The sequence below is a fragment of the Panthera onca genome, chromosome B4 (genome assembly GCF_046562875.1).
Source record: "Panthera onca isolate mPanOnc1 chromosome B4, mPanOnc1 haplotype 2, whole genome shotgun sequence".
Lineage (NCBI taxonomy): Eukaryota > Metazoa > Chordata > Mammalia > Carnivora > Felidae > Panthera > Panthera onca.
Window position 1 is genome coordinate 15,116,648 of NC_138345.1, and position 135,400 is coordinate 15,252,047.

Sequence of the window (135,400 nt, forward strand, 5' to 3'; positions counted from 1 at the left end):
AAAATGCAGCTGCTTCCTTTCCCCTTGGGGAATCTAGCCCCTAATTCTTTCGACTCAGCTGAACTCGAGGGAGACAAGAAACCTCTCCTTCCAGGATATTTGGGGGGGGGGGGGGTATCTACAATAGACTCTCACGCAGAGAAAGTAGGCTTCCAGTGCGGCAGCTGAACAGATCCTGCAGCTACCAGCCTACTGCCCGCTTCAAGGTTAGGACAGGCAGCCGACAGGAGTGAACCCGGACTTGGACGGGCGGCGGGCGGGGCGGGTCCTGGGCCCGCGGGGCGTGACCTAGGGCCGGGTAGGGCGTGGCAAGAGCCACAGGGCGTGACCTAGGGCCGAGTGGGGCGTGGCCGGGACCCGCGGAACGCTGCCCTGGGACCTGGGGGCGGGGAGAAGACTAGCCCCGAGCGTGAAGCGGGAGGGGAGTGGGGAGACCTTAAAGGCCCTGCACGCTGGCCCCGCCGAGGGTCCCGGGGGCGAAGGCGGCGCGCAGCGAGCGGAGGGAAGGTGCGCGGGAGCCGGGGCGGGGGCGTGGGGGCTGTGAGCCGGGTAGGAAGGGTGGGGTGAGCAGGGGAGCCTTTCGTGTTCGTCCCTGCGGGGAGTCCCGGCGATGGTCCCCCTGGGGGAGAGAGGTTGAAAGCAATCCGCGCTTTGGCGAGCTGCTGCCTTTCTCCAGATGCGCTGCAAAGACGCGCGGATCGTGAGGCTGCGCGAGGCCTAGGAGGCTGGTCTGTGTTGGAAGTGGGTGGTTGGTTACCCCAAAGTCTAAAGTGCAGCGAAGCCTGGCTTGAAACCCGAAGCCGAGAGTCCCACGAGGAGCGAGGCCCCGGGGGGCCCCGCGTGGCTCCAGCCCAGTGTTGCTGGACAGAAATGCTGCAGGAGTTGTCGTCGGGCCGTTGGGCTGGGGGGGTGGGGGTGCGGAGGGGTGGGGGCTTCTCTAACATGCTGGTTTTCCTTTCCTGAGCTTTGAAATCATACCTCTAAGCCTTGAGCCTCAGCCTTGCCCTTTATTTTACCGTCTCATGGTTCTTCTGTTGTAAAGATATTCCAAACACACATGGGTGCGCCTCCTCTACAGATAAGAGCGCGGTGTTTACAGGCGCAACGTTGTGATATTTGTGGAGGCGCCTCGGGTTGCAGGGACACCTCCGAACCTCCGAGGGGGACACATTTACAGAGGAGAGCTTCCGCCTTGTGTAAAAACGTGTCCATTCGCCCTCAAATCACTGCCACACTGGAGGAAAACGACAAGCGTTTGCTCCTATCCTAAAGGACCTTCGCAGTCATTGTCAAATAGAATGAGCGTCAGTGAGAGAAGCGAGCTAACACTTCTGACACCGACTTGGCCAGTTGCGTCTTGTTTTGCATAGACAGCAGGGGTGTTCAGCAGTTATCCTAAAGGCCTGATGTAATTCCGGAAATAATGAACCCCTTTTTAAAAAGAAATCTCAGCACGCTGCAAAGAAAAAGGGATCGGACAGCTTGCCGTGGAGAGCAAGGCAGCAACTTAATTTCAGAAAACAGGAGAATTGGAACACAAAATTCACAGCGCGCTGCTCTATGAAATTAGGCTTTCCATGTGTGGAGGCTGGATGTTGCTTTATTCTTATGGAAGTTACAAAAATGTATGTAGTATAGATTGGGGCATGCATTTTTATTGCAAAATGCAAATGCATGCAAAATGCATTTTATTCCCATTCCTGGATCTTAGAATCGGAAGAGGAATGCCCACGCCTATGTTTTTCAACATTAGTGAAAGCTAATCACCAGGGGTCTTCTTCGAGCTCTGTGCCCTAGAAGTTCACACTTTACACTGCTCCTTGAGGTGTTCTCGTGATACTGAAGAGGAAGTTAAGGCATAGGGGTGAGGCCACACTGCTGGAAAGTTTAGGGGGAAAAAACCCATGTCTTTCTAACTCAAAACCTGTGCTCCTACCACTGAGCCCCCGTGTACTTTGTTTTTCACAAGTATGCCCCCTGTCCAACAGGAACTAAAGATACGCGGGTAGAGGGGGCTATAAGACAAGTTGCTGGTTTAACGTACTCAGGACCCGTGAGTGGAATCTCATTCTATTTCCGATTCCAGCTCTGTGACTTTGCACAAGTTACTTATCTTTTCTAGGCACATGAAAGTAATTGATCTCTAGGTCTCTGCTAGATCGAAAAACCTATAGATTTGTGAAAATAATATTCTGTTTTTGCCACTTAATGATATTTTTGGTCACACTGGGTGTTGGAATTACAGGGCGGTCAGGAAGGGTTGGTTTATTCATTCAATAAATGTGCGTTGTGTAGCTGGACACGTACTGGGGCTGCTGCAATACAGAACAGGACAGATGAGGATTCTAGCCTCCAGGGGTATATATTCTGGTTAGAGGCAGGGAGACCTGAGCAAACAAAGAAGGAACTAACAAACAAATTAATTAACCAACAGCTACAAGTTGTGAACAGAGGGCTGTGATAAAGGAAAATGGAGCAGAGAGGTGGGTGGGGCACTTTAGATGTGGTGGTGAAAAGGAGTCCTCACCAAGGCCTGCTGGTTTGGAAGGATGCGAAGGACCTAGTGAAGTTCCTTCCTTGCAGTGGGACCTGCTTGGGCAAAGGAGCCATGAAAGGACTTGGCATGTTCTGGAAATGACCAGAACGTCTTTGTGATGGTGATTGGTTCAAGATGAAGTCGGAGAGACAGGGTGGGACCAGGTCATGCAGGGCTTTGTGCAGCCTGGTAAGGTCTCTAGATGTTCATCTCACAGCAACGGGAAGCCACTGAAGGGTTGTGGGCAGGGGAGTGATGTGAAGGTGGCTATGATGCAGCCCAAGTGAAAGGCAGAGGTAGCTCAGGCTGGGGTGGCAGTAAGAGTATTTATTGATTTTGAGAGAGAGAGGGAGGAGGAGGAGGAGGAGGAGGAGGAGGAGAAACAGAGGGAGAGAGAGAATCCCAAGCAGTCTTCATGCTGTCAGTGCAGAGCCCCACACGGGGCTCGATCTCATGAATTTCGAGATCATGACCTGAACCGAAATCAAGAGTTAGACGCTTAACCAACTGAGCCACCCAGCTGCCCCCTGACAAACATATTTAAAATCACATGCTAACACCCCTCGAACACCCTGGCATTCCCATCCTCCTGTTCCCTTTAGTTTTCCCGCATACAACTTATTCCCATATGACATATTACACATTTTGTTTATAAATTATTTACTCCTTCCTATAAGAATGTCAACCACTTGAGGGCAGGGTGTGCATGTTTTATTTATGGCTGTTTCTCTAGCACCTGATGCTGTGCCTTGTGCAAAGTGGGCCCTTGATCCATTTGTTGTAAGAATGGATGTGATAAATGCTTTGGATTTTGATTCTGTAGAGCTTGCTGATGAATGGGATATGATAGCGAAAGATAAGGAGAAACGAAGGATGAGTCTCAAGATGCTGGCTCAGAAACTGGGCAGATGTGGATGTTAATTAATAAGGAGAAGGCTAGAGAAAGAACAAATTGGGAATTGGGGGAGGGGAGATGGAAAGTTCCATTTGGTACATATTAAATCTGTGGTGTGTGGATTAGTTACCTATTACTACATCTAAAAAATTACCCTAAAATTTAGCAGAGCAAAACAACAGACATTCATTGCCTCAGGTTCTGTGGGTCGGAAATTTGCGCACAGCATAGCTGGGGAGGTTCCGGCTCAGGGTCTTTCATAACGTTCCAGTCAATCTTTCAGCCAGGGCTGTGGTCATGTCAAGGTTTGACTGGAGCTGTGAGATATGCTTCTTAGCTTCTTCCATGGCTGTTGACAGATTTCAGTTGGCTGTTGGCCAGAAAGTTCAGTTCCTTGCCACATGGACCTCTCCATAGGGCTACTCATGATGTGGCTTCCCCCAGGGCAAACGTTCGAAGAGGGAAAGAGAACCCAAGATGGAAGCCAGTCTTCTTCTTTTAGAACCTGATCTCAGAAGTAGCATCCCATCACTTCTGCTGTGTGCTGTTGATCACACAGATCAACTCTGGTGCAGTGTCAGGGGTGGGGGTGGTGGGGACAACACAGGGGTGCGAATACTAAGAGGGGTGGGGTTGTTGGGTGTCATTGTAGTATCTGCCTCCTACAGGGTCTATCAGCTGTCTAAGGGGAAATGTCATATAGGCTGGTGGGTATATTATGCTGTAGCTCACAGGAGAGATCTGGGCCACAGATAATTATTGGGGAATCATTGGAAATGTGTCACAGGATCCAGGGAGAGAATAAAGGTGGAGAAGGGAAGAGGATCCTGGACCCAGTATCGAAGAGCCCAATGCTTAATGGTTAGTAGAGTAGCTGCCAGCAAAGGAGGATGGCCAGCACAGCGTGTATTCTGGGGGTGACTTAAGGGAAAGATAGGTTTGACTGGACAAGTTTCCCCTTCCCTGTGAAGGGCAGAAAATAGTTTGAATATGGCGGAAATGAAAAGAATTTCTGAAACAGTGCAACTTAATACAGTTGAAATGTGAGTAGTTAAACGTTGACCCAGATAGAAACAGAGAAAAGAACATTTGTTTATTTTAAAGTTTATTTATGTAACTTTGCGGGTGAGGGGCACACCGAGAGAGAATCTCAAGCAGACTCTGCACTCAGCACAGAGCTTGACGAGGGGCTTGAACCCATGAACCGTGAGATCGTGACCTGTGCTGAAATCAAGTCGGCTGTTTAACCGATCAAACCACCCAAGCGCCCTGGGATGGAATATTTAGAGTTTTGAGAAATCTATGGTTGCATCCTCAGTGCCCTGGCTGGGATTATAGTTGGTAGAGAGCCCCTGTGTAAAGATTTTAGAGGTTGAAGAGAAAAGAATGAGGGCTGTAACATAGGTGGAGCTACTGGCCTTGGAAAAGGCCTACCCTTACTTCCATATGTTCTATAGCATTACTGTATCAGGAGTCTTTCTCCTCAAATGTCTTAAATACCCCAGTGAGCCATACAATGACAATGGGAAAATTAATTCCTGATTCAGTGGTGTCCTGCTCATAGCCCTACGAACTTCACTGTTAATAGAAGGACTGAAGATGGTTGTTGTACATGTTTTTCACACACCAAATGTGGCCTCGTGCTTCTCTTTTCTTTAGCTGCTCTTTAGGGTGTATTTTCAGTAATCCATGTTTTTCTAAAAACACTGTCATTAAAAAAAAAAAAAATAACCTCTCATTCATAGACATCCTCCCTCACTTCAAAATAATAAATAAATAAATAAATAAATAAATAAATAAAATAAAGAAGATGGAGAAAAATAAAATACCTGCTCCCACCTGGCCACCTGGCATAAGCTGGCTCTGTGGTTCTGTCTGTTCACGAAGGCAGTATCTGCCTGAATACAGATGCCTCTGCCTCATGGCAGTCGTTGAGTGTTATCCATTTCTCTGTCCCCTTCCAGTGAGGTATGGCCATGTGACTTGCTTTGGCCAATGCAATGTGAGTGGAGGGAAATGTCACTTCCAGGTAGATGCTTTAAGAGCCAGCGAGAAGTCTGTCACCCTTTCTTTCCCTCTGCCGGAGTGACCACCAATTTTCTAGATAGTGGCTGTTCTGTCAGCTTGGCTCATGAAATAAGGGCAGTGAGCAGAGCCCCCCGTCAACCTCTGTTAGCCATAGAGAGAGCTAGAAGTAAGCTTTTGTTGTGTTTAGGCCTCAAGATTTGGAGGTGTGTTTGTTACCATAGCATAACCTTGCCTATCCTGACTAATGTCCTCGGGTAAGGTCTGATCCATGTGCCTCCAGGAATTACTGATTTCCAGTTTACCAGATACAGTGGGAGCCTAAGAGAGAAGGCACCCTGGAAGTCTTGCTGTTGTGACTCATGTTCCCCTTACTGTTGGTAAACAGCAGTTTACCATAACGCTCAATTCAGCTTGTTTCCATGTGGAAACGCTTGTTTCCATAACGCTCAACTCAGCTTCGAGATTTTAATCAAAGGGGGAAAAATGGCATTTAGGTGTTCAATCATACCCTGTAAGGGCAGCTATTGTTAAAGTATAAAGTACATAAAGGCTCAATGTCCAGAGGAATTAAGGCTCTCATTTTTATTTTGAAAAACACTACACACACACACACACACACACACATATACATATTATTTTTTTTAATTGTCAGCTCACTTCCAAGTTTTCCAACACAGAGAAATGTTCATAGGTTCAATGTTAAGAGATAATTCTTCCCAAATGTCGGTATCCGCGGATGCATTTCAAAAATGATTTTGTCACCACAGGACATTGGAAATGCCTCATCCATAAGTGTTTTTTAAGGCAGCTTCGATGAATATTTAAGTATGGTTTCCTGGGTATCTTACTTTTGCGCTAAAAGCATCAGACCTGGGTTTTGCTCTCACTGTCCTGGAGGCAGTGTGTTCTCACTTTTACTCTGAGTTAAGCAGAAGTGAATCAGGGAGCGTTTTGCTTTGGGCAGAGCCATGCGGTGCTCCTAGGGATGTTGGCTATAAATCCATTCTCCCTAGAGGTTAACAATCAAAGTTCTCCCCCTCTCTTACTCAGACGAGTGATATGATGATGATAAATTGCTTGGACATGACTGCCCCAAGCACTAGTGTGATGAATTATGTTGTTGAGGGCATGACCACAGATTCTCCATTGTCAGTATGCCACATTGAATATTGGCAGTATTCATAAATAGCCTCCTGCCGATTTTGGTCACCGCTTTGCATATTAAATTTGCTGTTTTCACAGGTCATGGTTCTTCGTTCTTAATCAACTCTGTCTTTCCCTGAATTCACTTAACTAATCAACCTTTTGTTTTTCTGTTCTCTACTCGCTAAACCGATGGGGCGTTCTCAGAGTTGTGTTCAGTAAACATCGAGTCTTTGTTCACAGAAACTGTTAAAATAGTAATTGTTAGTCCTTTTCACTAAATCTAGAGTAATAACAGCTTATCTTGCAGTGGCTTAATTGGGTCATTATTTAGTGTTTGAAAAGCACTTTGAGGAGAATATTGGTAAATACTGTTGTTAATTTGATGTTTCCTTGTAAATTAATGTTTCCTTGTAAATTCGGGTGAAAGTCCACTGCACCCGAAAAGTCCTCGGTATTACTATGTACCAACAAGGATTTCTTAGTACTGCTTACTGTTTTCAACATTATATATCTACTGATTTTTGAAAAATTTTAAATATTGTCATAAATTCCTAAAGTTATCATGTTTACACTGTCCCATTTCTACGTGTGTCATCTACTATATTCATTACACATCTGAAAAGTGAAATGTTATGAGTCGTGCTCTCTAAAGTTTGGAGGAAATAGAAAGCCCAACCCCCAGTGCAGAGGTATGTCACGTGCTATCTTCTACATAATCTGTGTGTAGTATCTGATTAACTTTTCAGCAAGCTGACCTATTATACCCTGACAAATAACTGAGGTAAATAACGCTGAGTCCATATACTGAGCTATCACCTGATTGTCATTAAACTTTGTCGAAAAGGGTTAGATTGAATCACACGTGCCCGGCCAGCCCTTTGAACAAATTTTCTGCTCACTCTAGCCCCAGATTCCCCGGGTGTAGCTAAAGGCCACTCTGTAGCTTGGATTAGGCAACCTCAATACTGACGGTATTACTTTGCTAGGGTTGCGATAGCTAAGTAGCACCAGCTGGGTGACCTAGACAACAGATATTTACTTGCTGGCAATTCCGGAAGCTACAAGCCCAAGATCAAGGTGTTGGTAGATTTGGTCTCTTATGAGGCATCTCTTGGCTTGTAGATGGCCACCCGTCCCTATGTCCTCCCTTGGTCTTCTCTTTGTTTATGTTGTCTGTGTCCTAATTTCTGCTCGTAAGTATATAAAATGGTCATGTTGAATTAGGACCCACCCCCAAAACCCCATTTTAATGTAATTACCTCCATAAAGGCCCTATGTCCAAATCCAGTTACATTCTGAGGTTAAGACTCCAACATATAAAGGTGGGCGGAGGGGGGGGCGGGGCGGCACTATTCAGCCCATACTCCTGAACTATAATAATGATCTGTGGAAACTACCAGTTTTGGAGTTATTTTCGTTGCTTATCAAATCTGAGCAGACAGCTGATGACTACAAGCGTTTGGAGGTCTACTCAGTATAGGAACTTCTTCACGTTACTTGGAGGAGGGCTTTATGCTTGTGACTAAAACAATGAAGTAATTTGATAAACATTGTAGCAACATTAAGTGAGTTCTGTATACTTTATTAAGATGCTAACCTTAAAGTGTACATAATTAAGTATACCTTGCCATCTGAACTACCACCGGCCAAATATTTGTTATAACAACTCGCCAATATTTTTACCCAGAATTTCCTCTCTGAACCAAAAACTTGGCTATGATTAGTCCACATTCTTGTATCATCAAAAAGGGCAACAGGATGTAGAGAACACGGTGGTCCCAGCTCAGATCTCCCCCCTAGAGGGGAACATCTTGCCCTCATGTTGTTAAACGTGTCGAGCATTTTTGCCTTCGTGTTATCGGCTGAAAACATCTAAGAAAGCAGGAGAGTTTCTAAGGAGAGATGATGAGCCTAAGAAGCTAGAAAAGCTCTTACATTTGAAAAAAAATATTGGGAACATGAAAGTATCAAATACCTCAATCTGTTACCTGCCTGCCTCTAGTATGGGTACTATAGCTGTTTCTGGAAAGCTTTACAATGTTCCTTCAGAATAGAATAATAGTGTTTTTGTAATCCCCAAAAATGTCTTTTGTAGTTAATTAATAGCCAGAAATCCTTAGAGGATTGTTATATAGAGCTCTAAGAGTATGTTAGTAATATTTGGGATAATTGGTTGGTAGTTTTGAATGAGCTGCGGAACATGACTTTTCCCCTTAAAAACTGTTTTCATTAGAATTTATTGTTGAAATTGGGTGATGGATACCTAGAGGTCCATTATACTGTTCTCTCCACATTTGCAAGCTTTTGAAAATGCTCGTATTAAAAAGTTGAACTGAGGGGCGCCTGGGTGGCGCAGTCGGTGAAGCGTCCGACTTCAGCCAGGTCACGATCTCGCGGTCCGTGAGTTCGAGCCCCGCGTCGGGCTCTGGGCTGACGGCTCGGAGCCTGGAGCCTGTTTCCGATTCTGTGTCTCCCTCTCTCTCTGCCCCTCCCCCGTTCATGCTCTGTGTCTCTCTGTCCCAAAAATAAATAAAAAACGTTGAAAAAAAAAAAAAAAAAAAGTTGAACTGAAATGATTTTTTTCTTAAAAAAAGACATGAATGAAATATATAGCCTCCTGCAATGCACCCATCATGGGCTCAGGGGCAAATTACATTTGAATAATGAAGTATGAGTGCATATGTAAGACACTACATGTGTGAGTGGAAGGGGTTTTTTTTACTACCGATCTTTCCGTAGAAAAGTATTGTTGAGACCCTTATCTAGGAAAGGTTGTGAGAGTGTCTTTCTTAGTTGTGACCTAGATTATTTGACACATGTTTTTATTTATCACTCCCTGGAGTATGGCATATCTGTCATTTCATGAGTCAATGCCTTTCTACCAGTCATGGAGCTGCCCCGGCCGCATTTTCTCCCAGTTGAGTCTTTTAGCTTCAGACACTTTCCACCTGTAGCTATACAAATCCATTTAACACGGGAATTCAAGAAGAGGGTGCTAGCTTCCAATGTCCCATGCCTGGCGAATACCTTTTGCCCAATACTTTCTATAAAAATGTCCTCTACTCCTGCAAGACGGGTGTTCACAGATTGCCGCTAGGCAAGAAAAGATCTCTGCTGAATGTACTTTGAGGAAAGTTACTCCAAAGCCCCGTCTCCAGCCTGTTGCTGCCACTGCCCATCCAAGTCCCCCCCAGCTTCCACAGGGAGGATTAGGGACTGTCCCGGACCTCTCTTGTGAGTCTCACATTCCTGCATAACTCGAAGGCCCAACATTGCTTTGAATTTGCCCCATTCTCATTCAGAGAAGTTCATCTTCAAGGTGTTCCTCTTTGTCTTGTGTAAATATTTTGAAGCAGCTTAGTGTATAAGAAGTAAGGAACCTGCTGTTTTGAGCACTTGCATTACTGAGCCTTTGACCTTAAAGACATATTTGATCTGGTGGGTGTGCGGGGAGAGGAGGGGTCCTGCAAACCAGACGGCAGTGCTCCCTTTGGACATAATTCATTCCTCCCAGGCATTATTATTATTATTATTGTTACTTTTGCTTTCTGTTTATGAGTGGATTTCAGTAGAAAGCTCAAAATATTTCAAGCTAAGAGAGCCACGTTTAAAATGATCCCTGTGAAGATTTTACATAGTTCTCTATATTGTCTATTGAATTTCATTTAATTGTTAGATTTAAAATATATAAAAGAACATATACAGCTTCTAGCATTAGGGATACTTCATGGACCTTTGCTACTCCTTATTCCTGCCACAGTAAAGTCAAAAGGATTAGTTTCTAAATTCCGTTGCTTTTTGATAGACCAAATCAGAATTGTAAAAGGTTTTTTAATATAGAATTTTCACAATGCATTATGTAGGGATGGTTTAGTTTCTTGTGAACCTGTCTTCACTTCTTTATGTTTATCTCTGCATTAGTAATACCTTGGCTAAAATAAATATTCATTAACTATTCTTATTTAATGTAATGATTTTATACCATTAGCAGAAAGGAACGTTTCTTTATATGTTGTTTCTATATAAAGAACAATGTATTAAATTTCAGAGTTTTCTCTACTAAAATTGGAAAGCTTACTCAGTAGCTACACCATGTCTGAGCCATAATGCCCCAATTTATATTCTTGACACCATGTATCATATTTATATTTTTAAATCAACCTCATTTAAAATAATGTCAACAATTATAGGACCAAGAAAAAGGTCTAAGAGTGAAAAGTGGATGATAGCCTTCCCTGCCTAATTAGAAGTCATGATTGGGGCACCAGAATAGCTCAGTGGGTTGGGCTTCTCACTCTCGATTTCAGTTCAGGTCATGATCTCATGATTCATGGGATCAAGCCCCACATCAGGCTCTGCACTGACAGATCAGAGCCTGCTTGGGATTGTTTGTCACCCTCTCTCTCTCTCTGCCCCTCCCCAGCTCACCTGTGCATGTTCTCTCTCACTCTTTCTCTCAAAATTAAATAAATGAACAGAGAAAAAAGTCACGATGATATTTCTGATGAATTAGGAGGATGTTACCCCCAGAACAGAAGTTAGTTCTTTGATAGGCCCAAGAAAAGAAATGTGTTACAAGACACTGTAGAGATATATGCCTTTTAATTTTCACAAACTCAGCATAATATTCATCAGAATGAATGAATTCATCATTCATTAATATTTATCAAGTTTGTCAAATTTGATTCATTCTCCTATCATTTTTAAAGCATGTTTGCTATGCCCAGGTACTACGTTTTCTAATTACTTAATATATTTTTTTAAAGTAACCCACTTTTTTGCTTTACCCTTATCCGAAACAATAATCTCCATAAAGTCAGAGGCTTGCAACATTAATTCTTTTTTCTAAAACACATTAAAATAAACAAATATGTGTTTAAAACATTGTTTTAATTTTTTTTAATGTCTTATTTATTTTTGAGAAAGAGAGACAGAGTGCAAGCAGGGGAGGGCCAGAAAGACAGGGAGGTACAGAATCTAAAGCAGGATCCAGGCTCCGAGCTGTCAGCACAGAGCCCAATGCGGGGCTCAAACCCACGAACCATGAGATCAAGACCTGAGCCGAAGTCAGACACTTAACCAACTGAGCCACCCAGGCACCCTTCTAAAACACATCAAAATAAACAAATATGGGGGCGCCTGGGTGGCTCAGTCGGTTAAGCGGCCGACTTCGGCTCAGGTCATGATCTCGCGATCAGTAGGTTCGAGCCCCGCGTTGGGCTCTGTGCTGACAGCTCAGAGCCTGGAGCCTGTTTCGGATTCTGTGTCTCCCTCTCTCTGACCCTCCCCTGTTCATGCCCTGTCTCTCTCTGTCTCAAAAATAAATAAACGTTAAAAAAAATTAAAAAAATAAAATAAAATAAACAAATATGTGTTTAAAAGACCTTAAATGCCCATATATCACCTAAAATTGGTTTGAACCACCAGTGGGATATATATCACACCTTCTGAAAACACTGACAAAACCAAGCAGATTATTGACTTTTTTACTTATCTCGCTGTCCATGAGGAAATAAAATAATCATTGGCTGTGAAGTTGGCACAAAACAATTTTCAGAATAGTCTCCGTACTTGTATTGTGATAATTAGAAAATGTGCACACTGTATATGTATGTGTGTATATATGTGTGTGTGTGTGTGTGTGTGTGTGTATATATATATATATATATATAAATGCACATATATACACATGTACATAGGTAGGTAATGGATCATTTTAGCTGTTATTTGGGAAATAGCCAAGAGTTTTCAAGTGCTTAGATACTGAGCATCATTTATTTGAGGCTAACAGAGCCAGCATTATTTGATCCTGGCGTCTCTATTGTACTGTTAGTCATAAGCATTATAAAGAGTGATAATTTAAAAAGTAATAATCTGACTTGTGAGGTATGTTTATTTCATTCTTCTGTCCATAATAATCTGAAGTTTATAGTAAAGTAAATGCTGTAATGTGGTTAGAGGGTGGTTCAGAAAAAGAATTAGAAAGATATCAATAGGTTCCTCATTTGTCGTATAGAAATGTTCTGCCTGATTTTCGACTATATAAATATCCCCATTTATCTAATGTCTAAACAAGGTGAAGTCATGGGGAGCCACTGCACAAGTTCTTTACAGGTCATTTACTGCCTTTTTGCCTAGAATCGTGGAATTTGTGTCTGGAAGGAACTTTGGAGATCATCTTGTTTAACTCCTTTGTTTTATCTGGAAGAAAACTGAGGCTCACGTACTACATTCGCCCAAAGACACACGTTGATCCTATCAACTTTTTGAAACATCTGTGTGCTTCGTCAAGCTCTAGCATTTCTTCCTATTGAGGAGATAGTGATATGTTCATAAGAGCATTCTGTTGCATTCTTACATTTCTGAAATATAGCAGCGGAGCATTAATATTTGGTGGTACTCTAGATATTTAATAGCTACTGACTATTGCTTGTGTCAAATAAAAGATGAACTCTATTGAACATTATCAGGAATGTTTTCTGTTGCCTTTAATACATTTGAGTGAGAAAGGAAAATGACGACATTTTCCTAAACAGTGTCAAGATATCTTTTACAAAATAAGTAAGATTTGTGTTCTTAAGGGGAGTACCTTCGGATTCAAACATCCCATTCTTGATTCTTGATTTTTACTCTGTATGTCTAATAACCAAGCAAATAATAAGAAAAACTGGTAATCGGGTAATAAAAGTAAATTCTGATATGAATTCATAATGGCAGATGTTCCTGGGAAGAATGAGCCAGAAGAGTTTAATTATGTAGGATGCCTAACCAAGAGCCCAAGGAAGAATCGGGTAGCAGGTGCCCGTAGACTTTACCTATGAAAATTAAAAATAACTTCTGAAGGAAGGACAGCTAATTTTGTTTATGTAATACGTTTATATTGCTCTACAGCTTGTTGGTAAAAGTAGTTTTGAGCACTCAGAGAGCAATCTTTCCCCTCGTCGTCTTCCAATTAAAAAAGCAGTATTACTTCTTTTCGGATACTGAGCCAGTGAGTAGCTCCAAGATCTCCCAGGCCCACACAATTTAAGAAAAGGGAAATTAGCAACCCTTCCCCTTCAGAATGCTGTGATCTACCAGAACAAGAAGGCAAAGCAGGTCTTTAATAATACAAGAGACATTGCCAGTTGTTAATTCCTCCGCTGTTAATGCCATGGGAGCACACGTATTCCCAATCTGCTGCCCATGTGCTCAGACCCACAGCACAGTGTGTTCCTTCCAGCCATGTTAATTTATGCATCCGTCCATCCTCAGCGCTTATCGGATGCCTGCTCTGGGCCAGTCAGGGTGCCGAATGCTGGCTGTGACGTTGTTCTCACTCACACACCAAGCGGAGAGGATTCCTTGAGACTTACGATCATCTGTTTGCAATTCTCCTGTGGTGTCCCCAGACAGTACCAGATGATTAGAAGACCCTCAAGTGAACACAATAGGCTGCCAGTCTTGCAGCATGTGCCATTCGTCACTGACACAACCTAGTCATTTAGCCCTGTGGCTTCAACCCAAGGAGAGTAGTAGGGGCTGGGCAGTGCTTTTCCGAGTAGGAGTTTCCTTTTGCTGGCCCTTGGTCTGATGCTTCGGAGACCGTCTCTGCTTATTCTCTTAGCAGTAAAGAACAAGGTCCAGCTTCCATTCTGTCCACCCAGCGGGGGAGATGTGTGCAGAGGAGATGCTTCCTGTCCGAAACCTGTTCCCGCTTCCTCTGGCCAGGAAGCCGTGGCTCTGGCCGTGGCCGCTACTGGTGTCTTCAGTGGCCTGCCTTCTCCGCAGGCTTAGTGAATGCAGAATGAAGACGCCAGCCTGACTCTTAGGAGCCCTGATAACGTGCACTCCATTTCTGTCACGCAGCCCTCATGTTCAGTCTGTTTAACCCTTTATAATTATCAACCGTTTCCCTTGAGGAACACCTTGTGTGGTTTGTTCTCACCGTCTACTTAAATGCCGGTTACCAGAGTACTTTGGAGCCTATGAATTGCATTGAGCTCTATGCTCTATAGAACTTGTTGCGAACCTGATTAAACAGTAAACTCCTTGAAGACAGGGACTAGGGCTGTTTCTTTCTGTATCACAGAGAGGGACTGACCCAACTGATTACCACTGTTTGAGTCCTGAACAAACAAACACAAAGAAAACCCAAACAAAACCCGTCCATGGTGTGCGAGGGCGTCTGTTCAATTCAGGGTTTTGTTGCAAACCTCAGTGCAAAATGCATGCACTTTATTGCTGAGCATTGCCTTTTTTTTTTTTTTAAGCTTTCCTACCACAATTAATCTTATATGGTAATGCAGTGACAATGAGATGATTTCTCCAGAGAATCTATGCTAATACTATTAAAATGCTCTTACCATGTCAAAATGATTGCAGTGGAAGGCACGTGGGGACCGTGCTTATGTGATTATGATATTATAGCGATGGGCGATTACCATAGGAAACTACTAATTCAACCCTGCAGGGACTTGCATTATGAAGCCATTATAACATGAGATTATAATGACACAATAACTCGGATGCACACTCGTGATGTGAAAACTAAAAGCTAATTTGAATGCGAGTAGTATTTCCATTAAATTGTAATTAAACACCGAAAGCCATGCTTGTTTAAATTTAAGACGGAGACCTCCAATCCAGAAAAGGAAACTGTGGGTAAAGGACGCACGCCAGGCACGAGCTGACGATGGTGAGAAACCCTTCCCAATTCTGCCCTTTACTTAGTGGTATGGAAACTCACAACAAAGTGGCCTCCCCAGACTTCTTCTGTCTGTGCTGGCTCCCATTACCCGAAACCGAAAATGATTAGAAGCCCCTAATCATTACCCTAAGAGGACTTAGCCTCTCTGGGTAATTTCTTTCAGGTTATTCTCTATGCAAAGTATATACATTTTCTTCTAGAAAAAAAACTGTATTATGCAATGCTTTTAAAACCTACTTCTTAATTCTTCCTATCCCTCTCAGAGTCCAGGAGAATCCAGTTGCCAAATTTTTGTCTGTCTTTTAAAGGTCAGCTCAAGATGGATGATTTTACATGTCAGGAAACTTATATTTGACTATTAGGGAATAGTATTTGGTGGGGTTTATGCCATGCCATCTATCAGGTACAGGGTGATTCGGTAGTAAAATTTTCTGATTCTGTTAGAAACACTAGGTAGTCTGTTAACACTTCTCTCTGTTAGGGAAGACTGGTGCATTTCAGAAGCCAAACATTTCTCGTTTATTCTCCACTGATAATCACTATCTGGCTTAGGTCAACATAAAGATAGATTATAAAAAGTAAGAGCTACTGCACTTGTTAGATATACACCTGCATTAGCGTGTTCAGATGTTATAAGGACGCACAACAGCTAATATATACTCCCTCCTAATTATGACTAAAAGTGGTTATTACTCCTTGGTTTAAATATAGTGAAGATGATTTTTTGTTAATAAGCATTTCTTTTGCACTTAGATATGCTGTATGCTTTAGAGTTATTTTTATTACTACTTATTGCAACAGCCAATTTAAGCAGGGAAGTCTAAATTACTCGAGTCCTTATTTTTATAATTAGGAAGAGGAAAGTGCAGTGCAATTAAATGGCCTGCTTGATGGTATCCAGTCAGCAGTGGGGTTGGGATAGGATTTTCTGGTCCCAGATAATTGTAGCTTCTTCCTTGGGCCATTGAGTGATGTTACCTCTGAATAGTACTCCCACGTTAATGGATACCAGGATAACTTAATGTGATGTTTATAGCAAATATCTCCATGGTTAAAGGAAAGAAACACTTGCCTGTCAATTTGGGGAACTGGGTTCTATCTGGGGCTGTCTGGCCTTCAGGAGATGGAGCAGTCAGTGTTTGCACCTAAAAATGAAGTCATTGAATTAAATGATCTGCATGGTCCCTTTCTGCTCAAAAATTCTGAGATCAAATAGCATTGAACAGTCACTGAAATTTACATATGTTAATTATTTTTAAATATTATTATTTTAAGTAATATTTAATAAAATATTGATTTCACTTATTTTAAAACTATTAACCTAAATTCAAAACCATACCTTATTTAGATGCATTTCATAATTCAATGTGTTTTAGCAGATCTATAATTTGATTTAAAACTGCCTTTTTTATTTAGGGAATTTATTATATTTAGTAAAGCTACAGATGTAAGTCTATCCAAGGAGAAGATTAAAATTATAGTCCTTTGGTACACTGGCAATATTGGTAAAATATGTCAGAACTACAGTGAAATGAAATGTATAAGTATATAAATATATAAATGCTTTGTGGGAATTCTTAGGAAGCAGGTAATAGTGATGAGTAAGATTCCAAATTAAAATATAGTGCTGGGGCACCTGGGTGGCTCAGTCACTTGAGCGTCTGACCTCGGCTCAGGTCATGAACTCACAGTTTGTGGGTTCAAGCCCCACATCAGGCTCTGTGCTGACAGTTTAGAGCCTAGGGCCTGCTTCAGATTCTCTGTCTCCTTCTCTTTCTGCCCCTCTCCCACTCCCTCTCTCTCTCTCTCTCTCAAAAATAAATAAACATTAAAAAATAAAGTAAAATAAAAATAAAATACATTATTGGCTAGATAAACCTTCCTAAATCTTTTAGGGTACCTTATTTTTATGGGGGAAAATACATAAGCAATTACATTCCCTTTATGTTTCAATACATATATGTGACTAAGGATTGGTTATTTAAAAATTTGTTGTTTGCCTATAGAAAATTTTCCTAATTTAGTGAATCTTTTTTATCTAGAGAATTCCATCAGAGCATTTTTTCCCCTGCCATCTCAAAGATTGGAAAAGAGAAATTATTGCTGTATAACCCATGAAGCTATTAGATTTGCCCTTGATCCCATTGTAGTAAATCGGCTTTCAGGAGTAGAGATAAGCTGTTTGTTATTTTTAGTGCATCAAATACTAGTCTTTCCCAAAAAAGAGGTTTCTGTGTCAGGTGCCACACTGTTTTAGAACTAGGCAAAATTTGTCATCTTGCCTTCTTCCCTAGTTCCACTAATAAAGACTGTCTTTTGGAGACAATTTTCCTCAAACTTGAGGCTCCACAAGTTGTCATCAAAATTTTTGAATTTACATTCTCATTTTTATGATAAACCAAACAATTTTAAGCATAGTCTGGATCAATATAACCGTCTTTCAACCAAATAGTGCCATAGGATTTCATTATTCATATCTTTGTTTGTTTTTAACACTTCAGTGATATGAAATTATTGCCTAAAACAATAACATTTATCTTTTTTCACGATTTTTTTTCCAAACTCGGATGTTTTCCTGGGCGAAATGACTGCATTTTCTGGGACATCAGGAGGTGGTTAGATTGACACAGTGGCGTCGAGGTCTGGCAAAGTGGTTTGGGCCCTTTCATTTCCTTTATTAGAAGTGGAGTTGTTTTATAAACAGGAGCCTCTAAGATTACTGCATGCATGTTTGTTTTTCACCATCTGACTTTGGAATCTGTACCGCTATCCGAAGGGTAGAACCGTGAGTCAAGACTTGTCCAGTTTTCTACTCCTCAACATTTTTTCTAGCCCTGCAATTTGTACTGTCTTCAACCTAACCAGTTCTATTCCCTGATCTCCAACAGACCGGTGCCCGCTCTTCTCTCTGGTGTTGTCGGGGGGGAAGCTTGGGGATAAGAGTCTATGGAAAGAACTAGCCGAACTTCTGGCCAACCAGTCGATCAAGGCTAAAACACTGTACATCATGATAAATTGGGATTCTTGTCCTGTGGTTTTTTTGTTTTGTTTTGTTTTTGTTTTTGTTTTTGCAAAAGATGGATAATGTATATTCTCTTGGTGCACATTTTAGGTGTTTATTCATAAATGTTGGTCGGCTCTCAAAGGAGTAACCTCAGGGGTCATGGTGTTTGTACAATTTTTAAAGGTCTCCCAGGAAATGCTTACAGAGCCTATGGCATTGTATTTTGCCTTCAGTGAAAATAGAAGATAGCTCATCATCCTCCTCTGAATAATAACCCCATTTCCTCATTGGTGAAATGGGAACAATAATAATCAAAAGTGGGTTTCATCTAAAAGTATGTCCTATGGTCCAGTCTTCTAGCTGGATACTTTCCGATGACTCACCTTCTGCTGATCCCTTGCCAACTTTGCAAGGACATTAGGAGATTTAATTAAAGTGTGTACAGTGCCTTAAGCTCTTCAAAGAAACACACAGCATTATTATTGTAGATAATACTTTTGAAATTCCATAATCTCGTGAAGGTAATGAAACCAACAATACAGAAAGTGGGGGCTTCAATGCAGTTTTATGAAGAACTTCCTACGACGTCATGTTAATAGTGGCCATCGTGGGGCACCTGGGTGGCTCAGTCGGTTAAGCGTCCGACTTCAGCTCTGGTCACGATCTTGCGGTCCGCGAGTTCGAGCCCCGCGTCGGGCTCTGGGCTGATGGCTTAGAGCCTGGAGCTTGCTTCTGATTCTGTGTCTCCCTCTCTCTCTGCCCCTCCCCCGTTCATGCTGTGTCTCTCTCTGTCTCAAAAATAAATAAACGTTAAAAAAATTAAAAACAAAAATAGTGGCCATCGTGTGGCTTTGAGAATGCAGACTTCAATGACTGTGAACTTTTTAATTGTAAATATTTTGATTTAATGTTTTCCCATCAATAACTAACACATTTGAGAGGTCAATAAGTATTCAAGTCATGATGTTCCTGGCCCACTTTTAAGGCTTTACAAATTTTTTTTTTTTTTTTACTTTTTTTACTTCTTGGTTTAAAGTATGATTAAAAGGAGTACTTTACACTACTCCCAGCATGATATTTTGTAAGTTAGAGAAGGGTGAAAAAGAGAGTGCTCTTCGGGGCTTCTTCTGCCCTGACATGTAGTTCTCCTGCTCTTTTTTTTTTTTTTAATTTTTTTTAACGTTTATTTATTTTTTGAGACAGAGAGAGACAGAGCATGAACGGGGGAGGGGCAGAGAGAGAGGGAGACACAGAATAGGAAGCAGGCTCCAGGCTCTGGGCCATCAGCCCAGAGCCCGACGGGGGGCTCGAACTCACGGACCGTGAGATCGTGACCTGAGCTGAAGTCGGACGCTTAACCGACTGAGCCACCCAGGCGCCTCTAGTTCTCCTGCTCTTAAAATCCCCCAGGAACAATGAAAATTGCTTTAGTTTCCTAACTCATCCCCTGTCTCCAGCATTCAGTCTATACGCACGCTGCCCATTTAATTACCATCCTAACACAGGTCGCTTCCTCTGGATCCGGTGCCTGTGTCAGTGTCTTGACTGTGGACCTGCCATGCATCATGTGTTTGAGCCTCAGCGGGCTGCTTACAAATCCCAAAACATGCCTTTCGTTGCTCATGCCCCCAGGATGCCTCCTTGTAAAAACTCTTTGTGCAGCCTTGCCTAAATGCCACCCTCCTCCAGAGAGCCCTCCCAAACCCTCCAGCACTGATGAATCTTAGCCAGACACATCTTCCCAGAACATCTGCTTGGGACCTCTTTTCCAACGTTACTGCATTCACTTGAACATCGCAGGTGTCCCGCTAATATATAAAAAATATCAATCCCCCATTGAATGCTCACTATGTGCCAGGTACCATGCTGGGGGCTCTTTAGCCTCTTACAGTAAGATTATTCCTTTTTCATCTTTGTCTCTCGTAGTATCCTCCTTTGGACGCACTAGATCCTTAGCAAACATTTGCCACATTGAATTGAAATGTACCCGGGTGAAATTTTCAGGTGCCCAGAAAGCAAACGTCTTTATGTTACCTTCCTGTGTTCTGTGAATTTAAAGTCCAAGCTATCCCTCAACTCTGTAAACCAAAGCAACTTCTCTTACTATTTCAAGGAGAGTAACAATAGCTGGTCCCAAGCCTGCGAAGAGGCTGTGATGTTCATGAAAATATCCAATTGCTTTTGGCTAACCTTGCCTCCCATCAGTGTGAAATTGAAGGTGGATAGAACGAAAAGTGTTCATTGGTTGAACAGACACCCACTGAGCATTTACTTCTTGCCAGTGGCTCTTGTAGCCCAGGGCTGGTACCTCCTTCTCCATGTGTGGGGATGGAACTAGAGAGATTATCAGAACAGAAGCTAGTTCTAGAGATGACTCTCCTTTGCATCAGGCATGGCATGGCATTTCTCATACAGCAGACCATGTTTTGGAAGCCACTAGAACAAGACAAGATGGGCCAGAACCAGGCTGGGAGAGCTTCTCGCTCTTCTTGCAGTGGCTCTCAGACCTTTTTTTCTGCATGACTATCCTTTTTAACACCAAACAGGAGAAGCCTGACAATGTGAAAGCCCATTCATGGACTGATTCTTCGTAACTTGGAATTAGCTAAGCAGGGTAGCGGAAGTCAAGACTTTTCTAAGAAAATCTACTGTATGGTCTTCAGAATAAAGGACCTGAGATGATTTTGTAGGAAATAGATTTTTTTTAAAAATATTTATTTATTTTTGAGACAGAGAGAGAGCATGAACGGGGGAGGGTCAGAGAGAGGGAGACACAGAATCTGAAACGGGCTCCAGGCTCTGAGCTGTCAGCACAGAGCCCGACACGGGGCTCGAACTCGTGGACCGCGAGATCATGACCTGAGCCAAAGTCGGACGCTTAACCGACTGAGCCACCCAGGCGCCCCAGGGAAATAGCTTTTAGATACACATTTGTTCATGCAACTGAAGGGCTCTCTGTAATTCGAGGAAGAGTGCTTTAAAATTAAACTACCTTAAAAAGAAATTAATGTGGATGGTCTATACATTTTAAAAATTAGCCTTACGAGTCGTTATCCAGTTTTACTCCTTGTAAAGGATGAGCTACTGTCATGATCCACCTGCACTAATTTAGATAGAAAATGTGCTTGAAGATGAAGTCACTTGCTGTTGGTTATTTCTGTGCTCAAGAATCTTGCCCTGGGGTGCTTGGCTGGCTCAGTCAGGGAAGTGTATGACTCGATCTCAGGGTTGTAAATTTGAGTCCCATATTGCATGCACAGATTACTTAAAAATTAAAAAAATCTGGGGCACCTGGGTGGCTCAGTTGGTTAAGCAACCAATTTCAGCTCAGGTCACGATCTCACGGTTTGTGGGTTTGAGCCCTGCACTGGGCTCTCTGCTGACAGCTCAGAGCCTGGAACCTGCTTCAGATTCTGTGTCTCCCTCTCTCACTACCCCTCCCCTGCTCACGCTCTGTCTCTCAAAAGTAAATATATCTTTAAAGAAAGTTAAAAGGGTGCCTGGGTGGCTCAGTCGGTTAAGCGTCCAACTTCAGCTCAGGTCATGATCTCACAATCTGTGAGTTCAAGCCCCGCGTCAGGCTCTGTGCTGACAGCTCAGAGCCTTGGATTCTGTGTGTGCCTCTCTCTCTGCCCCTCCCCTGCTCATGCTCTGTCTCTCTCTCTCTCTCTCAAAAATAAATAAAAACATTAAAGTTTTAAAAAATCTTACAAAATTAAAAATTAAAAAAAAATTTGCCCTTATTACTAAGGGAAAGTTATAAAAAAAAAAAAACTTACATACTACCATGCTGGGTGCAAAAGAATAAGCTTAAATGGCATGTTCACTATCTTCTGAGAGCTTGAAATGCAAAAAAAAAAAAAAAAGGGGGGGGAGGTAAGTTGTAAAAACAAACATGGCTTCAAAATCCCAAGCCCCCAAACTTTTGGGAATCCATTTTCCATGCTTTTTAATAATACTTTTAGCTGTTTTGATTTAGGGAAATAATATGAACTGCTGGAAAAGGGGTGTGCTATGATCTCAGAATTATCTGTTGTCAGAAATGTGTTACATAAATATTCCAGGACAACTTTTTTAGCCCTTTGCCAACAACTGTTAACTTGCTCTTCCTTCTTGGTCCTTCTTCTACTTCCGTGTATAATTTCCACGCTCCTACTTTAATATTTTTTTCTTCGCTTTATGTGTCTTTTGTGCAAGTTGCCTCCAGTCCTTCGTGGAAGAAGGCTGGCTCAAAACAAGCAAGCGTATGCATGTTAATCAAGTACTGACTCTGTGCCAGGCACTGCGGGTGGCTGACGACTCGCGACTGACCGAGACACGGACTCTGCCCTCAAGGAGGTCAGAGTCTGGAGGGAGAGACATTAACCATTAACTTAAGAAGTGAGTTTCAAGGTAAAGGTCCAAGGGCTAGGAGAGAACTTAGAATCCGCATGTTTCCCGGACTGCCTGAGCCACAAGGCGGAACATCAGGAAAAGCTTCTGATGATGCCAAAAGCCCTGTCCTCGATGCCTAGCAGAAGTGAGCTAGTAGAGAAAAAGGGTGGAGGGGGCTGGGTTTGTGTAAGCTGAGGAAGAAAGAGGCAGAGAAGCGTGAACAGTCTGAACCCAGAGAAGGGCAGGCAGTTGAACAGAGTGGCAGGAGCAGAGTGGGTTCAGGGGGCACCACCAGGCTCTAGGTATAGATTTGTCTCTTAAGGTTAGCAGGACGACACCCGGGGGAGACCTATCTGAGTCTGTGTTTTAGGGAGAGCACTCTGTAGGCTCGCTGAAAGCGGACCACAATGGCAGGGAAACCGGGTTAGAAGCTCCTGGCAGTAATCCACCTGAGAGAGGGGGATGGTGGCTGCACTGTAGCCGTGGCTGTGACGATACAGAGGGAAAGAGTGAAGGAGAGATTAAAATGGTGGTGTTTGTGGCATTTAGAAACTCCCTGTGGGTGAGGTGGGAGTCTGGGGTGACACTGGGTTATTTTTTTTTTTTTTTAACCTAGGCGGCTGATTGAATGGAGCGTCGGAGAGAATTCAGACAATGCACATCTCTAAATTCTGTCTGAGGACTAAATGTGCTTGGCAGGTAGTAATCATCCAATAAGGTTGCTATCGTTGTAACCGTAGGCTAACCTCATCTGGTTAGTTCTAACGGAACTCTCTAGAAAGTGCTGCTCATGATCGACATGTGCGTTCTCTGAGCAGACTCTGGATCAGATGGCAACTTTCGAGACTCTTAAGTTTCTTCCATTTTCTTGGCCTGTTTCCTCTTATAATATCAACCAGGCAACGAACGTTTCAGTAAGAACTTGAGATAAGAGATATAAAGTCCTTTGTGTGGCACCGTATGCATAATGGAAGCTCAGTAAATGACAGCTTCATACACGAATGGAAGGCATCATTGTTGGTTCTCAGCCTCCAGGGGCTGGGGGGCATTCTCTCTCATGGATCTTTGTAACTCTCACAGGCCCTGCCTACCCAGCACAGGGCCTTACACTTAATGCTGGCCAGTAAATATTTATTGAAACTAGAATAACTGCTACTTCATCTTTTCTTGTCTTTCTGCCAAAGGTGGTAACCCTCTTTTAAAAAGATTCTTTTTATGGTTTTGTCTTCGCATGGTTTATCTTTACTTAAACTTTATTTCATTTGGGCCCTCTTTTTTCCTTCTAAATGATGACCCACATTTCATGATTTCTGACGTTCTCCTATAAAATGTCTCCTTGACAATCCCCCATCTGAACTCCTTTTTTTTTTTATTAAATTTTTTTTTAATGTTAATTTATTTTTGAGAGAGAGAGAGAGACCGCGGGCGGCCCGAGCCAGAGCACACACGTGAATGGGGCAGGGGCAGAGAGAAGGGGACACAGAATCCGAAGCAGGCTCCAGGCTCTGAGCTGTCAGCACAGAGCCCGACGTGGGGCTCAAACCCACAAACTGCGAGATCATGACCTGAGCCGAAGTTGGACACTTTGGCTGAGCCACCCAGTCACCAACCCCCTGACCGCCCCCCCCCTGCCCCCCCCCCCCAGCCATCTGCACTCCTGCCCTCTCACAGGACGGTGTTTGATAGTGGGATCTTGGTTCTTATGTGACTTGACTGTGATAATTACTTAGAGTGCTAAACCTTTCCTAAAATTCTTACTGGGCTCCAGGATTTCCACTAGAGCCAAGATCAGTCCATTAAGGACTTGGTAAAACAGCTTGAATTTAATCACAGTGAACCATACTCACTGCAGAGACATGTAATTTGATCAGAAATATTTGCACACAAACATACCAAGTCTCAGGCATGGCTGGCAATTAGCGACTCTGTGATAATAAAGAAGAATTTGAGATAGCTCTTGAGCTCACGAATCTTTGCCTGTCTGTGTGTTTTCGTTGGGGAATTCAAAACATATATTCGGTTATTTTACATGTGGCACTGGTGTAAGCATCGGGTAGGTTTATACTGGTATCATTGGTCTTTTCCCATTTTACTCCCTTTTCCTGGTTATAAATGAAATAGATAAATATAAAAAATAAAAAACAGAAACTTGGAAATACATTAACCTGGGAAATACATTAAACTGTAATGAAGAACAAAATGCCACCCAAACATACACATGACATTTTTGTGTTTCTAATTAAGCTCTACATGTATGTAGATACATATACTCTCCATAAATTTATAGCACTTAAAATACAGTTTTGTATTTTGCTTTTTCACAAGTTATAATAAGAGCATTTTCCTGTGTCATTAAATAGTCTTTGAAAGTATAACTTGAACGTTTGCATAATGTTCTATCATACGTGTAAACATTCCCATACTGTGAGATATTTTGGTCGCTATTCTAAATAATGCCATAATGAAATCTTTGTGCGTAAATATTTTTTACGTGTCTCTAAATATTTCCTGAAGACAGATTCCCCAGCAGCAGAGTAACATTTTGAGACTCTAGATACATATTGCTAAACTGCTTTTCAGAAAAGTTGGGCAAATTTGCACTGTGGCCAAGGCTGTGTGTGTGGGAGGGCCACCGTATCACCACTCACTGTGATCTGTCTTATCTTTCACGAACCACACAGTGAACCTGTGGGTCAGATTTGTTTTAACTGCCTCCCAATGGTGCTTTCTGTCCTAACCCCATAATGTGATTTCTGTACACTTTTAGGACTAGCTTGCCATTTAAAGGGGAAAGCTTTTTTCCTGAAGTGTGAAGCTAGATTTCTATTCATGAAAAATTTCAAATGGTTATTTAATGTTTCCAGTGTGGCAAGTTAAGTTCCTTAAATGGGGCATCCATTTTAAATGTTTTTGTCATTTAGCACTGTTCACCCAAAACTAAAATCAAGCAAGCATCCCTCTTCCCCTCGTCATGGTTAGGGGCTTATCTAGCAGCAGTAATTCCAAATAAATATCCTAGTTAGTTGAGATTTGGACATTTGGACAGCTATTTGAAATTTGGGCGGTTTTCCATTATGCTGAATCCTCTGGAAATTATTTTTGAAAAATACATCATGCTTTATTTAGTTTTAGTTTGTAGGCATGAGAATTTTATGTATGTAGCCACTGCTTTCTTCATTTGTCCCTAAAAATGCCTATTTTAAACTAGATTGTCACATTTGTTTGTATATAAAAGAAGATGTAACTATCGTAGGGTATTCTAATCCAGTGGGATTTCGGGTTCTACATTTGACATGCCCTTTCCACTTGCAAACTTCAACCAAAAAAAAATTTTTTTTAATTCTTATTCGCATTTTAGAGCTATAGCAAATTTACTTTATTTATTTATTTATTTATTTATTTATTTATTTATTTATTTATTTTTAAGTAAGCTTCACACCCAGCGTGGAGCCCAGTGTGGGGCTTGATCTCACGACCCCGAGATCAAGCCCTGAGCTGAGATCAAGAGTGGGACACTTACCCAACTGAGTCACCCAGGCGCCGCTACTTTATTCATTTTAGAATGAAACTTTTGACTCTTTCAACCTCGTTCTTACATAAGGCATAAGCTCATTACTTTCTTTCTGTCCATTCTGTTCAGTTCAGGTTCACAGATGCAAACCAAATGCTAGATACTATGTAAAGACAAGGGACACACACGTACGTAAAGACACACAGAGCACATCGTCAGACACAAATCCCTTACCAGATCGATTCAGTACAATGTGACACGTCCTGGAGCACACTGTTGGTCCCCTTATATGATGTACTCACTTACAAGTGCCCCTTCCCCCAGTTAACAGGTTGCTCACATAAGCCAATTCTATGGTCTACCCAACTGACCATTCAACAACCAGGTTCCGTTCAAGCATTCCTATTTTCCCCTGTGTAGATTTCTGTGCCTGCCTAGCACCCCAGCATCTTTTTTTTTTTTTCATCTCTGGCCGATTGTTGTAAATATTGATAAATTTCAAGAAATATGATGCAAGTAGATTGCAAACCGAAACTGAAAGCCTTAAAGAAAAGAAGATGCAGTTGTGGTGAGGTCGATGACAGTGATATTGGAAGAGAACTGTATTACATACAAAGCCCAATGTGGAATAAGTTGCATCACAACTGCATAATAAAAGACCTTGGTAGGGGCTCCTGGGTGGCTCAGTTGGGTAAGGGTCTGACTCAGGCTCAGGTCATGATCTCACATTTCGTGGGTTTGAGCCCCAAGTCAGGCTCTGTGTTAGCAGTTCAGAGCCTGCTTGGGATTCCCTCTCTCCCTCTCTTTCTCTCTCTCTGCCCCTTCCCAGCCTTCTCTCTCTCTCTCTCTCTCTCTCTCTCTCTCTTGCAATAAATAAGTAAACTTAAAAAAAAATAGAGGGCCTTGGTAAAAAATAAAGCCTTCAGAGATACTTCAGCAAAGATAGCCTTTTTCGTCACTGGGTGCAAAAGTCAAGTAATGATGTCATTTCACATCATTTTGTCACCCCCAAATCTAATATTCAATTACTTCCTTGTTCTATAATTAGGACATGTTTATAATTATGACTTATTTTTATCATATTTATTTTATTTTCCCATTTGAAATATTGATCGTCTTTTTTTTAATTAAAAAAAATTTTTTTAACGTTTATTTATTTTTGAGGCAGAGAGAGACAGAGCATGAACGGGGGAGGGTCAGAGAGAGGGAGACACAGAATGTGAAACAGGCTCCAGACTCTGAGCAGTCAGCACAGATCCCGACGCGGGGCTCGAACTCACGGACCGCGAGATCATGACCTGAGCCGAAGTCGGACGCTTAACCGACTGAGCCACCCAGGCGCCCCGATCAAGTCTTAATATAACTTATTATTCAGTGTTGGTCTCTGTATTTTCTGGTTACCTACTGCTGTGTGACAACCCCAAACCACAGGTTTCAACGACCATTTTATTATCTCTCATAATTCTGTGGGTCGGCTATATTCTTCTCGATTGGCCATAGCTGGGCTCGCAGTCATGTGGAATCATGGCTGGGTTAAAATGTTCAAGATGACTCATTCATTCATCTGGTGCCTTCTCAGGGACAGCCTGGATTCTGGGGTGCCTGCCTCCCCATGTAGTCTGAGGACCTCTCCTTCTCCACATTAGGGGTAGCTAGACTTACATGGCAGTGCAGGTTTCCCCAAAGCACAAAAGCAGAAACTGCTTCCGAAGATTTGGGTCCCAAACACATCGCATCATTCCTGCCACATGCTATTGGTTAAAGCGAGTCACAGGGAAGCTCAGGTTCCACATGGAAGGGAGCTGCACACAGATGTGAATACGAGAAGGCCTGGTTCACCGGAAGCCATCTGTGGACACCAGCTCACACACTGTATTAAGCGCATTCATTTAAAAAGGCATTTCCAGTACTAGCTACCCATGGATAATGAGGACCTCCTATAGCTGTAATCGCTTTGGTGGGTCATTTCCAAAAGCCTAATGAGCTGTGATGTCAATCGCAACAGACAATCTGCTTTTAAGAATCACAGGCCTCAAGTGAAGGAACTAATAAACAGATTACAGCCTCTGATTGATTCGTAAACTTCAGACCCTTACTGTTCGTTTTTTGAAAGAACAGGTTTGGGTTTATTTGCCTAAGGATACTCAGCAAATGTTTGGAAAATAATTCACAGTTTGATGTATATAATAAGAATTTGGAGCATTTGTGTGTGCCTTATAAATTAGGTAGTGCTTTTAGGTGTTACCTTATTTGCTTTTCATTTCAAATCTTGCAATAAGGCAGGTATTCCAGTTTTCAAGGGAGGAAACTAACTCATGGTAAGCTGTTCAGTTTTTCACAGTTACACAGATAGGAAACATTGGAGCCAGAACTCCAAGTTTAGGATTCTTTCAAACCAGCCATCCCTCCTAGGGTTCTTTTAAACTTAGAAGGATCTCAAACTAAAACCGATTCTTTCTCTCTCCATGTACATGTGTGTATGTATTCACACATATATAAATTATACATTAAAAACACTCAATAGGCACATCCTCCATTGATAGTTAATGAATGAAATTGATAGGTAGTGAATGCAATTCGCGCATTCTGTTATTATATACATATATGTGTGTATACACACATGCACACACACAGGCACACATGTTTATAAACTGTACATTTTAAAAATCAGTAAGTACAGCCTTACTGATAGGGAATGAATAAAATTGAAAGGTAATGAAATTCATTCTCATTACATATATAGAGATGTATATATATACATATATATATATATATACATATATATATGCACATGTATATAAAATATACATTTTAAAAACCATTCTTAAAATACACCTTCATTGATAGATGAAGATTCTTCACTGAATGATCTATGGAAGGTCATTAATATCCATTTCAAGCTAAAGGATATTACAGAAGCATGAATGTCATCTCGAAGTCATCTGGTCCAACCCATTTATTTCATAGATGGGACAACAGGCTCCGAGTGGTTCAGTTAGTTGCCCCAAATCACACAACTATTTAGTGAAAGAGCCAAGACCTGTTGACTCTGAACCTATTGTTCTTCCAACTAAATCAAGCCACTGAAGACAGCTTCGGCTCAGGTCGTGATCTTGTGGTTCTTGAGTTTCAGCCCCGCGTGGGGCTCTGTGCTGACAGCTTGGAGCCTGGAGCCTGCCTTGGATTCTATGACTCCCTCTCTCCCTGCCCCTCCCCTGCTTGTGCTCTGTGTCTCTCTCTCTCAAAAATAAATAAACATAAAAAAATAAAAAAATAAAACATTAACATGTGATTCTCCTGGAATTAAAAGTAATGCAAATTGGGGGCACCTGGGTGGCTCAGTCAGTCGAGCATCCGGCTTCGGCTCAGGTCATGATCTCACAGTTCATGAGTTCGAGCCCCGGGTCGGGCTCTGTGCTGACAGCTCGGAGCCTGGAGCCTGCTTCCAATTCTGTGTCTCCCTCTCTCTCTGTTCCTCGCCTGCTCACACGCTGTCTCTCTCTCAAAAATAAATAAAGATTTTTAAAAAATAATTAAATAAATAAATAAAAGTAATGCAAATTGTAAACTCTTTAAGTGACTAAATACAGTTAAGGACCAGCTGTGCAATTTGCTGAAAATATTGTTGTTTCTGCGAGAAAACCTAGTGCTAAGAACCCATGGAAGAGGAAATTTGCTCTGGGAAAAGCTGAGAACTAACTTCAGGGTTGAGTTCTTTATGAAGAAAAAGAAGTTATCATCGTTGTATCCAGTAACTTGTTACGTGTTTTACTCCTAGGATTATGCTCGTAGCAAAATCAAGGAATTTACATCAAACATTCTCACAGAAGTGAGTGTAGAAACTTTCTCTGAGAATGAGGGGTTGAGATGAGCTAAATCTCATTTTTTTTCCAAATGAAGGAAAACATAAAGGTCAGTTCTGTAGATAGCATTCTGACAATATCACACTTGTCCCAGCTCTGATGTTACTATGACAAGTAGTGAGTAATGTTGCATTTTGACCTGAATACAAGGCTTTTCTGCCGTCCTCCTTTCCTTCTTCCACCTCCCCTCTTTTTATCAAGGAGGAAATGTTTTCAATTTGTTGACTAAACAGATAAAGTCAAGAAGCCAATAGTAATTTGCCAAAGTCATAGTGTATGTGACCAGCTGGCACCTGTTTGAGTAAAGAGCCCGTTAAAAAATGGGCAGAGAAGGGAGCCTGGGTGGCTCCAGTGGTCAAGCCTCTGACTCTTGATTTCAGCTCAGGTCATGATCTCACAGTTCATGAGATTGAGCCCCTCCTCTGGCTCTGTGCTGACAGTGCAGAGCCTGCTTGGGATTCTCTCTCTCTCCCTCTCTCTCTGTGCCCCTTTCCTGCTCATGCTTTCTCCATCTCTCTCTCAAAATAAATAAATAAACTTTGGAAAAAAAATGGGCAGAGGACCTGAATAGAAATGTTTCCAAAGAAGACATACAGGTGACCAAAAGACACATGAAGAGATGATCAGTGTCACTAATCATCAAGAAAGAGCAAACTGAAACTATAATGAGATCCCCTTATACCAGCCACAATGGCTAGTATGAAAATGGCAAGAAATGACAAGTGCGGGTGAGGATGTGGGACAAAGGGAACCCTTGTTCACTGTGGGTGGGAATATAAGTTGACGCAGCTACTGTGAAAAAGTTCTGGAGGTTCCTCAGACAATGGAAAATAGATAAAGCCTATGATCCAGCTATTACACTTCTGGGTGTTTGCTGAAGAAAACAAAAACACTAATTCAAAAAGACACATGCACCCCTATGTTTACCACAGCATTATTTACAACAGCCAAGTTAGAGAAGCTGCCCTAAGTGTCCATTGATAGATGAATGGATAAAGAAGATGTGGTATCCATTGGAATATTACTGGGCCATGAAAAAGAGTGAGATCTTTCCATTTGCAGATAGATGGACCCAGAGGGCATTATGCTAAGTAAATAAGTTGGACAAAGACAAATACCATATTTCACTTCTATCCAGAATCTAAAAAACAAACCAACAAAACCAGAAACAGACTCATAATACAGAGAACAAATTGGTGGTTGCCAGAGGCAAGGTGGTGGGGGGGGGTGGGGATGAGTAAAATGGATGAAAGAGATTAAGAGGTACAAGCTTCCAGTTATAAGTCACAGGGATGAAAAATACAGCATAAGGGACATAGTGATATTGTAATAACTGTATGGTGACAGAAGGTAACTATACTTATGGCAAGCATTTCATAATGTATATAATTGTTGAATCACTAGATTGCACACCTAAAACTAATATAATATTGTAGGTCAGCTATAATTCAGTTAAAAATAAAAATTTTGGGGGCACCTGGGCGGCTCAGTTGGTGAAGTGTCAGACTTTGGCTCACGTCATGATCTATCTCACAGTTCATGGGTTCGAGCCCCCATCGGGCTCTGCGCTGACAGCTCAGAGCCTGGAGCCTGCTTCCGATTCTGTGTCTCCCTCTTTCTCTGCCCCTCCCCACTCATGCTCTCTCTCAAAAATACAGTTTAAAAAAAGTTCTTTAATAAAAATTTTAAAAAGAGAGTCAATTAAGCCACAGGCCGCATCCTGTCAGTTGAGCAGCCCAAAGTGATTTCTGGCTTTAATAATTACTGGACTGAACTATCATTTTTTAATGTTTCATTTATTTATTTTTGAAAGACAGCAGGGGAGGGAGGGGCAGAGGGAGAGGGAGAGAGAGAATCCCAAGCAGGCTCTGCACTGTCAGTGCAGAGCCAGACAAGGGGCTCGATCTCACGAACTGTGAGATCATGACCTGAGCCGAATCTCAGAGTCAGACATTTAATCAGCTGAGCCACCCAGGTGCCCCTGAACTGACGTCTCATTTTAGATGAACTGTTGCTCAGGCCCAGGAAGGCCTGTGCTGATCCAGGGGAGGGAATCTTTCCCAGGCACACCCATCTGTGAGTGGCTTTTTCCAGGAGTGTCACCTCTTGGGTATATCTCCATCACCATCTTCATATGTGGGATTTGGGATTTGGAGATATCCTCAGATCAGCTCCCCAACTTCCTTAAATAGGGCAAAAAAGGAAAAGAAAAAAAAAGCTTGGGAATGAAACCCACCGTTTTCCTCTGAATGCAAAATTCAAGGCTGTTCATTTGTATCTGCGAGTGGTTCTGTTTTATTTATGTCACAGTCTGAAGAACTCGCTGGGTCCCATTTTTCCTCTGTGTACTGAAGTGGTTGGATTTCTTTCCCTTTACGCAGGTAGAGTTATTGATGTTTTGACAATGCTTAATATGAAAAGTTATAAGCCTCCATGCAATAGGGCCACACAGTCATATATATGTGGGCAAGCAGACAGGTACTGTGCATGGGGAGGAAATCCTGTGTCGCCACGGCTCAGCCACCAGACCGATATTGTTTGCGAGAAGACAGGTCACAGGCTTGAAACTGCACTTGATGAAGTATTCAAACGAGCTTTAAGAAATATTATGTGGTTTAAAACATACATATTTCGATGACAAATCAAATGTCAGCCCTAAGTGCAATGTTTGTAGGGTGCTGCGGGTCTGTGCGACACAAACCATAAAAAAATAGAAGCACCTGCATATTTGCACCAGACGGCACTTTTTTCTGAGGAGCCCATTATTTGGAGGATACTCTTACAGCATCAGCAAGTCCGGTTAGAAATTTCCAGCACCTCCTGCTGCTTCTGCTTTCCCACCATCTCCACTGCTGTCCTCTCAGACAGCCACTACCTGATTTTTTTTTTTTCCAGGTTCTAGCAACGTCCCGTGGGTCTCGGCAGGCACACTGGCTCCCCTTCGTCCATTCTCTACAGGGCTGCCTGTATTCAGTTCATATCTTCTCCTGCATAAAGCTCGGAAATGCTTTCCCATTTTTTTTTTTTTAATCAGGGGGGGTTTGATCAGGGAACAAAGATTTATTATAGAGATCGGAAGTTGCACAGTTGTTGGGGAAGTGAGCTGAGAATCAGTGCAGCAAACGTCACTTGCCAATTTAACCAATGTGTCTAAACTTGCAGGGCAGGAACCTTCAGCTGGGTCTAGGACCAGTGACAGCAGGGACAGGGGCCCCGAAAGGGCATGAGTCTCTGAGATCTACAGGAAGCTCATTCATATGTGAAATTCTCAGGAAGCCCTACCCTCTGAAATGTGGAATGTAACTGAAATGAGCATTCAACTCCAGGAGACAGAAAAATCAAAATGAAGTATAACGATCAGGGTGAAATAGGTGTAGCAAAATCTTGGGGAAAACAAACTAAAATCGCCCTCAAACTACCCACCCACCACCAAATCTCCAACAATTTGGCAAATCTGCTCTGTATTTTATAAAAGTTAATTCATGTATGTGTTTTCAAAAATGACACATCCTACACACTGTCTCTGATTTCCAGTTCAGCACTATAGCACGGATCCCCTGCTCTTGTCTTTTTCTTTCTCTTTTTTTCCTTTAAAGCTTGCATTCTTATCCGATTCTGTGCCTGTGGGAATGAGAAGGCTCATTTCCTTTGACCCGGCTGTGACAGGATTTGCAGAGGAGTCGCGTCAGTGTCTCTGCTCAAATTTCACTTCCGAAGCACAACAAAGCTTTTGGCAAATGTTACAGCTCCTCTGTCTCTTTTCCCACTACCGTCTGTTGCAGGTGTGTGCAATGCCGAAGCTTCCCATGGATGCCCTGCAAAATGCCTGAAGCCTGCTTTTTTTTGGTGGGGGTCCCTCCGGTCTGTACAGTTGGGCACTGGCAGTTCTCATTGCCCAGAACCTTCCTCCTTAATCTGTGAACTCTTCTCTCTATGGCGGAAGGCCAGTGGTAGCCCCTTGTCTCTACCTTGAGAAGAGAACGACTTTCAGGCTGAATGTTCGTAGGAGAGGGCTTTCTAGCCTCATGGGAATCATGACTGCCACATACGTATTTTATCCCACTAAAAGACACATTCCAGCCTAGAGCAGTGGCAGCTCTGGTTTGTTCTTTAGTCATTTCTTATCCTTTAAGCATGGGTTACATTGTGATCATAGGAAGCACCAACTAGTTCTGCCTGAGGAATTTCCCACGAGAGATGACATTTCTTAAGTGACTTTTTTTTTCACAGATTCACAGGTTGCGAGCTTGAAACTTACTAACATTGCTCTTTCAAATCTGTATCAATTAACCATGCTGTGTGGTACTTTTCTAGTAAAAGTGATAGTGGTTTCTCCCCCTCCCCATGTTTTTAAAAAAACCGAAGTATAGTTGACACACAAAGACAGTGACGGTGTTTTATCAGTTTATCCAAGTTTCTGGCCTCCGACCGTCAGAAGAAAGGAAAGAAAAAATTAAGCCTTATGGAAAATGAAATCGATCATTAGTGGAACTGTGATTTTGTCAACAGAAAGAACTAGCTATGTATTCCTTGCATTCAGTAACAGGGAATAAGGCATTGAACAGTGGGGTCCTAGACATCATCGATGAAAATGATTGCCCTGTGCAGTGACTGGCAGCTAGCTTCTGTCACCGTGTGAATTATTTAGAGGTTAGAAGTTTGGCTTGCAGAAGAGTGCTACCTAACGAAAACGAATGGCCATGCTAGCCACACATCCTATAGTTCTCTGCCAAACACTCGAAATCAATTATTTACACATTATAGGCCAATATATATCAAACCCCTCAGCTCCAATGGCTTGATATAAAGCTGCCTTTAGCTCGCTGCTCCCTCTTCTCCCACGCTGGTCTCTTTTCACCGTGTCTCTTGAACGTACTACACCCACTGCGAATTGTCCTCTACCCATTGTTCCCCCAAATGATCTCCTCTCTAACCAAAGACTTGGAAAAAAAGAACCTAGGGACTACCTAATAGTTCCTAGAACCAGCATCGCAAAGCCACTGCTTGTTGGCCACGTGCTGTGCCAACCATGTCTACAGGTCTTTTTTAACCTGTGGTATCTCATTTCATCGAATCCTTAGGATAGCCTAGGAAATGTGCATTGATTTCCTAATTTATAGATAAGAAAAGTGATAAATTTATAGATAATTCTAATTTATAGATAAGAAAAGTGATAAAGGGGCAGGGATGTGGAGGGTGGGGGGAAATGATTTCAGAATGTCTTTTAAAGAAACAGCTTGAGAGCTTCAAAGGCATTTTCTTTTACCTGGTTCCCAGTCCATTTGTCACCATCCTCCAAATGTGTGTGGCTGGCGGTCTGTGTAGACCACTGTTTCTGGCAGGGGTTTCGCTCTTGGCCATGGAGGTGTTTGTCTTCACACTTTCAGTCGTGCCTTCTTCTTTCCAAGAGAATCCCTTCATTTAGGGAACATACGGAACTGTGGTTTTTGCTGTCAGTGATGGAAACTTGGTGAATCCTTAGTATGTGTTACAAATGAAAGTAAATAGGATAAGTGGAGAGGTATTTACTCTTTTGGGGGATGGCAAATTTCAGCTTCAATAAATTATAGTTGCTTTCATTATAACAAAGGATTTTTGCTTTTAATGATTTTTGAAATGTTTCTATGTGCCCTAGACACAATAAAACTTCTAGAGCGAAGAGGTTTTTATTCTTGTTTTTTTTTATTATTGAACCTAGGTGTTTTCCCCCCAGTTTTGTTTTTTTTTTTTTTTTTTTTTTTTTTTGGCGGCGGTGGGGGGGAGTCTGTGAAATCATCAAGGTCAGAGAGTTTTGTCTTATGCATATTTGTATATCCAATTTCTGGCACGTGATGGACCATCAACAGGAGTCTGATAGTAGATTCATGTGGATAGTGAATGAATAGTAATGGCTAGTGATGATCAGTAGCCTCAGTATATATTTAATTTATCTGAAAAAAATGACAAAAAGTTCGGAGACAAGGCTGGTTTGGATAAAACTTACTGGTTATGAGTTTTTTTAGATGGAGATTACTGTTGAATTGACCAAGAGTGTGTACCTGTGACTAATGAGATGAAATTAAGCAAAAGGAAAATGTGAGCTGAACACCAAGAAATATTTTCAATAGATGAGGATGGGATTAAATCAGGCAGAGGAGTCCCAGTGGAAGTGGCCGGGGGACATTTAACACCATGCATGTCACTTAAGGCTGCAGTGAACTTACACAATTTACTAGAGACTGACTCTGGCTTTGGCAGGGTGATAAATGGGACCATATCTCTAGTCTCATTGATTCTCTTTCTTACACGGGTATACATTCACAGCCTCCCATCCCCTATGGACAGAATTTATGTGTGTGTTAAATTTTCTGATTATGGTTTTCTTTTTTTTCCAGAAAACACTCTTTTCAGAGCATCTCCTGGTATCATCAGAAATGTCCTCCTTAAGTGGGAAAGTCCAAACTGTTTTGGGCCTGGTAGAGCCAGACAAACTGGGCCGCACTCTGACCCACGAACATTTGACAATGACCTTTGACTGCTGTTACTACCCACCTCCTCCACGTTACAAAGCTACCTCCGAAGAACCTATTATGATGAAAAATTTATTTTGGATTCAAAAGAACCCTTATTCCCATAAGGAGAATCTTCAGCTGAATCAGGAGACGGAAGCCATCAGGGAAGAACTGTTGTATTTTAAAGCCAACGGTGGAGGGGCTTTGGTCGAGAACACTACTGTTGGCATCAGCCGAGACGTGAAGACTTTGAAGTGGCTTGCCGAAGAGACCGGCGTCCATATCATATCTGGAGCTGGATTTTATGTGGACGCAACTCACTCTCCAGACACCAGAGCCATGTCAGTGGAACAGGTAAGAAGCCCCAAGTTGTTCAGCAATGTTTGCACGTAAACTCAGAAAAGCCAGAACTCCAGACGTCGGATTACCCCTGTGTGTCACCTACATTTGGAGAATGTCACTGACTCAGAGGTAGCTGGGCATGCTACAGAAGTTTGCTAGCTAGCAAAGGCATCTGCCAGTTGGGACCCAAATTAGGAACATTTCATTTCGTGAAGAAAAAAAGTGTGAAGGAAGGAGCTCTTAACCCACTGGTCACTGGAAAACCCAAAGTGTGAAAGCTTAGATTTGTATGTATTGTGTCTGTGCTCAGTGGTGGTGCCACAGTCTGTTTGTAAACCTCATTTTTCCATTATAAACTTCAGTTATGTAACCTCGATTTTCTTGTTGGATTTTATAATAACCAGCAATAAAAATTCACTGCAGGGTGAAACTTGGCAGGCAGAGACTTGGCGCATTTGCGAATATGTTTCCTTCTTTTACAAAACAGGAGGGGTGGTGGAAGAAAATCCATTCCTGTTTTTGTTATCATATGATCTGAGGCAAGAATGGGCAGAAGGAAGTAAATCTTTCAGAGATAAAAAGAAAGAATTAACCACAAGTCTTTTTTGCATATACATGTGCTCTCTTTCTGTGATAGTAACTTAATGTGTTTATACATACTGTATTCATTTGTACGTGTCTTCCATTATCTGCTTGATACGCAAGAAATGTCACCCATAGTGTTTGCAAAGAATCAGTCAATTATTAAAATCTTCATATTTCAAAGCTTTATTTGCATTATTTTCCAATCAGCCCTTTACCTTTTTATATGTCTATTATTTGAAGACTATTCAGAAGTCAGCTATCATACATTCTTCCAACCACTCTTAGTAGTAAATATACATATGAACCAAAAAATATGATATTAATATCATGTGCTGTGAATTTCCTATGCTGTATGGGACCAAGGGCTGCATAAATAAGGGAGGACTAAAGAATCAGTTAATACAGTGGACGTATGTTCAAGGGCAGTCTTTTTCCGCTCTAGTTGTTCCTCAGGTTAAATTACAGTTTGTTTTTTTTTTTTTTTTCTCATCTGAATGTACTTGCATGAAGTCACATCTTTTTCCCTATAGCTTTCTAAAGCCCCAAATTTCTTGTGAAATAATCACAGTAAGATATTATTGAGTCTTTGATTTAGAATGACTTGTGGAATTTGAGACTTGGCCTTTCTCATTGGCCAGTATTCGCTGAATGGATGTCAAGCAGATTTTTTAAAGCACGAATGACGAAATGATTAAATTTCATTCCCACACTGTGGTGACTATGGGCTGATAAATTCCACAATCTGTAAAGTATCTTCTTTCCCACTCTTCCTTAGCTTACTGATGTCCTCATTAATGAAATTCTCCATGGAGCTGATGCAACTAGCATCAAGTGTGGGGTCATTGGAGAAATTGGTTGCTCCTGGCCTCTGGCAGAGAGTGAGAAGAAGGTTCTTCAGGCAACAGCTCATGCTCAGGCTCAGCTCGGCTGTCCTGTTATTATTCATCCTGGAAGGAATCCAAGCGCACCATTTCAGATTATCCGAGTGTTGCAAGAAGCAGGTGTAGACGTCTCCAAAACGGTTATGTCCCACATTGATAGGTAAGCAGACCATCTCCAAATAAGTCCCAAGGCACCAGATGATTATGGATGATCAAATAAATAGTATCGTCAGATTAATGAAATACTAATCACCTAGAGAAAACCACTAACTACCTGGATGATAGTATTTATAATGTTTTACAACAGACACCAATAAAAGTCGTTGCTGCCATTTTTGTGTCCCGACTCTGGGTCTGTTAGTGTCCTAGGTATTTTGTGTAAATAATTCCTTTTAATTTACTGAGTCCTCCCCAGCTCTTCATAATAACTGTCTCTATGCACGTTGTCTCTGATATTACAGTAGGTGCCAATTGTACATGCTCAGTATTTGTCAGCTGGGGGATAAATTTCTCTGCAAATATAGAAGGAAGGGAAAGTGAATGGTTTCACCCTGAGAAGAAAACCATAAATGTAAACATTCAAGTTTGCTGTTGTGACTGGTGGTTTGAATCCTCTGAATTTTGCAAATGCAATTAGAAAACATGATAGTAATAGGTATAATGAATTGTTTGGCAGTATTCTTAGTTTCCTACAGCTGCTATCACAAATTAGAAGACACTGGGTGACTTAAAATACAGAAATTTCTTTCTCACAGTTCTGGGGGCCAGACTCTGAGATGAAGGTGCTGGTGGGACTGTACTTGTTCAAAGCCTCCAGGGCTTTCCCTGGAGGGGAAAAATTTCCTCCAGGAGAAAAATCTACCTTCCTTCTTCCTTCCATTGTCGGGTTGTTCCAGACATTCTTGGCTTGCGGCCGTATAACTTCAGTTTCTGCCTCTTTCTTCACATGGCTTCCTCCTATCTGTCTGTGTCTTCTCTTCATTTCTTAGAAGGACACACCGTTAGATTTAGTGTCTACCAAGATAATCCGGAATGATCTCATCCCGAGACCCTTCGCTTCATCACAACGGCAAAGACTCTTTTCCCAAAGAGGATCATTTTCAGAGGTGCAGGGGTTAAAACATGGACAGATCTTTTTGGAGTCCACCCCTCAACCCCCAACACATTATATTAGATGTGTAGGAGCAAGCAGAATAAATGACTATCTGAACAGGTGTTGACTACAGTTTGTTTTATGAAAAGGCCTGACAGTGTTGCAAAGGCTAGACATTAGCCTTTGATTAACGAATTAAATTGATTAAGGAATTAACACAGTACAAATGGGACTAATAATACATTACAATTACTTCTATCTTGTATATTGGAATAAAGCCATATCAACAGACTGGTAAATTCTCATAATCACACCTGGCATTCAGCTATTTAATAAACTCACAGTCCTACAGAATGTACTGAAACAATGCTTCTACTTAATAGAAATATTATAAAGGCCTGTGCTGAGAAAAGTAAGTTATAGCTGTGGCAGAATAGAGAAGCCAATATTAATGACTGAGAACATCAAGGTAAAGGCAATTTTCCTGGCAACTGGGTTAGTATCAAGAACAGTACATACATGGCTATTTTCTCTTTTTTAAAATTTTTTTTAATTTTTAAAAAAAAAAATTTTTTTAACGTTTATTTATTTTTGAGACAGAGAGAGACAAAGTATGAACGGGGGAGGGGCAGAGAGAGAGGGAGACACAGAATTGGAAGCAGGCTCCAGGCTCTGAGCCATCAGCCCAGAGCCCGACGCGGGGCTCGAACTTACGGACCGCGAGATCGTGACCTGAGCTAAGTCGGACGCTTAACTGACTGAGCCACCCAGGCGCCCCTATACGTGGCTATTTTCAAACTCTTCTGGTCATACTGATAAAATACAGGGATGCTTCTAGATCCCTGTCGTAGACATAGTGCACCATAGTATGAAGAAGAGACTCTTTGGACCCAGAGACACCTGCTTTTGAATCTTCACTCTACCATGTGCCATGAGATCTAGGGTAGGTTCATGTGAATTTAAAATAATGTATTTGATCATGTTACCTTGGATGATACAGAACATATGTAGTGTCTCTAATCAAGAAAGATGATTCTTTAATACTCATTAAACAATGTGAAGTATGTCATGCAAACAAGCAAGATATATTTTAAATTTCATAAATATTTCTTAGGTTCTTGAAAACATTTGTATCATGCTACGATTATGCTCTCTATAGGTCCATTAGACTACAGTTATTAAATTAACTATGTTCAAATATTGTATATTCCTACTGATTTTGTGACTGCCCAACTGATTGATTACAAAAAGCAGTATGTTAAAATCTATTACAGTGGATTTTTAGCTTCTGATTGCGTGTGTGTGCGCGCATGTGTGTGTGTGTGTGTGTGTGTGTGTGTGTATTTTGAAGCTATGCTGTCACAAGTTTTTTTACCTTCCTGGTGAATTGAAATTTATTTCAATGTATATTGAATTGCTTTATCTCTAGTAATTTGAGTAACGCTTTTTGTTTGAAAGGCTGTTTTATCTGATGCTAGTGCGACTATACTGATCTTTCTGTATTAGTTTTATAATTTAGATGTGTTTTACATAAGGGGCATGTGGCTGGGTTTGGGATTTTACCCAGTCTCTTCTTTTATATGAAAAATTCAGTTTACATACATTGACCATGTTTACTAAAATGTTTACCCCACCTTTTCTTTTTATCATAGTTAATGTCATTCTTCCTTGATTTCTTTTACTGATTTTTTTCACCTCCGTATTTTATCTTTCCCCTTTAATACTTTGGAAGGTATATATACTATTTCTATCCTATCAGTGGTTATGATAGAAAATGTAACATGTATCAAATGTAACATATCAAATTTTAAATATAATAAATTTCTTACCAACCTTCCTGGTAAGACAAAGACCCTAGAACCCTTCAATTTCAATCATCTACCATCTAAGTTTTATACTGTTTTTTTTTCCAGAATGTGTGTCTATTTTCTTTTTCTAATCCCAGTGACTAGACATGATTTTACTATCATAAAGACATATTGATGGTCACTGTATATTTAGATTTGCCTTTCTGTTGGCAATTTTTTTGCTCACCATTTGCTCTTACATCTCAGGTCTTTATCCTTGAATTTCCTAAGGTAAATCATTTGAAGATCCTTTGATGTGTATCTGTTTTGGTAATAAAAACTTAGCATATAGGTATCTGAGAATGCCTTCATTCCTTCATTCATAAGAGGTAATCAAATAGAAAAGGCAATTTATCATAATTAATTAAAATATACAATTCTAATTACAAGTTAGTTTTTCTAAGCCCTTTAAAGATATTCCATTTTCAACTGAAATATGGTACTGCCGTTCATAAGTCGGCTGAATCTAATTATGCTTCCTTTGAAGTAACGTGCCTTTTTTTTTCTGTTTTTAACCTGTCTCTGGTAGTCTGTATTTGCACTATGATCTATCTCAGTGTGAAATTCTTTTTATGGCGTATGCTTGGGATTCCTGGATATGAAAATGTAGTTTTCATTGTTTCTGGAAAACTTTAGCCATTGTCTCTTTGAATATCACTCTATCTGTATCTTCTTGGTTATTTGCATCATAAACTCCAATTTGATATATGTAGGATCTTATTACCTGTTCTGCAGGTCTCTTAACATCTCCTTCATGTTTCCATCCATTTGCATATTTGAACTATTTTTCTTAAAGTTCTATCTTCCTATTTACTACTTCCCTCTCCAGCAAAATCAATCTGTTGCCTAGCCTATCAATTTGGTTTACAGTATTAAGAATAGGGGTACCTGGGTGGCTCACTCGGTTAAGGGTCTCACCCTTGATCTTGGCTCAGATCATGATCTCACGATTCATGAGTTCGAGCCCCACATCAGGCTCTGCACTGACAGTGCAGAGCCCGCTTGGGATTCTGTCTCTCCCTCTCTCTGCCCCTTCCCAGCTTGTTCTCTCTCTCTCTCTCTCAAAATAAATAAATAAACTTAAAAAAAATAAGAACATAAAACTTAAAACCATAGTCTTTTCAAAAAAAATTCTGTAAGTTCTATTTGTTTACTTTTTACATCTGCTTGGTTAATTCTGATAATTTCTTTTTCCTTCAAGATGTTTACAATTAAATCTTTGAAAAATATTAAACATATGGGGCGCCTGGGTGGCTCAGTCAGTTGACTGTCCGACTTCAGCTCAGGTCATGATCTCACAGCTCGTGAGTTTGGGCCCCGCATCGGGCTCTGTGCTGACAGTTCAGAGACTGGAGCCTGCTTCGGATTCTGTGTCTCCCTCTCTCTCTGCCCCTAACCCACTCGCATTCTTTCTCTGTCTCTCTCAAAAATAAAAATAAACATTAAAAAAATTAAAAAAATATTAAACATACCATATTTAGCTTGTAATCAATAAATCTAATTTCTAAGGCCTGATTTTATAGTTTGTTGGTTCTTCTGGCTTTTATTCATGTGAGGTTATTTTCTCATATTAAAAATATGTTATTGTGATCTTGGATTCCTTGGAAATTATTATGAGTCCTAGGTTAGAAGGTTTTTTTTTCCCATTTGTTTGTTTGTTTGCTTTATTCGTTTCTTATAGGCAGTTAGGGGGCATTGCCAATCTGGTTCTACTTTAGACTCAATTTTTGTAAATAAAAAAAATGTTTATTTATGGCAACATGCTCATAGTATAAAATTTACCATTGTACCCATTTTGAGGTATAAAGTTCAACGGTGTTGTGCAACCAATCTCCAGAACTCTTTTCATCTTGCAAAACTGAAACTCTGTACCCATTGAACAACAACTCCCCACTGGCCATGGCACCTACCATTCTATGAATCTGATGACTCCAGGTACCTCATTCAAGTCATACAGTATTTTTTGTATGTGTGTGACTGCTTAAACTTTTGACTTGAAGAGTTTCGAACCACACAGGTTCTATGAATTCTGTCCCCTAAACTCAGTGAGTGTGGGCTTGTGGTTATGGATTCTCACTGGAGACATTTTTTCTCACTCTGCTTCCCTTTCACCAGAAGACAATACTGAGAAAGGCATATCACCAAAGACTCCCTCTGTGAACCAGGTTTTTACCTATTCTGCCCACAGGGGTAGTGTCTGGGGTGAGGGAGCCCTCCCTTTATGTACCGATTGGAACTGTGTTCTCCAATTTACTTCCTGCCTTATCCAGGCTGGGCTCTGTCTCCCTTTGGTCCATTAACCTACCCCTCTCCCCCACCTGCCAGGCAAATGAACACTCTAGGTCTCCCCTTACCTCTCAGTTTCTTTGCTCCCTTGTTGTTCCTGCACCATGAGAAAGTCCTTTACTTCCCCACCAGCCTAATCAAGCATTTAAAAATATGATTATTTTTCCCCTTTCATTATATTCAGTATTTTACATGCACGATGCTGGAGAGGCTTTCTCTGAACATTTAGTCCGCCATACTATTTGAACTGCTTTATGGTGATTCGTAAAGAAGAATCTTTCTAATTCTCTCTATAGTTAGATATGTAGGTAAGTTAGGAAATTATGCTTGGCCCTAGTAGAAAGTTAGCTTTTGTTGGAAATTGTGAAATAAATCTTAACTCCTAGGACAGTAGGATAATTTTGCTCATAAAATCAAACAACATATATATGTACATATGTATATATGTATATACATATATGTATGTATTTTTTTAACTAACAAAGGTACATTATCTGATTTTCAGGGGTTGCCATCCCAGTGCCTCCCTCTAGAATAGCTCAGGATGGAACTGAGAGGTTGGCCTGGCATCAGACAGATTCAGAGCATCCTAGAAAATCCTGAGACCATTTCTCAAACAGCCACCCATTCTGTACCTATATTAGGGACTATGCAGGGTTCCAGTGCCTGAAATACATACAAGTAAGAACATTTCAGTGAGAGTCAACTGGGCAAAATGGCTTCAGAAAAAGTAGTGCATTTAGAAAAACAAACGGAATAAAGTAACAGAAAAAAAAATAATCAGGGAGGCAGATGCCGGCAACTTTAGCTTTCTGATGTGGGTGTTCACAGCAAGACAGTTGCCAGGCTGACGTTTGACTAGGTCAGCCTTTCACAGACTCTCTGAGGTCTGCTGGGCTGTGCACGCAATCTGATCTGTACTGAAAGGGCAGCTTTCATAATGGGGACAAATCACAAAAGAGCATGTATTTCCTGCAACAAAATGCACGGACAACATACAAAAAAAGAAGAGCATTCTGAAAACAAGGCCTCCCAGGAAAACAAAACGGAACAAAACACAGAATCATTCCTTTCTCCCACCATGCCGTTTTAGGCATAAAAGAGACGGTTCTGAACCCACCGGCTGTTCTGATTGCCAGGTAACCAGTAAAGGCGCTGGCTCTGCCCTGTGGCTGCTTTTAGAACACGGGGGTCTCCCCCAGGACTGGCGCTCAGCCTTGACCACGCGTAAAATTGGTGCATTTATCCCCTTAGAGGTAAGACTTCTATCATTTCAGAATACAAAATAAAATATTCCAGCATGGACACAATCACGTTAAAGCAGTGAAATATTTGGAAGGGATATAAATCTTCACTAGCATTCATGCATAAGGCATTTTATCTTAAAATGTATGTTTACACACACACACACACACACACACACACACACACACACACACAATACAACACAACACAACAACAATAGCAAAACTGTTATCTACCTATCCAAAAGGAGCAGTTGGGACCCTGAGAGGGAAGAGTTAATGAATGGCAGACACCTCAGGACACCTCTGAACCACATTGTTGTCATGTGACCATTTGTGACCTGCTTACGGTCATTTACCTGGAGATAACAACCTGACAAGATAAATCTGCTTCGGTATCTAGGCCCTCCCCTAACCATCTGTTCTCTTTAAGAAATATGGGTCTGTGGATGCGCCTATGGACTGTTGTGAATTTAGCCCTAGGGAACACTGCAGGGGGCTGTCCTTGACAGTTATAGTCACCCAAAGTCAACAGTTACTGGAAAATAACACCAGCACCTAAGTGTTCCTGTTTGGGTTGTTAATCCACAAAGGCTTTATGCCTTTTAATAATTTAGTATAATTTTACTCCCTGTTGAAACTCTATCTACATTTCCAGTTGGCATGTAATCACAGCCCTGTGTCTGCCCCTGGTCTAATATTTGGTGTATGTGATTAAAGAGGATACCCCATGGATAGTCTCTCTGCAATTCATCTCCAAGGAAATTTTATCCTTAATGTACTATAGAGTAGCTGTAGGTATTTTTGTGACAACACCATTCTTTCATTACCAGTGAAAGTTGGGTAAAGCAATATGGCTGGAAGGCATTTGGGTACTAACTATTTACTGATTAAAGTTTGAGTCCCGGGGAGGGCAAAAGACAGGTGCTATGCCTCCATCATTTTTCTACTTGGTTATCTATCTAACAAACCACAGAACTTTGATGGAAATCCAGGGCCCAGAGTTTGATTAGGGGCACAATAATAATCAAGTGTAGGAAAATAGCCCACCTCTCTCTTTGAAAATTGCTCCCTGTGGAAGGTAGAAGAATTTGACCCCAGGGTTCTGAAAGAAAAGGGAGAGCTCAGGGAATGGGCTAATAACACATTTTATTCTTCGTACCTCTGATTATTCATGCCAGATTCACCTCTTTATAGGTTACAATTTTGATATATTTTTTCATGCACTTAATTAGATGAAGTAAGAGGGTAGAATATTACTGCATTCATTCATTTATTCACTCGCTCAACAAATACTTATTGAGCGCCTCATTACCATGTACCAGACAGTGGAAAGTAGCAGGGAACAACATATTCTCTGCCTTCAAAACGATTACTGAATTATGGGGCACCTGGGTGGCTCAGTCGGTTAAGCGTCCGACTTCAGCTCAGGTCACGATCTCGTGGTTTGTGAGTTCGAGCCCCACATCAGGCTCTGTGCTGACAGCTCAGAGCCTGGAGCCTGTTTCAGATTCTGTGTCTCCCTCTCTCTCTGCCCCTCCCATGCTCATGCTCTGTCTCTCTCTGTCTCTCAATAATAACAAATAAACATTAAAAAAATGATTACTGAATTATAATTATGGTGACTTTTAACCTTAAGGTTGCCTTTGAAAAGCCACAAAAAAATTATCTGGGATTCTTGGAACTGTACACTTTTAATTCCTAGGAATCCTAGTGAATTAACGTGAAACCATTCAAAAACAATTCCAGGCAAATGTTTTGCAAACTTAAATTGAGCAAAACATCCTTATATACTTAAATAGTACGGCATTTTAAAGAAAGAACAATTGGAATGCTATGCACATGAAATGGTTTATAACATTTAGAATCCTGCGTGTACAATGCTGTATTTCTTAACAGTTTATTATTAGCATTATGCATATGCATGCATTATGTGCATAAGTAGAGCATGCCTGAGAGGAATGAGTACACACATTGGATAGTATATACATTGTGCACATTATTTATAGTAAAGAGAACTTATTTAGTCATATTGGCTCAGATCCTACCATGGAGTGAAAAATTAAAGGAAACAGTTCAGGCCACAAAGTAGAGGCCTGACAAGCAAGTGACAGTTTTTTTAAAAAGGAAATATTTACTAATAACACACCCCTTTTTAAAATTTGCTAATGTCCTCTGATATTTCTTCTGCTCTCTCTGTGGCAGATGACAGGAAAGAAAAGCTAGAAAAAAGAAAAAAAAAATAGATGCTTTGAAAGCATGTCATTATGGCCACATGTACATAACTTGTATGGTTGGGGCTGAATTTTATATAAAAGTCTACACTGGTTTGTAGGGAGCACTCACTGACACAGGAACACAAACACCGAACACATATCAGGTTACCATTGTGTGAGGATATCGGCAAGTAACTACATCATCAGTGTGTGTGTATCTATTTTCTTCTAGATTCTATGCATGGGACAATGGAGAAATGGGGTACGGGCGTCATGTGGCTTAATTTCTAGTTCTGACAACAGCACTTATTTGCTTGGTCTTGAGAAAGTCACTGAAGCCGTCAAGTCCTTCTCATCTGTCAAAGGGGGTTAAGAAAAACTACTTCTAACCCTTAATGCATTATGTGCATTCCTCCCCTGTTATTGTTTACCATGGATTTCTTTTCATTGCAGGACCTATTCAATAAGAAAAAAACAAAGTGCAGACAAATGTTTGACAGATTGAAATGTAGCAGAACTTCTTTTTTTTTTAATACGAAAGTTATTGTCAAATCAGTCCCCATACAACACCCAGGGCTCATCCCAACAGGTGCCCTCCTCAGTGCCCATCACCCACCCTCCCCGCCCTCCCACCCCCTGTCAACCCTCAGTTTATTCTCAGTTTCTGAGAGTCTCTTATGGTTTGGCTCTCTCCCTCTCTAACTTTTTCTTTTTTCCTTCCCCTCCCCCATGGTAGAACTTCTTAATATACACGAGTAATGCCAAATAAAATGCAATTAAGTAATGCTGGTAATTGGTATTTGTGGAGTATCCCAAATTGTACTCTTTACAGACATTTGGGCAGATCAGCCCACGTCAGGGCCAAAGAAGGCATTGGTCAGATATTCTCTCCAGTACATTATGCCCACCCAAAGCTTCTACCAGTAATTTTTTTTTTCTAAAGTAATTTCTCATGACTCTGACACCATTCCCATGAAATGTGACATTTTAACAAATAGGATTGCCATGTCTATGAGATTTATCTTTACTTTTCTCAATACCATCATTCCCTGAACTGTGGACCGCCTTACATGAAAAATGCAACCTCTTTTGTGCTAGGTGGCAGCTGGAAAGTTCATATGGTAAAAAGCTCTTCCTAGGGTATATAAACTGTGAAATGTATTTTAAAATAAAGTTTTAATTACATTTCGCAATTCAGAGCCAACTTCTGGTGTTAGTCTAATTTAAACAAGGGTTTTTCTCTCTTGCAGCCATCTGTTCCTTTTGCGTAAGCCTACCCTTAAGTCATAATATTGAAAGTGTGACGTCATTCCTTCTATGATGTCATTTAATATCTCTGCATGGTGTGGAACCAGGCAGGAGGAAGATGCTCGTTCAGATGTAGGTGATGGGGAATACAATTAATACATAACAATCTGAACTGTTTTTCTATTGCTTTTCATTCCCAGTGGTTTTCTAACATTGAAAAGACTGTGCTATAAAAGTAATGCCTTAAAACACAAAAAGATAAGTGATCTTTAAAATTCATATACGGAATAAACAAGTGTGTTCATGTGAATGCACCCTAATAATTGACGGTTTTGAGTTTGTGTGAAACCAAAGTTTCTGGGAAATATTTAATTGAAATAACAAATTATACTTGCTAACCGCAGGCAATGTTTAGATCACACATTAAGAATCTGCCTTAGTCAGTAGGAGGCTTGCCTGGTCCCACAAATACAACTCGATAATACAGCAGCATAAATAACCCAGAAAATGACCCAAAGACTACCAGAACGAACTCTACCCTTAAAGGTAGAGAAGAGACCACATCAGAGAGGGTATGAAGGATGGAGGCATGGTGTGGAACAAAAGGGACTCGCTGTCCTGAGGGGATGGGGGAGGCATCAGCGTGGAGAGGGGAGAGAAACAGACTACGACGATGTCGGGGAGGGTGGGGAGAGCCTGTACAGGGAAGACAAAAATCTCTGCAACACTTGACTTTGAAATCAAGAGGGGCCAACTTTTGTAAGTTCTTACAACCAGGAATTAAAGCCTGGAATTTTAAAAATCAGAGGACTCAGTTCTGGGACAACCAAAGGGAGATAGGAAGCTGACTCCTTGTCCTTAAAGAGACAGCACAACAAGCAGCCCACGGAGATAGAGCCTGGAAGTGGCAGTTTGAAAAATGCCTGGAGCAAATGGGAAGGGAGCACTATTTACCCATCTCAGAGCACGTCAGAGGGGCAGGGATCACCAGGAAGACCCCTTCAGGAACAAAGGGGCTGTCAGGTTCTATTTCCCACCCCGCCGCCCAGAATAAACACACAACCACCTGTGGGAACAAGCGTGACACTGCCATTGGCCACCTCACTCGCTTACACCAAGCCATGCCCACCTGTTCTTCAGTGGATCTGCTCTTCCCAGTCCTGCTTGCTTTAGTCCCAGTGCTGGGGTCTCCTCTCCCAGAAGAGCATTGCAAGCCTTGCCGACACCATGTCTCCTGACGGGCACATGTTGTGGGGCCTTGGTCCTGGCATCAGCGGCAGCAGGGGCAGCGGCCTGAAGGGAGGCCCTGCAGAAGCCCGAGCCATACTTTGTTAAAACAGTGTGCTCTGTCCATGCAGCCACGGTTCCCGGTGTGCACCTTGTTAAAACTGCATGCCTCACGCCAGCCAGGGGCCAAACACTGCCCACAAGAGGCAAAGAGAGCCTCTGCAGACAGCTGACCTGAGAGAGAGAGCAGCCAGGGCACAACAGCAGGGCACATGCAACGCATATAGGAGACACCTCCTGAAACGCCGGGCTCCGGGCAACACGGGACACTACAAGCCCTTTCAAAAGGCCGTTACTTTCAAGGACAGGGGATATAGTTGACTTTCCCAAGACACAGAAACAGATACAGAGAGTGAAACAAAAGGAAGAGACGGAGGAATATGTTCCAAATGAAAAAGACAGGACAACACTACAGCAAGAGATCTGAGCAAAACGGAGATAAATAATATACCTGATAGAGAATTTAAAGTAATGATCATAAAGATACTCGCTGGACTTAGAAAAGAGTGGCGGACCTCAGCGAGATCCTTAACAAAGAGATAAAAGAGAATGAATCAGAGATGAAGAACACAATAAATAAAATTTAAAAATATATACTAGTTGGAATAAACAGCGGGCTATAGGAATCAGAGGAATGAATTAGTGACCTAGAAGACAGAGTAATGGAAAGTAATCAAGATGAACAGATAAGAGAAAAAAATTTTGCAAAATGAGAATAGACTTAGGGAACCCAGTGACTCCATCGAGCGTAATAATATTTACATAATAGGGGTCCCAAAAGAAGGAGAGAGGAAAGGAGGCAGAACATGTATTTGAAGAAATAATAGCTGAAAACTTCCCCAACCTAGGGAGGGAAACAGATATCTTGGTCTAGGAGGCACAGAAAATGCCTCACAAAATCAACACGAGGAGGTCCACACTGAGACACATAGTAATTGAAATGGTAAAAAGTACTGATAAAAAAAATCTTAAAAGCAACAACAAAAAAGATAGTTACATATAAGGGAAACCCCATAAGGCTATCAGCAGTTTTTTCAACAGAAACTTTGCAATCCAGAAAGGAGTGGCACGATGTATTCAAAGTGCTGACAGGAGAAAAATCTGCAGCTAAGAATACTCTATCTAGCAAAGCTATTATTCAGAATAGAAGGAGAGATAGAGTTTCTCAGACAAACAAAAGGTAAGGAGTTTATGACCACTAATCCAGCCCTACAAGAAATGTTAAAGGGGACTCTTTGAGTAGAAAAGAAAGACCATAAGCAAAAGTAGGAAAAGTGAGAAACATAAAATCAGTAAAAATAAGTACATCTGTAAAAATCAGTCAAGGGATTCACAAAATAAAAGGATGTAAAATATGATACTATATCCCTAAAACATGAGATAGAGGGAAAGGAACAAAAAAATGGGTTAAAACTTAAGCAACCATCAACTTAATGTAGACTGCTATATGCTGAAGATGTTATAAACAAACCTAAGAGTAACCACAAATCAAAAACCAGTAATAGATACGCAAAGATAAAGATAAAGGAATCCAAGTATATCACTAAGGAAAGACAGCAAACCGTGAGAGAGAGCAAGAGAAGAAAGGATCAGAGAAAATCTACAGAAACAACCACAAAACAAGTAACAAAATGGCAATAAAAATATATATATCAATAATTACTTTGTATTTAATGAACTAAATGCTCTAATCAAAAGACATAGGGTGGCAGAAGGGATTAAATAAAACAGAAACAACAACAACAAAAAAATAAGACCCATCTATATGCTGCCTGCAAGAGACTCATTTTAGACCTAAAGAAATCTGCAGATTCAAAGTGAGGGAATGGAGAAACATCTTGCAAATGCATGTCAAAAGAAACTTGGGGTAGCGATACTTATATTGGACAAAATGGACTTTAAAACAAAGACTCCAACAAGAGACAAAGAAGAACACCGAATAATAGCAAAGAGGACAATCTTTGTCCTTCCCGACAAGAAGATATATCAAATGTAAGTACTCATGCACTACACCTGGGAGCACCCAAATATATTTAGCCGCTATTGACAAAAATAAAGGAAATAATCAATAGGAATACAATAATAGTAGGGGATGTTAACCTCCCACTTACATCAATGGACAGATCATCCAAACAGAAAATCAATAAGAAAACAGTGGTTTTGAATGACACACTGGACCAGATGGGCCTAATAGATATGGACATAGCATTCCATTCTAAAACAGCAGAATGCACATTCTTTTCAAGTGTACATGGAACATTCTCCAGAAGAGATCACATATTGGGCCACAAAACAAGTCTCAATAAATTAAAAAATACTGAAGTTATACCATGCATCTTTTCGGACTGCAATGCTATGAAACTAGATCAACCACAAGAAAATACCTGGAAAGCGCACAAATATATGCATGTTAAATTCCATGCTACTAAACAATGGATGGGTCAACCAAGAAATCAAAGGAATCAAAAATCACATGGAAACAAAAGGAAAATGAAAATGAAGACATAATGGGCCAAAATCTTTGAAATGCAGAAAAAGCTGTTCTAAGTGGGACATTTATAGCACTACTGCCTACCCCCAAAAGCAAGAAAAATCTCAAATACACAACCTAACCTTAAAGCTAAAGGATCTAGAAAAAGAACAAAAAAACCTGAAACCAGCAGAAGGAAGGATAATACAGATAAGAGCAGAGATGAATGGGATAGAAACTAAAAAAACAAAACAAAACCACAGAAGAGATCAATGAAACCAGGAGCTGGTTCTTTGAAAAGGTCAACAAAATTGATTAACCTCTAGCCAGACTCATCAGAGAGAGAGAGGGAGAGAGAGAGAGAACTCAAATAAGCAAAATCAGAAATGACAGAAGAGAAATAACAACCAACACCACAGAATATAAATGATTATAAGAGAATGTTATGAAAAATCATATGCCAAACTTTGGATAACCTGTAAGAAATGGGTAAATTCCTAGAAACATATAACCTACCAAAACTCAAGCAGGAAGAAACAGAAAACTTCAACCAATTACCAGCATTGAAACTGAATCATTAATCAAAAAACTCCCAACAAACAAAAGTTCAGGATTGGATGGCCTCACAGGTGAATTCAACCAAACAGTCAAAGTTAGAACCTATTCTTCTCAAACTATTCCAAAAAAATAGAAGAGGAAGGAACACTCCCAAATTCTACTCTATGAGGCCTACATTAACCGTAAGGCAAATAAAGATACCACAAAAAAAGAGAACCACAGGTCAGTATCTCTGATGACATAGATGCAAAAATACTCAGAAAAATATTAGAAAACCAAGTCCAGCAATATATTTTAAAAAATCATTCACCATGATCAGCGTGGGATTTATTCTCGGGAGGCAAGGGTAGTTCAATATTTCCAAATGAATCAGTTTGATATATCACATCAAGAAGAAAAAGGTTAAAAACCATATGATCATTTCAACAGATGCAGAAAAAAGCATTTGACAAAGCACAACCTCCATTTATGATAAAAAACCCTCAACAAAGTAGGGTGAGAGAGAACATACCTCAACATAGTAAAGGTCTTATACGAAAACCCCACATCATACTAACATCATACTCACTGGGGAAAAACTGAGAGCTTTTCCCTTAAGGTAAGAAACAAGACAAAAATGTCCACTCTCCCCACTTCTATTCCACATAGTACTAGAAGTCCTAGCCACAGCAATCAGACAACAACAAAAAAATAAAAGGCATCCAAATAAATAAGGAAGAAGTAAAACTATCATTGTTTGCAAATGACAAAATACTATATCTAGAAACCCCTAAAGACTCCACCATAAGGCTGGTAAAACTACTGATAAATTAATTCAATAAGGTTGCAGGATACAAAATAATACACAGAAATCCATAGCATTTCTATACACTAATAATGAAGCAGCAGAAAGACAAACTAAGAAAACAATTCCATTTATAGTTGTACCAAAAATAATAAAAAACTTAGGAATAAACTTAACCAAAGTGGTGAAAGACCTATACTCTGAAAATTATAAAACTCTGATAGAAGCTGGAGACAACACAGATGGAAGATTCCAGGCTCACGGACTAGAAGAACAAATATTGTTAAAATGTTCATACTACGTAAAGCAATCTACAGATTTAGTGCAATCCCTATAAAAATAACAACAGCATTTTACACAGAATTAGAAAAAACAATTCTAAAATTTGTATGAAACCAAAAAAACCCTAAATAGCCAAAGCAATCTTGAAAAAGAAAAACAAAACTGGAACTAGCATAATTCCAGACTTCAAGTTATATTACGAAGCTGTAGTAATCAAAACAGCATGGTACTGGAACAAAAATACACACATAGATCAATGGAATAGAACAGAAAGCCCAGAAATAAACTTAAAATTTTATGGTCAATTAACCTCTGACAAAGGATAAAAGAGTATGCCATGGGGGAAAAAAACAAATGATGCTGGGAAAACTGGACAGCTACATGAAAAAGAATGAAACTGGGTCATTACAGCACACATAAAAATCTCAAAGTGGGTCAAGGAATTAAATGTGAGATGTGAAACCCATAAAAATCCCAGAAGAGAGCACAAGTATCAGTGATTTCTCTGACACTGGTCATAGCAACATCTTTCTAGATATGTCTCCTGAGGCAAGGGAAACAAAAGCAAAAATAAAGCATTGAGACTACATAAAAATAAAAAGCTCCTACACAGCAAAGGTAACAACCAGCAAAACTAAAAGACAACCTACTGAATGGGAATAGATATTTGCAAATGAAATATCCAGTAAAAAAGAGTTCACATACAAAATATATAAAGAACCTATACAACTTAACACACACAAAACACTGCAATTAAAAAATGGGCAGAAATATCTGAAAAGATATTTCTCCAAAGAAGTCATCCAGATGGCTATCAGGCGCATGAAAAGATGCTCAACATCACTCATCATCAGGGAAATGCAAATCAAAACCACAATGAGGTATTACCTCACAACTGTCAGAACGGCTAAAATACAGAAAGTCAGAAACAAGTGTTGGCGAGGATTGGAGAAAAAGGAACTCTCATGCATTGTTGGTGGCAATGCAAACTGGTCCAGCCACTGTGAAAGACAGTATGGAGGTTCCTCAACAAATTAAAAATAGAACCACCCTACTGGGCATTTACCCAAAGAATACGAAAACACTAATTCAAAGGGATAGCTGCATCCCTATGTTGATTGCAGCATTATGTATGGACAATAGCCAAGCTATAGAAGCCACCCAAGTGTCCAATGGATAAAGAAGAAGTGGTGTGTGTGTGTGTGTGTGTGTGTGTGTATAAATTTCCATTGATGAAATCTTGCCCATTTGCAACAACATGGATGGATCTAGAGAGTAAAATGCCAAGTGAAATAAGCCAGTCAGAAAACGACAAATACCATATGATTTCACTCATATGTGGAATTTAAGACACAAGACAAACAAACACTGGGGGAAAAAAGAATAGCAAACAAACCAAAAAACCAGACTCTTAACTAGGTAACAAACATGGCTGCCAGGGGCAGGGGTTGAAACAGGTGAAGGGGGTTAAGAGTACACTTACCATGATGAGCACTAAGTAGCATATGGAACTGTTGAAACACTATATTGCACATAGTATATTGTATATATAACACTGTATGTTAACTACACTGGAGCTAAAAAAAAAAACCAACTTATTCTATTTAGTTTCTATTTTGGCATTAAAAATAAACGAAAATTATCAATTAAGAATTTCTCAGATTTATTAGGTGCAAGTGCCATTAGCAATATATGAACATATATGAATAGTGTCTTAGAATTATATTAATATTGAACTTATTAGATTATAGTAATTTATATATTAATTTCTTTGACACATTACATTCTATTTAAACATACATAAGTTATTATATTGATAGTTCTCAGTGAGCTTAGTAATTCTCTTAAGGAGTTGTTGAAAAACTCTTATAAAATAATAAAGAATCCCACATAACATTATCTGTACAAATATCCACTGGTTTTTAAATTGAGGAATTCAGTGGGGACAGAGATTAAAAGGTTATTTTGGGAATTACTTTGGTGATAACTAATTTTTATAATAATCAGTTACTAAAATTCAACATTGTTTTTTAAAACTTTTAAAACATTTTTTATTTATTTTTGAGAGAGAGAGAGAGAGACACAGTTCAAGTGGGAAGGGGCAGAGAGAGAGGGAGACACAGAATCGGAAGCAGGCTCCAGGCTCCGAGCTGTCAGCACAGAGCCTGACGCGGGGCTTGAACTCAAGAACCATGAGATCACGACCTGAGCCCAAGTCGGACGCTCAACTGACTGAGCCACCTAGGCACCCCAACATTGTTTTTCATAAATAAGTTGTGTACACACACCCACTTATTATTGTATTTCTGTGCCAATTCTAAAAAATTACTTGGTCAAGTTCATTACTTTTAGCATTGAATGTATTCTGTGTTTCTCTTGGAATCAGGCCGTGAGCTGGTCTGATCTCAAATTAGCTCTGCCCTCATGGTACTAAGTCTCTAGGCCCAGGAATTCACAGATGGGACTGGCTGATGGATTACAACACGGTCAACAATGCAGTGTAATGGAAAGTGAAACGCAATTGGAGTAGGGATACTTGATCACTCAAAAGATCCAAGCTTTAGTTTCCTCTTCTATATAGTAATGATAATATGTAGTAAAATGATTTCACCAGTTGATTGTGAGTTTCAGAACCTGCTCCTCCCATGCTCTTGGTGTCATTTAACGACACCAATATCTAATCGACTGCCCAAGACAGGCCTTCGATTCTCCTTCTCCACCGCTGTCACTATGGGGACAGTGACTCGTGGCTTCCTCTTCCTGCTGTGTGCCCTATTCTGGTCGAACACAGCATTATTCACCCAGGTGTTAAATTCCTCCCTTCCCTGCACCCCCACATGATGAAACCTGTCTACTTTACGAAGATCTCCGAATACAACCCCTCCTATGCATTCCTTCCTTGTTGACTTAATTCAGGCCCTCATCTGCCCTCTGAACTACTGTAATCATCTTCAAACAGGAATCATTCCCTTCGCCTCACCCACGTGGCCACCAATTTTGATCTTTCCAGTGCAAACTGGATTACATTCCACCCTGAGTCACAGCTCTTTAGTGACCCCTTCGCCTTCAGTACAAAATCCAGATATCTTGGTCATCTGGCCTCTACCCATCCTTTCACCTCATCTCCCATAAACTCCAGTACACACACCAAATTTGGACCAAGGCCACCCCGACTGTGACCCTGAGTGCCCCGTGCTGATCATTCTTACATGCTTCTCACACAAGCTAGTCCCTTTGCTATGAATACTCCATTCTCCCTTATCTACTCGGCAGAGTCTGTTTGCAAACACAGTAAGTTCAACAGAGGTTTTCTTCTTAAGAAAGCTTTTCCTGAAGGAGCCAAGAAGGGTTGGTTATCTCCTTCTCTGTGCCAGCCCCGTTCCTAGCAGTACTTTTATTATGACTTGGTAGGTCTGGAAAACAATCGTTTGCATGTCTCTTTTTTCCTAATAGACACTGAACTTCTTGAAGGATGGGACAGTGTGCTGTCTTTGTTTAGCCAACTAATATCTCATCCTGTAAGTTGATGATCAGTAGTTTCTTGGGGTGCTTGGGTGGGGCAGTCAGTTAAGCGCCTGAGTTGACCTTGGCTCAGGTCATGATCTCAAGGTCTGTTAAGTCCGAGCCCCATGTGGAGCTCTGCCCTGGCAGCGCAGAGCCTGCTTGGGATTCTGTCTGTCCTTCTCTCTCATCTCCCCCACTTGGGCTCTCTCTCTCAAAATAAATAAATAAACTTTAAATTTTTTAAGTAATAATTTCTTTTTTTTTTAATATTTATTTTTGAGAGAGACAGAGAGCGAGCAAGAGTGTGTGTGTGTGTGTGTGTGTGTGTGTGTGTGTGTGTGTGTGTGAGGGGGAAGGACAGAGAAAGAGGGAGACAGTATCTGAAGCTGGCTCCAGGCTCTGAGTCATCAGCACAAAGCCTGATGCAGGGCTTGAACCCACGAACCATGAGATCATGACCTGAGCCAAAGTCGGACACCTAACCGACTGAGCCACCCAGATGCCCCAAAAGTAATAATTTCTTATTGGTGGATGGATGGGTGGCTGGATGGATAGATGGATGGTTGCCTCTTCCCTCATGGACTTTATTATTTTTTTTTAAGTTTATTTATTTATTTTTGAGAGCGAGAGAAAGAGCGAGAGAAAGAGAGCGAGAGCACATGTGTGAGCAGGGGAGGAGCAGAGACAGGAGGAGAGCGAGGGAATCCCAAGCAGGCTCCGTGCTGTCAGTGCAGAGCCCTATGTGGGGCTTAAACTAAGGAACCATGAGCTCATGACCTGAGCTGAAATCAAGAGCTGGATTCTTAACCAACTGCACCACCCAAGCCCTCCCGTCATGCACTTTGGCTCTGATAATTACAGCTTTATCATCAGGAACAGCAAGATTCTTTTTCTTTTTTCTTCTCGTGCCTCTCAACAGGTGTACTTCATTATCATCCATCAGGCAACACCTGAACCCCACCAACCTTTATCTGAATCATCTTCTATTCAATAGACTCCACCCAAATGAGTTATTCTTTTCATTTTTCTTTCACAACACTTTGTATTCATTTGTACTAAAAAAAACCTTTCAACACATTTAACTGTAATTATTAGTCTAAATTCCTATCTCCTTCCCTTTGGCTTTACATTCGTTAAGACAGCAGCTTAAATATCTCCCTCATACCTGTATTCCCAGCGGAGGCTAGCACAAGGTAGGTGATGGTACAAGATAGTAGATGCTTGCTGAATTAATTCATGAAGGTGTGCTTGAATGTATGAAATGAAAGAAGGCATTTGAGAGTTCTTTGAAACTGGAAAGCCCAAGACAAATGTTAGATACTGTTATCATCTTGATCACACCCACGAATCATATTCTTTGCTGCTTGGTTCTTTCGACCCTTGTCTAAACTATCACTTCACACAGACTTCCTTGCTCCCACTCAGAATGCATTTTGACATTAAACTAAACCCCTCAGCACTCGGATAAGATCTAGAGTATAAAGAAGTTTGACAAACAGAATCAACTGTCATCCGATTTAGTACCAGCCTTAAAACACTAGTGAATGATAACCATATTCTGAAACTGAAGATAGCCAAATCGCTTCAGGTACCACTTTGTGGCTGATGGTAATATGTCTGTCGTAAATTTATGCCTGTTCCTGATATAGAGAGAATTTGTTTATTAGTTAGGGAGCATAAACATAAAACATGCAACAGGAGAATATATATATATATATTCAGAGTATATATAATATGAATGACAGGAACAAATACTTGATACAAAAATTTCAGCTTCTTCCTGGGAAATCCCAGGATATTTTACAACGACATTGTAACCACTTCATCCACCTTGAACAAGGAACTTTCTCCAGTGTGAAATGCGGGAGCCCTTCTGTATCTCAAAATCACCCCACTGACTGCTTAGGGCAAGAGGTGAAAAATAATTACCTTAAAGGCTGGGGAAGATTGGAATAAGAAAGAATATCATTTTCATGGATCTAGAATATGGAATGAGCAGAATTAGAGTTGACACCTTGTATGAGAAGCCCTACGAGATCCCTGACGACCGGGAGGACCAGGACCTCTTTAATCCTCATCTGAAAGACGTCAAGCAGAGTACATTTTCCCAAGGTACCATTCTGACATTTGGGGTCAATCCTTTCTCCAAGTGAAAAAAAAAAAAAAAGTCACTTGCATAAATGTGACTTCAGTAGCACCTTGACAGTCCCTGGAAGTCATCCAACGGAATGTCAGTTGAATGTGGCTAAGTCACCTTGTTAGACATTCATGGTGCAGGGTTACTAGTTTGTGATGGGGTGCACTTCGCCATAGTTGAGTCTCAGCGCCGGCGAGTGGATGGATGTGGGTGCTTCTCCCAACACAGAAGGGGCTACATGGCCTAAGAACATGGATTTGGAGACAAACACAGTCTAGGTTTATTCTCAGTCCCTCAGTCTGAAAGTTGAGTTCCTTAACTTTTCTGAGTCTCAAGTTTCCCTGTCTATGAAATGGGGATGATCAGACCTTCTTCATACAGTTTTTGTAAGGATTAAATGAGATAGGGCTGTTTTAAATACCTGATGATTATTATGTGTTGACTGTCTTGGTTTACCTACTATCCCCCATTAATAGCTTATGCCAAATTCTGGGATTTCTTTCAGGATTTTCCTTGAACATTGTGCATGATCACTGACACTATTTTCTCCCCGTAGATTTTGGGCAACAGTAAGGAGAATTAAGGTGAATTCATTTCTTAGTCACCTTCACCCTAATGTTCAGTTATCCAGAGGGTGTTATATTACCAAATGTCTGTAAAAATAATAATATGTAATACATAATATGTGATATATGATGTATGATTTCATCTATCTATCTCCTGACATTTTCATGAGAGCACATTTTTCAGCTTCGTTTTTAACTGCATTTTCCTAATGTCCAAAATATCAGCTTTTGTTCCTCTTCTGAAGAAATCTTCTCTCCATGTGACTATGAGATTTTTAAGAGTATCTTATAGGAGGACCATTTGCCCCTTAATCATACTCCTTTCTATGTGCTGTCCTACAGAATAATTCCCACGGATTTACTTCTGAAACTTACATGTGTAGATGAATCTTACTAAACCTGTTAGCCTTCCTCTGGAAAGATATCTTCACCCAAAGCAACGTTCTTCAGATAACATTTATAATGTAGGTAGCACCTATATGTAATTGACATCTGGAGAAACGGATTCCTACCTTCCCCATTCCTCTCTTAGATGAGGCGGTTACAAGACCACATCAAAGAGATCAATCATGGCCTCATGGGCCACTGCGAGGCCTTGGCTTTGTCTCTGAGGGACATGGGAAGCCACTGGTGAGTTGTGAGCACTTGAGAGACCTGGTCTGACTTAGTTGTGGTGATAGCACTTTGGTTGCTACATGTGAATAGAAAGTACTAGACCAAAGGCAGAAAAGCAAAGAGAGCAGCTGCAAAAGAGATGGTGGTGATTTGGACCAGGAGGGTAGAGGGAGAGTTGGTGACACGTCCAGATTCCGGGCACATTTTGAAAGTTGAACGAAAAAGCTGTCCCGGCAGGCTAGATGTGTAGTGTGAGATGAAGCCTGTCAAGGATGATAGCAAGGTTCTTGGCCTGAGCAAACGAATGGATAGAGTTGCTGTCAGAAGAGAGAGGGAAGGGTGTTGGGACAGCTGGTTTATGGTGGTCGAGGAGGGGTTTAGTCTGCTATCTATTAGACATCTCAGTGAGGATGGCAAATGGGCCATTAGACATGCAGTTCTGGACTTCAGGAGTCCAGCCTGGGATAGGAGACTCTTAATATGTGCCCCTTAATATTTGTAAGAGGCTCAGGGCAATGTCAGGCTCCTGGTAAGAAAGTAAGCAATGGTCATAATTAATATAGTTCCTTCTCCTTCTTTGACCATGTCAATGAAATTGTCTAATAGAACTATAATGGTCAAATACTGCCTACTGTATATATCTACCCTTTGAGCTAGCAAACAAAGAACTCTTCAAAGTAATCCTTTCTTACTTTTCAGGTTTATCATGGCCCAGCCCCCACACTACCCTTTGACGGAAATTCTCCATTTTTTTCTTTTCTTTTTTTTTTAAAGTTTATTTATTTCTTTTTGAGAGGCAGAGAGAGTGTGTGAGAGTAGGGGAGGGGCAGAGAGAGAGAGGGAGACAGAGAATCCCAAGCAGGTTCTGTGCTGTTAGCACAAGCCCAACATGGGGCCCCATATCACAAACCATGAGCTCATGACCTGAGCCAGAAATTGAGAGTCACATGCTTAACCGACTGAGCCACCCAGGTGCCCCATATTCCCCATTTTTCGAGTGCATTTTGTGGGAGGGAATTAAATTTCAAAATAAAGATTTAAAAAACCCTTTGTGTGCTACAGTCAGTGTAATTCTGGAAAACGTCCTTTGAGCACAAAATGTTTAGCAGTAGAAGTCATATAGATTGAGGATGAAGATAGGTGATTCTAGAACTGAAATGAATTTATATTTCAACACATCACCTTGAATAAGCCTCTAATCTCTCACATCCCAGTTTCCTCATCTGTAAAATTGAGACCAGTGGGATTACGGAGAATATGAAATGGGGTAACAAATATAAAGTGCTTTAGCACGATGCCAGACACAAGGTAAGTTCTTATAATTTTTAGCTATTATGATGATAAGCAATTTTATTTTTTCATTTTCAGTTGGAACTAAGATGAAAAAGTTTCCTACGGCTTTTCATTTACTACAGGCTTCTCATTGAATATCTGTCTTGGTATGTCATTCAAAGTCTAGAAAACTTAGTCTAAAGACATTAGGCCACAGAAAGAATAAAGACATTAGAAGCAGAAAAGAGTCTGATCCAATGTGTTACTGGCCCCTACATCCCTGGTTTGTCTCCCCCCACCGCCCACCTACCCAGTAATTAACACACTGAAGGAACTGACTCAAAAGAAACACACTAAACTTATCTTTTCCTTCTTATGTTATTTTAATTGTGCATATTTTGTTTTTAAGCATGGTTCTTTGGGGGAAAACAGAATGTGTCTACTATAGAAAAACACATATTCTTTTAGGCAAGTAATTTTGGAAGCAAAAGATGGTCCCCGGGGTAAGAAGATGGAAAAGGAATAGTATTAGAAGACAGCACAGAACTAATGCACATCTTATAGTATAAAAGAAAGATATTTTAGCCTCCCTGCCTAAAACAACATCGTGAACTCTAAGTTATGCTGAATTGTTGAATAGAATAAAAAGGAAGCAGCTACAATATGACTGCTCAAAGTGAAAGTCAATAGTCAGCTCCTAGGGAGCATCCCAAGACAGCAGAAAACTCTTGCACTCATGACACACAGAGGCTTAATTGGTCCTCCCATGGTTTGGAAGAAAGGCCTTAAAAATACTTGTGACCTCTTAGAAGCAGATTTATAGACATATGATAGTGCTTTAATCCTTGCATCCTGGAATAGCCAAGGTAATAGAATATCAGTGGAGAAAAGCCTAGTAAGACAATGATCATCTGATAAATCCCACTCTGCACCAGGCCAATTTGGGATCTCAATCACTTCCATAATCTACACCCTTACCACCCTTCACACAATGTCTAATGGGGTGCACTTTTCCCCTCACATTTTTTCTATATTGTCTCCTGAAGAATCAATCCTTCCTCCCTTCCCTCCCTTCCCTCCTCCCTCCCTCCCTCCCTCCCTCCCTCCCTCCCTCCCTCCCTCCCTCCTTTCTTTCTTTCCTTCCTTCCTTCCTTCCTTCCTTCCTTCCTTCCTTCCTATTTTTCCATGTGTTTGAATCTCTACCATGGTATTTTGGGGGTTGACCTAATGCGTCCCTTTTTACTTATTATAATCTAAATTTCTCGAGATAATCTACTCTTGCTCTGGACTCTGCTCCCCTGTCTGTAGCCTGTGTTTATCTCACATACCTCTCCTTTCCCATTCATTTACACAGTCTTACATCATAAGATAGTGTTATTCTTACTATGATCGCTAAAGAAATGAGAAGATATCCATAAAGATTATCACAAAATAATAAATTCTATTTAAAAATAGGTACACCAGAACACAAATATCTGTAGGAATTTTGCCCCCCTTTTTAAAAAGAAGCAATGACATTCACAAAGGCCTTGGAATTAATTTTGGAACCACCTTATGATCTTCATAAGAAAATCTCCTTACCTTAGCTTCATGTTTTACGCAGATTAGTATTACTCACCTAGTTCACCAGGCTGATGCCAAGTTCCCTTCGATAGTTTCCAGAGCTCACAGCTGTTCTGCTGCTATGAAGGATTTCCAAAAGAATACGGAACATATCCTGAAGACAGTTCTGAAGGAGAATTGCAAAATTGTTTTTGAGTAATGGCAACATAATTAAAATGTCTATAGTTCCCAAGCACTTTAGAAGGGAAACTCCCTTTCAGATATGGTAAATTCCCTTATGTCTGGTAACAAGTTGAACTTACTATTTTACAGTCACATCCTAAGAGCGGACTCAAACTTCTGTTATTTTAATTATGTTCCAGTACATGGCGTACTTAAAACTGTTAATCTGTATATGTGGAAAATATGCTCTTGATAATTACACTGTGTCCGTCTTATTGTCTCTAGGACTATACTTGATAAAAAGGAACTCCTGGAGTTTGCTCAACTTGGCTGTTACTTGGAATATGATCTCTTTGGGACTGAACTCCTTCATTACCAATTCAACCCGGATATCGACATGCCCAATGATAATAAAAGAATTAGGAGGTAAATATGATGAAATCCCTGATAGTGTTCCCTTTTACCAGTCCTTTTTGATTCATATCTGGGTAGGTATTAGCAAAGATTCGGAAAACAGTGAGCAGGCAGAACCAGAGACTTGCAGAAAAAAATGTATCAATGCTGTTTTGGGGAGAGAAATCTCTATATATTATTTCAAGAAGCAAATGAGTCATCCTAAGTAGGCAAAAGCTTAGCAGAGCCTTAGGAGTTCAGTGCAGATGGGCAGCTGACAAGAAACAGATAATACTTAACCCCTGCCATGACAAAAAGAGAACAAAGATGCTTTCGTCTTTCTGTCCCTAATGAAGTAAGTGGTTTCTTTCCCATGTTGACCACACTGAAGTCCTAACCTCCTACAACGTGTGTGTGAAATGCTTTATCAAAAATATTCACTATGGAGATGACTGAAACTTAAATGCTGTAAGTAGAATGTCTAAAGACCAAACATCATATAGAATTTGACCCCTCAAAATTGTCGAAGCAACAAATTGTCCGAGTCATTCTCTGTAACCAAGTGGAAAGTTTCTGGAGTCAAGGATGGATGGTTACCTGGTTTGTCCTGGTTACACGATGATGTGAACATTGGATGCACCAAGTTAGGGAATCTGGGAGGAGAAACAGATTTGGGATTGACAAGGATGACTTTGGTTTGGGAATAATCTAAGAGTAGCTATCCAGTGGGGCTGTGGATAAGGCTGTGAGGCTCAGGGCAGAGATCTGGACTCAGACATAAATCTAGGCATCTTTGGTTTGTATGTCATGGTTGGCAGCGTGGGAATGAATGAGATCACTCAGAGGAGAGAATGAGGACAGAACTCTGGGGAACACTGATATTTAAGGAATGGACTCAGGAAGAGTCACTCAAGGACAGATCGAAAAGTTTTCAAAGTGAGAAGAGAATCAGGGAAATATGTTGTTGTGCAAGTAGGTGCAGGAGACTGTTTGGAGCAGAAGGGCTTGGGCAACTGACAGGTGGCAGGCATCAGTGAGGTAAAGGCTGGAGATTCTCACTGTGCAGTCAGTGAAGTCTCCGTAGAAAAGCCTTGAAGAATGAGTAGGGGGTAAGGAAGAGGAGAGAGAAGGTGGGGTTACTCTTTCAAGAAGCTTGGTGGTCAGGGGAAGCAGGGGCATAGGGTCAAAGTGAGAAGACAAGATAGGATCAAGGGAAGGTTTTGTCAAGGGTCCAGCAATGTTTGGGGCACCTGGGTGGCTCAGTCAGTTGAACATCCGACTCTTGATTTCGGCTCAGGTCATGATCCCAGGATCATGGCTGGGCTCTACTCTGAGTGTGGAGCCTGCTTAAGAGACTTTCTCTCTCTCCCTCTGCCCTTTTTCCCCATTCACTCTTTCTCTCTCTCTCTCAAACTAACGAAGGGTTAAGCAATGTTTATGTGGCTGAGAGCAAAAGCAGAGACACAAAGAGAACAAATCGCAGGAAGAAGTACCTCTTCTATAGGGTTATGGAATTTATATGAAAAAAAGTATGAAGAGTTTTTTCCTGAATGTCTGGTGCAGAATATGAAAATAGTCGATCGACACTAACTTAAAACAATCTGGAGAGAGGAGATATAGAGCAAGCTTTCCAAGGAGACAAACAGATGGCAGCTGGGAAGCAAACAGAAAGTTGGTTGAAAGGTGTAAGGCGAGTAATGGGGTGAATGCAGATAGATGCGGTGAGAATGGGAAACCGAGGACATATGACCACCTGTGTTCTGTAGGGTCCCTGTGAAGTCAACATGCTTATCTTCTGCGAAGGAGGGAACAGATTCAGGGCAGGACCTTGTAGAAGAGGAGGAAGGCTGGGAATGGACACTGAGTGAATGAGACAGATACTGATAGGACACGGTGTGTGTGAGACCCCGGTGAGGCTCAAGATCATGTCTGCACGACCGAACATGGGCACCAGTGCACATGACTTGGTGATTATTCCGCCCCCCCCCCCAAAGTTTTGTATTTTGATAATAAGACCAAAGAAGCTTTGAGGAGAAGCAAAAACATGAACAGTTAGAGAGACTGAGGGTTGGGATTCTGTCTGAAAAATGTGGTCGACAGGGGATCTGGGGTGGGGTTGAGGGAGGGTCCTGAGGTCCAAGACGAACAGAAGAAGGTATAGAGAAAAGTAAGAAGAGGTGGGAATAACATAGCAGCGGCAACCAATCAGAAGCTTGAGTGAGGGGGGAATGTACCCAGAAGACGGTGAGGGAAAAAGAGAAATGTGACTCGTGGTCGGGGTGGGAGAGTGAAGATTGGGATTTTTAGAGAGGAAGTAGTCTTCTGGGACGGAGACGGGCCAGAATGTGGTTAAGGGCGTAGAAAACTGTGTGGGCTACGAGTAAAGACACCAGACCTACAGAAGTGATGTCCAGAAACGGAGGCTAAAGCAGCAACGGTAGGACATACCCCCACACTGGAATTGAGGGGAAGATCTGTGGCCACGGTCGAGGACAGCCCTCAGCTCTTAGCGTGGGTGGCCAACCTTTACACCTGTGTGCCTTCTGCCCGTCCCTGCATATGGGTACTCCTCCTGCATGACCTCATTAACAGTAAAATAGGCTTCAAGTTCAATATCATCAGGGAGAGCTAGCTGATCCATGTAATGCTTGCTATGTAAATATGGAGATGCTCAGCTGTACAGGAGCAAACTGACCTGACCAATGAAGCTAGGACTTAAAACACATTTTTTTAAACCACTGAAATCAGTTCTTTAATACACCAATTTATTGTTCCGTTTTTGTTGTTGTTAATTTTGCATCAGGATTTTACCTAACTTTCTTAGGAGCACCATTCAGTACAGGCAGACAAGTTACCCCAGGGCCCTACGAGCCTGGGCCAGGCTGCGAGGTGAATATTCTTTGGAATTTAAAGTGGGGGAGTAGGGTAGGGCTTTCTCATCTTTCATGATCTCCAAACCCTGTTTCCTGATGAATGCCCTCAACATACGTTTTACGATTCATCTTGGAAATGGGAAGTTTGCTTCTAAGACCCACTTCCTTTTCCTAAGCCCCTTTGTGGCAGTGAGCTGCATCTTTTATATCTTCTGAAGCAACCCTACGCCACCCATGCGGCTCCCAGACCTTGACTAAGAGAGAGGGGATCGGCAGAGGGGGTCTGAAGGATATATGGGGGGAGGATGACCAGCACCTCTCCTCACATTCCTCCTTGATAACTTCTGGCTATTAATTCAAGAACAAGAATTTAATTTTGGCCAGCTTTCATTGAGCCAAATGTAAACATTCTAGATGTCTGGAAATACATCAAAATATATATGCGATATATGCGTGTTCATGTATATGTATGCAAGCTTTATCTTCCCTAAATTAAAATCATGCATAAGGTCACTTGGCTCAAGCACAATTCACGGTAATTACCGAATGACCTTTAGGCAGGGGGTGTGTTCCAGCACCCCCCTGGTCTGCCATCTCTTGGGCACTTGATTTTCATCATCCATTGGCAGTCCCTTTCTGAGCCTTAGTCATCTTACATCTCTGAACTGCAAGAACATAGAAGCACGCTTCTGCCTACCTCTGGTTTTCAGCACCAGAAATTCTGTGTCTGACACCTGTTTTCAATCTTACGCTCCATTTCTCAAATCTTATTATATCTCTGCCTTTTCACACTTTGTAGTCTCTCTCTAATATTTGTTTGCAAAACACTAACTCATTTGTATTTCTATAATTACTGTCATTTTTGTCTTCTCATCTACAGTGGTTCCTTCCTTCTGGCAGCGTCTCGGAACTACTGTTCTTCCACACAATGGCACAGCATGAGAGAGGAGCTTTTATTTTAAGACTGGCCAAGTCATATCTTGATTTGATAGTCAGGAGAGAACTGTTTTGTAGAGTCATAGCAGTGTCTTTGTCGTGAGGTAACTAGTCTCTACGTTCTTGACTTAAATCAGTTCTAAGGATTCTCAGTTTTAAGCGAGTGTCTTAGCCATTATACTCTTTCCTTACTCCTTCACAATTGAGTAGCAGTGTTGAAGGAACAACAACAAGAATCCGCTGTTCCATACGATATGCCTCTGACGTAATACGATATCGCTTTTTTTTCCTCAGACAAGGGAAAGAGACAAAAACTTCTGGGAAATGCTCAGAGACGATAAGGAGGAAGGCATACCCTAAAATTTCCCATAACGTGACACTCCTTCTCAGTTGTGGATTAAGGGTTGCCACACTCAGTTTCAGCGTGGGCATGCATTCTGTCAAGTCTTTCTCTCTTCTCATAAATGACCCTAGAACTTTCTAGGGAATTGCCTCAAAGAGAGTTCCAAAAGTAACTCCAGGTCAGAGCTTTTGGACATTGTACAGATTTACGAGGTAAATATCCATGGTGGCTCAAACAGCATCCAAGTACTTACAGGACATGCGTATGAATGACACGAATACAGATTTCTAGACAAAAATGCTCGACGTGGCTCTTGTTAGGCACGACCTAGGAACACAATGTCTCACCTTCCATTATTATTTTATTTTAAAATGTATGTTCTCAGAGGGCAGAGCTCTGTGTCTGAGGTTTCTGTGCAGTGGCCCAATTTTGCTTACTTTTAGTAGTTACTAAATATGACTCACGCGCCAGGATGCCAAGAAATGTCACAGACACAAAAAGGATATCTTTTGAATAATTAGCCCTTGGAGGAAGGTGCTGTCTGACCATCTAGATTCATTTGGGAATCCAGAGACTGACATGACCATGAAGAGAATGCCAGGGAAGAGCCATTGTCTCCACTTTGCACCTTCTGCCAGTAGAATCCCGTGGAAGTCATGACAGACACTGCCCAGAGTCCAGACACACACAGATGGTGGCTGTCAGGAGGTGACTCACACTATAGATTACAGCATTTAACAAAGCAAAGAGGATTAGATGTTTAGACAGTAGTTGGAAAGCCCTTCTCCAGTCAACTGGCTATAAATTTAAAGGAACGGCTTGGTATTTACAGCAATCTTGTTGAGATAGAAGGAAGACAGAGTAAATTTGTACTGGTTGATTTAATACAGTGCTCCAAGACTACTACTACTAAGTCAGAATTCTCGTAGACTTCAAAGGAACAGATGCTCAAAATACAGAAGTACCCTTCCTGATCTTTTGAAAATGACCATTTCGCTTATCATATGCCCCTTCCTTTCAAATCAACTGATCTGACTCTCAGAATGTTTTACCTTTGCGAAGGTTCCTTTTGCTTCTCTGTTTTAATCAGAAATTGCCATTGATTTTATTTGCTAGAAAATAAGAGAGAGAGAGAGAGAGAGACGGGGTGGGAGGAGAGTGAGGTCTGGAAAACGCGACCACCGAGGGAGGTATTGTAGAGTGGAGAGCTGGATACAAACCTAGAACGAAGTTATTTCGTGAAATGCCCAAGCAGCCATTCACTCAGACTGGCACATCCTATTAGAACTATTTTTAATGCCGTATTGTAGGCACTGTCATAAATATCACAGGCTGGAAGTTTCTGTGTGCATGGAATAAGGATCATGTTCCTACTACGATGCAATATTACCTTTATCATCACCACGCAATCTTTATTAAGGGTCTCCCAGTACACATGCCATAGAAGAAGGCAGTATCTCTACAGCAAGCACAATAGATTTATGAGTAAAAAGTTGAAAGCACCCTGATCATTTTAAATGTGAGACAAATGCCATATAATGAGTTGACATTTTTCACAGAGTGCGTCTTCTGGTGGATGAAGGCTACGAAGATCGAATTCTGATGGCACACGACATACATACGAAGCATCGGCTGATGAAGTATGGAGGTCACGGCTACTCTCATATACTTACCAACATTGTTCCTAAAATGTTGCTTAGAGGGATCACTGAGAATGCACTTGATAAGATACTAATAGAGAACCCTAAGCAATGGCTAACTTTCAAGTAGGATGGTTGTTTACAGACTCACACCTTGAGTAGAAAGCTCGCAGAGAACATTTTTTCAGTGATTTCAAACCCACAGTGAGATATTAATCAGGGCTATGTAGGACGAATGACAGATCATTTCCTATTTATGAGAATTAGAAATTTTGCCTTCTCAGAAACCAGCTGGTACATCGGTACCTTTAGGAAGTTACTGACCTAACGGAGCCCTCTTGTTCTGCCTTTAACAAAATAAATACAGAAGCACCTATTTCCAAACAGTGATTTACATTCTGTATCCCCTCTAGCAAAGTTTTGCTTTGTTTTGTTTTCTTAATCTATCAGCTACACTACTTGAGGAAATTTAAAGTGTTTCTAGTTAAATTACCCTCTTCTGGAGCAATCTAATGTTTCTTGTAATATTGATGATCCTACTAATTATCCTGCTGTTCTTTAATTAATGCTTAATGAATAATATGGCACTTGAAAATAGCTTCTGCAGCAAGGGAAGTTAAAGTTTGAGGCTTTTTCCCCCCCAAAGGACACTGTAATACAATCACCAACTCAAAATGATAAAAATATTGTCGAAGCTTGATTATATTCATTATATATTGTAGAAGTTGTCTACCTATCTATATTGACTGGTAATAAATCAGTTTTGTTGCCTGTGGCTTCCTGGTATCCATTTTTGCTGTAAAGCTTTGTTAGTTTAAACATTTGTATAAGGGGGCATGAACACATAATACTGAATTATAAAAATTCAATGGTAAAAGTCAAAATATATTACATAATATAGTTTAATGAATCATTACATTTATAATAACAAAGGCCACAGTTTAATTAATAATATATATGCAAAAAAAGAGAAATGTTTGCCATATATATATATTCCCTTTATTTCCCTTAGCTTTTATTTGTTTTTCCTTGGGCCTAAACAGAGAAAATGATGCTTAGTTATCTGAAGAAAAGGTCAGATCTATTAGAAATGGCATTCTGACTCGAGCCTACTCTTCAAAAGGTACCCACCCCCGATGTTTTGTGTAAATAAAGCCTTTTTAAAACTCTTAGTTGATGTGCACTGCTGTTTATACATTAATCTTTTGGTTGATTCCTCATTATGCTATTTGTTACAAACAAAAACAAAAACAAAAAAACCCCAAAAACTCCAAACCCCAGCTACCAATTCCTCTTTGATAAATATATATCGTTCAATAGAAGTAAATTCGTTGAAACCCCATTATCGGTTATCTAACATATTAGAAAGGCCAAATAGAATTAGTCATTATTCCTGATGAATGGGCTAAGCATTTTTGATCATAGACATCATGACAGTGACTCCGACCAAGGCATTTAAACTAAGCAAACAGCACCTTCAGATGGGAACATCATGCATAACTCTTTTGGAAAGTAGAGGTTTACGAAACACAAGATATTTCTGTGGCTCAAAGACGATCACGCTTTCTGTGTATTAGAACATAAAGTACCCAAGAGGAATGAGCCAGGGGAACAAACTAATTCCTTTAAATGAAAAAATGCAAATGTCCTTCACCAGTAAAACAAGCAGATTTTTAAATCCCTGTTTTTGAAATCTACTTGTCAGAGTCTTCAAAGGCAACCGAGGAGGTGGGGCGGGGGGGGGGGGGGGGAGGGAGGGGTGGGGACAGATTTTTCATTGTAACAGTGGAAGTTGTCCGATAGGGAGGATATATCAACATGCATTTTTAATCTTTTTCTTAGATTAAAGAGATGGCTTTTGGCAGTGTATTTTAACCAGAGAGAAATGATTTGCACTACTCTCAGAATCTACTTTACTGTCAGCTTTAATCCACCTGAGAAAAAAGAAAAAAGTGATCATTCAAATGCATATAATTCATAGACATTGCAAAAAAGAGCCACCCGTTTCTGCAGTCCTAATATTAACAGTCTGACACAGAATGCGGTGGGAATATTGATTGGCATATGGTAATAAAGAAGCCGTAGGCTTAATTTACAGACATGTGACGTATAGGGCATTTTAACCTAATAAACTTTACGTTTCTGGGTAGCTCGTAAAAGAGAAGCCATTTCAATTGTTTTGCTATTCCATACACTTTTGTAATCCAAAATATATTTCGATCCAAAATAAGTCAAATAATTTTTGTGTGTTTGTGTGTATATATACACATACTTTTTTTAATTAAGTTTTCGAGGCTATACAGCCACTGTGCCTATGGTCTGAAGCCATATATATATTATATTTCCTCTAACATATGTGTGTGTGCGCGTGTACACACAAATACATGTATTTGTAGCAGATACTGGTATAAAATATATACACTTTGTTGTCATATTGGTTATACGTGAAATTATTCATTTTGAAATAACCTCAGGCCAGGACTTGTAGTAACTATTTGAAGGCCTTACTTAGTGTCCCCTTGGTGACCCATGCAGTAGCTCAAATTAAACCTTTGTGCATTGGGTTTATGAATAATCTTTTGTTCCAAAGAAAGCAAAAGCCTCAGTCTGATTTAACACCAAAGAATAAATTTCTCTGACTTTCTAAGTAAATCTAAACGCATTCTATTGACAAAATGGACACACAGGGGATTTTCTAAATACCACACATAATTACACGTTTGCACACTTAGAGGGTAATCCTATGATACAATTTCGATCTCCATTTTTAAAAGATAATCACCAGAAAGGAGAGAAAAGAAAATTCACAAGAAAAAGGAAATGTGAAAATGATCATAGGCTTGGGAATTCCCTCAAATCCAGAAAATTCCAGGTTAAGGCTTGAAGTTGAATCATTCCCAGGACTAGCTCTAAAGTTAACAAAAGTACAAGGCAAACAATTTCTTTGGGGACAAGCAGCATTATTTCAATTAGACCTTCTCCTGCAGGGTAAGATCATTCTCCCCACACTATGAATGGACTCCAAGTATCATCAGAAGCAGGTAAACTCACAAGAACCAAAGCTGATATATGGATCAAAGCAGCAGGGTCACAGAACACCAAAGTATCATAGATATTGGAGAGATAATTCAGTGTCTTAGATTTTTCTATAAAAATTTGTGATCTATATAGGACTTCATTCACATGGACACTAACAATAAGGAGGAGAATTTGCTTTGGCGGTAATGGATAACACATCTGCTTATCTTGCTTTTAATTTTTTTTTTTTTTTTTTTTTTTACAGAATGTTTCTGAGTATACAGATGTGAGTCAGGTAGCATTTGAATTCCCCACATATACACAACTGAGGTGCCCCGCAACTGGCATCCCCTGGGATCCTTGATTCAGTGACGTCAGCCATACGAATCCAGTGTCCAAACTCAGAATAATAAGCTTAGTTTCTGCATTATCAGTCCGCATAAATAATAAATCCAGAAAATGTGCTGTATTTGTTGTTATTTCCTCCGTGTGCTTTCCCGCCATCTAGTTTGATGTAGACTTCATCTCCTGGCTCCAAATGGAGAACCACACTGTTACTGGCATAATCATAATTCTGATCGGCGTCTTGGGCAATGGCACTGGCACGCACCTATGTGAAACAAACAAGAATTAGAATGCGTGGAAGAAAATTCTCCAGTATTCTCTCTCTCTCTGTCTCTCTCTCTGTCTCTCTCTTTTTTCATCCATTCACAGCACCGTAAGCAGACTTGCTGCCATAGCACAGAATTTAGCATGAGAGAGTCCACCTGGGCCTTGGAGCTCTTTGAGGAGATCTTTGCAACAGTTCGAGCTCTATCACTGGAAAGGAGGAACAGAAAGAAGAAAATGGTGCTTTCCTGAGGGTCACGGCAGCCGTCTTTTCCTACCTTACATGGTAAACAATGCACACCAACCTATTCTCTTCCTAAATCAGCACTTTTTCTAATTCCTTGAACCTCTACGCCCAATCACTTCTTGGAATGGAAATAAGGGTAATTTTTTTGCATTTCAATTCAGACCAATTAGCAATAATCTAAACCAGCTGTTTATGAGTACAGAGGTTTAATCCAAACTTCAGCGGGTCCCCAGGATTTTCAGAAAATGGAGATCCACAGGCAGTTGAGATTCAGAGAAATAAAACAACTCCAGCTCTACTACATAGGGGAAAAAAATGAAGAAAGCCTTTTCATGTGAGGTTTTCGAAATCTAATTCAAGTAAAGCCTTTTTTTTTTTTTTTTTTTTTTGCCAGAAATCTAACTCACTTAAACGTCACCCAAGTTTGCAGAGTTCATTTTTCTATTTGTGGCTTTTTATTACTTCATTGTGCTGTGTGCACTTCAATAAATTATTTAATTGCCACATATCTAAAAGTTGTAGAAGGAAATAAGATTTGAGGCCTCTAAAATTTCTAAAACTTTTTAATGATCTGATTGAATACCCTTTTATATTTAGGTGATTCTAAAATGTGTGGTTTGCTTTGAGGATAGAAGCTGCCTATAATCCTCTCATGTTCAGCCTGTGACATAGACATCCTATCACATTCTCAACTCCGATTAGGCTTCATATTCATTTAGCCATATTTTGATTCTGCCTTGGAAAAAAAATTTTCCATAGGCAGACTTATATTTGACTTATTTCAGTAAGACATCTTCTACTCTGTGCCTTGTTTCTATTCCATTATAATGGTGCTTCCCTTAATAACAGAGCAAACGATTTAGTGGTTTTGTAAACCTGTGTTATGTAATAATACCTGACTTGGGGTACCGTGTGCTGGCAAAATGAGGGAAACGAGGCACACATCAAGAATTTCCAGGTGTTTCTTTCAAAATTTAAGTGATAGGTTTTCAAATTAAATTTTCATGGGCTATGTTCTCACATTAATGCTGAAATGTTAAAAAAGGAGAAGGCTCTTTGACACTGCTGAACTTGTGAAGTAATTTGAGTAATATTTTAAAAATTTCTTTCTCTGGATATCGTATAGCAAAAGGAGAAAGGGGCTTAAAGGATTTAGAATTGCTTAACCCTGGGCTAACTGACACTAATACAGTGAAAGCAATGTACCACGCAATTATGCTCAGAAACACTGACTCAAATGTATACACCGATTCAGCGAGACGATCTGTGTTGACCATTAAGTAATAATACAATGTAACGTCACAATATTTCCTAGGAATTAATTGTAGGTTTGTAGGAGTTGAATGTTTTGATTCATTAATTTCACCTAGTTATAAATTCCCTGGGGGGGGGGGGGGAATCTACGAGGAGGATAGTGCTGTTATGACCTGATGTTTTTCTTAACGTGTGAATTTTTAATGGGTTAGAGAAATTAAAAGACAAATTAGTAACTGGCCATATCAGTAATATATTAATGAATTCACAATCCATAAATATACTATTCAGCTATTATTGATAACCAGACATATTTAGTGCTTTAGGTATTTAATATATGCTCTATGGGTGTTGTGCTTTAACACTGTTCTCTATAGAAAGGCATCTGGAAACCAGGACTCATTAAAATCCCTTGATTTAGAGACAATAGTCTTAAATGTAGTTTTTATTCGATAGGGTATAAGCACAGAACCATATAAATGTGACCATTTTTATTCTGTAGGTACAACCACGGAGACCTGCAAATGCATTAGTGTGATCCCACAGACTAGAAGGTTACCCTTATGGTTTTTCACTTCCTTTGTCATGTGACTGCTTTTTAATAAAAGTGATTCTCTTAAGGTATTAAGCTATACTGTAGACCGCAAGACTTTCCCAATTAAATAACTGCCATACTCCAGCACGCTTTGGACAATTTCAGAATGTCTGCTCACCTGATCACGCTCGGAAGGTACAATGGCACTTGAAATTTCAAGCTCTAGTAACCAGCTCGGCGACTTCGAACAATTCTTCCTTTAAGCCATCAAACTACTGAGCAAGGTAATGCATCCACCTTGGAGGCTATTTTCAGGTTCCCAAATGTACACCGATTTCAGCATTTTCTCCGGGAATATGATGCATCCTTTCCTCAGCCCTATGTACCCATTTCTGCCTAAAGGTCCTCTAAAATCTTTTCATATCACAAGTTAACTATTTAGATTCCGCTTCATCTGTAGTGCGGGTTTCACAGCTTTTTAAAATGATGGTATTAATTTGGCATTTCATTAATCTTGCTAATAAATGAATATCAACTCATAGACTGTTGTTTCCAATATATCTCATGTTCCTCGATGCTGTAATTCACACATTCTTAGAATAAAAATTGGTCCTGAGTTATTTTATGGTTCTAATCTGGGGCCAGCTTCAGTGGTTAATACAGTGGCTTGTTACAGGGACATTACAGTGACTGTGCTCACACAGCAATTTTTAAATTCAGGTTTGGCTGCTAAAAGTGTACAAACACATTACAATTATGTTTCCTGTCTCTTTATAAAGCCATTTGAGTCCAACTTTTACCTTTCATGTCAACAAACGGTATGATTAGATTTTAGGTTGATGGTTTCAACGGGGAATATGAGAACTGTAATCCCTTTAGTGGCATATTTGTGAGAATGTAGCAGCCTGTGTGGCTTTAGCATTATCTTATTAGTGAGGGTTTATCATCGGAGACGATATTTATGGTAACATTTGCTAATTTAATTAATTGCTACTGATGCTCCCATAATTTCATTTTCATTGTACTTCTGTGGGATCATAAACAAAAGGTTAAGTGGTGCATCAGGTTAATTTACCGGCCTTTGATGTTTCCATCTGTGATCCTGCATTCAACACAAAGCATAAATAAAATGCTTCCCATATAGTTACGGTCCAGAGGCACTCCTCTATCCTAGAGTGAACTGCATTTTAGTTTAATTTTTGTGCTTCTCAAATCCACTTAATCCTTGGCACATTACACTGACATAGATCTCTGAGTTTCTGTTTTATGAAAACAAATTAGGTCTGCTCAGGGGGGAGACTGCCATGCTAAGAAGTGATCGGACAAGAACGTAACTGAAAACCAGGGCTAAACTATTTGTTTCATAGTAATAGAATAAATTTCACAAAATAGTTCTCATTTGCAACTCTCTGCAAATCAGACTTTACAAAACAGTCCTGTTCTAGGGATAAAATTCCTTAATGGTAATATTTTAATAGCCATTTTCCAAAAGAGTCCTTGTCGAGGTCGAAAATACATTGTGTGGTGCTACATATACATATATTTTTTAATTACTTGTTGCACACCTTTTGAAGAAGTCACAGCTTAATAATGCCAATGAAGAGCTTGCTACATGATAAGGTCAGCTGGTTTGCCTTATTTTTTTTTTTCCTGATCCTCACAGAATGTGCCTGCTAGGACGATACAAAGGAGCATTCGACTCTCCAAACAATGAAATAATTTTAAAAACAAAATGCAGGTAGCGCATGTATAAGAAATGGTTTTCTTGGAATCGGTACAATATACCTGAGCTCAGCAGTTGAGATAAGAACACTTAAACTAATTAATATGTATCGTTCCCTGATTAGTCATGCAATTGCCATTGCTGGATACTTAAAGATGTGAGTGTTTTTATTCAGTGGCTGATAAAACTTGGTATTGTTCCATTTTAATTAATACCTCTAAAAACAATCCTTCAGCCCGACAGTAATTTCCAGACCTAACCTTTGAGTCAGAAGAGAGCCAATTTGAAAAGAAATGGGTGCCTCATCACTGTCTGCCAAGGGGCTGGTCATCAACCATTTCGTAAAGGCGACAGAATACCTCTATTTGGGTACAGTGAGTCATGCCCTTTTTAGCCATTTACCTATACCTGGCTCACTGCTCTATAAATGATTTTTATTTATCTTAATATTATTTTTGTGCATAATAACTATAATAAACAACCCTGTCAGTGCCGCCTGGTGGCCATTTTCCCTTTTCTTTTGTTGTTGTTTGTTTGTTTGTTTTGTTTTGTTTTGTTTTGTTTTGTTTTGTTTTACCTGTCCTGTGGGTTCCTTGAGCTTTTTTAATTCCTTTAGAAGTGACGGGTGGGAGGAAGGGGGAGGGCAGGATTTTGTGCCCTTCCTTATACATTTAGAGTATTTGTCTTCCACTTTTGAAAAAACTCTGATACTGAATTAGGCCTTTGGAATAAATCCTGCCTTAATGCTGCTTAATAGAGACCTGGGTTAGAACCGAAAAGGTCTGATTTCGAGGGGGCGGGTGACCTGAAGCCCAATGAGCCCTTGTTAAATCTAAGTTGGCCACAGCGGGGTTCCCTGGGCCACCCAATAAGCAAAATTAAAGCCAAAATTAAAGCCAGCCCAGACTTCAGGCTGCAGGTTGCAAGGCCTTGCCCGAGTGCGGCTGCTGATTCAGCGCGCGAGCCTCAGGTCTGATTACACTTTTAGGCAGTTACAAATACTATTGTCCTCTTCTGACTGAGAAATTAGACACACTTTGTTTTTGCACTGACCGCGAATTTCTCAAGCAAACGGTAAATTGGCCCCGGCATAAAAGTGACACCCGTGGCCCTTGTGGCAGAGCCGACCAGCTCAGGAGACTAAGTCCCAGGGGCCCGCGCGCTGCTCTGAGGCTGGTTCACAGTCAAGGCCAAGGCCACTGCCTCTCGAGAGAAGGCGGGGTTGGAAAGACTACCCAGCCGGCGGCCAGGGGCTCCCTGGGGGGTGAGGCCCATCGCCCCAGGGCCGGCTCGGCCTCCTGCCCTCCTTGCCCCCTGCCTGTGCGGCCTCCTACCCCAGCCGGTGGAGTTAAGGACTCTGCGTTTGGGTGCGCGTTTTACGGAGTACACTCACGAGTCTCAACTTTTTTCTTTTGTCATCAACACTCTTTACTTCTCCCCCTTCTTCTGCTGGGGCTGCAATCTAAACAGGAGTTTGCGTCTTGCATTTGACTATATGCTTGTTTCCGAGGTCTGGGACGCCGCGAGGGCCCTGGCGACCGCAAGTCCCCGGTCCCTCTTCGGCTCGGGACGCCGCACACTTGGACTCGCTCTTTCGGGTCCCTTCTTTCTCCAGAGGGCCCCTTTCTCCCCCGAGTTTGCCACCCTGGCACGCCCACTTCGGGGCTCCCCGCTAGCCGTCCTATTCCAGGCAAAGCCTGAGAGCGACCCTAAGCTGCAGAAGATCCCCCGGCCGAGGGTAGCGTCCCGCTCCCGGCCTCCCGGGGCACAGGCTGCCCAGGGGACCGAGCTCCCAGCTCCCCTGCCCTCGAGGGTCGCTCTCGCACTCGCGCGCACAGAGAGCGCGGGTCCTAGCTTGGGAACCGCCCTCTCCAGGCCTCCGGGCGCCCTCTTAGGCCCGCGACCCCCGCCTCTCCAGGGAGTAACAGCGTCCCCTCGGCTCCACTCCCTGGAGCCCGGCTGCCGCACCCTTCCTCCGCGGGCTCCCACCCCCATTTCCGGGGTCTCCTCCCTCTTGCCTGCACCTTCCCGCGCTCCCTCCCCGCCCACCCCGCTGCCTGCCGGCACTCACCTGGTTGTTCTTGCAGAGATCAGCCCACATGCTGGTGCCGTCCCCTCCGCGCATCAGGACGTGGTAGGTGAAGAAGTAGATGCCCGGGATAGAGCAGGTGAACTTGCCCGTGGTGGGATCGTAGTGGTTACCGAGGTTGGTGACCACGTCGTCGAACTTGAGCACCTCGTAGCCTTCGTGCTGCCGCTTGAGGCCGGCGTAGAAGGCGATCTTGGGCACCGTGCTGTAGGTGGCGGCGCTGATGGCCCCGGCCGCGTTCAGGCCGGGCGCCCCGGGCGGGCCCGGCAGGCCTTGGCGGCCGGGCTCGCCCTTCTCGCCCGGAGGGCCCACGGGACCCGGCGGCCCGGGCTCACCGGGGGGCCCGCGCGGGCCCGCCTTCCCCGGCCTGCCGGCCTCGCCTTTGGGGCCCTGGATGAAGGTGGGCAGGGACTGCATGAGGCCGCGGTCGGGCGTGGCGGCCGTGCTGGGCGCCTTGGTGCCCCCGTAGGGGTCGCAGACCATGCGGCAGGTGCCCAGCATCTCGTAGTGCGCCGACGTGCCGGCCGAGCTCACCAGCACCGGGATGAGGATAACCAGCAGCAGCACCATCACCACCCCCAGCGCCCCGGCGGCGATCAGGCGCCTCCTGCTGCCCACCAGCCGGCTCAGCGCGGGGCGATCCTCTTGTCTGCTTTTGGACAAAATTTTGAAGGTTGGGCGGGGACCTCCTCAGAGCCGAAAACAACCCCCTGCGAACCCCAACTCCCCTGGGCGGGCGCGCGCCGGCCGCTCCCCGCCTGCTCCTGCTCCTGCTCCCGCTCCCCCTGCTGAGGCTGCGGCTGGGGAGGGAGCTCGGACGCCAGGCGACTTGAGCTGAAGTCCCGGGCTGGGGGGTGGGGGCTGGGGGAGGGGCGCGCAGGGCGCCCTCTCGCCTCCCGCGAGCCCCTTGGCACCTGTGGCTGCGCCTCGGGCGCCGGCGCGGCCACCCGGAGGGCAGAGCCAGCCGCCGCCTCTCGCGCCGCCCGGGGCCGCTCACACTTTTATGCGGCCGCTGCCTGCGATCGACTTTTCCGTTTTTGCCGACTGCGCCAGTTCGCACCAACTTTCCGTCTGAAGTTGCCTTTTTCTGCCTCCTCCTCGGCTTCTCTCGCTGGCTCGGTTCGCCCTTCCGCTGCCTGTCTCCCCCTCCTTCGCCACCGCCACGGCAGCCCTAAGAGAGGCGCACCCCCCCCGCCCCCCGCGAGCTCGGGCCGGCCGCCCCCCGGGTGCGCGGAGCGGCGACGGCGGCGGCGGCGGGCACGGTCAGCGCGGCGAGGCTCGGGGCTGGAGCGGAGGAGCCAGTGAGCAGCGGCGAGCGCCTGGCGGCCGGGAGCGGAGCGCGAGAGAGACTGAACGCAGAATCCTGCCCGGGTACCACCTGCCAGGAGAAGAGGAGGCTGACAAACGCGCGCCGGAGCAATTTATAGGCACCCAAGGCACAGAGGAAGGGGAGCCGCTCTGGCATCTCACTGCAGCATCTGCTCCGCGCATCCCACTCAGAGAGAGTTTGGCATTACTCTGACAATGTGGGATTTTTTTTTTCTCAGCCTCTCTCTCTCTCTCTCTCTCTCTCTCTCTCTTTTCCCCCTCTGCACATGGATGAACAGTGAGATCGTGAACACTCCCTTGCCGAGCCCAGGTGATGGCAGCTCTCTCGTTGGACACACCTGGCGGGGGGAGGGGGAGGGAGACAGATGTGCAATGGCCTCGGGGACTCGAAGGTCACACCTAAGCCCCCTGTGTCCCCGCGGGGAGCTGCGCCACTTGGAGGGTGGAGGTGAGGGTTGAAAAGAGGATGGCTCCGTTGACAATATTTCTCTGCTGGCTCACCCACAATCAGCCGGTGCTTCAGGTGTTTTTCAAAATGCCACTTTTAACATAAGAAGGGCCCTTTAGAATTTTCCAGATGGTTTTCTTTTGTAACCTTATGGTTTCCCTCGCCAGTCTTCTAAAATGAAACAAGATGCCACCCAGAGAACAGGAAGGTGTGTTGAAAAGCCCAAGGGCTGTTTTGAATGATTATGAATGAATAGGCCCACCACACAATGGGGTGGGGGTGGGGGTGGGTTCTTTTAACAAATGCGCGGACCCCGTGTCCTCTGCTTACAGGATTGCAGTTCTAGCTACCTTTCAGGAGATCCTGCCATTTGGATCTGAAGTTGCATGTACTTGCACTACATGCACGAGAGATAATGACTTGTCGGATGTCTTTAAAGGTCTTAAAGCAAGCAGCCTTTACAAAAGTGCTGGGCAAGATCTTTTGCTGAGATATGGAAAGTGTCCTGTAAGCTCCAGGCACAGTTCCTGCATGTACACTGAGGCATGGGGAAAAGAGGTAACATGGGAGAGCAGAAGGAAAAGCCTGGATTTGTAATATTAATGTAAAACCCCCAGAGTAGGTATTAGGCAAGTTATCCCACCAACAAATACAGAAGGCACACGAGAACGGCCTTAAATAAACAAGCAGAATTGATTTGTAAATCATACTTTTGCATTCAGGACCCATGGATGTCAATCAAACGTGGATGGCATTTGCTTGTCAATACGGGGATGATGGCTGGGAAGATGGTGACTTATTACATCAGGGTGAGAATCTGAAATGAGCAAGAACAAACAACACCACAGCAAGCGAACAGTAACCTCCCGGCGGCCTGGGATCGTGTCTGCGGCTACCATAGCCCCGAGCGTCTCCTTTTCTGTTCCTTCCGCCTACCTTCCACAGCACCCCGGTTTAGTTCTTTCTTTCCTTCTTCTCGGTTTCAAAACAAAGTAAGGTCAAATGAGCAGGCGGAAGACAACACCGATTCATTGATTCTTTTAAGAGAAATGTCAGGAGCTCCTTCAGGCCTTTCCTGGGAGAATCAACAGCGAGGCGCAGGCCCGCGGGGCCCAACCCAGCCTAGGTCTCCAGGTTTTCTCTCCCTCTGGCTGCTGAGGGGGCCGCTGCTCTTGCTACTGGACAAGAGTCCTTCCCACTCCTCAAACCTTTAACTTTTATTTTCAGGTAGTGGTTTTAGAAACGTGTGTCTATGTCTGGGGCATAATTATACATGTATTTCAGAATACTTTTATTCACACGAGGAACCTTATTTTCATATATTTGAGCAGCGGACACATAGCAAATTCTCCACTGACCACAATGCCTATTTTCCTAACACACGATCTGGGTTGCTTCTCAAAAGTCACCTTTCTTTTAGGGGACGAGATAGTAAAGGGTGGTAACAGCGATGAAGGTTAATGCATTAATCAAACTCTTTTCCAACGCACCAAGTTATCAACATTCAGAAGACTTCTTTATTGCTAAAGAGAGTCCAGGTGGGGGACAGAGGGGGGAGTTTTTAAAAGGTAGAGTTGAATAAATAAATTCTCATTGAAAATCTCAAGATACATGGCATTTTCCGCTGGAGACTGCCCACCTTACAGAGGAACCCAGTGAGGATGCCATGAAATGGTAGGGTTGGAATGAATGCGGGCAAGCGAGTCCACACCAGCTCACTTTTGCAGATGTTGTAAGGGCGGGACACAGCTGGGAGCAGAATCGGGGCCGTCCAGTGTGCGTGCTGGTACCCTTTCCTCTACATTGCACTGACGGACCTATGGTACCGTTCTGTTCATGGAGGCTCTTCTCCTTCTCCTTCCTTTAATGCCAAAGCGCAGCTTGGCTTCGTGAGCAAGGGCACTGGCATCTTAAAGTTCCGCTGAGGTTTGGAAAGGTGCTCTGTAGTCTTCCTTCACGAAGAAGGCAACGTTGGCCAGGCCACATGGCTGAGCCACTTTCCTGTTGAGTGCACAAACCCAGGTGGCCCACGGACATTTGGCTTTTCAGCGAAGTAAGTTTAAATTATTGGTCTCCTTCCTTTTCTCTAGAAGCGTCCCACCATGTGCTTTGGGAGGAGCTTCATTTGGGAGGTACACTCAGCCCCACTGCTATATGAGAGTTGTTGTTGTTCAGGGATGACTGGGTAGTAGGTGAACTAATGGCAGCTTGCAGCCACTTTCCACCACTTGAATTTCTGAGAAGGTTCTCTGGAAAGTTACTCACGCTTCAGCCCTTATTCTGACAGTTTGAATAAGCCATCTGATATGGCATATTACTCATCATCTCTATATGTATATAATAATAGAAAATGTGTCAATTAAAAAAAAATATTTGGTTCTCTTCAGTCATCATCAGAGAAGCAAGTTATCGCTCAGAGTTGATGTTAATCTTGGAGATGAGCCCTGGGAATCTAATTTTCCCAGTCATTTCTCAAGGAAACGCAAGGCTCCGTATTCCCGTTCCTTCTACACCTGGGACTTTGTGACCGTTCGGATTAGAAAGTTAAATGCAGAAACCCAAGATCCAACCTGGATCTTCTGCTGTGATTTTCATCTTCCCCACGTCATCTCTGTCTCTTTCGGAGAACCCAGCAGATCCTGAGCACGCGACTCCCACACAGATGTGCAGGGACATCATTAATCTTTATTGAGCGCCCACTGGCAGCACAGCCCTACACTGGGCTCTTACAAGGCAAACAAATCTTTAGTCATGAGAATGATTTCCAAATGCAGCCACACTTAAACAGAAATAGCATTTATAAGGAGAAAATAAAAGGAGTTAGCAAACCCAAGGACTATCTACAGAAATAGAGATTTTAAAAGTCTGAAAAAAAATCAGACTGAGATCAGCTATTTACCTTTGATTTCTGGGTCTCCAAATTGTATTTCAGGACATATACTCCTTTGGCTGAGGAATTCGAGATTTCTAGAAAGGGTCTGCTTGGAGTAATGGAAGGAAGTAGTAGTATATCCTTATGGCTTTGGAATCAGATGAGTCTTAATTTGGATCCAGTTTCTTCATTTACTAGCTATGAAAGTTACTTAATCTCCCTGAGGCTTAATTCCCTTTTCTCTAAAATGGGAATAACACTAACACCTAAATTGTAGGGTTGTGGTGAAGACGCAAGTTCCTGCATCAATTACAGTGCTACCCAACTCATGACCAGGGCCCAGTAAATGTCAGTTTTCATGTTTATCTGTTGTAGGACTGCTGAGTAGAACATGTGCATACGGGCTGGACGGTAGGACACAGGTTTCGTAAAGGAAGCTAAAGGGTCAGACTTAAGACAAATGCCATCAAATGGATACTAAGTATCACAGACTTGGACAAAACTAGATAGAACACACAAGTTTTCCAGGAGAGGTGCCTGTGTGTCATATGATATAATATGAAATGAAGTAAGACGAAACTCAAAACAACGCTCGCCTTCACCTTTCTCCAAAATAAGAAAAAAAAAAAAACTTTCATAGCAAGATAATTTGAATTCACTGCAGTTTCACAGACCAAGATGTTGGATTTAAAACCTACTAGGAAGCGTTAAAACGTGCCCCCCCCCACCCCGTTCCTGGAAAGTTCCCCAAATCAACAGGTTGCAAATGTATATAAAAATCATTGAGATAGTTACTCAGGAACTGTTCCCGTGGATGACGATTCTTGAAAAAGTTAACATATATCAGAGAGGGCTGCTTTGTATAGTTAGCCAGAAGAGTAATCACTCTGAAGGAAATAAGTCATAACCACATGCAGTAGGGAATTTTCAACAAAAAACTCTCCATGGAGGATAGTGAGTTGGAAAGCTGGCTTGACAGGTCTATTGCCAGAAAACTATTGAATAGCCAGCTGGAAAATTATTGAATAGCACATTACATAAGACTTGGTATAATGCATGGCTTCAAGTTGGTCTCAAATTCTTGTCATATCAATCAATGCAAGGATGAAATCTCTAGTATGGATATGCTATTTTATACTTGCTTTCCACGGGTGGAATGTTCAGGGCCTAAGACCCTATTTGATGTAGAACTGAAGGGAAAGTTACCAACAACGAAATCTCAGGGGTCAGCAAGTCCTCCCAAGTGATGGTCATGATAACTCAGCCATACGAGGAAGATGGGCGAGTTCCAGAAACTACTGCCATTAGACTATAGGGAATTTCAAGCAGAAGATATATCATAGAAACACAGCTGTGAAGCCTTCTAGCAGACAAGGTCAATTGGTCAGGTCAGATTGGTTAATCAGGCAGGTAGCGATAAGAACTGTGGTAGTCTTATTGTTTTAAAAATCAAAAGCATCATGAATCCTGGCAGAGGTTACAGAGAACCACCAACAGAGCCAGACCCTGCCAAGAGCAGCTGCTATTCTAGAATCTGACTCTAAGAGAAATTGGGCTGGGGTCGACAGAAACATCAGATGAAGGTACATTCAGCCCCACTGCTATATGAGAGTACCCCCAGAGAAACTCACTTTCAAATGTGAACAATCTGTCCTGTGGAAAAAAAATACTGCATTCCTTGGGTATTTGTAGATGAATAGACATATCAGCTTTTCCCTAATTCGGGCAACCTCTTGGGAATAGTCTTGAACTATATAAAAATAGATACAGTTTAAAACCATAATCCTAAGAATAAATTGTAATTTAGATCTGTAATAAGCTGGAGGGGAAAAAATTAACTATCGTAGGGAGTTGTATGTTCAATATAAGTAGTTGTATATTTCAGTGTTTCCCATTGAAAGTAGTTGCAACAATTCATAATTTAATTACTTTATATTTGGCTCTGGAAAGTGGAAAATGTAGTAAAAGGTGGTGCTACTTAGATGAGGGTTTGATGTTTTTCTTTTGCCTGGATAGTCCAAGATACAAGAGGTAATCTTTCCACTCATCAATATCCACAAAGGTCTATGGTTTCGCTCAGGCCTTCTAAGACTCATCAGCACATAAAAATATTCCGAGTGTGAGCTGCTCCACAGATGGTAATCATTCTGGGTATTTTAGCCTTTTATTGTCTGCTGCTGCCTTGTTTGGACCATTCTAGCAAGCTAGCAAATTCACCGGGGCAGGAAACAGAAGCAAAATGATTCATTTTATTACCAATGGCTGCTTTCATAAAAGAAAGTTCAAAACTATTTGCTAAATTGAGGATTACTCGAGCATGTCTATTATCCAATAGTTGCCATCATGCATTTATATGTGTGTGTGTATTTGCAATCATATGTATAGTTTTATACATATGATTTATACATATACATATTTATACATATACATTTATACATATACATTTACTCTTAAGGGTTTGTTAAACCTTACTAGTTGGATAATGAGAGCCAGATGTGGTCTACCCATGATGGCTTCTCTTAGTTAAAGCCCCATAACGTGATTTCGGCACCCCGGAAAGTACGAACATTTGTTCTAGCATTACACAGACCACTGGTTGGCCCTCTTTGCCCATTTCCCTGAGGGCTAAGGGTGACATGGTCCTTTTTACAAAAGGCCTTGAGTAGAAAAAAGAAAAAAAAATTAGGATTTAATTAAAAGGAATTTTAGACGTGTGGTTCTCAGATATAATCACACATCAGGTCTAAACTACATAATTAACTTTTCCTTCAGAAATTCAGAACAAGCACAGAAGGCCCTAATCTAATGTTTTATCCAGTTTTGACTCTACTAGTTAGAATGAATTTGTTAGATAAGTCACTTCTATTATCTTCTCATTAACGTGTTCCATTTAATTCAACTGAACTGAGTTAAAACCTGCAAGAAAAGAACTGGGCTTTGCTACACATCTGCTCCTCCTGAAGCCTCTCCCATGACCGGACCCCTCTCACGCTCCCATTTGCAAAGACCTGCCTCCAGCACCTGCTCAGGGTGGTTCACCATTCTGCCCAGAAATAGCAACACCCTTAGTGTCCGCATGGCCAGAAAGTCCAGGTACTTAAGCTTGGAATGCTGGGCTCTTCAGAAATTGCCCCAAGGCCTCTTTACCTGGCCAGCCTTGATTTTCATACCCAGCTCCCTCTTTATCCATTTTCTGGTTTTCAGTTAATCATGCCAGAAGTGGTCTTGTCATTGCCTTCTCCTCTACTCTGGCAACCAATCTCCTCCCTCTTCTCTTTCCTCCTTCTGCTATTATCCCTCTTTCAGCCCCACCCCACCCATCTGCTAAAACCACCTCCTTCATCCCTTCTCCTACTGGCTCCCTCCCTGCACCCCCTTGCCACTCCCTGCCTCCTTGGTTCTTCCAGAGCCTGTGGCTTGTCCTGGTTCACAGCACTTCCCTCCCACTGCTTTGTTGGTGGTGGTGCCGGAAGGGGGGGGGGGAGGGTTGTGCCCTCTGTCCCCCTTCTGTTACTGTCAGAAATACTAGCAGTTTTCATCTTCCAGCCCTACGCCACCCCCAAGCACCAAAGACATGTTGATTAGGGGCCAAATGCGTTGTTTGTTGATTGGAATTGTTAAATCACGACTGGACAGTATAGTTTTCAAAAGAAATTGTTAAGGTTTAAGAAATCTGGATGTGGTCGGGCCCCTGGGTGGCTCAGACGGTTAAGCATCTGACTTCGGCTTAGGTGATGATCTCACGTTTCATGGGTTCGAGGCCTGTGCCCCGCGTCCAGCTCTGTGCTGGCAGCTCAGAGTCTGGATCCTGCTTCCAATTCTGTGTACCTCTCTCTCTCTCTCTGCCCCCTCCCGCTTGTACTCTATCTCTCTCTCTCAAAAATAAATAAACATAAAAAAAAAAAAAAAGAAATCTGGATGTAGTGAACATGCCTGGACTGGAAATTAGATATTTCCAAGGACTAGACTTCCCTAAAAAACTGGAAACCCTTCACCTGCCAAAAGTGTTAGTTTAAGAAGCAGATTAGTATCAGATCTTTATAAAATCAGCAAAATTAGGAGCTGAGAAATATCCTGTACAAGATCAGAGGTAGAGATGTATGAGGGCCTTAGATGTCAGACCTAGTATGTGTTTACCTCGCAAGGAGAGATGTGTGCAGGGTTGGCTACGATAGTGGAAAACGATGATTAAATTTGTTTAACGACTGTATTTTCCAAATGCCTCATCGTGTGTGCATGGTGGGGAGCAAAAATTCAACTGTGATTACTGAAAGAGAATATGAATTTCTCAGGGATTTTGGCCCAAGAGGATGGCCATACGAAGCACCTAAACTACATGCCCCACTGGGTCTCCTATGGGTTTCTCCGCCCATTTCTTTAAGATTCATGCCAAGGTATTCTGCCTATAGTCTATCTGCTGTTAAGAACTAGAGGCAAGATATTTCTTCTAAAATACAGAATGATAGGGGCGCCTGGGTGGCTCAGTTGGTTAAGCGTGTGACTCTTGACTTTGGTTCGGGTCGTGATCTCACAGTTCACGAGTTTGAGCCCTGCATTGGGCTTTGCACTGACAGTGCAGAGCCTGCTTGGGATTCTGTTTTCCTCTCTCTCTGCCCTTCCCCGACCTGCTCTCTCTCTCTCTCTCTCTCTCAAAATAAATAAAAAGTAAACTTAAAAAAAATAAAATAAAGTAACATACAGAATGATCATATTAATTCTTCTAAACTTCACCTAGTTCCAAAGAAGTATTGAAGTTTCTAAAGAGAAAAACACAAAGACATGTAAAACAGCTCCCAAAAATCAAAATAAGAGAACTATAGCTAGGTGACTGAAAGAAAGGCTGGGGACAAGGGAGAAAGATTTGCCACAGAAGTGTTACATCAAGGGTGGTGGCTGCTGTATAGAAAATACTTCTGGGTTCCCCAGTAGCCAAGGCAAAAAGGAAAACGTTGCGGATTATCTTCATCTTGTGATTTATGAAAAAAAACATTCCAACATTCAGGAGAAAGAGATTATTCTTATTATAAAATTCTAAGAATTTAGTGAGCGAGAAGTATGGAACTGTATCATGAATAACAGTCAAAAGCAGCTTCACAGAAAATGAAGAAATGTTCCCCAGTGGCAAACTAAAGAAGCCCAAATCTAATGCAGCTTACCAACCCTAGTACATCTGGAGATTCATTCAAAGAAAGCTGACAAGCTCAACAAGAGGCAAACAAGACTCCCCGAAAACACACAATTAGCAAGAACAGAATGATATGGGATCAAGGGCAGAGGGTGCGGTTTAAACCCGAATGGGCCACGGCTCATTTTCAAATAAAAATCAGAAGTGTGGTAAATGCTATCATCGGAGTGACGAAGCTCGGCGGAAACAAATGCAAATAAATTCCACATTTCTGTTTCTTTTTAGTATGTAATTTGAAAAGATCAGTCAAATGTGACTAGCTACAGAAAAAAGAAAAGTTAAACCATTTGGCAGATTTGTTCCCAAGTCATGCCTACAATATTTGCACCCGTGCATTACTACAGATAGAAAAGCGTTACTACTCACATTATAAAAACACAATGTTGGGCAGATAGGAAGTGAAATAAATCACACCTAATTCTCCAGTTTTGAAACCAAAATGAATGCATATCCTGCCTGATGACAATATTCATAAACACCAGGAACTATTCATATAAGAGATTACTGACCCCATGCGCCCCTGTGATGTAACAGCAAGCTACTTACGGCAGGTACAAAAATCACTTTTCTCTCTTCACATTCAACTGGTTACTTACAATTAAGACTCTTTATTTCAACCCTAGTAACACCTTAATTAAGTCTATACTAAGTCATTGGATATTTAGTCACAGACGAGTGTACATAAGGTGAAAACATCCCAATACTCCTGAGGCAGCTGATGAATTTTCTGAAGATTGTAGAGCATGCAGAATAGTAGGAATTTTAATGGTTTTCAGCTCCTCTTAGATCTACACGCAAATATAGAAATATGTATTGTGAAATGCAAATGAACTTGAAATGGGTTCAGTGGATGGTAATGCCATCCCCATGATGGGCACATTCATACTCAGGACCAGAAACCACTCAACAGGTAACAGTTTCCCATCAGCAAAAGATAAAAGGCAAACTGCTCTTACAAAGCGATAAACAGTACATAATACAAAGGGGAAAAATAAATACTCTTTCATGACACAAAAGGGAACGGAGCCAGGGAGATAAAAATGCAAGAATAAATATAGGTGGTTTAAACTAGTAAAGGAGAATCTGAATGAGAGAGAAAAAGGACGTGCTGCTTTTCTTTCTTTGAGGATGTTACATCCAAGCTTTCTCTGAATAACTCAAGTTTCAAACATGGCAGCACGTTTTAGTTCAGCGTTTACGTTTCATCGCGGTCAAGGACAGATTTTGAAGCACCGTGAGTGTATCTAAAGAATTGGAATCCCTTTGAAATGACAATTACACTATTTATCGGTGCAATTGGAAATAAGCAATAGGGAGGAAGGAGAGGAACAGTGAAGATTCACCATATAGGTGTCTGCCATTTCCTCTGACCAACTCAAAATCGACTGACATCCTTACTCGGTGCTCTGATGGCATGGTAAACCGTGGTCCTTCATAGTCATCAGGACTTGATGGATGTGCACTATGGATGGAGAGCTGGGAGCAGAGCAACTCCAAATTAAAATCTTCACTGTTTTGTTGGCCTGGAGATTCATTTTTGCTGTCATCCCCTCAATACACGCCTCCTTTTGTTTTCTGATTATTAATTTTGGAATCATTAGTGATTTAATTTTTTAACCACAAATGCAATCATTTTAATGATTCATTTGAGTAACATTTTTTAATTGGAAGCAGGAGAGAGTTTAATCTAAACTGAGTTCTCTGAAATGAAGTGGCCTCTTTATGGAAGCTAGCATATTTTAAAAGGATTTGAAGTCTTTGCATGGAATTTAACTGCAATCATAGAGCTCAGTGTTATGGGATGGTTAGTGCACACGTACACCGACTTACATAAAATGTACAAGATTCAAGTTGGAAAACTCTTTCAGGGTGAACTATTCACGAAAGTGGAAAATTACAGGGTTTCCCTCACTAACAAAACTGTTGGTTTCACCAAGATGTCATTATAGCTGATCCTGGTGACCATACCTGGTTAAAGTAAACGAGGTAGTTGCTTTGGAAGGGAGGGCCTTGGGTTTGAGAGTTTCTTGTTTACTGTGTGTAATTCTTCATAGTGATGAAGCAGCAAAAGAATAAAAATATTTATAAAGGTTGGGCAACTATGGGGCAAAGAATCCAGCGAAACTCTCAGTTCCCAAATTACTCAGTTTTGTATAAAACGAGTTTCTATTAGGGGACTAGGTATATTTTTAACTGAACATATCTTATCCCCTTTTATATGTCCCATAGTCTCTATACCAGCACCTGTGCACCAAGGAAGCCCTCAATAAATGTTTGTCAAAATAGGTAAAGAGAACGAACATGTTTGCTGCGTGCACCGTACAAAAAATAAAGATCAGAGCATACACAACACTTACTACGCAATGGAAGGTTCTAGATCAACCACTAAAGAGCTACCATATTTATCTTAGTTAACAGTGCCCTGATTGAGAGGGCAGCTCCACTCACAGCGACTCCTTGCTCTTTGGTGTCGTGGGAAAGACACTGGGGTGGACATCACATGTCCATTCTTTTGTCCTTCAGCACCCTGTTGCTGTCTCTTTGTCAGCCTCATTTGGCTGAGTAGACTTTTTTTTTTTAACTTACTTATTTATTTTGAGAAAGACAGAGACAGAACAAGTGGGGGAGGGGCAGGGAGAGAGGGAGAGAGAGAATCCCAAACAGGCTCCGCAGTGTCAGCACAGAGCCCGACGCGGGGCTCAAATTCACAAAACCGTTGAGATCATGACCTGAGCCAAAACCAAGAGCTGGATGCTTCACCGACTGAGCCACCCAGGCGCCCTATCTGAGTAGATTCTTGTCTGAAAATGGGCCACTCAGTTTCTCTTTCCTGATTTTTGAGTAGAAAGAGGTGGAAACTGACAGCTCTGTAGAGGAAAGGCCTGCAAAAGCGTCACTGCCCCAGTGTTTGGAGTGGCCTTTGGTTCTCCAACTGTCCTTCTGATCCTGTAGGATATTTGCTATTTCCCAGGAAGACCCACCACCACCTTCCCATCCCATTTTTTTTTTAATTTTTTTTTTTAACGTTTATTCATTTTTGAGACAGAGAGAGACAGAGCATGAACAGGGGAGGAGCAGAGAGAGAGGGAGACACAGAATCTGAAACAGGCTCCAGGCTCTGAGCTGTCAGCACAGAGCCCGACGTGGGGCTCAAACTCATGGACCGTGAGATCATGACCTGAGCCGAAGTCGGATGCTTAACCGACCAAGCCACCCAGGCACCCCGACCCATCCCATTTTTTTAAAACTTATTCTACCAACAGTGGATTTCTGTTGCTTATGCCGGAGAGAACCTTACTAAACACAACAGGTTGGCCTTTAAGGAAGGGTTAAGCGTTCTTCTATACCAGCACTGTCCACTACGATGTTCTGTGATAACGGAGATGTTCTATGTGGTACTAGGTGGTCACTCGTCACATGTGGCTATTGAGCACTTGAACTGTGGCTAGTGCTAGAGAAACTGAATTTTTAAATTTTATTTAATTTTAATTGAGTTAAGTTTAAATAAGCACAGGTGATGCGTGGCTAGGTGTTGGATGGGGCAGCACGATGAGGGTGATTGGAATCCTTTTTCTTCGTTTACGGAGAGAACAAGAGGAATGGACTTCAGCTGAAGCAAGAAGGCTAAGCATTGTCTGTGAGCAAACCGTGAGAAAAAGATGAGTTTTTGGAGCTCTCTGGCATGCTCAGAAGCCGCCAGCAGAATGGAATGGGGCATTAGGGTGCTAGGCTGCTGTAACAAAGTACCACAGCCTGGGGGTCTTAAACAACAGAAACTTTTTTGTCTTACTGTTCTGGAGGCTGAAGTCCAAGATCAAAGTGTCTATAGGATTGTTTCTTCTGAGGCCTCTCTTTTTGGCTTATGGATGGCCATCTTCTTGCTGTGTCCACACATCGTCTTCCCTCCCACACGTGTCTGCTTCCTAATCTCTTCCTCATAAGGACACCAGTCATATTGGTTTAGGATCCACCCCAATGACCTCATTTTACCTTAATTACCTCTTTAAACACCCTGTCTTCAAATACCAGCATATTCTGAGGTAGTTGGGAGTTAGGACTTCAGTGTATGAGTTTTGGGGGGACACAATCCTGCCCATAACTAATGGTCTAGGGGTGGACATACCTGAGAGACAAAGGCATGATGGACATCCCAACCTCTGGCATGGCCAAGAACTAGCCATCCCTTGAGCCTGGAGGCCTGCTCAGTATTTCCAGCCCAAGGTTGACTGCCTTTTCTGCATTTTAGTTGCAGCACGAGATGAACTATAGATATGGGCATAGCTCTACTCCAGGTAACCATTTCCAGGGAGTTTACAGAGTATGACTTATTTCACATAACTAAGAGATTTGAACGCTGATTTTGAGTCACTGGATTCTTCCTCTACAATTATCTCTAATTTTGAGTTTTTTCTTCCTCCAAGTGCTATCTGACCAACTCTTTAGGACCACACGCCAGGACCCTCCTAAATAGCTTTCTGCATGATCCCCTGGCCTCAATCCAGCCTGTCCCAGTCCTCATTCATTCTACTTAACTAAGTTTAGAGTCTTCTTCCCAAGAGACCATGTTCATTGTTCTTCTCATTTCCTGGAATCTTCCAAGGACTCTCAGCCTAGTGGTCTTAAGCAAAATCCCGAATTCCTAACCTCAAGCTAAGTGTAATTTATTACCTCACTAAACCTTACAGATGACTCTAATTTCTACTGCTACCAAGAAAAAAAACAAAAACAAAACAACGACAACAACAAAACTCCTCTGAGTCCCCCTTGATTTCCTCACTTCCCGCTGATATAGCTAATATACACTCCATGCCCAAGCCCTCTGTTACCTTATTTGGAATGTCTTCAAAGGTCTTACTATTCATTAAATTAGAACTTTGATTCAAATTTTACTTCTTCAGAAATGTCTTCCCTGTCTAAAATAGTGTTCCCTCCATCCACCAAAAGTCTGTAACCCTGCTTTGATTTTCCTTATGGTGCTGTTAGGGGCTGAACTGTGTGTCTTCCCACCCCAAGTTTATACGTTGAAGTCTTAACCCCCCCAAGACTGCAGGTCATTACTGTATTTAGCATAGGATGGGGTGGGCTCTACTCCAATGTGACTGATATCCTTATAAGAGGAGATTAAGACAGAGGGAAGATGCAGTAAAAACAGGGAGAAGTCGGCCATCTGCAAGACAAGAGGAGAGGGCTGGGATCGGTCCTCCCCTCATGACTCTCAAATGAAACCAACTCTACCAACACCTTGATCTCAGATTGCCAGCCTCCAGAAACTGTCAGAAAATTCATTTCTGTTTTTGAAGCCACTCAGTGTGTGGTACTTTGTAATAGTAGGCCTAGCAGACTAATAAAGGTGTGTATATCACAACATTTTTGTTATTGTTGTCTATTTCTCCCCCACTAGGAAGTCAAGTCCGTAAGGGCAGAAACTTAATTTTGTTCATGGCTATCTCCCCATATGTAGAGCAGTGCCTGGTGCATAGTAGGTGTTCAATACGTCGAGTCTGGAATACCAGTCTGTAAGCATGGCTCCCCCCATCTCTGCCTAATTTTGTGGCTTAGCAAAGGAAACCCATTTAACTGCAGATAACATCTACATTCCTCCATCCAGCCTTCACGGGTAGTAAAGGCAGCACTCTGCAGGCTTTCTGTTGTTTCTCAGTGGGTTTCAAACTTGGACAAGGAGGGGGCAGCTAGCTACTTGTAGCCTCACTCCCTGAGGACCTGAAGTATCTTGCAAATGGCAGGTACTGGACAAATATTTCACCCAAAGATGCCCTATCTGCATGTTGCCCGACAGTTGCCATCCATGCATATTTTCGTTCCGAGCTTCTAGAGGGCAGAGGTTGTCTTCGGTGGTGCCTGCAAGTCTGTCCCTCTGCTTTAGTGGCTCCATAAGTCATGGTGAACGGATGACCGTTATGCACATTCTGTGGAGCCCTGGGGGAACATCAGTGCGGCTCCCAACGACTCCCCTTCCCTGAGGTTTTTCTCACTTCCCCACCCTTCATCTCGCTCCCACGACGGACAGAACACAGAGATGAAAGTTGTGAGTGTGCACTGTGAGCCTCTCTCCTCTTCCCCTTGGCCACAGGTACTGGACCAGACACAGATACCGTGCCGCTAAAATGACTTCAGCCAGGAATGCGGATTGAGACGGAGACTCATGACAGCCTCTGCTGACTGTAACACTTAAGCGTTTTGTGTACTTGGGTGATGGAAGGAAGCTGATGGGTGTTCACTTTGTGGCACAGAAGAGGAAAGGCAGTTCACGGAGGAAGCGATGGGAGTCTGCAGTCAGGCAGAGAGGAGCAGTGACAGGAAGCCCTGAGAGCTTTCCAGGAGCGTCCTAAAGCCACCTTCCACTTCTGCCCTTCACTTCCATGGCACCCCTGCGTCCCAACATCAATTCCCTCTTGTTTGCCTAAGATAGTTTGAGTTTGTTTCTCTTGTTTGCAAAACAAAACAAAGAGAAAACAAAACAAAACAAATAAAACCCCCAACCCATTAACTCATTCACCCCTGTGATGATTTTTGGAAAATAAAAAAGGAGGGCGTCATTCCCTACAGGAAAAGAGACATAAAATTCCCTGGCCCCCTCCCCTACCTCTCAAATCTCCCATTAAAACCCATTTCCTTTGGGGAAAGAGAAGAGCCCTTGCCATGCATCAGCTAATGTACAGCGTTGGGCAGCATTCTTTGCAATTCTTTCCAAATGGAAGAAAGTACACCTGTGCTCCAAAATCTACCAGGAACACTCAAATGTTTTTAAATCTATCTTTTTCTAAATTGCCTCATAAATCCGCACGGTTCTCAGGATCACCTTTCTCCACTACGCCAGCTGAGATCAACTCAGGTGGTCACCCTAACAGTTCCAAGATGTTAAAACTTAAATGCTAAACAAAGCTCTTCACGGGAAGAAGGCGTTCTTTTTTCTTGTCCTTGTGTTTACATGTCCTTGTGTTTACAGCCACACCGTTCAAGAGAAAATCTTAGCGGGGGTGGGGGGGGGGGAGCGGGTAAACGCTTGTGTATGAAAATTAAATCCACATGGGGCCGAAAGGACCCAATTGTTGGAATCATCTTCAAGGACCCCCACTCATCTTCGTTTGTATCTTATCGATAACCAGCTAGGAGGCGGCTGCGGTTGATCAGGTCAGAAGGTGGCTTGGACCAAGGTGGCCTCAGAGGAAAATGGTGGTAAGTGGTCAGTGAGGGCTCACTGAGAACAAGAACCCTGGTGGGGGGGGGGGGGCGCAGAAAAGAAACAAACAGATCACAGACAGAGAAATAAAACATAACACGCAAGGATACATTCTGTGAAGAAAATAAAAAGCAGGGGGATGGGACAGTGCCCTGTGGGTTACCTTGGGTGAGTAGTCAGGAAGGACCTCCCTGAGGAGGTGATCTGTAAACTGAGAGCTGCAAAACCAGGTAAGCAAAAAGAAGAACGCAGACTGGGGAAACAATAAGCAAAAGACCCTCAGTTATGAACAAGACTGACAGGCTCCAGAACCACAAGGAAGGTCGGTGTGGCTGGAAGACAGTGAAGCTAGGGGCAGAGGTGTTCAGAGACACAGAAAGGGGGCAGGCCTTCGAGGTCTCTGGTAATGTGCAGCCAGTTGAGGGGTCTTTTTAAGTTTTATTTATTTTTATTTTATTTTATTTTATTTTATTTTATTTTATTTTATTTTATTTTATTTTATTTTATGTTTATTTATTTATTTTTATTTTTAAAATGTTTTTGTTTATTTTTGAGAGACAGAGACAGCGTGAGCAGGGGAGGGGCAGAGAGAGAGGGAGACACAGAATCCGCAGCAGGCTCCGGGCTCCGAGCTGTCAGCACAGAGCCCGACGCGGGGGTCGAACTCACGAACTGTGAGAGCACGACCGGGGGCCGAAGTCGGACGCTCATCTGACAGAGCCACCCAGGAGCCCCTTGAGGGGTCTTTTTAAAAATGTTTATGTAGGATGTGTCCTTAAAAAACCACCAGGTGTTTTTTTTTTTTAAATTTTAAGAGCAGTTTTAGGTTTACCGAAACATAAAACAGAGAGTTCCTAAGTAGCCCCCTCCCTGCCACATACAGTTTCTCCTATTATTAACATTTGCTGCAACCAATGAACCAATGCTGACTATTAACTAAAGTCCCCAGTTTACATTAGGGTTCAGTCTTTCATTCAAGGGGTCTTAACCTAGGCAGGGGGTGGAGTCGAATTCACAACTCTGGAAGAGTCAGGTTCACAGCTTTGGTGGAATTTCTTCTTGGCCCCAAATTCCTATGAAGTCCTCACTCCTCGTGCCTCAGAATGTGACTGTATTGGGAGAAAGGGTCTTTAAAGAGGCAACTAAAGTAGGCCACCAGGTGGCCCAGTCGGTTGAGCATCGGACCTCAGCTCAGGTCATGATCTCGTGGTTCGTGAGTTCAAGCCCCGCGTCGGGCTCTCTGCTGTCAGCCTGACAGAGGGGAGCACGCTTCGGATCCTCTGCCCCGCTCTCTCTCTCTCTTTTTCTCTGCCCCTCCCCTGCTTATGCTTTAAAAAAAAATTAAAAACAATAAAAGAAAGAGGCAATTAAAGTAAAGTGAGGTCACTGGGCTGGGTGCTAATCCAATATAACTACCGTAGTGTCCTTGTAAGAAGAGGAGCTTAGGACATGGGCACACACAGGGGGACGACCACGAGAGGACACGGGGAGAAGACGGCCATCCACAAGCCGAGAGAGGCCTCCAAAGAAACAACCCTGTCCACACCTTGTGCTTGGACTTCCGGCCTCCAGAACCGGGAGACAGTAGACTTCCGCCGCGCAAGCCCCCCAGATCTGCGGCACTTTCTTAAGGCAGCCCCAGCAAACTAATACGGCTGTGAAGACACCCAGTGGAAAAACCTACTGGGTTTCATCCAACCACGTATTTTCCAACGTTTTAAACCAGAGCACTGGCCACTGACGCTCCACACACTGGCATTTTGGAGGTCACACTTTGGGGCACACTGAACCAGAATATAAACTTCGTGAGGGAGAGGACTTTGTTCTCAACCCTGCTGGGTCCCCAGCGCCTGAAATCGTGTCTGGAATTCAGCACATGCTTGTGGAATAAACGCACTCAGCGTGTGACTTTCTGCTGTTCCATGTGTGTATATCGCTTGTCCAGGTTCTACTCTTGACAAAGCTTGACAGCACGTGCCCTCAGGTTAAAGCTGAGCATGACTTCAGAGCTTTCCTCTGAAGTTCCTACAGGGAACACCGTATCAACCCAGTCCCATATTAGTGCCTGTATCTTCCAAAGGACTGAAGAATGCCACACACTCCCTGATGCTTCCTTTTCATCAAAAACTTTATCATCTTGATTTTTTCTCTGATGCTAAACAGCATTAAACACACACGATACACACACACACACACACACACACACACACACACACACCCCTAAGTAAAAGGAACAGCCATAAGCAAACAGGAGTTTTTCTTCACCATTCTGACCAGAGAAGTCTCTAGGGACACCTGGTTTCTAGGTGTCCAAAACCCAAACCAGCTTAACTGTATTCTCTGGAGGTCTGCTGAATGCTGGTCCAGCAGAAATACTCTATTCCTAGAAATCAAGTCTACATAGTATCAAATGAAAATTAAAGCTGGTCATCTTTGTTTAAGATGTAGATCTATGAAATATTGAAGCATAACAACCATAGCTGTTCTGGGGATTAAATGAGGTTATTTATAGTAGTCTATGGTAGTCGCAACTATAGTGGTCCTGTGGTACTAGGATTATTATTTTTTTAATGTTTATTTTTGAGAGAGAGAGAGAGAGAGAGAGAGAGAGAGAGAGAGAGAGAGAATCTCAAGCAGACTCTGCACTGTCAGCACAGAGCCCAAGGTGGGGCTTGAGCTCATGAAACTGTGAGATCAGGACTTGGGCCGAAGTCAGATATTTACCTAACTGAGCCACCCAGGCACCCCTAGGATTACTGTGAAAGAAGGAACAGAGGCTCATTTCAGCAGCTGAAGTAAAAGGGTGTGTACCATAAAGACATATACAAACCACTGAAAAGTAAGATCTCCTCAAAGACTGGCTTAATTTCTACTGTCTATGTTCTCTCTTAAGCATCCACTCTTGTTTTCCTGATGTTTTTCTGTGAGTGGGCTCCATTCTCCTCTGTGTCCTAGATGATCCTTCTCAGATTATGTGTTCTCAGATTCTGGAGGGACCGAGTCTTTTTGCTTGACTACAGTCACTTTGGGCAGAGTCCCTTGTAGGACACCACCTCAAGTCATTAAACGGACTCATGGACAGGCTGCCCAAGACCATCTCTCAGGGCTCAGGAGGTTATGCACAGCGATTCTGGGGCTGCCCATGGGCCAGAGTCTGCTTGTTCAGAAGGAGCTACACTTGGAATGTCCGTGACCATGATGGACTTGTCCACAATGCCTCACTTTCGTAACCCATTCACTTGAATCCTGGTTGCCACCGAAGCTCTATTTCAAGGCTCACCATCTGAAATGGTTTATAAGCGTTGGATAGAAGCTTAAGACCACAATGATAGTCTCTTCGCTGGTTGCTTTCGTATCTATGAACTTTAATTTACTTTGCAAATTGTATTTCATTTGCGCATAGCTAGTATATGCAAAACCCAATCTTGTTTAAAAACTTCAAACGCATCTTAACATGGATGTAACATCTTGAGAGTCATTTTTCAATATGTATCTTAACTTGTAAACAGAAGCTTGGTAGCAAATATAAAATGTGACAGGGAATACATGGTTAAAACACTGCCAGGTAAATAATGTTCTAAGAAGCTGACGATGAAAACTGACGTGTCTGTTTCTCTTGCCACATAAGCGAGGACATGACACAGTTTCCAGCAACAGTGAGCATAACTCTGCCCCTCCACGGCCCTTGTGACTGAAAAAGGACACGCTGTCGTTATACCTCAGACAAATGCCCCGTCCCAGTCCCTTGGCTTTATTTGAAGGTAGGTAAGGGATGAAAGAGTGTCTCCTGAAAATCAAATTCTAAAGGCTCCAAACACCATCTCAAAGAACCTAATTTATTTTCCAGCAACCTCTCGTAAACCCTGGGGGGCTACATGGATCTCAGTGAAAAAGAAAGTTACTGTACAAGCCAAAGCTTTGTAAAATTATAAAGACATTTAGTCACTTAGTCATTAAAAAACATTAGATAGTACTTTATAGATACATAAATATCTTCCATGAAATCTTCTTGGTTATTGGAAAGGAAAGAAGCGCCAAACCTGAAAATGGCAGCTTCCCCCAAATGCGTGAACGGGGAGAAAAGCGGATGTGTTTCTCACAGCCTTTGTGGATCCTGTTTTCACTGGGAAAAGGCTGTCCTGTTTCTTCTTTCACTACACACTGAGCAGCACTGCAGCCAGATTTCTTTCAGACGATTGAGGGAGACTGGTGAGAAGCAAAGTATGCGTTTTCCAGCCATTTGGTTGGCACCCTGCTTTTAAAAAATGGGTTAGATCACTTCATATTTCCCCAGAACCCCAAATCATCTATTTAAAAAGAAACAGCGACAAAGACAGAAATCAAGCGTGGCTTTTCCCCCGCAAAAGGGTACCAATCCCAAGTAGCTGTTTTACATTTTAACTTGATCTTTGATGGTTGAACTTTGATCTTAGACATGTTTTAATTTTCTAACACATAGTTCATATAGACTCGGGAGTCATGTTTTTGCCTCTTTCTTCCTTCCTTCCCTCCCCTTCCTTCCCTCCTTCCCTCCTTCCTTCCTTCCTTCCTTCCTTCCTTCCTTCCTTCCTTCCTTCTGTGCTTCCTTTTCTTTCCATTCTTTCCTTTCTTTCCTGTTCAGCCTGGTAAGCATTCTTCTATTTTCCCTGGCTTGAGTGACAACATGTGCCAGCCACAGTGTTTCCTCCACGCTTCCTGGTTGTCCAAAGCCACGCTGCTGGTCCACTGCGTTTTCCAACGTCCATGTGCTGCTAAGGGAAAGAGGTGCTGATGGCAAATGGTAAGCTCCCTCTGCCGGCTGTGGGCTGCCTCTGCAGAAATAGAAGTCTGAATATCCATTAAGAGCCTGGACCCTTCCTCTGGCCCGGCTATGAAAGCCTTTCTCACAATGGAGGTGAAGACCGTCAGTGAATGAGGGGCCTTGGAGAGAGCAACAGGAAAATGCCGGAGCACGTTCCTCTGACGATTCTCTCCGAGGTCCTCTATGGAAAACCTGGGATGGTGGACCGAGTTAAATGATTAGCTTTTAACTCTGAAAGGGACAGATGGCAGAGCCACCCTGCAATAGCTTTTCCGGAAGAGTAACACATGGTAAATCGCATTAATTGTAATGATCGCTTTTTATGCCTTGATGAAAACTGGCAAAGACCTTCAAAGGTCTTCTAATCATGGCAACTCAGCACAGCTCCGCCTCGCAGTGAAAGAGCTAGAGGGCCACGGTTTGGTTTCTGCTCGGAGGCTGCGGGGTTGACCGGAGCATAGGAACCAGTGGCTCAGGAAAGAGATGGGCAGGTGAGACCCTGGATATACATACACAAGCTAGAGAACGATCTCGTCCCACGTGGGGCCAGGTGGTTGGTACTTCCTGCAGGCACGTATGTGGTTAATTTCACAGTCGTGGCACGTGAGGATTTGGAGAGACTCCTGCCTTTGCAAAATACTGAAAGAGAGGGTTACGCTGGGGCTGCCGTCCTCCCTCAAACTCAGCGCAAGAGGGGAGGGCAGTGGACGGCAAGATTTCCTACAGCGCGTCTGTGTTTTTCACCTGTTATTTAACTCACCACGTAACTCCAGAAGAATTTCTATTATTTCGTAAAAGCTTCCAGTTTCCTCTTTTCCATTTCTTCCACAAAGACTTTTATGTCTTTGCTTTATTGCCCCTCTGTAAGGAAGCTGAGTCAAACTTCTGCTTTGTGCGTGGAATTAGCCGACAACTTCAGGAATTTTCCGTTTTTTTTTTTTCTTCCAGGAGTACCTGTGTCTTTTTTTTTTTAATTTTTTTTTTATTATTATTCATTCATTCCTTGCAAATGCAAGAAACCTTTATGGAGAATATACTAGATTTCAGGAGTCTACCGGTGCGGGCCACGTTATGAGCCTGTGGGATACAAGGGTTACCTGCAGCTAAGATTTTGTGTTCCATGTGTCATGTGAACCTTTTATCAATATCTTGTTTAATCCTTGTTGCAACCCCATGAGGTTATGCTTATCATCCCTGTCTTGCCAGAGCGAAATCCAAGGCCCAGAGAGATGAAGCGGTTTTCTCAAAGTCACACAGCTCATAAAGTGGCAGAGCTACAGCTTGAAACCAGGCTGTCCACCTGCAGAGCCCCTGTTCTTCGTGATCTACACCTTGAATGACTCACATCATAGTGGTATGAGTGGGCAAACTGGTAAATGAGCAGGACCATTTTCACCCAAGATGTCAAGAGCCCTACTCTACATATGCAAGTGTTTTTAGGGCAGGGGTCAGCAAACTTCCTGTCACGGGTTAGATAATGAACATGTAGGCTTTGCAACCCATACCGTCCCTGTTGCAACAACTCAAGTCTACTGTAGCGGCAAGAAAGCAGCGGTAGACAATATGCAAACGAATGAGGTGGCCGTGTTCCGATAAAACTTTACGAAAACAGTGACGGGCTGGGGCACCTCCGTGGCTCAGTCGGTTAAGCATCAGACTCTTGATTTCGGCTCAGGTTATGGTCACACGGGTTTGTCAGTCGGAGTCCCCTGTCGGGCTCTCCGTGGAGTGGAATCTGCTTGGGATTCTCTCCTCTCTCTGTGCCCTTCCCCTGCTCACACTCACTCGCTCTCTCAAAATAAATGAACAACAGTAAAAAAAACATAAAACAAAAACAACAACAAAAGAGGGACAGGCTGGATTTGACCCACAAGAGTGTAGTTTGCCAACTTCTGTGCTCTGTGTGAGGGGATTCCGAGGAATCAAGTACCAATGCTGCCTACAGGTGACGGGGAGACATTTGAATCAAGTCTTGGCTGTCAGGCAATAAAGGAGAAAGGCACACCCAACAGAGAGACACATGTTGGAGAATGGGGGACATTGGATAGAAAATGGATAGTTTGGGAGCACCTGGGTGGCTCAGTCAGTAAAGCGTCTGACTCTTGGTTTCAGCTCAGGTCATGATCTCACAGTTTATGAGATCAAGCCTTCCGTCGGGCTCTGCACTGACAGTTTGGATCTGCTCAGGACCATCTCTCTCTCCATCTTTCCCTTTCTCTCTTCCTCTCTGTCTCTCTCTCTCAAAATAAATAAATAAACACTAAAAAAAAATAATTCACAGTTAAACACTGTGAGGTTTTAAAGAAAATGGATAACTGGGAAAGACGGGAAATTGTAAGTGGTAAGGGACGTATGAGACAACGACAGAGAACAAGTTTGGAGAGCAGGATTTGAGCCTATGTTAACCAACAGTTTATTGTCAAATAACAGGTTTCCAGGTGTGGTTTATTTTACAGTTTTTGTGGGCTGCTTTTTTGTTTTACTGTGTGAACAACTTGTTTCCCTTTCCCTGATACCACCTGGATATTTTCCTTTTCACTTGCAGCATGGACAATGTCTTCATGTGCAATTTTATCAGCAAAAGAGGAGGAAGGAAAATCATAGAGGGTCTCCCAGCTACACAAAGATTAAACACATGGTCCAAGAAACATGGTGTCCCAGAGACGCAGGACTGAAACATTCTAGGAGACACTCACATAGAAGACGAGGACGCATTTTTGTCTTTTGTCAAACCTTATGGGTATAATTTTGCCATTAGTCAAGATGGATGTTTCAGTGTCGAGACATGAGAAATCTTTGAGACACCAACGGCATAACAAGAATGCTGCAAGGGAAAGAAAGTTGATTCCATCCCTTTTCTTGAGCTGGAAGTCAGCTAAAGTTGCTTATGACAGCTTGCTGATGAAACATGATTTATAATGTTCACGGACACTTGTCCAACTTATTAAGTTTATTAGAATTACTGCATAGGTCTGAAAGCTGTTGAGCATGGTGTTGGATTCTAGTCTCCAAAATCAAATGATCTTCCTGGGAGTATATCTGGGACAGCTTCTCCCAGCAGCTGAGACTCTCTGTGGGAGAAAAAGTGGGGGCTGGGAGATAGATCGGTTTCCCTTGAGATGTGGGTATGTCCTCTCTACGCAGTCAGGGGATTCCCTTGATTTTAAGATTCCCCATCTGGAAGAAATAAAGTTTCAACTGAAGCACTGAGTTAATTAGATGGCATTCCTAAGTCAGGGGCCAGGCCAAGAGGCAAGTTTTTCCAAAAGAAAAAAACCCCGCAAAGTATTACATGATTTTTAAGCCCTTACCCAAAATCTAAGGAATAAAAGGGTATAAAAGAGCCCTATTAGGGTACTTTAAGCCTCAGTTCACCACACCCACCCAGGGGAGCAGGGTGGAGGGGTTGTGTCCTGCACTTCAAGACTAGTGGGGCTTCATCACCACTAGAATGATATACAATGGGGCCCAGTTTACTGGCATCTGGCTCCTACTCCTAAAAATGGGAAACAGGCTGTTTTGCTGAAAGAAGGGGGCTGAGCTGGTAATCACCATGCCTCTGAGTCTGTCAGGAAGATCCACCAGTGTCTCCTAGAAGAAGAAGGCTGGAAATGGGTTGTGTAGGAGAGAGCTGACAGCTGATAGTCTTAATCCAGTCTAAGATGGCCACATAGCAGGAGAAGGGACTTGAGGGGAAAGAGGGTTGAGGTGAATCCAGATTCACAGAGGGTGAGAAAAGAGCCTCAGAGATCAGGGTGAAGAAAGATTCATTCTCCCTCACTAAGGGAGTATGGGTGGGACAGCCCTGAAGACGCCTCCAAAGAACCCCAGAAGCACCCACAAGGTAGTAAGTGTTCAACATCTGCCAGGCCCAGAAGGCATGAACTCAGCTGTTGTAGTCCCAAATAAGAAATTTTCTGCCCACCTTCCCTCCCCCTCACTTTGTGGCTCCTCCCTCTCCTCTACCCCAGTGGGTATTGGAATGTGCACATAGCAACAGAAGGGAGAGGAGAAGAGCAAAGTAAGGTGACAGAGCAGAAGCCAATCACACCTTCTTCCCCGAGGGAAGCTTCCAGACTCCACTGGTCCTGAGTTGGGAGAAGGCAGCCAAATATCAACTTTGATCGACTATAGTATTGACTCTTATTTGAAAGTGGACATTGGCATCACTAAATTGACTTCGTGTGTTATGTCCTGAGAGTGTTGAGAAGTCATGAGGTCTGCTAACATTTTCATCCAAGGTAAGCAATTAAGGAGACTCACTAAGGACATTTAAGCAAATGGCAAATAAAGTTGCTTTGATTTTTGCATTTGTGCTGGTCCCAGGCGTGGTTGCCCCCAGATCCATTTTTTTTTACCCCCACCTTCCACTTTGTCCACTATCTCCGAATTCTAAGATGTCCCTCGAGTCTCCAATCATTGGTATACATGCTCTCTACCATCTCCTCCTCGTGAGTGGGAGTGGATTGGGTCCTGTTGTAGGAGGTTCTGCCTTAGCAGATGGGAAGGAGACTCTCCTGCCGGCTTGCAAGAAGGAAGCTACCATGCTGAGAGAGCCAGATGGCTGGGGCCTGAGTGCAACTTCGAGGGGCCTTTTTAAACTCCATAGCTGGTGAAAAAACTCAGTCCTACAACCACAGGAGATTAATTCTGCCAACAACCTGAATGAGTGTGGAAGAGGACAGGAGCACATGTAAGACCACAGCCCTGGCCATCACCATGCTTTCAACAGATGAAACCCTGAGCAGAAGACCCAGCTGACCCTGCCTGGACTCTTACCCAGGGAAAGTATGACAAATACATATGTGTTCTTTTAAGCTCCTAAGTTTGTGGTGACATCTTACACATACAGAAAATTAACATAAGAGAGGCAATTCTGGGAAGCAGGTTGTCTAGGCTCCCATGTCATCTAGGCTCCTCACTCAATGAGAAGGGCTACAGACAGACGGAGGTGCTGGAGGGCAAGAAACCAGAGTGTTTTCCCTGCCTCCCTTCTATGGATGAGCGCTGGGGTAGTCACTGTGTTTCTTTAGTGGCTCCAGCTGCCCTCAGGTGACCAGATAAGATTATCTTCACCCACCCACAGCACCCCCTCTTTCTTTTCCTTTCTAATGTCAGACACATTAGAAACTTCTATCAGCAAGATCTATCTATCTATCTATCTATCTATCTATCTATCTATCTATCTACATATCCATCCAACCATCCATCCATCCATCCATCCACCCATCCATCCATGTATATAGGTATATATACACCCATATATACCTTTATGTGCACACATATATAAATATATATGCATATATGTGAACTTTTTTTGTAGAAGAATGAGCCAAAGCAGATTCAAAGGACTACCACCAGATGCTTTCAGGTTGGTAATAAACTTCAAAAAGAATACACTTGTTTGCATTTAGTAAAATAACATGTTGAAGGCTTTCACAAACGGTTCTTTCATCTAATTGGGAATGCCCAGTCTAGTCTTACCAACTAGTCTATGACATCACAAACCTTTGGGCATCCTCAGTCTTCTGTGCTAGAAGCTGAGCCAATTCCCAGGACTCTGAAGAAATATTCTACCCTTCCTCAACCATCTTCTCATGCCTTCAGTATGAACTTGCATCACTGGCCTCAGGTGACAAAGCTCAGAATTTGCAAGCACTGGAACCAAGGACACCCAGGGTACCCCGGCCATTCAGCAATGTATCTCATATAAAGTAAAATAAGATGTTTCCAAAACCTACTTGTTTGGTTATACTGGGAAATTTTGTGATAAAGTGGAGACACTTCCTCAAAGGGGCGAATTCTTAGACCATTATTAAAATTTCAGCTTTCTTGTCCCTTTATGGCATGCCATTTCTGGCTTAAATTGATAACAACAAAACAACAAGTAAAGAGGAAGGGACCCTCAGACACAAAGACTCAATGACCAAACAAGTGAAGCGGCCACACCATCCGGTCAGTTAACACCTGCACATGTACCGAAAGGTCCATTGGTGGCCTGGACTGTGGATTAGGGCTCCACGTTGGCTCTCTGGTTCTCAGAGGGCAAACTTTTACGTGGATGCTCAGTAACTAGACCTACTCAGATGTCTCGCCAATCAATGGCCCAAAGGGAGCATTAGACAGAAAAGGAAAGGATGATTTATGCGCTCTAACTCCTAACAGAGGATCAGCGTAGCCACCTCCTGATAGGCACGTTTCATTTTACGCAGGCTGGCCTACCCAGCGTTGCTAGGGAGAATCATCAACTTCAGTGTGTAAATCAGTTTTGCCCTAACTCACCTTGGGCCATGAAGAGATGCCCTCAGGAATGTTGGGTTACAAATCGCCAGGCAGGGCAGAGCATTTGCCTTTCTGACCTTTGACTGGGAACGCACAACGATGCTGTGGACAGGTAAACCAACAACAATGGGTTCCAACAGGAGCCTATTGTTTCTACAGAATGCTTTTGTTGACTTTTGACGAATTCTTGTATCTGGAGCCAAGCTGTGGCTGCAAATGATACATGGGCATCGTGCTGACATGAATGTTGGTTGATATTTTCGTTTATGTTAATGAGTAAGAGGAAAATGAAACAACAGAGAAGATATACGTTGGGATTTCATTCATTTGTCAATGACATGAGTGGCTTCTTCGCAGAATCAGGTAATAATTCTTGAATCCTAGAATGCTGCCCCAATTTTTTGTGCTACTCACAAGGGAGTAGTTACACATACCACAAATGTTTAAGTTTTAATCCTCAGGGTTAACTTTTTCTGCATCACTTAATCTGTAGTCTAGAAAAACAACAAAACAATAAATCTAACTCACATCTGTAGTGCTTATCGATTTCTGTGGTGTAAATCTTAGTACATCACCCTCAAGTGTTAATCTCTATACTGGAAGCCTGATGAGGGCAAGACACATCCTGTCTCCTGTGCTTCATGCTGTGTCCCCAGGTCTTTGTACAGTTCATGCCACATGGCAGATGCTGAAAAGATACTCATTGAAAGAATGAGTAAGTCCTCCCTTTCTTCCTTATTCTGAAATAAAGAGAAATCAGAAGCTCCTCATGCTTTATTTTATTAAAATTCCTTGTTTCAAGCAGGTTATGGTTAGTCCTGTTCCCGATTTGTGACAGATCTGGCAATCCCGACAGAGGCTCCAGGGTGCCTTTTAATGCCTTTCCCTTCCTTGGTCAAGAACAGGGATGGTTGAAGGAAAGAAGTGAATCTGAAAACCCAACTCACAATTCTGCTTTGTTCACTATAAATCACTTACTGGTTGAATGTAGATTGTGTAATGAGCAAGAGATTAGTGATCCATTCTCAACTTGCCGCCTTCTTCTTCTCCTTCCTTCCCCTCCCCCTCCTCCTCTTCCTCCTCCCCCTCCTCCTCTTCCTCCTCCTCCTCCTCCCCTTCTTCTTCTTCTTCTTCTTCTTCTTCTTCTTCTTCTTCTTCTCCCTCTCCTCCTCCTCCTCTTCCTCCTCCTCCTCCTCTTCCTCCTCCTCCTCCTCCTCCTCCTCCTCCTCTTCTTCTTCTTCTTCTTCTTCTTCTTCTTCTTCTTCTTCTTCTTCTTCTCCCTCTCCTCCTCCTCCTCCTCTTCCTCCCCCTCCTCCTCCTCCTCCCCTTCTTCTTCTTCTTCTTCTTCTTCTTCTTCTTCTTCTTCTTCTTCTTCTTCTTCTTCTTCTCCCTTTCCTCCTCCTCCTCCTCCTCCTCCTCCTCCTCTTCTTCTTCTTCTTCTTCTTCTTCTTCTTCTTCTTCTTCTTCTTCTCCCTCTCCTCCTCCTCCTCCTCCTCTTCCTCCCCCTCCTCCTCTTCCTCCTCCTCCTCCTTCTCCTTCTTCTTCCTATCCACTATAGTTTTTCTTTCCCATTACTATCTCCATTCTCATCCTAACTGAATATTGCCTCCTTCAGGTCTGGTCTTGTCATGTCTTTTTTCTTTTCTTTTCAGTTCTTTTCTTTATTAAACCACTAAATTTTGTTGTAGTTACTTAGTCATAGGTACTTGTAAATTTTTGTTAATGTTTATTTACTTTTGAGAGAGAGAGAACCTGAAGCAGGCTCCAGGCTCCAAGCTGTCAGCACAGAGCCCAACATGGGGCTTGAACCCATGAACTGTAAGATCATGACCTGAGCTGAAGTCGGATGCTTAACTGACTGAGTCACCCAGGCGTCCCTCAGGTGTTTTCTGAAATACCACTCTGCTACTAAAGTCTAGTAATAATTATATATATATTTCTTCGCCAAAGTACTCTGCATACTATGTATGTTTACTTCCTCATTTTCTGCCTTCCCCTGCCCACCACCAAAATGTAAGTTCCATGAAGATTGGGATTTAAAAAAAGTGTTGGTCTGTTTTACTTATCACTATATCTCCCACTTCTTAGACAATGTTTGTTAAATAAATGAACAACTATATCAAGCACCTATTTTGAGCTATAAACTGTGCTAGGAGATATGTCACTAATATCATAAGACAGATATGATTCTTACCCTTAAAATTTATATTGTCTAGGAAGGCTATTAAACAAAAATCGCACAACGAATCTGTTAATTATAATTTTATGTAATTTAAAGGAAAAGAACAGGGGTATTACCTAATGTTCAAGTTATGGAAGGCTTCACTTAAAAGACACTGATATTTAGGGTAGGGCCACTTGATCAGGCAATAGTCAAGAAGAAGAGTGTCCCACAAGCTATGACCAAGCACGCAAGAACCTGGGGAGCAGAGTGCCAGAGCTATTCTTGAACAAAGTTGCTTTCTGGCAAGATCCAGCTAGTCATGAATTAATAAAAATTAAACCTTTAGAAAATAGAAAAGATACAGTGGGAGAACTAGCCACGAGCACTGAATGTATTTTGATAAAGGGCTAAGAACAGATATAAATATACTGGGAATTAGGGTTATGACCACAAAGAAAATGTTATAAGCCTTGACAATATAAAAACAGCGATATAACCATAAAAACAGGGAGGGGAGGAGAAATCACAGGAGGAAGTACAAGTGATAATTCCCTCATATTTTGTAACAAATAGGAAGCAGATTCTGTTAAAATCAAAATAGGTAGTTAACAAAAATCGTAACGGGTTGTTTGTATTCTTGAGTTTTGAGAGATCTCTGTATATCCTGAATACAACTCTTTTGTCAGTTACGTGCTTTGCAAACACCTTGTCGTAATCTGTGGCTTGGATTCTCATTCTTTGTTAACAAGGTCTTTTGAAGAGCATAATTTGTACATCTTAATAAAACTGTTTATCACTGTAACAGCCTCAAGCTGGGGGGGAACCCCCCCCCACCAAAGTGTCCATCAGCAGGTAGTGATAAGCAAATTGTAGTATATACATACAATGGGATACTATGTAGCAATAAAAGGAAATAGACTATCCATGTATCCAGCAATATAGATGAATCTCAGAGTAATTATGCTGAGTGAAAGAGGGCAGACAAAATAAAGTACAGTTAATTGTCTCACTTAAAGAAAACTCTAGAACATTCAAACCCATGGACGTGATAGAAACAGATTCCTTTGAGGAAGGGAGGCAGAGAGGGTGAAGGGAAGAGATTTGCAAAGGGGTGCACAGAAACTACAGGGGTGAAGGGTGTGTTCACTATCTTGAGTAGGGTCACGCTTTCCTGGGTGTGTATACATGTACAGTTTACCAAGTTGTACATTTTAAGTATGTACAGATTATTATAGGTCAGTTATACCTCAATAAAGCTGTTACAAAGCAATGATTCCATTATTATTTTGTGTTTTTATTACCTTTAGAGGGCTTTTCTAGGAAGTAATATTTGTTATGGTGAAAAACCTTTATCCGAAATTCAGCTTTTCTTTCAGTTTCCTTTTGGTTTTTATTTTTATAAATTCAAACAAATGTAAAACTTAAAAACAAAGATTTTATTTTATTATTATTTTTAAGTAATCTCTACGCCCAAGGTGGGGCTTGAACTTACAACCCTGAGATCAAGTGTCAAATGCTTCACCGATAGAGCCAACAGGTGCTCCCAAATGTAAAAGTTTCAATTTAAAATGCTATGTATAATATAATCTGATTTTAATAAAGTTTTAAGAATCTATCCTGTCATGCATGTAAAAATACACATGAAGTACATTTTTTTTTGAGAGAGAGCATGTATGTGCGTGAGTGGGGGAAGGGCAGAGGGAGGGAGGGAGGGAGGGAGAGGGAGAGGGAGAGAGAGAGAGAGAGAGAGGATCCCAAGCAGGCTCCACGCTCAGCAAGGAGCCTGACATAGCACTTGACCTCACAACTCTGAGATCACGACCTGAGCTGAAATCCAAAGTTGGATGCTTAACTGACTGAGCCACCCAGGTGCCCCCTCACGAAGTACATTTTACTTACATGGCACATGAATTGTATTATGTCTAATATATATTGATAGGTGTATGTGTGCATATATACATATAAAATACACATATATATTTGTATGTGTGTGTTTATACATAAACAAGGTCAGAAATAAGGTTAAATGTAAATGATAGTTATATCCTAGCGGTGAGTTACTTTTTAAAACTTGTATTTTGGACTGCACCATATTGCTGGAGTTTCTTTCAGGCATGTGTACTTTTTTGTAAACAAACACGGTTATCATGAAGAGGTAAGGGGGTGAGGAGTGGGGTAGGAAGAGGGTCAAGAGGAGAAGCATTTGATGCAATGAGAGAACTCCGGGGAAATAGCCAGGTTGGTGCGAAAACAAACACATACAAAATGGAGCATGAAGGTGTGGCCAGAGGCAAGATGAGGGCAGAGAGAGATCCTGATGACCTAGGACCTTGAAGGCCGCTTCAAGGACTGAGGACTTCATGCGAGTTTGAAGCAGGAAAGAATGATCAGATTTGTGAAATAAAAGGATCCCTCCTTTACAAACCCACCGAGGTGGCTGCTGTTTACAGAGGATTAGTAATGGAATATATTCATCGCTGGCAAACTTTAAAAGAAAAAAAAAAGCCAGAATATACCAGGAGTTTCACCTGAAATGACGTGACTTTTTTTCAGTCCTGCTGGACTCGTCTATGCAGCCAGCGTTTCCACCCTGACTGGCTTCTGTGGCTCTGAAGTGCGTTCTGGTTTTTGCTTTTGGTTCTGCCGCCATTAGGAGATTACACAGACATAATCTCATCTGTGTCTTCCCGGCACAGCAGAAAAATGGAGCTGTGATTAGTTATAAAAGGTAGTTCCTCGCTGAAGACGGACAGAGAGGGGAAAGGGAGGGAGGGGGTCCAGGGGAGGGAGAGCGAGGAGAAGTAAAGGAGAAAGACAGAACTGCAAAACTAAGTACAGTTGGTGGAGGCACATAACGGAGCTGAAGGCAGAAAACAAAAAAAGAAAAAAGAAAAAAGAAAACAAAAGAAGGAAGGGAGGGAGGGTGGAAAAAGAAAAGAAAGGAAAGAAAATGGAAAGAATCAATACCAGCAGATGTGGGTTGATCCCTTCAGACCCCAGCCTTGCTGTAATTATTTAGCTCAATGGGTTTGGGCACCAGAAGGTGAACCCCAAAGGGCTTGAATCAGACCCATCACTGTGATCAATTAGTTTCACTGCATTCCCGGCTATGCCTCAGCCACTTTTGTTCACCTCGGGTCATGTACTTCACTTTCTCACACCTCAGATTATTTTTCCATAAAATGGGAGCAGCAATATTTTTTTCTACCTCACAGGACTGCTTTAAAAATTTTGCATAACTTATTTGAAGGAAGCCAGAATGTCAATATTTAAAACAGAATTCTCGATTGAGAGCTAATGTTTTTGCTTTTCTCAGTTTGTCAATAAACAGAGAGTCACTAAGGGACTACTTTTGTGTTTAAAACACTCTATTCGAAATTCAAAGCTGTGGGGGAGACAAGCGTAGGTGTTAAAAAGAGTCCCTTTTTATCAAAATTCACAACTTCTGGTCTTCCAATGACAATGTTAAGGACATGAAAAAGCAAGCCACAGACTGCAGGAAATATTTGTCAAATATATATAATGTGTATACACACACACACACACACACACACACACAGATGACAAAGGACTACACCCAAAAATATACATAATGAATTTTATAAGATGAACAACCTAATTTTAAAAAGTGAGCTAAAGATATAAATAGACCTTCACAAGAAAAGATATATGCATGGCCAGTAAGCACATGAAATGATGCTCAACATCAGTAGCCATCACTCACAATTAAATATCACTATATACCCATTATAATGACCAGAACTAACAAGACCTGACAATAACAAGTATTGGCAGGTATATGGAACAACTGGTGGTAGGGATATTAAATCGTTCAGCCCTTTTGAAAACAGTTTGACAGTTTCTTAGGAAGTTAAATATGCACTTGGTATGCATCCTACCACATTACTACTGCATTTTTTAAGATGTAAAGCTTTCTTTATTTGTAGATGACATGATCTCCAATACAGGAAACCCTAGAGTCGACAAAAAAGTCACTAGAACTAATAAGTGAGTGTAACTACTACTGCATATTTGCCCGAAAGAAATAAAAACATACGTTCACACAAAAACTTACTCATGAATGTATAAAGCAGTTTCATTTATGATAAGCAAAATGTAGAAACAAACTAAATGTTCATCATCGAGTGAATGGAGAGTGGATACACATATGTGCTACCTTCACATAATGGAATACTAACATAAACAAACAAGAAAGGAATGAATTACTGATACGTGCGACAATGTGCATGAATTTCAACAGCATTATGCTGAGTGAAAGAAGTCAGATGCAAAGTACCACACTCTGTAAGATTCAATTTCTATAAAACTCTAGAAAAGACAAATCTAATCTATAGTGACAGAAAACAGTTTAGCAGTTGCCTAGGGCTGAGGAGGAGGAGAAGTGACTGGGAGGAGACAAAGAGAACTTTTGGGGTGATGAAAATGTCCTATACCTTGACTGTGGCAGTGGTTATATCAGTATACAGATTTGTCAAAACTTACTGTTTTGTTTAAGAATACAAATGTATTCTTAAAATGGGTGCATTACACACACACACACACACACACACACACACACACACACACAAATATATATATACATCTCAAAAATTGATTAACTTTCTAAAAACAAAAAACAATTCTTACACCAAAGGGCTTGCAGTCTAAGAAGCACCGTATATCTTTAGGGTACTTTATTCCAAATTCTATCTATTTGAGGAGGGGGAGAATTTTCTACTAAGGGATCTTAAAGCCTGTTCTAATATTAACATACTTTCTATATTAATGTTACCATCAATCATATCTCAATCTATAAACTGACAAAGATGCTAAGTAAATCAAATAGCATACCAACTCCCTCTACTGACATCCTGACTATCCTTTATAATGTCATCTGCCTTCAAACAAATCGAATTTTGTCCTAAGAGGTACTATTCATAATATTTGTGCCATCAGTTTTACATTGACTGCGCATGCTGGCTAATAACAAGGTTTTTTAAGCTTAAGAGACTTAAGTGACATTTGAAAAATATCTGAGATGAAAAATATAGTAGATGAAGAATTTCCTTAATCGGTGTAATCTCCAACGAATTGATTATCACCATTTATAACTGGTTCATGGGAAAAATTTAAAAGTCTTGGACTATTGTCAAAATAAATGCGTTACCACCGATCACTTATATTATGAAAAGAGAATTAATAATCAAAAGCTACTTTTTCATATCACTTTTACTCCAATTATTTCCGATTACTGTCACTCATTCTTTTGTGGAACTTCTTGCCATTACCTTTCCATGACAAGTTGGAGCTCTGGTGGATCCGGTGGATCCACGGGGAGCAAGGATTTTCGTGCCACTGCAGAGAGCGCCGGTTATAGCAAAAATAACGGACTTTGGCTACCCAAGAATGACAATATTTCCTTGCTGCCTTAATCCTCGCAGAGTGTTCCTTTTCTGGTTCAACCTAAAGGTGCTGATCAGAACCGTGTCAACCACCATGTGATGAAATGGTCCCCTTTTGTGCCAATTTACAGTGGCTCTCAGTGTGGGGGGATGCAGGGACCTCACTTTCTCCTTGATTTGCAGCCATTAGGGAAACCGAATGCTAAGGATAAACTGAAAGTCTCCTAGAGTTAACCAATATGGAAACCCTACCTGATGTGGAAAATAGGATTTTTGGTCTGGCATCCACCTCTGGTATCTCTTTTTATGTCATACTCAGTAATGGACTTCATTCTTGATTGAGCCAAATTTATCACTACCTTAAAATGAACCAACAGGTGCCCCTGGTTCGTAAGGTGCTGGAGAAAGGGTTTTAATTTAATCCTCTGAACCTCTCTACAAAGTAGGGTTATCTGTTATTTTTTTCCATTTTGCACAAAGGAAAACTGAGACTCAGAGTGGTTATATAATTTCCTCCAAGGACACACAGCTAATAATTAGAAGAGGTAGGAGTCAAATGTAATCTGTCTGATTCCCAAGTCACTAAGGCCCGAGACTTTCTTATCAGGAAACTTGGTGGCGACTTATTCCGACATCAAGGACAGTCCAACCACATTCAATGCGAGAGAGATTTTGCACAGAGAATATGAATAGATTCACACTAAATCTAAAAGTCAATCTGAGATATAGTTTTGACCTTGCAATATACTGAAAAGAAATTAGAATAAGAATAGTAGTTACATATATTCATCCTCTACTGAAACTCTACTAATTTATAAGGTTGATAAAACAAATTCATTATTTTAAGACCTAATCAATAAATATTTTGGAGGTTAGATTGGCAGCATCCAACAAAGTTTAGAGTATTTTTTTTGACTCAGTATTTCTAATTCTAGGATCTGTCTTACAGTAAAACTTACACAAGTATTGAAATATACATACATATATATGTATATATATATACATATATGAAAACATATATGTATATATATATACACATAAAAAACATTCTTTGCAAAGTTGCTTATAGGAGCAAAAATTGAAACAGTCCAAGAAGGCATCACTGGGGACTGGTTTAAAACATTTTGCTGCATTTATTCAATTGCATTACCATGTAGGTTTAAAAGAAAGAGGTAGATTTACATGCTGTAGGAGGTTATCCAAAATATATTAGGTAGAAACATATGTTGCATAACAATATGTATACTATTTTTGTAAAAGTAAAAGATATCTATTTGTATGGATAGAAAAATCTGGAAGGATAGATGCTAATTGTTAACAGTGGTTATCCCTGTGGGAGAATATTGATAAGAAGGGAGGGGAATCTTTTGTCACCTTAGGAACTCCGAGATGTTTGCAGTGCTAGTGTATGTGTGTGTTTAAATAGAGGGATTTGAATTTACAGTGCTCTTTGCTTTTTATAACATGTTCATATATATATTCATTAAAATAACTGAAGAGATCAAAATGCTAACAATGGTTATCTCTGGATGGTGGGGGCTAAGATTTACTTTTAATCTTGTGCTCTCCATATTTTTATACTTTAACATTTTCTTTAAGGAATATGCATTAATTTTATAATCATAATAAATTGTTGGGGAAACAGCCTTCTCTCTGGAATTTGGCTTTATCAGCCACCCCAAAATGGGTTAGCTCGAAGGAGTAGGATGTCCTTTACCTCTTGAGGCAAAACAATGCATTGTCAACATTTAGACTGACAAAGCGGACTGCTGTAGTAAACTGAGCATATATAGACATTCTCTTATGTCTCAGGTGGCCTGGCAGTGTTTGTTTGAGACTACGATCATTCAGTCACTCAACACAGACTTCTTAAGCATTTGTTGCACTCGGTAGGCAAGGTACTCTAAACGAATGCAAGAATGAGACACAATACTCATCTTTAAGGGGAAGAGCAGGATCTAACTGAGCAGAGAAATACCCATACGAGAAATAGCAGGCAATCTCCAACACATAATCTGAAGGTTTAAACGGTGTAACAGAGGTCAACAAGCATTACAGCCATCAGGGGGAGTCAGAAGAGATGCCAGTGTCCATGGCATGGCAGCGCATTTTCTTCGTTTGACATGTGAGATGCATCAGCCTTAGGGAGCTAACTGGTGTTACTTAGCAGAGCTCAGATTGACTTCTGTTTCTTGTGCCCCTTCCGCTAGGCTGGGTTTTCTCAATCTTGGTGCTATTGACATTTGGGGCCCCTTATTCTTTGTTGTGAGAGGCTGTCCTGTGCATTGCAGGTGCGAGTCAAACTCTACTGCCTAGCTGTAACAATCAAAAATGTCATTGCCGTAAACTACCCCCGGTTAGGAACGCTGTACTAGACCAGGCTGATTTTTGATAGATTATGAGAAAAGAGGAAGCATTTAAGATAGGGGATGAGATGGTCAAATATGCTATCCATTTTGGGGGCATGTGCAGGAAATGAGTCTGAGTCAGGTGTATTCAGTACTACACCAACATATATTAGCGAATGGTAGAAAATACAGTTACATGGGCAAAGTAGGATAAGACTCTGGAAATACAGATGTACCTAGACCTAAAAGGAAATGTAAGGTCTTTGTGAAGTTTGAATAGGGAATTGTCATGATGAAATAACATTTAAGGGAGGCTGGCTTGTGTGCAACATGAGGATAGATTTTATGGGGAACAGACTGGATTTGGGGAAACAAGTTGTGAACAAATAACAATATCCCTGACAGCTAAGGGAGTGCGACTGGGTGGTGGCAATGGTGACAGGAAGGGAGGGCAACAGATTAAATATATTTTAAGGGAACGTGAACTGGGCTTGGCTTGATATGTAAGAAGAGGAATTAATCAAAGATGACAAAGTTTCTGATACCGCGTGACCACAAGAATAAGGCAAAAAGGGACAGTTATGGGAAAAGTCAAGAAAGGAAGCCAGCTTTCATTCATCAGTAATCATGAGTGTCTCCATTATTCGAAGAATTTGAAGTTATGAGGAGACATCCAAATGGAAGTGACCACTAGACAACTGGAGATACAGGCCAGTGTGAAGGTATGTAGTCCACACTTACCAGTCCCAAATGTGGAGATGTGATCTCAAAATGGTGAGACCAATGTTGTGGATGGCTTATGGGCTTGCAAATCTCTTTTTTGCAAATGCGAGTGACACAAAATACAAAGACCTGAACTCACAAACTTAAAGAAAACAAAACAAAAAAACTACCCATGAGGCCCAGACCACAGGTACAAAATGTTTCCAATCCTATTCATTTCTCACTCTGCCATTCCCTCCTGAAGAACATATAGGGTACAGGCTGAGAAGACAAGATTATTTCTCTGAGGAGTTCATTTTATGTTTTTAGGTATCATCCACAGAGATTTATTTACTGCCAAATTAAACTGGAGCTATATCAGCTACTGTACAAAGACAACACAGATGTGGTCCCTGGCTTCTAGACTTACTTTTACAGATAGATAAAGTATTCACAGAGAGAATACAAAATTCTAAACAACGCAGAAATAGGAAATATGCACATGGGGTATAAGTTGAAAGCATTGGAGAGGAGAGTGGGATTGGGGAGAGGATACCACAATCATACAAAATGGTACCCAAAGGCAATGCAATATAAAAATGAGGGGGCAGGGGTCCCCCACCACCTGAATAATGGATCTACTCCATGATCTTAAGCAAATAAGTTCAATTCTCTCAGCTCAATGCTACTGATACTGTTTGAGAACACACTCATCCATTTGCTTCTTTAACAAACACTGATTTAATTTTACCTCCATATGCTGGTCCCTGTGGGTAGGGAAATATAAAAATGATAGCAACATAACCCTTACCTTCACAGGAAGTTGGTAAAATAAAATAGGAGGGGATTCTTTTTTTTTTTTTTTTTTTTTTTTTTAAAGGATATTTATTTTTCAACGTTTTTTATTTATTTTTGGGACAGAGAGAGACAGAGCATGAACGGGGGAGGGGCAGAGAGAGAGGGAGACACAGAATCGGAAACAGGCTCCAGGCTCCGAGCCATCGGCCCAGAGCCTGACGCGGGGCTCGAACTCACGGACCTCACGGACCGCGAGATCGTGACCTGGCTGAAGTCGGAGGCTTAACCGACTGCGCCACCCAGGCGCCCCAAAATAGGAGGGGATTCTATCAGTTAGGATGCTCTTGACTACAAGCAACAAAAGGTCCAACAAAGTGTAGCTTGAATAGTAAAGATACTATCTATCTCAGATTAAAAAAAAAAAAAAACACGCCTCAAAATAGAAGATTCTAAGGTTGGTTAATTCAGTCAACCAGTGTCATCAAGAAGGACCCAGGTATTTTTTTGCCTTTGCACTCTGACATCCTCACAATGATGGCTTCAGTATGTAGGTTTGTCTCTATTCATGGATAAAAATGGCTGCCCACAGTTCCAGGCATCACGTCCTGAGGCAACTGAGATTGAAACTGTTAAGTCTAAGAGAAGCAATGCATATATAAAGCATGGATCCTGATGCATAGAAATTACTCAACGGATGTTGGCTATTATTATTTTTGGAATTATGTTACACTATTTAGCGCCAGAGAAAATGCCTGTATTAGTTTGCTACGGCTGACACAACAAAGTATCACATTGGGTAGCTTAAATAACAGAAATTTATTGTATCATTGTTCTGGAGGCTAGAAGTTTGAAATCAACCTGTCAGCTGGATTGGTTCCTTGTGAAGGAAGGATCTGTTCTAACCTCTTTCCTTAGCGTGCGGATGTCTACTTCTCTCTTGGTCTCTGCACTTTATCTCATTTCTTTGTGTCTTTCTCTTCAATGGCATTCTTTTTGTAGGGACACCAATCATATTGGATTTCCAATTTCCAAGTAAGTTCCATTTGGAGATACAGGAGGTTAGGACTTAAACATGGAATTTGGGGGAGAACATATCGATCCATATTACTGTCCATCAATGTGCTTTAGTTTAGGTGGCTTTATTTACTAGTGCTTTAGGGGCACCTGGGTGGCCCAGGCAGTCAAGCATCTGACTTTTGGTTTCAGCTCAGGTCATGAATTCATGATTTGTGAGCTCAAGCCCAATGTTGGGCTCTGCACTGACAGCAAGGGGCCTACTTGGGATTCTCTCCCTCTCTCCGTCTGCCCCTCCCCTGCTCATATTCTCTCTCTCTCTCTCTCTTTCTCTCTCCAAATGAATAAATGAACTTAAAAAAAAAAAACCAAAGACCTGTTTTTTTTTTAAAGAGAGGAAATTAAAAAAGAGAGAGAGGAAATAAGTGGGGAAACAGGAATCTGGCCAAGTGTTCTATGTATCAGATCTTCCTTCCAGTTAGCAAATTCTCTTTCTCTAGCAGTGGGTTTATCATACACTGGGAGATGAAAGCAATTACAGGATATTTCCCAGTAACTGAGCTCTTTTTAAAAAGAATTATATTATCTTTCCCTGGTTTTATTTCCTTTACTCTTTTCATCTCCAACTTCATCTCATTTATTTCCTGTTCTTTTTAAGAAAAAAAAAATCTGGGCGCCTGGGTGGCTCAGTTGGTTAAGCACCTGACTCTTGATTGCAGTTCAGGTCATGTTCTCACAGTTCACGAGTTCAAGCCCTGCACTGGGCTCTGTGCTGACAGTGTGGAACCTACTTTGGATTCTCTATCTCCCCCTCTCTCTGCCTCTCCTCTACTAGCGCTCTCTCTCTCTCTCTCTCTCTCTCTAAAGATAAATAAATAAACTTAAAAAAAAAAAGAAAGAAAAAACTTCTGCTTTATTCATTTGCAGACTTCCCAACATGGGGGAAAAACCCAGTGGCCAAGAGACGGTGAGCACATTCTTGTTTGTTGCCATCCTTTCCTCTCTAAGAGACTGTGTCTGGAATTCAGCCATGGTTGATGCCAACCACAGACTAAAACAATGCATAATACTTTTTACCAACTTATACATTCTCCTGGGTGCAGGAGGAATTTGTAAGCTATTAAAAGTTGAGTGAGTGTTCTCAGCTGCTCGAGGGAAACACCGAGACCATCTGCATGGTCTGTCCTTTTTTCATCTGGGGCCATAGCAACTCTGTCCTTGGCCTGGAGGGAAGATGGATAGAGAAGAGCCCCGGGTTTCATTTCTGGAAAGGGAGAAAAGCTGAGTGGGCACCTAATAGGGATTCTCCCTCCTGCTCCTCAGCAGGACCGCAGGCTTCCTCATTACACCAAGCTGAGAAGCAGTCTGGTCTCAGCTCCTTCTCCTAGCCCAGCCTCCTGTCTCCCTCCCTCTTCCTTCCCCTTTCTTTTCCACCAGACCTACTAGTGTTTGGGAACCAGGGTTTTTAATTTTGTAAATCTGAGCCATCCAACCCAGAGGCACTTCTACTCGCACATTCTCTGCATCCTCTTGGTGAAATGAAGGACTGGGCGTTTGCCCGGCTCCTCAATTAAAACGATCGGGTTCGCTAATTGTGATTACTCGCAGATGCCCTATTCACACTTCCAGGTACAATTTTTAATTTCAAACTAAGCTTCTGAAAACCAAATTAAATACTTTTCCTTTCTTTTTTAATGCTTACCATTAATATTTTGTGAGAAGAAACGAAAAAAAGTTTTAGCATCTCCAACAGTGTGTTCCATGAGTTTCCTGGTGGGAGGTGATAAAGGCATTTTTTTTAAACTGACTAAAAATGGTTAGCCACAGCACCATGAAAATATCTCAGAATGTTTTAAAATGAAAAAAAAAATTCTGTGACATGGAAATAGCAATTTAGAGGGGGGTCCAGGGTTTGTTGGCAGCTTTGAATGGCTGATTTTAGTCTTCTCTGGACCTCCCTCATGATTTCCACACCAATTTCCATCTACATCAAAAAAGCAAGCCTCCTGAGGTACAGAGGGGGGGAAAAGTATGGGACCATTTGTTATTTTGGACACAGATGATTCCAACCGAGGGAGGACATTAAAATGTTTCAAGAAACACAGCCTTTGAAATACAGCAATAGATTCACATCTATAACAGACTCTTCTGTAATATAAACCCCCTCAATGGAGTGTGGAACCCTTTTGTGACTCTCTATGCTTCAGATCCCACCCCCTAGGCACCTTTTTAAGTCCTGGAATTTAGCTTTAGCCTTTACTGATGGTTAACAACCACTTGTGCCACACGCAGATCTAGGCATAAAATTATGGCAGACGACATCATTCTAAAAACTTCTACCATTTTAAACTTTCTGGAAATCCACTGCCTTGCTATATATTCCCAGGGGAGGAGGAACACTGCACTTGTAAAGTGCTTTGCATCCTTTAACAGGAGGATTGCGGTTGATGTGGCTGGAAACCAAAAATAATTTAACCTAATTTGCATGTCCAGAATGGAGGTGTGATGGAGGCTCCATTAGTATTTACTGTTACTTCAAATAATACTGAATGAAAACTCCCATGATCCCAGGTGTTAATTCCCCAAATAATTTTATTAACATGCAGATTTTTCATGACCATTTCTCTGCCACCCCTGTCTCTCTCCTCAATGTTATTCTAGTAGTGCTAGGCTTCCGATGCCCACAAACCAGCCTACTCAACAGTTTCCACTCGAACATCTTTCTAGATGCTTATTCATTCTGGTCATTCCTTCTTTTTCATTTACTCAGGCTCCCCCTTAGTTCGGAAGAGCTGCTTAGGGCTGGGAACCTTCTCCTGGAGGAGAAGGAGGATGCCAAGGGTGGCAAGAGAGAGCAGGGGAGACGGAACTACAATTACGATGTTTCTGCGCATCTCGCAGAATGTTTCGGCCATCCTGCAACGGTGAGAAAGAGCACCGAGCAGAGATATGCAAACCTATCATTTAGCACTACCATGTTATGCTGGGATTACTTAAACTTCCACGAGACAGCACACAAAGATCCAGGCACCTGGGAAAATGGCAGATAGTTCCCTTTGGCCTCCACCTCTTTGTTACTTCGGGAAGGAAAGAAATCTAGTCCCGACACGAACAGGTTGGTCTACAGAGATTCACTGACAGTGTGTGTCTCTGTTATGGTGGATTAGAATTTTACTCAAATACAGTCCTCTGATTTAGGAAGACTTCAAAATGTGTATGAGACTGCCAGTTTCATTTCACTAGCCCTTGAATGTACTGGATCTTTCTCTAAGTTTTCCTAACCAACCAGGCTCGTCTTTGGAAGAGTTTGGTCTATTTTTCTCGGATAACTATTGAAGGGGGTTTGTCTTTGCTTTTGGGGGTTGTTTCTGCCCATCCCCAAACAAATCTCTGGGATTATCCAAATACACACCTTGTTACATCACATTCCGGATATGGGGGCTTTTGCCACATGGGCCTTGAGCCAGCTGTGATTTGACCTGGGAAGTTTGCCTCCATGGGTGGTGTTAGCACTGAGTTTAGCAGGATGACAGAATAACTGTCATGTCATGTTCTTGGGCTACTGATGATTTGCCTTTGGTAACTCTAAACTTTGCCCAGACATCAGAGTTCTAAATCACTCTGTCACTGTCACTCTTTGGAAGAGGAGTGAGGCGCACTTATGTACGGTGACTATGCAAGTCTTGTGGACCCACCACATGAGCACGCCTTCTGTCAGTTTGTGTCTGGTCTTCTCTTCTAGCATTTTATTTCCCGATCCCTGACTTGTGCCTGGACATCCAGATTCTTGTCTTGATGTGTTAGCTAATTTGCTTTCAAGAAGACTTAAATTTCTGGGGTCAACTGACCTCTCTGAGTTTCAGTTTTTCCCTCCTGTCAAGTGCAGGGATTGGACAAGATGGCTTCCAAAAACCTTGCCTGAACAAGTCTTCCAAGGTTCTCTGACATCCTGTTTTCATGCTAGGATCTTTTTTATTTAAGGCGGGGGGTGGTGGTGATGCATATAGGACGGCAGTATTTCATTTCCCAAAGCTTTGATCAAACTAAGTTGTCTGAGTACAGAACTGGTATCTCCACTCTCGTCTCCATATAAAATGGCATAAGTTGCTAACTATATGCAAGGAAGCATTTCTTGAGAAAATGTGAAAAATGTCAATGTGGTTAGAACTCTTTTACGATGCATACATTTGATCTCTACTTTACAAAGTTGGTGATCTCTGTTCTCTTGCGGCCAGAAATCAACAAGAAAAAAAATCAGTGAGCAGCTAGGGGGGCTGTGTTGCTGCCCTTTGAAGAGTAAAATGGCAAACTAAAAGTTATAAAAGAAACATCATTAATTGACTGAGGGTGATGATTTGGTGCCTAGTATTGTTCTGGTGTCATTATATAGCCCTGAGTTTATGACGGTTTGCTAAATGATGGTGCAATGGGAAACTTAATTTGTGTTAGCTGCTCTTCATGGTGGAATTAAGTTTACTAGGTTATTTAAAAGCAGTGGTCAAGGGGTGCCTGCGTGGCTCCGATGGTTGAGCATCCGATTTTGGCTCAGGACGTGATCTCATGGTTCGTGGGCTCAAGCCTCGCATTGGGCTCTCTGCTGTCAGCGCAGAGCTTGCTTTGGATCCTCTGTCCCTCCCTCTCTCTGCACCTTCTTGGCTCATGCTCTGTCACTCAAAAATAAATAAACACTAAAAAAAAAAAAAAGTTAGTGGTCAGAACAATCAGATTAAATATCACCATCTCAGCTTTTGGTTTCCCACGAAGACTTTTTCAGAATGGACAAACCACTACTGTGGAACAGAATGGCCATCATTTTGAAAATGCCAGAAAAATAAATGGTGGAATTGTTAACCTTTGGTATCCACACAGCAAAGTGGCCTGACAAACCTTATCACCCAGGTACTACTGTGCCAAAGCACAGTACATCTATTTTCTGCTTCCTCAAAGTGGCCTTCTAAATATCTACATCAGATCATATGAATCCTCTATTTCAAGTCCTTCTGTGTATTCCTTTGGCACTCATGATGAACTACACATTCCATAAGATGGCTGAAAAATCCCTATGTTTATTTACTCCGTGTTTCCAGTGCTGGGACAGAGCAAGGCATGTAGTCTGCATCTGATGAACTTTTGCTGAATTAATGAAAATCCTGTGTCATTGTTCTGCACAAGGCTACAACTTGAACCCCTTTTCTCTGTCTGGTTAAATTCTGCCTTCTTCCAGACAAAACATCATTCTCTCAGGTTTTCAGGGATGCTGTAATCACGTCCTTTGTACTGTTCTTTCTTATAGCACCAAATTCTTCTATTTCAGAGGATTATCAAATTTCTTTTTATTTTTTTAATGTTTATTTATGTTTGAGAGAGAGAGAGATGCAGGCGAGTAGGGGAGGGGCAGGGAGAGAGGAAGACACAGAATCCGAAGCAGGATCCAGGCTCTGAGTTGTCAGCACAGAGCCTGACGTGGGGCTCGAACTCACAAACCACGAGATCATGACCTGAGCCAAAGTCGGATGCTTAACTGACTGAGCCACCAAGGAGCCCCAAGATGATCAAATTTCTAATTACATAATTACTTATTTGAATATTAGTTTATAATTTCTCCCATTAGGCTACACGATCAATTTCCACGGGGGCAGAGATTGTGCCTACTTCAAAACTGTATATTCTGTAAATAATACAGTCTAGTGCATGCTCAATAAATATTGATTCAAAAAATTATTTCAGAGGAACCACTGGCATGTTAAAATTAAATTTTTATTTACTTATCCTAAATATGTAATACACGTAGACAGTTTTTTTTTTAAAAGAGGAGACAGTGAAAAGCAAGTCCCCCAGTTTCTAGCCCCAGAAGTGACTTCTCCTATGATATATGTATCTATATATATGTATCTCCTTCCAGAGATAATCTGTGAGAATAAGCACATATTCATATCCACATTTATATCCAGTAAATGTTCTCTGAGGAATGAATTAGTAAATCACTTCTATTTTCACAAACCCATTATGAAAGTTTTTAGGGGTTACCTGGATGAGAGCTTTTCATTTTGTGCATAAAACTATATAAAATAAGCCTCACCTAGGCAACAAAGAAAAAAAATAATTTAGCCAGCTCAGAAAAACAAGAAAACCTTGTCATATTGATTCTTTTTGTCCTTGTTTATAGCTCTGGATTAGAAAATAAGCATGAATACAGAATGTCACCCAACACCTGTAAAGAAATGAGATTTCTTTAATGAGGTGACCAAAAAAGTTTTTCATTCCTCAAAAGAGAAAATGACATTTTTAGCATGTTCCCCCCCACCCCACCCCCCGTAGTAGAAACTTCCTGATGAAAGAGAAACCATTCGGGTTCTTAACTGAGGAACTGGAGGCACAGCCAGGAATGAGGTACAGCATCTCCACATAGCACTCCTGGGACCCACAGTCCAAGCTAGATCCTAGGATGTTGGCCACACACAGTTCTGGCTCAGCCAACAACAGAATAAAAACCACATACATCTCTGGTTTGCTCTGGTTTCTCCAATCCCACCAGAGGAGCAATAATTGCCAGCCTCACATTGTTCTGTGGTCCTCACTGGCCTCTTTGTTCCGAGAAGGTCTGTTCTGAGCTGGTTCCCAATGCCTAGATACATTTCCTAAAGCTGCTGTCGCAAAATACCACCAGCTTGGTGGCTTCAACCAACAGAAATGCACTGTCCCATAGTTCTGGAGGTAAGAGGTCCAAAATCAAGGTGTCAGCAGGCCACGTGCCCTCTGAAGACTCTACGGAACATTCTTTGTCCAGTTTTTGATGTCGCCAACAATCCTTGGCATCTCTTGCCATACAGCTGGATCACTCCATCCTCTGCCTCCATTGTCACATGGCCTTTGCCCCACGGTCCCCCCCAGTGTCATTACATGGCCTTCCTGTAAGGATACCAGTCATTGGATTTAGGGCACACCTAATCTAGTACGACTTCATTTTAATTATATCTGCAAAGACTGCATTTCCAAATATCATCACATTCTAAAGTTCCAGGTGAGCATGAATCTTTGGGGGACACTATACAACTCAACCTAGTACCCAAGGCTGATGACCTGTGACGGAGGGAAGTGGATGTCAGCGCCCAAACGAACGTCTCCATAAACGCAAACATGGCGGCTCCCGCCGACTGCAGCTTCTTCCCAGCCCACAGAACCCAAGTTTCTTCACACGTGTCCCCCACGCACCTACAATTAACACCACCACATTCTCACACTGCTTATTTTTAGGTCGAGGATGACTTTCATTGCCTTTCACAAAAATCTTTTTCACTGCTGGTCCTCGCAAGGCAGCAACAAAGCTCCACCCTACACTGGAGTTTTCAATGGCTGAACAATCTTGGAGCTAAGACCTCGCCTCCAGGCAGGGCCTTCCCTGATGGAAACATTGGTCTCGCGCTGCGTTGTGATTTAAGAAGTGGCTCTTTGTTAAGATCCCGGTTACACAAGTGAAAAATACACCACCCACACAAGCAGCGAGACTGTCCGGCTGGTGTGACGGGGATATTTTGGGTGGTACTCTGGGGGAGTTATGAATGGGTTGGGCTGCGTTCCCTATTTTCAACTGTTAGCCAGTGGAAGCTGCTTTCCTCCTGGGGCAGGAACGAACCTGTTTGGCTGACGACACCTGTGCACAGAAAATACCACTTGCAGAGCCCGCCGGGCAGTGTAAACATCGAAAAGACGACACCTCCAGAGACAGATAAAGTTGGCCCACAGTGAATGTGGACACTGGGATGATTTCTGAGGTGGTGAAGCAGAATCCTTGACCTCGAGGAACTGTGTGCGTGGTCAGCTGGATAATCAACAGCTTGTTCCGTTCTTACACGAGGAACCCAACATGTTCTCTTAGTAGCGGTAAAGACCCATTTCCCTGATTAGGCGCCTTTCCTGATGACACCACCACATTCTTATCCAACCCCGTTTCCTCCGTTCACCTCCAATTCCTGGCCCTGCAAACTTATTAGAGGTGTCGCCTGATTCTTCAGCAAGTCTCTAAGTATCCCAATAGGAGACACGACCTCACCATTTATAAAATTAGTATAAACGCTCAGATAAAATAGTAACAAGATGTTTGCACTATCCTGTGGAAACAGCATTCATTCATCCACCGATATTGGAATGTCCAAAATGCTCTAGGAAATCTGCTTGGTACGAGGGCAACAGAGCGAATAAGGTGGGGTCTCTCCTCAGTCTCTGAGCTGCTACAAACAAAGTCACAGGTGGTCTGATCATGTCAGGCCAAAACTACTTGAAAAGAAAACCCAAGGAAACTTGCCTCCTATTTCGGGAGGGAATGTTCCTTGGGTGGGTCACGTGAGAGAATCCCCTTTGGAGTAAAATAGTTCCTCGTGGAGGAACTATTTCTGCTGCATTTCTGAACGAGATAAAAAAGGCCAGAGCCGTTCTCAGGAGTGAGGCTTTACCTGCTTTGGTCAATACATCACTTGGCCATCAGAGAGATGCTGTCACCTTACCAAGCACGGAGAAGAGAGAGAGTAGAAGCCAGAAGTCAGCATTTAGAGAAGCGGGATAATGCTTCACTAACCCTGCCATCATCACGTACTCACTCGAATGTGTTAATAAAATGAACACTTCAGGAAACCAAAAGCAGCGACTCCAATTTAAGAGATGATGTGAAGGGAAACTGTTGCCTTTTACAGAGACTACGGGAGTCTTGCTTGACAGAAGAGCGGTAATGTCAGATGGAGAAAAGGACGTCTGCTCTAGGAATCAGAAGATTCTTCTCCTACATCCTGCCTCCACCACTCACTAGCTTTGGGCCCTTGGGAAAGCTCTCTCGTTTCTCCGGGGTTAAATTTCCTAGGGAACGACAATGTCCGTACCAACATACTGTGCCCGAGACATGAAAGTCCCTCAGGAAATAAGTTATATGGGTCCTATGAAATAAATTCAGGAGGAAACGAGGCAATGGCAAATTACCACATTCTATTATGTATGAAATGAGTATGAGGTGAGAGGCAATACCACAAAATATTTATATGTGGTACTAATAGAAACTTGACATTTCTAAAGACCACAGGGATCTCCTCGTCTCCTATTATTATTTATGGAAAGACGAATGACACGTAGCCACATACTTGTGGATGTATATATGTATATATACTTGTGTGTGTGTGTATATATATGTATATATATGTATGTATATGTATATATATATATACACACACACATACATACACAGAGAGAGAACATGCAATGACTTACACACATTACACTATATGTACACATATATAATCAAAAATATACATGAATGACGAATGCCTAATTTGAGGTCACAGAGGGTCCAGGGTAACAACAGAGACCAGAAGTACTTGGGTTGCTGGTTCTTCTGTCTTTAAACGTCACATTCCAGACAAGTGTATTTTGGGGAACATCCACAGGTTCTTCTGAAATTGACTCACACTGGACTCTAGAGCACATGGATTTAAAATTTTTTTTTTAATGTTTATTACGTTTTGAGAGAAAGAGAGACAGAGACAGAGACAGCATGAGTGGGCAGGGGCAGAGAGGGAGGGAGACACAGAATCCGAAGCAGGCTCCAGGCTCTGAGCTGTCAGCACAGAGCCTGATGCGGGGGTTAACTCATAAACCGCGTGAGCATTACTGAGCCATAGCCAGACGCTTAGCCAACTGAGCCACCCCAGGTGCCCTTAGAGCACATGGAGTTTGCTTTGGGACCCTTCCTCTAGATGTCTTAACAGGCAAATTAAATGTAAAGTCGTAATAGGGGTATAAGTCCCTTCCAGTTCAAGCTGCTACAGGAGAAATCAATGGTTATTTGAAGACGTTAAATAACCAAGTATGAAACAGTTGGGTCATTGCAAGAGAAACCAAAAATTCAGGTAAAAGTTTGAGTTTTTCCAGGGTTGAATAAAGTCTCACCTATAGTATTCAGAGGTTATTTTTCTCTTGTGCAAATTTGAAAAAAATAAATAAAATGGACACAAACCATGCAACAGAAAAGTCTACAGGTATGCCTAAGAATGCCCCTTTCTTTCTTCCTTAGTATTAGCTTTGTATTATCCAAATAGCAGTAGTATTGAATTCAATATTGAATTAAACAAACATTTATGGAGCTCTTAATGTGTACCAGGCATCAGTCTAAGTGCCGGGGACATAATGGAATGGAATAATCGGGTGACTTTTTTGGTGAAGGGCTAAAGAGTAAATACGTTTGGCTTTTGGGTCATACTCTGTCATAAGTACCCAGCCCTGCTGTAGTGGCACCAAAGCGGCCTCATGGAGACTCTATTCTAAGGATGACACAACCAACATTCTGGGGTTAGAGACAGGCAACAAACAAAATAAGTGCAATTTATTTTTTAAAAAATTTTTAAGTTTATTTTCAGAAAGAGTGCGGGGGTGTGCAAGCAGGGGAGGGGCAGAGAGAGAGGGAGAGAATGTCAAGCAGGCTCTGAGCTGTCAGCACAGAGCCCAATGCTGGGTTCGATCCAACGAACCACGAGATCATGACCTGAGCCAAAATCAAGAGTCAGCTGCGTAACCGACCGAGCCACCCAGGCGCCCCCGAATAAACTGCAATTTAAAACAGGGTGATCAAGGTAGGCCTTATTGAGAAAGTGACTTCGTAACAAAGATTTGAAGTTGGTGAGAGAGTTATATTTGGGAGAACATTTTAGGAAAAGGACTGAAGGCACAAAAGCACTAACATGGGAAGAACCTGGAGGCCAGTGAGGCTGGAATAAAAGCAAGTGAGAAAAGAAGAGGAAAAGGCAGATAGATCACGTGAGGTCTTGCAAACCATGTCACTGGAAGACACCGATGGAAGATTCTGAGAAGTGTGCTCTGACGTCTGTGTTGAAATGATCACTGCTGACCGGAGATTGTAAGAGAGCAGGAGCGAAGACAGGAAGAGATTCTGGAAGAGATTCTAATAATCCAGGTGAGAAGTCAGAGTGCCTGGACCAGGGTGGAAGAAATGTTATGAAGTCTGCAGTCCTGGTTATATTTTGAGGGAAGAGCCCAAAAGAACTTCTGAAGGGTACATGGCGGGTATTATGACTGTAGAGTTTTCTTGGAAACTGCTAAAAACTTAACTTGCAATTGAATATAACACACAAGTTATTTAGCACATCGTGGATAAGTAAAAGTAAAAACAGAGAAAGTTAGGGTCAACTTCTGTTCTGTATTTCTAGCAATTGACACTGACACAATGACTAAGAAAACCCAATTCCTTTTAGATTCAGAAAACTTTCATTCTGTATCTACTCCAAATTATCATCATGAGGATTCACCTATGTTAAGTGGTTTCTAAGCAGTTTCTATCCGACAGAGTAAATCTGATGAGGCTCTAGGCCAGTTGCTTGATCCTACAGACAATATATCCCAATACGAGTTCCAGCAATTATAAGTGTGGCATCATGCTTAGTGAAAAAGCAGTTCTGTGTCAAATGTTCCTGAATACCTTAGCTCCTTCTCAGAGATTCAAAACACACAGTAAGATGGGAAAGACTCTGTAACCCTGCAGGAAAAAGAGTTTCTTTACCCACAAATCTATTTAACCCTAACCTTTTTCTCTTGCTTCCACCTTTTCTACTTGCTCCTATCCTGACTGGGAAAAAAAAAAATTCCATGGACTCAAGATAAATAGAACATTTAACTTCTAGCCGAGAAAGAGAAACGCTTCTCTTCTAGATCTAAGAAGCATTACACAACTTATTCCCAAATAATCTTGTCCTGCTTATTTCACAAAGTAGTTGCAAATGTAACTACGTACACACAAGTATTCTGCACACTGTCTAAGGTATCCAGCACATGGGCAAAGTAAGTGTTTTACATAAAGAAGAGAAGTCCAAGGAAAGATGCTTCAAACCAGGAACAAACAAAAATAGTCTGGGTTCCCACACAGGCTTAGAACACTGGAATAAAGGCAACCTTGAGACCGCAAAGCATTCCCAGTGACAAATACTCTCATCATTGTGCTGAAAAGGTCAGGTTATTTTTGTTAAAAAGCTACTCTTTGGAGAGAGTGACATTACCAAGATGGCAACATAGACTGTCCCTGACACTGTTCCCCTTCACAAGAACAACAAATGTTCCTGTAAGAGACACCACTGAGAAAACCCTAGAGCAGACAAAATTGACTTTAAACCAAAAACAGTAAAAGAAGAAAAGTTCATCATAAAATTATAAAGGGGTCAATCCATCACAAAGATTTAACAAATGTAAGCGTTTATGCACTCAAGAATGGAGCACCTAAATATATAAAGCAAAAGCTAACAGAGCTAAAAGGAAAAAGAAACAGCAATACAATAATATTTGGGGGTTTTAATACTACACTCTTTAATGATGGATAGATAACCCAGACAGCATCAATAAGGTAATAGCACATATGAACACTACTATAAACCAAATGGACCTAACAGACATATATAGAACATTTTATCAGTCAACAACAGAGTACACATAATTACCAAGTGCACATGGAACATTTTCTAGGGGAGAACATGTGTTAGGCAACCAAAACAGTCTTAAGTCTTAGCAAATACAAGAAAACTAAAATCGTGTCAACTATCTTCTCTGACCATAATGGTATAAAACTAGAAATAACAGGAGGAAAACTAGAAAACGCATACATAAATGGAAATTAAACAACACTCTCCTGAACAACTGATGGGTCAAAGGGGAAATAAATTATTATTAGACAAATGAAAATGGAAACAACATACCAAAATTTATGAGATACAGCAAAAACAGATCCAAGAGGAAGGTACATAACAATAAATACCCATCTTGAAAAAAATCTCAAAGAAAGCACCCAACTCTATACCTCAGGGAACTAGAAAAACAAGAACTGAGCCCAAATTTAGCAGAAGGAAGTAAATAATATCAGAGCAGAAATAAATGAAACATAGAGCAGGAGTGCAATTGAAACGATTGACAAACTTACAGTTAAAAAACAAACCAGAGTTGATGCTGTGAAAAGATAAATTTGGCAAACCGTTAGCTAGACCAAGAAAAAAAACAAAGGACCCAAATCAGCAAAATTGTAAATGAAAGAGACATTACAACTGATACCACAGAAATACAAAAGGTCATAAGGAATTACTATGAACTATATGCCAACCAATTAGACAACTTAGAAGAAGTGGAAAAATTCTCAGAAAAATGCAACCTACCAAGACTGAATCAGGAAGAAATAGAAAATCTAAACAGGCCAATTACTAGCAAGGAGATTGAATCAATAATCAACAATTTCCCAAAGAGAAGTCCAATACCATACTGCTTTGCTGATGAATTTTACCAAACACTTAAACAAGAATTAACATCAAGCCTTCTTAAACTCTTCCAAAAACTCAGAGAGGAGTGAGCACTCTTGAACTCATTTTATTAGGCCAGCATTACCCTGAATGATAACAAAGCCAGAAGGGATACTACGAGAAAACGACAAGTCATTATTTCTAATGAATATGGATAAAAAAAATCTCAATAAAATACTAGCAAACTAAATTCAATAGCACATTAAAAGGTTAATTGATCATGATCAACTGAGATTTTAGTATATGTGCTGCCGAAGCAAGCACAATGATCAACTGAGATTTATCCTTGGGATGCAAGGATGGTTCAGTATACACAAATCAATAAATATGGTAAATCATGTTAATACAACAAGAGAGAAAAACATATAATCGTCTCAAAAGACACAGAAATAACTTTTGACAAGATTCAACATCCATTCATGATAAAAAAAAAAAACACTAAACAAATTAGGTATTAGGTATAGAAAGAACATACTAACAGAATAAAGGGCATATTTTCATGAAAAGCCTACAGGAAGTCCTAGCCAGGGCAATCAGGCAAAATAAATAAAAGACATCAATACTGAAAAGGAAGAAGTAAAACTGACTTTCTTTGTAGATGACATGATTTTATATATGCAAACTCATGAAGACTCAACCAAAATACTGTTAGACCTTATCAATAAATTCAGTAAAGTTGCAGTATATGAAATTAACACCCCAAATCAGTAGTATTTCTACACACTAACAACAAATTTTCTGAAAAAAAATAAAGAAATCGATCTCACTTATAATAGCATCAAAAACAATAAAATACTTAGGAATAAATTTAACTAAGGAGATGAAAATTGTCTACTCTAAAAACTGCAAAACAGTGAAGAAAGAAATCAAAGAAGACACAAATAAATGTAAAGGTATCCCATGTTCATGGACTGAAAGAATTTTTATTGTTAAAATGTCCAACCACCTAGAGCCATCTATATAGATTCAATGTAATCCCCATCAGGATTCCAATGGCATTTTTTACAAAGGTAGAAAAAACAATTGTAAAATATATATAGAATCAGAAAAGACCCCAATAGCCAAAACAATCCTGAGAAAGAACAAAGTGGGAGGCATCACACATCCTGATTTCAAGCTGTATTATAAAGCTACAGTAATTACATAAAACTATAGTAATCAAAACAGTATGGTACTGATATAAAAATAGATACGTAGGTCAATGGAAAAGAATCAACAGCCCAGAAATAAACCCATGCATGTACAGTTAATGGATATTTGACAAGGGAGCCAAGAACACCCAGTAGAGAAGAGATGTTGTCTTCAGTAAATGGTGCCGGGAAATTGGATATCCACATGTTAAAGAATAAAACTAGACCCCTGACATTAGTCAAAAAGGATTAAAGACTTAAATGTAAGACAAGAACTCCTAGAAGGAAACATAGGAAAAAGGGTTCTTGACATGGGCAAAAGATTTTTTGGATGGGACACCCCAAGTACAAGCGACAAAATTAAAAATACACGAGCGTAACTACATCAAACCAAAACACTTCTGCACAGCATAAACAACAATCAACAAAATGAAAAGACAACAACATACAGAATGGGAAAAAAATATTGGCAAACTATATATCTGCTAAGAGGTTAATATCCAAAATATATGAAGAACTTATACAACTCAAAAGCAAAAAAATCAAATAGTCCAATTAAAAAATGGGTTCTTCTATTCAAGAGCTTGAATAGACAATTTTCCAAAGAAGATATACAAATGGCCAACAGATGAAAAGGTGCTCAACATCACTAACCACTAACCAGAGAAATACAAATTGCAATCACAGTTAGATGACATCTCACACCTGTTAAGAATGGATATCACTGAAAAAGGTAGGAGATAACAAACACTGGCCGGATGTGGAGAAAAGGGAAGCCTCATGCACTGCTGGTGGGAATGTAAGTTGGTGCAGCTACTATGGAAGACAGTATGGAGGTTCCTGAAAAAAATTAAAAATAGAACTACTATATATTCATCAATTCTGCTTCTGCGAATATATCCAAGGAAAAAGAAAACACTACGTTGAAGAGACATCTACATCCCCTTGGTCACAGCAGCACTATTTTTACAGTGGCCAAGGCAGGGAAGCAAGCTAAGTGTCCAGTGATAGACAAACGAATAGAGAAGATGTGGGGTATATACACAGCAGAATATTATTCAGCCATAAAAAAAGAAAATCCTGCAATTTGCAACATGAATGGACCCCAAGGGTGAAATTAGAGAAATATAAACGCTGTGTGATCTCATTTATTCGTGAAATCTAAAAAACGAAAACAAACCAAACCATAGAAAAAGAGGTCATTTGAGGTTACCATGGGATGGGGAATTGGATGAGAATACTCAAAAGGTACAAACT

General features: G+C 41.7%; 2 protein-coding genes across 4 annotated transcripts; one reads left to right on the forward strand and one right to left on the reverse strand.

The window, feature by feature from the left end:
• Positions 1-385: 385 nt before the first annotated feature.
• PTER (phosphotriesterase related) lies at positions 386-71,809 on the forward strand. Of its 3 annotated transcripts, XM_060659244.3 has the most exons (6): positions 416-507; positions 33,209-33,394; positions 36,421-36,891; positions 38,240-38,505; positions 63,765-63,905; positions 69,584-71,809. In XM_060659244.3, exons 3-6 carry the CDS (start codon positions 36,460-36,462, stop codon positions 69,792-69,794), a joined length of 1,050 nt encoding a protein of 349 aa, XP_060515227.3. In that variant the 5' UTR covers positions 416-507; positions 33,209-33,394; positions 36,421-36,459; the 3' UTR covers positions 69,795-71,809. The 3 variants fall into 3 exon arrangements, with proteins under 3 accessions (XP_060515229.3, XP_060515227.3, XP_060515226.3); XM_060659246.3 differs by lacking the exon at positions 33,209-33,394 and having other exon boundaries at positions 386-507; XM_060659243.3 differs by lacking the exons at positions 416-507; positions 33,209-33,394 and adding an exon at positions 15,056-15,282.
• A 1,096-nt stretch (positions 71,810-72,905) lies between these two features.
• C1QL3 (complement C1q like 3) lies at positions 72,906-80,724 on the reverse strand. Its single transcript, XM_060659568.3, has 2 exons — positions 79,122-80,724; positions 72,906-73,292 (listed from the first exon to the last, which is right to left on the reverse strand). Exons 1-2 carry the CDS (start codon positions 79,707-79,709, stop codon positions 73,113-73,115), a joined length of 768 nt encoding a protein of 255 aa, XP_060515551.1. The 5' UTR covers positions 79,710-80,724; the 3' UTR covers positions 72,906-73,112.
• Between the last annotated feature and the right edge of the window lie 54,676 nt (positions 80,725-135,400).

What these genes read in the sequence shown, in the direction of transcription:
- PTER (XM_060659243.3), top strand. An exon ending in GAGCCATGTCAGTGGAACAG is followed by an intron (nt 36,892 to 38,239) that starts GTAAGAAGCCCC and finishes ACTCTTCCTTAG; the next exon opens with CTTACTGATGTCCTCATTAA. An exon ending in GATAATAAAAGAATTAGGAG is followed by an intron (nt 63,906 to 69,583) that starts GTAAATATGATG and finishes CATTTTTCACAG; the next exon opens with AGTGCGTCTTCTGGTGGATG.
- C1QL3 (XM_060659568.3), bottom strand. Translation starts at nt 79,709, where the DNA reads ATGGTGCTGCTGCTGGTTATCCTCATCCCGGTGCTGGTGAGCTCGGCC. An exon ending in ATCTCTGCAAGAACAACCAG is followed by an intron (nt 73,293 to 79,121) that starts GTGAGTGCCGGC and finishes TGTTTCACATAG; the next exon opens with GTGCGTGCCAGTGCCATTGC.